This window comes from Stylophora pistillata, chromosome 2, assembly GCF_964205215.1.
Source record: "Stylophora pistillata chromosome 2, jaStyPist1.2, whole genome shotgun sequence".
Classification (NCBI taxonomy): domain Eukaryota; kingdom Metazoa; phylum Cnidaria; class Anthozoa; order Scleractinia; family Pocilloporidae; genus Stylophora; species Stylophora pistillata.
In genome coordinates, this window is record NC_142520.1 from 14,048,762 (window position 1) to 14,166,668 (window position 117,907).

Below are 117,907 nucleotides of genomic sequence, written 5' to 3' on the forward strand. Positions count from 1 at the left end.
GCATGGGGAACTAATGTATTACTAGGGGTTCATTGTTCGTAGCTGGTGGACGAGTTGGATTACATTAAAGGCGTAAGTGCTAGTTGTTCGGGAAAGGTTTCATATTCTTTACGCTATTTACAGGTGGGAGGGAGCCTCTACACAGTGCACCAATTAAGGAGACCCGACGAAGGGGCTTGTTGGGGGGAATTTAAATCTTTATTATAAGTTGCTGATTCGCAAAGGAGCACAGGACATTACAGTAAGCCCAGAATGTGGTTAAGATGGCGCGAGGTGCATTGTGAAAGGCGGCTGTTATGCGTTGGCGAATGCGGTTCTTACTTTTAGAGATAATGGTTTGAGCGGATGGCCGTTTAGATTCGGAAGTGTCGAGATTCCGGGCGGCCCACAGCTTATTTAGGGCGAGTTTTATTAGAACGGAGGTGATGGCATTTGAATGCTCCCAAGAGGAGCCTTGGGGCAGCCCTTCGCGTAATAAAATAATAGATTCGGAAAGTAAAAAAGGGTGGTGATAATACTGATTTATCATATTTGACATCCAGCTCCACACAGGAGACACGAGGCGGCACGAGCAGAAAGCATGAGAGATCGTTTCCCGCTCGCCACAGCCCACGCATTGATCGATCACGGCAAACTGGCGCCATGACTTTAGATAGGCCCTTGTTTTGACCACACCGTGAGCGATCCACCACGCTATTTCGCTTTCCCAATTGGTGCTCAGACCAGCACCGAAGATGTCCTGCCAGATATTTTGCCAAGTGAGTTTACAGCCAAACCGTCACTCCCACTGTTCGACGCAAGGGAGCCGCTGGGGAGGAGGGGTGTTAGCCTTGAGTAAAAGGTTCTCACCGTGAGGTCGGGGAGGGAATCGAAATTCAACCCCACCCGGTCGACTGTTGTCAGGGCAGCGCGGTAAATGGGGAGTTGTTCATCCCCTAGTTACTTGGGAACGTCATTGGAGCGGAGAAACGCCCAACTTTTAATTCTGCGGCTCAGTGGAAAGCCGAGTCAATATCGCGCAAAAAGGACCCATTTGGCCGCGTGAGTCGCGTCACCCACCGGGGGAATCCACCGGAGTTTAAGGGCTCGCGATTTTTCCAGGTGTGTACAACGGACAAACCTCCTTGCTGCCATGGTAACCGACAAACCTCGCGTTTAACAAGTTCTGTCTTTCCATTCCAAATGCCCACAGTACTGTTTCGGCCTTCTGGGCCTCATCAGTGCAGTGCTGATGCTAGGCTGGGGGAGAACCGATATGGTTACCTCGAACGATCCCACATTTGTGGTATCGTCTAAGCCATGCCAGAGTGCTCAAATTAGGAAAGCCTTGTGAGCTGCGCGATATATCGCCGCAGTTCAACAGTATATCGGTTTAGCCTTCCTAATATATCGTTTTACATCCAACGAGATATCATTGCCGCCTAACTATGTCTCGTTTACATCAATACCTTTAGGGATATATCGTTTGTGTTGGCAAGATATCGCCACCGCTAAGCATTGGGTCGGTGGGACAACATTCCACGGTGTCGTGAATTTTCCGTCAGAATGATACTGTCTGAGTGTGTAGTATAGAGAACATAGTATCATTTTATTCGAAGTCTGTTTCATCGGCATGAAAACGGGAGGATGATGAATCTAAGCCGCTTTCGCTACTTATCGAGTCGGCTCTAGTCGAGGCTCGCGCTCCCTGCACATCAGTTAAGCAAGTTCGTTACTACACAAAGGAAAAAAGTATATATGAAAGACTATATTTATGCCAATGCTTTCGAACAAACAAAAATAGCGAGAGCGAGAAAAAGACAGCTTGTGAAAACGGTAAGCAGGAAGGGTGCAAACCTTACCCATTAAGGGCGTTGCGTTGTGTTATTTATTTCCATGGTAGCCAACCTCTATTTGCATACAATGTACTCTCAGGACATTAACGTTAACAATCAATTTTTAGCATAATCTTGCCAAGGGCTCCAACATATGTGAGAAAAAGAATTGCTTGTCATCCTAAGGAAGGATTTTTTCCCGTAGGTACAAAAGTTAAAAGTCTTCAGACGCGAAAGTCTACAAGGAAGCCTAGCAAGTGTCACTAGAATCTTGAAAAGAAAAACACAAAAAAGACAAAAACAGAAAATATGGATCCACTGAAAACCGCCCTCGATTCGGAAGGCCAAACAAGCTTCCAACAGATGCCACAGCCTTTTTTGACGGGCATATGCGTAAACATGACGAGGCAACAAGTAGTCCGTGAAAACGAGCCTCACAAGTTTCTGGCACCAAGCTGACTTTAATCGTTTTGTTCCTCGCACATCAAACGGTATTAAAAGGTAAAAAGACACAGTAGCCTCCCTTTAGCTCTACGATTTGCTCAGGTAATTTTACCTGAGTACCTGCCTGAACTAACTCAGTTCTTCGAGGCTAAAAGCTACCGCTGAGCTTTGTTTTCAGTACACTACTCTCCTCTCGGAATAGGCAATCCGGGAACACATTATCTCCGCACCGGTTCGGTGCTGTTGTCTATGTAAACATTATTTTCTTCACAATTATTTCAGGGTTCAGTGAAGTGCTCTAGTGCCAGCCCCTCACAATTTAAAAACAAAATGGTGGATCGCTGACCTATTCTGAAATGATGTGGAGGATAAGTTATCCCGCGGCGCGTCTAATCGTTGGTATGCTACTAATCCTTGCAGGATTTCCTATTCTTGTTTTCCGGGTATATCGTCGACAGGACGAAGGGGGGTTCAAAGCCGTCATTTCTATCACTTCTGCTACATCTGGTGCATGGGTAAGTTTGGGCTCTTGGCTCTGGAGCTGTTACAGTCATTCGAGAGCCTCAGTCCGGAGAACATTTAATCTAGCTACGAAACAAAGACCAAACTGAGCAACTGATCAGCGATGGATTTGGCATAAACGACCTACACGTTCAACCCAGTCCGCCGCAAGGACAGTTCACTAATGTATCTATTATAGGCCTTAGCGTCTATATCGAAGATGCCTCGACCATCAACGGGAACTGGAGAAGTTCGGAGAAATTAAATCGGAAGTCATTCGACTTAAATCCAAGTTAGGTTACGATCTAGCAGTAGTGGAAAAGGTACGCATGGTTCTTACAAAGCCAAGCGTGCCATAGTCGCTCAAAATAGAAAGCAAATGGTGTCGTGTGATACACAATAACCAGAAGCCCATATGCAGCTTATGTCATGATGATGGACACCGACGCAATGAACTGGTCCCACCGTCGATTGTTTTACGTGCAACGAGACGGGCCACGTTAGAGCGAACTGCCCTAATCGCCCTACAGATAACACTACACCAACCGAGACCGAAATCGCTCAGGACGAACGCCGAATGCACCCCGAAAAAATCCTGCGCCAAGCGGCTGAGACCGACCGTGATCTGCGCGACCGCCACAACCAGGCAGACCTTGTATACGCCGAAGAACTCGACGAGGAATTTCTCGACGCTAAAAATGACCCAGACGACCCCACAGATGACCCCGACATGGAACAAGACCAAGCTACCTCACACCACAACAACCAGAAGAAAATAAATCTCTACAAACCAGGCACCAAACGAGGGCTAAATATCTCTTCAGTTGAAGACCACGTTAAATCCCGACGCCAGCGCCTCAAACCAACCCTTAATCTCGAAGCCAAAAGACCTAACACGAATGAGAAACAACCGGAGCCTGCAACCCGCGAAGATAATTGTCAACACCCTCAACAAGAACAGTATTAATTATGGGACGCTCTACATCAGGTTTGCTTTCCCCTCTTTCACTTTACACATTCATTTTAGCTAGTATATAAGCTCAAGGTCTTCGTTCGGCCGACCGACGAAATACCGCTTTTATTTTTTTCCAGCGCAAACATTTGGATATAATTTTTTTTCAAGAAACGCATTGGACGGAGACGTGACAACCACTATAGAACATGAATGGAGCGGTAAATGTATCCAATCATGCGGGGACCTGTCAAACCCACCCCGGGGAAAAGGCTTTTCGCACTTCAACAATACCCTTTTAGACAACGCTGCCTTTAACGCTGACCTCATCGCCTTTTGGCAAAACTGACTTACAAAAAAATCTGACTTTGCTAACTTGCTCACTTGGTGGGATAAGGCAAAATTCCATTTTAAACAAATCGCAATCTCACACGCATCCAAACTCAGAAAAACCTCTCAAGCAAACCGCCTCAATCTTAAACAAAAACTAACTCATTGGAAGGAAAAATCCACTTCCGTTGCACCTCACCACATCGAAAAATTTCTTAGTGCCAAAATGACCTCCGGTTATTCGAAATAACAGAAGTCCAAGCGCTCAAAATTCGAACTAAACCTCGTCACACTTAGCCCGAAGAAAACAGCTCGAAATACTTCTACAACTTAGAAAAATCCAAACAGGCAAATCAAACCATTAAAATCCCCACGAAAGATAATTTAGTCACAGAAGCCGCCGATATTCCCGCCGAAACACGAAACTTTTACAAACACCTCTATTCAGCCGAACAGATTGACGAGCAAGCCTAATAAGAAATTCTTAATATCGCAAACCCCCATCTTAAACTAGAAGACCGGAAAAAGTGCGAAGGTTTAATTATTACAGCCGAAATCACCAAAGCAATTAAGTCCATGGAGCTAAACAAATCACCCGGCCTTGACGGATTGACAACTAATTTCTATTTACACTTTTGGAATATCCTTTCGCCTGAGCTAACTGCAATATACAATTACGCGTACAATAGTGGGGAGCTCTCCCTTTCTCAGAGACGAGCAGTGATCAATTTAATCTTCAAGAAAGGCGATCGCACCAGACTCTCCCAATGGCGCCCCATCTCCCTCTTTAACTCAGATTATAAAATATTGACCAAAGCCCTCGCAAACCGCCTAACCTCCGTCCTCCACACGATTATTCACTCAAACCAATCTGCTTGCATTTCTTCGCGCACTATCAATGATAACGCCAGCCTTATTCGTGATGCCATACTCTACGCAAACAACATCGATACTACACTTGCTTTAGTCTCAAGTGATCAACTAAAGGCCTTCAATAGAGTCTCCCATTCCTTTTTATTTAAATCTCTAAACTCGGCCTCGGACCACGGTTCATCAAATGGTTTAAATACGTATCTAATACCGCAGTTCAAAATATATGAACTTCATATATTCATTGTATCTCATGGTTTAAACTCTTGTACAATAACGTCATGAGTAGTGTCAAAGCCAATGGTTGGTTAAGCGCATTCATAACGCTTGAGCGGGGACTGAGACAGGGTTGTCCATTGTCCGCCCCACTGCAAATCATAACGACAGAAATAATGGCCTCACACATCCGAGCAGATCAAGATATTCAAGGCCTCTTACCACCCGGCTCAAAGGAGGAAACTAAGCTCTCTCAATATGCGGATGATACCTTGCTCTTGCTTACAGACGAGGAATCCGTCCGACACGCTTTCCTCACAGTGCAAATCTTTTATGGCCTCTAAATTCTGGACTGTATTGTGCATCTTTCAATATAACTTTTCATTTAATCTGTCCCTATTCATCTCACGGCTCCATAATGGAGTTGAAACCCACTGCCCTGCGCCTTACTTCATCGCCTTGTTGACTAAATTAATAATCTTTACCAAATAAAAGAATGAGAGTGTATTCGAAGGTATGTCTTGTCAACAGGCTAAAAGGTATCCTGAAACATTGAGTTTATTTCAAACAAAGGTAGCCAACGCTACATAAGCGTTTATAACGCATATAAACAATTATGGTTGCATCAATATTTTCCCGCAGATGTGCTTAATGGGTCTGGTTGGTCTTTGCAGATGCTTAGGGAAGACTCAAGTAAGTTGATAAATACTGCAGAAATATAGCTAATTAATTAAAAAAAAATAACAAAAAAAAAACAAAAACAAACAAAAACAAAGCAAAGCAAAGCAAAGCAAAGCAAAGCAAAACAAACAAACCAAAACAGAACAAAAGTTTCGAAATACTAAAGATGGATTACAGGAAAGAATAGAGTTTTCATGCAGTTATTTTTGTCGTGAAGGTTTTGATTAGAAAACTTAAGAATGTGCAAGATCAAGAACAGTTATTCCTTACAAACACCTTCCGTGAAAGATCATCTTGACCTAAAAAGGATGATTAATTGATTTTTATGCAAAGGGGCTTGAAAATTTGTTTCTTCGTTACATTTCCTTTATGGAAAACGCAATCCAAATGAACACAGGCTGAAAAAATAATCCGTGCATTTTTGACTTCAAATTTAACTTATTTTTGTTACATCTCCAGAGTTACATTATATGCTACTACGGCTACAACACTTGCACATCAGTGTTGGGTTGTGCCTCGATCATATCCTTCACTTCCTACTTTTTGGGGAGCAATGAAATTAATTTTGGCGTCATATTCAGCTTAGCAATCATTGGTTTACTTTTGGGACCTTTGGCAGCCATCTTTCAATGTGTCAAATTTCGAACAGAACAGGTAAGTCTCAATTTTCTAAGAAAATAAAAGGAAAAAAAAGAATGGCCTCTATATAGAGAATCCTAGGTGTTAAATTGCATTTTATCTATTTATTAATTAAGGGTAGCATCCAAATGTTCTTAATGTGTATAAATTTTATACCTTGTAAAAAATAATATGGTTAACATCAACAATCAGATAAACATTCCAGAGGAGCTTGGCATATTAGCTATATTGCAAAGCAAGAAATTCTTATCAATATTGAGCGGTAATTATCTCACGACATGTCTAACTGCTAATGAAGCAATAGCTAAAGCTAAAAGATGTCAAACAACTGAGTGTGAAGCGATGTTTGAGTTCTTTCTCCAGCGAGCTGTGATTTCCTGGGCCAAAGTTAAAAACTCAGTTTCTGCCCATGTTTATATCGTGCAAAATTAAAAAGTGGGTTCATTTTCCAACTAAAAGATCCACAAGATCCATGAACTAGGATTATCTTCTCTTTCAAATAGCCTTGAAAAGATTTGATAGTTTTCAGTGGACAGAGTTTACAACTACACTCACTAGCACTTCTCAGACTTGTAATTATGATAGATTTTTATTACATAAACTGCGGTGTTTTACAAAGGCTTTCAGCCCTAAGAAAATAGAGTCCTAACAGTACTGCACACATGTAAGATCACAACAACTCTCTACGTGTGTGTTATATTGCCAGTCAGTTGAAGAAACGTGATCGCCTTTCACACTACCGGTCTGTTTTCGTGAATGATCCCCGTTCTCAATCCAAAGTTGTTTGTAATGATTTTCTTGGAGTATGGCTGCTTAAAGATTCGTATCCCTTATAGAGATTGACACTCAAAATTTCCCAGAAACGGAAGTAAATAAAATATGAAACAAAAAAAAAAGGCAGTTACAGCCTTGGTTTCGATGCTGGTATTTCTCGCGGCTTTGAAGGAAAATCGACAACAGGAGATTTGGCCGAGGCCGATTTGTCCTTGCACCTGAGCAGATTTGTTTTGTCGGTAACGAAAAAGGAAATAACGGAAAATTTTATGACTTAAAAGTTACTCCCATCGTCTGTCTTTCTTATGATTCTACGTAATTTCCGACCATTGTTACGTATATCCTATGTATCTCATTTACTGAATAAGTCGACTTTTCTTATCACCGGCATGCTATGGTGTTCCAATGTTCTGTGTTTTCACACGGTTACATGCTCACATATTTCCACGATCAATCACTCCAGTTGCGATACATTTAGTTGATAATACTGTCAAATGGACTACTCTCCTCCGTTTATTGTATACTGTACCTCACACTTAGTTTACAATGTAAACATCAGGAGCAGGGAGTGGCGAGTGCAACGAATATTGGATCGAATTCAGCTACAAATCCTTCTGCAGGGCAGGTTCCAATTTCTCCGCCATACGAGCCAGGACACAACACATCTCAAAATGATCAGGTAACTATGTGTGTCATCGCTTGATGCCGGTTTCGATCCCCAAAAACTCCATTGCAAGGAGTGCCCTTAATAACAGATGAGATGATTTAGAGATATCTCCAGAAAATGAGAACTCAGCCATTGTTAACGTTCTTCTGATTTTTTTTTTTTTTTTCTCAGGTATCTCGTAATATTTTAGTTGTGGATATTGGTCTAGATGAGTCGCTTAATGAAAGTGAAGAGCCTCCCCCACCATATGACGTCACATTACAAGACCAAAACGTAGGATTTATAAATAAAAAGTTATTCTTTAGGAGGTAATTCCAGACTTGCTTAAGAATTGCTTTTCCACAGATAGTTAGAAGCTGTGAACAGCCACTTTCATAGGCCCGTTGGATAATGAACGTTGACGAACGTTGTTTCGCAAAATAATATGAGGAATGCCAATGCATCATGTTGATCCTCGTATCAAGAAATGGTCTATTGTTCCGGCTCAATTTCACACATTAGGTAGTAAACAATAGTCCTTTTGTTCTTTGTAGCGCTTGGGGACTTTGGCCGAAGCGACGGGAGAAAGATCGTGACTAATCGGAAAAAAATCTTTGGCATCACAATTAAGCTTTTTTGGAAGAGTAGGTAGCGCATATTTGCACATGACAGGTAAATTGTCACCGGAGTACCCCAAGGGAAAATTAAATGCTGATTTAGCCGCTTCGGAGAAGTGGGTAGGGTAAATATGTCTCGTCGAGTCAACTCTCAACGGTCTACACCTGGAAAAAAAATGACCGCTAATGTGACAATGCACACATAGAGAATTCAAAATACGTTGTGTCTCATTCAGACCACCTCTGTCCGTATAAATCTTTCTCCAGAAACTGTCATAGTTCTAAACTAAAGTCGTCATAGTTCTAAACTAAAGTCTAGTCTTTCCGAGCGTTTAAAATTCCCGCTCGTATGCTAATCGGAAACTTCGACAAATCCCTCATGTGTTCTGAAGCTTTTGCGCCTTTGTTCAAAAATGGCCATATAGGGTCATTTTTCGCTTGTCTAACAAAGCCTATTGTTATCAAATTTGAGCCACTTTTCTTGATACGTAATCACCAGAAACGACTTTGTAAGGAGTACTCCTTCTCGGAGCGGGTTTTCAAAAGGGGGTAAGCCAGTAGCTAAAGGCCCTATGTCCCTTCTCTGTTTAGCCTGCGAGTAGGCTTACATACTTAACTTTCGTGTAGGTTTTCACACGAGTGCGTCACGAGTCGGCAGTTTAAGCCTCAGGGGAGAGCCTCCCATCGTTTTGCGAATTTCCCACCCACGAATGCTGTACTCTAATTGTTCAGAAAAGACAGGCAACTTACATATGTATCATAAACAGGTCTCATGAAACGGCTCCTTTTCGATTCCTCGAGTACTTCAATTTACACTGCCGGGCCTCTAAATCTCAAATTGATCGGGGGTGTGGGAAAGGTGGCATGCCCCAAAAGAAAAAAAATAAATAAATAAAAAAAAAAAATAAATAAAGAAATACAAACACTTGTTTCTTCCCATCTTAGAGATGAAGCGTCTCCTAGATACCTCCACCAAAAGAGGGTCTCTTCTATGCTATTCTAATGTTCCTAGGTCTTTTGTAATTTTCTACTCGTGGCTACAAATCCAGACCCAAGTGAGGAGCCACCCCCATCATATGAAGACGCACTACAAGACGAACACGTTAGTAACTAATTTCTTACTAACTATACGAGTATTAATCCATGGTTAGCAATGATACAGGTTCTTTCTTTCCTCTGCTCGCTTGGATAACGTTTCGTGTTGCATAATTACAGGAGAATTACTCAAACATGCCCCTGGAATACTCTGCTGCTGTATCGTAAAATTTTTTGTAGTAGCCTTAATACATATTTACCCCCTGGGAGGAATGTTTTTGATAACAACAAAGTAGTTTATATAGATTTGTATGCGACAAACTCTACTTAAATTCCCACCAATTGTTACGTCAATGGAAGCCCATCGATGGTCTTTAAAGGAGAATCGGCTGACTACACAGCCACTGCAAAAGCTCTATTCAAATGGCCAAGAGAAGAAACCTGGGAGCAAACTGGAAGATAGTTAGTCTATACTTCTAGATTTGTGAAGCCTGAATTCTGCGTAACGGCTCTGAGTATAAATATAAATGTTGATTTTCATATACAAAACAACAATAATACTTGTTGTGTTGCTCAGTTACAGTTAGCAGTCTCTGAAAGGGCGTCTTCTGTCGTGGGAGCAGGAAATGGAATTCGCCAACCTGAGATAGCTCCACCACCCTATGATGAAGATATGCCTCAAAGTGAACGGGTATAAATGACAGACTTCTATCGAGGAGAATGGAATCGTCGTAATATTGTGACATTTAAACGACAGGAGCGTTTACGCGTCAATAAATGTTCCCCCTCCTTCCCTATCTCTAGACTATTATGTACTTTTGATCAAGCAATGATCAGTGCAATGATTAATGCAATAGGTTTTGTTTCCTATAACAATGCTCACTTGTCCTGCTCTCTTTTATCTCTCAAGGACAGTCCCAGATTGTACGTCCTGGTCCATATCTGAAGAGACTGTAATTATGATAAGGGCCGACCAAGTTGAGCTTCCTCCCCCTGATATACATTTCAAAAGAATGGGTTTAGTTATGGCTTTCAATTAATCTGATGATAAAAGGAAAGATGCGCTGTTCGTAAAATGCGACTTTAGTTATAAATCTTAAGTTATAATCGGTTTGAGCGGCAAATTGTAATTGAATACCTCGATATCGGATGAAAGACTTCGGCAACCACAGCAGTGTATAATTAATGTCACACACGAATGTCAGTCATAAGAAATAACCCTGTAAATAATTGCATTTTATTAGATGGATGTAAATATGGAATGTAATAGATCAGAAGAGGTAATCTTCACTCCTACTGGAGAGAATAAGATTTTGGCCACGGGACTTAACAATAATAATCATAATCATATATAATCATTAGCATAATCATACTGAAGGGCGAAAACTATGCGACTACCATGTCCAAGATAAGTGCAAAAGTGTCTTTTTCGCTGCTGAGATCAGCATCTCTTTGCTTAAGAGGCTCGCTAGTTCACTTATAGTTGTCGGACATTGCCTTGAATATTGTAAAAGGACATGCTAATATTTCCAAGGGCATTGAAAGAGCTATTTCTGAGGAACTCTAGCCAAAGCCAGGAATAATGATAGTGGAACTTTTTTTTAGAATTACGAATTTTAATTTTCTTCACATTACTATTATTCTTTTTTTTTTGTCTTCCTAAAAGTTCAAGAGGTAAACGTAAACAAAGCGTGTGTCTGTTAGTTTTTTCATAGATCTCTTATTGAACAATCGATTTTAAGGATCCTATCATGATTTTTGTGAATATTGTTAGAAATTGGAGTGAATAAAGATTCACCATTATTGATAAGAAATGAAATAAGAAAAATAATAGTAATAATAATAACCGATAAGAGGAAGAATAACGATGATGACGACAATAAGAAAATAATAATAATAATGTTAATGATAACGATAATAATAATGATAATAATAATGTTAACAATAATTTTAATAAGAAAAAGAAGAAGAAGAAGAAGGAAAAGAAGAAGGAAAAGAAGAGGGAGGAGAAGAAGAAGAAGAATAAGAAGAAGAAGAAGAAGAACTTTTATACATAGCTAGTATCCCAAAGTTCAGAAACGTTTTACAAAGCTAGTGAAAATTAGATAAAAACTTCTGAGAAAAACAGTCTAGAAGTAACTGAATAAGACTTTTTTAGGAAGACGAGGACACTGACGATTAATTTTAACTTCACATGGCAGAGCATTCCGTAGTGTTGGAACTTCCACAGAGAAGGATCTTGCACCTTAAGTGTTTAAGTTGTACGACAGAGTATGATTGGATTATGTAAGGGTCGAGTGGCCTGGGTTCGAGATGTGGCCCTGCTTTGGGATTGTGTGCTTAAGAAAGACTCTTTCATTGTCTTACAGGCAGGTAGAGTGCCTTTCTCCAACCAGACGTCCCCCTCTCCTCTGTGCCCTTCTCTGTCCAGAGGTATGAATGAGTATCAGAAAACTGTGTAGGAGGCCTGACGAAATACTGAAAGGTACCCTCGTGACGGTTTGTCATCCCATGGGGAGGGAACTAATGATACCCTTGTCGCTACACTCTATAGTTATGACTGCTTGACTTAGTTGGCTGAAGCTTCTACTTTCCTACTCAAGCTAGATCGTATAATATTATCTTATGAAAATTATAGCATTGATACCTTGGACACATTTTAAAGTGCCCCTGAGACGAAAATTGACCGGCTTATTTAGGGCTAATTTGTTTAAAAAATGTTGATTTACGTCAATTTCAAACCCTTTTTGTCATTAAAAACTCTAAACAAACCTTTAATGACCAATTTTTACCGATTCAAAGTCGTCCAAAAAATCGCCCCCTTAGCTGAAAACGTATTCCAGCTGAGCCCGCAATCGTACAGCAGAAATCGTCATCATACTGTTAAAGACTCAACCTGTAATGTCGAGTTCCTCTGACGATGAATTGTCCCAGAAATCACCTGAAGCCTCTGTAGTGAGAGTTTCACGTCGGCAATCGATGAATTTTTGCAACGAGAATAAAGGTAAGAGATGGAAGGGCACGGACTCCCGGACTCCCAAAGTGGCATTTGTGGTCCCGTCGCTTTATCGCCTTTAAATTTTATTTTTGCCTGTCGTGAGAGACTTTCCCTTTTTCTAAGAGACCATCGGATGATATATAAAAACTGTTTTCGGCAATAGCTGATTGTGTATCAGTTATTATGCAATACAGGACGCCATATTGGATGAGAACTCGTGTGTCTTTATTGAGTAGTCCAGAGTGCATCGCGCACCCTAACATCTCCCTTCCTTCTTTTTTTTTTTTTTTTTTTTGAAACTATAACTGAACAAAACAGTCAGTGACGGGTCGGCGAAAAAAAACAGTCTCCGCCACAGCTAGGGGGAAACAACAATGCCCCCAAATGAAGAGTGTCTTTACGCACATCGAGCAACGAAGGGGGAAGGAAAAAAAGAAAAAAGAAAAAATAGAGGGAAAAAAAACAAGGTTAAACTGAACGGTAATAAAATGAATCTCCAACAGCAACAGTGTCATTGATGATTAGTCGGGGAGGTAGTTATAAGTTCAAGCGGATAGGGGGTTTGCAAACACGGCCCGAACGAGTTTTTGTGACAGGTTTGTTTGTGTGGCTCTCCTCGGCGATGGGGCTTGGGCGATGGCATAAGCTTGGTTCGTCGGTGATAGGTGCTAGTGGTATTGGAATAGGGTGGTCGGGTGCTTCCACTTCAGCAGTCGGCACTGGCATGGCACTTGAGGTAGGTGGTTGCATTGTGGGTGAAAGAGGTGGTGGGTGGGCTGGTTGAGTAATGTGTGAGACGGGTGGTTGGCATGGTGGGGATTCTGCCGCCGGCGTAGGACTAGGAGGTAGCTTATCTAACCACGACCTTGGGACTAGAACACCAGGAGGTGGTGGCGCCGCAGGGCGCAGGTGTGCTCGGTTCCGTCTGGTTAACCCTGCGGGCGTTTCCACAATGTAGGAGCGTGGGGCCGGAATGGCGGTCACCAGACCGTAGAGCCAAGGGCCAGACTTGTGATGGGGGGACGGTTTGGCGTAGACAAAGTCACCGATATTTAATGAAGGTAGAGGGTTACTAGCAGTTATGTCATAATGTTGTTTAGCCCTAGTTCGCTTAGCCGCGATGGCTCCCTGGACTATGTCAGTAGTATGGTCGCTGGGTAGTAAGAGCTCCGTAGATATAGGTAGGAGTCCGCGGATGCGGCGTCCCATACTCCTTTGTGCTGGACTCAAGAGATGGCCCTCTTGGGGGGTGTTTCTGTATACAAGAAGGGCTTCATGCAGGCCGGTTTTTCCAGACTTTTTCAGGATGCGTTTTACGATTTTTACTGATGCCTCTGATTTTCCATTCCCCTTGGGCCAGTAAGGCGAGCTTGTGACATGGTTTGTCTGGTATCTGTGGCAGAGCCGCTCAAAATCGGATGCAATAAATTGTGGTCCATTATCAGTTAAAATCGTTTCTGGAACACCATGTCGAGCAAAATGTGCTTCAGTTTTGGCCACAATAGTGGTAGATAAGGTGTTTTCCAGTTCATCAACCTCGATGAAGTCTGAATAGTGATCGGTTGTGACGAGGTAGGTGCTCGACTCAAACGCACAAAGATCTTGACTGATAAACTGCCAAGGGTACTCTGGTATAGGCTGGGACTTCATGGGTTCCTTGGCATTCTGTAATTGGAACTGTGCGCATTTCCCACATGAACGGCATGTTTCGCGAATATCAGACTTCATGCCTGGCCAGAAGACAGTGTCCTAACAGAGACGGATGTTTGATTCCGCTCCAAAGTGGGCAGCGTGAGCCTTTTGTAGGATGGCGTTTCTTTTTGCCAGCGGGATAAGTACTTGCGTTCCTTTGTAGATGACCCCATCTTGATGGGTTAGCTCTTCCCTGAAGTTCCAATAGGGGTGTAAGCTGTGGGTAAGTTCCGATTTTCTTGAAGGCCAGCCTGTGGTTATGACCCTGATCAGGTGACAGAGGGTGGGGTCATTCGCAGTTGCAGATATGATGTCATTCAGAGTCTCGGAAGTGACCCTGGGGTTTTTGATGTCGCTGTCGATGTTAAGTCTGAAGATCTCAAAATTGGTCTGTTTTGAGTCGTTGATGGTGGGGAGAGGGGCCCTCGAGAGAGTGTCCGCCAGCATGAGTGACGTGCCTTTCTTGTATGTGGCTTTGATTTTGTACCGTTGTAGCCGCATCAGCATTTTCTGGAGGCGGCGAGGTGCTGAGTGTAGAGGCTTCTTGAATATTGTTTCTAAGGGTTGGTGGTCTGTGTGGACGTTCACTTCGCGGCCGTAAATCCAGAGGTCCCACTTGTCACAGGCCGACACTATAGCAAGGCATTCTTTTTCAATTTGAGCCCAGAGTTCTTCATTGGGGCGAAGGGTGCAGGATGTGTAAGCGACTGGTTGAAGGTCTCCGGAATCATTAGGCTGGAGGAGGGCTCCCCCAAGCCCTCCTTGTGAGGCATCCACTTGGAGGGTGACTGGCCTGTTGTTGTCAAAGTAAGCGAGGCATGGGGCACTGGTAATGAGACGCTTTGCTTGGGCAAAAGCTTCCTGGTGTATGTCTGACCAGATGAAGTCACGATCCTGCTTTGTGAGGTCAAACAGGGGCTTGATCACGGGAGACAAGTTAGGGCAGAAAGTATTCAAGTAGTTCACCATGCCACAGAATCGCATCACTCCCTGCTTATCTGTAGGGGCCGGCATAGCAGAGATGGCCTTGACTTTGTTGGGGTCTGGTGTCACACCCAGGTTGGATATCACATGGCCCATAAAGGTGATCTGTGATAGTTTAAACTGAATTTTTTGCGGGTTGAACTTCAGGTGCTTGTCTCGAGCGCGCTTCATTAGGGCAAGAACATTGAGATCATGATTTCTGTTTGCTTCCTCAACTGTGTCGCCTTGGCCCACGACGAGGATGTCATCAGCTATGCAATACAAATCGTGCAGACCCTCAAGGGCCTCATGCATTCGTAACTGAAATTCCTCTGGGGCACAACTAACGCCATAAGGGAGGCGGAGCCAACAGTATCGACCCTAGGGGGTGTGCATGGTGGTGAGCAGACTGGATTCATCTGTGAGCGCAACTTGAGTGAAGCCATCGAGGGCATCGAATATGGAGAATGTTTTATGCTTTTTCCTTGATAAGCGTGGAAGTATTTCCTGTATAGTAGGAATCTGGTAGCGCGGAATTATGATGGCTTTATTCAGCGTTTGGCTGGGATCTAAGCATAAGCGTATTTTGGTGGTGCCATCGGGGCGGGTCTTTTCTCTGACCGTCATGTTACTACACCAGTTTGTTGGTTGGTCCACCTTCTTGAGTTTTCCACATTTCACCATGGCGTCAAGTTGTGCTTTCACTTTTTCGAGTTTCGCCACCGGTACTCGATGGATGCCTGCATGGCAGGGTGTGACTTTAGGGTCCAAAGTCAGATGGACTGGCTGACCCACATTTCCCAGACCCTCAAAGTTGTCTTTGTATGATGTAACCAATTGGGTCTGCTGGAGGTGGCCTGGGTGCAAGTCGGTTGTAGTTGCTGACTGGGGAGGTGTTGTCTGATCTGTGGAGGCCAGATGAATGCGGGGTAGTTTGATGTCTGACGTTGGGGAGGAGAACACTCTGTCTTTGTGAAATTTCAGTAGACCGAGACGTTTGCTGTCTCTACCACTTATGAGGGCGGGTTTGCCTGGGATGCATGCCGAGTCTATTACTTGAAATTCTAGTGTTTCGAAGTGGGAGACGCCCTCGCAGGCTAGACTGACTTTGCCCAAAGGGCGAATAGGTTCTCCAGAGTAAGGAAATATCTTGACATGCGAGGGGCGTAGCGGGGCAGTTGCCGATATCTTCCTGAAAACTGATGATGGTAAGGTGTTACAGGATGCGGCAGAGTCTACTTGCATTAGCACTTTTATGTTCTTTTCAGGGCTAACGGAGACTGGGAGCCAGGTGAAGTATTTGTCGTCCTCCATGTCGTCACAAAGAGCAAAAGCTGAGAAAGAGTGGACGACGTAGTCATCATCATCATCAAGATACGTTGCAGATGCATCGTTCCCTTGAGAGAAGTGGTGAACAGTGTCTGAGCGCCGAGGGGGAGGGTGCTTGGCTTGTTTTCTTTGTTTCTTTTCAAAATCCAACTTGAACTTGTCTTTGGGGGATCTGCAGACCTTGGCAAGATGGTTCTCAGTCATATAACAATTGGTGCAGTAGGTACCTGGTTTGGTCGCTGGACAGTCCTTGCGGGGATGTCTAAGGCCTCCGCACCAACCACAGTTTCCACGACGGGGTGGTGTCGGTTTCGTTGCCAATTGATTGACTTGCTCTTCGAGGTTCGGGTTGGTAGAGTGCATAATGGCTAGGTTGGTGTTGTGAGCTGCTTCCCAGGACTTTGCACGAGCAAGTTGTTCATCGAATGTGTAGGGTGTTTTCCCGTCTTCCTTGTAGTGATGAAGGAGTAGTTCTCTAAGGTCTTTGTTGTGGACTCCTGTGCATAAGCGGTCGCGCATGAGCTCCTGGAGGGGGTCTGTCATCTCGGAATATTTGGATTTTTGGGCAATGCTTCTGATTCGGGTTTCAAAATCTGTGACGGATTCGTTAGGTTTTTGTGTGCAATTGAAGAAAGCTAGTCGTTGGGGCATGACGTTGTCTTGACCGACAAAATGACCCTCTAAACGCTGCTGATATGTCCATGGCTGTTTTTTCTCTTCTGTTGTCATTTTCGGAAGGATTGTGGTATCAAAAATTTCCAAGACATCATCCGGGAGGGCGAGAAAGAAAGCCGCTATTTCGGATTGAGCCTTTTCTGGGACCCAGTGCTCTGGAGTCGTTGGGCTTTTGCTGGCGTCCCTCCATTTTCGCTGTAGCAGGCACCAGGCATTGAATTTCCTGCGCCAAATTCTTACACTGGCTGCTTTGTCTTCGCGGAACGAAAGGTTTGGTGGCTTGCCTTCGGCCATATTTGGTTCTTACGAGGTCGTTTCTCGGTCAGAGGTCGTCGAGAGTGTACGTCTGAATTGAAACCTCGTAGATTCCGTCGCTTGAAGGAGTTAAGGCAAGGGATGGGGCGTAAAGGCAATCCCACTCCTGACACCAAGTTATTATGCAATACAGGACGCCATATTGGATGAGAACTCGTGTGTCTTTATTGAGTAGTCCAGAGTGCATCGCGCACCCTAACATATCAAGGTGGATATTGGGAGTTTGTGAAAGCCATATCCAAGTCAAGCCGTCAAAGTGTTTCCCCGATGTATTTGGTCAATGATCTCATAAACCTTTTCCTACGTGTTTTTTAACATCGTTGCTTTGATAGGTTTGAAATGAAATGAACTCTGTTGTTGAGTTGCATTTCAGCCTCTTCTGTTTTCGCTGTCTTATTGATGATGTCTGTTGATGACTCGCTTGTGTAAGGTTTAAAGTAGAGTTTGTTTCAACTCTTTTACAGCCGTGATCTCAATGCGTTACAAAGTATTTTTTAGCTAAGATACAGTTTGCAAGTTGTGTTATGACAATTTTCCAAGTGGCTCTGAAGGACAATGGAAGACTGAACCGGTGGCATTCAGTTTGATATGAAACGGAAGTGTTTTTTTGGTTTTGTCCGTGAAAGGTGTATCTGCGGCTCATTCGTCTTGCCGAGAATTCTCTCGGTTGAATCTGATGTAGTGAGGTTAGCAACCACCTGTGAAACTGTCTTACTGTCTAAATGTCTAACACGGTAACAAGGAAATCCTCGAGCTGAGCCAAAAAAATATAAATCTACCAAAACAACACGTAGGCGCAAAAAGGCAAAGCTTAACAAAACAAAAGTGTTAACTGGAAAAGTCTCAAAACAACAACTTCCAATTCATCTCACAACACTGACGTCGACTTGTTAAATTGTAGTTTTTCGTGGTTTGAAGCTTTCGATACCCTGTGAATACAGTCTGCCAGTATTACTATCTTTGTAATCTAGCTAATAGAGAGCAATACTGCTATTTTACGGGCACTGTAAGCCTCAAAATACTCTAAAATACATAAATATGCAATTTAACCTACTTCTCCTCTAAGGTTTCTCTGGGAAATAACTCGCTCCACGTCACTCCGTAAAATAATCCACGCCCTGAATTTTTTTCTCTTTCTCTTCTCAATAATGACAAAAAAAATAATAATAATAAATAAAAAAATTCATCGTGCTTAAATGATTCAATTTAGGATAAAAGGCAATTAACGGTCACTTGTACAACCTCATTAATAATCTATTCAAAACCCACTAGTAAGTCTGTTGCCCGTCTTTTCAATTGATTTTTACCCATATTTATGTAAACATGATCAGGTTATCATCCCTGTACTAAATTAGCTTTTCGAGGTTAAGAATTTTGCACGAGCTTTGTTCTCGGAACACTGCTCTCCTCTCGGAATAGAGAACATGCGGAGATGAATTATTTCCGCATCAGTTGGGTGCTGCTGTTTATGTAAACGATATTATCTTCACAATTATTTCAGGTTCAGTGAACTGTTCTCGTGTCAGTTCCTTACGATTTACAAACGAAATGATGGATTACTGACTTAATTAAGAATGATCTTGGGAACATGTGTTTCCGTAACGTGTCTCTCCTCTAAGCCTTTCGGGAATTATTCTACTTATGTTGCAGTCTCCCTTAGTGTACCTTCCATTGACTCTTATCGTTTCTTTCCCTGTTGGTGCATGGGTAAGTTTTGCGTTCTTGTTTGTTCTGCACGACAAGTTCGATGGCTGTGAGTGGCAAAAACTAATATCTTTTAGGTTAAAATTCAACAGGGCCATAATTTCTAATTAATCATTGCTTGCTCGGTAAGAGAGCTTCATTCGGGTTTAACTCGCGAAGATCACCGTGGATCGGCAGGACGCGATATTGAGCGATTATAAATTGAACACTTTCCATCAGATCATGAGAGATCGATGTCGTCAAGTCTCTCGACTGGGTATACAGGAAATCACTTATTCACTGATATATCATGTTAACTGCACGTTTTAATCAGGAACTAATTCAACAGCAATCTGCGTGAAAAATGACTCTTCTCATGGTCTGTCAAAAACCTTTTTGTTTGAGGGAAATATGAGTCTTGCGAGTGTATTTTGAACCTTTCATGATTACGAATTCCTTTATTCCTAATCTTCTTATATTAAGTATTAGATCATTGCTAGAAGCTCGAGGACTGGATGGAAGGCATATATATATGGGAGTGGCTCGGCACACACAGTTATAAGAGCGCTGTCAACTTTTCGCTTTCCAAATTTCCCTAGTGCAGCTATATCTCGCTAAATGCAAGCGTAATATAAAAACCTCTGCTATAACATAGATGCTACAACAAAGGATATAATATTCTAGTCAAAAACATGCCATGTCTCGTATAAGCGAAGACACTACATCATAAAAATAAACAAAGGATCCAATTGGCTGATTAAAAGACGCTACGTCTCGCGTGAATGAAAAACATTATATCATCTTGATATTAGCCCGGGTATGAAACATCGGCTGCTTTTAATCAATTAAGACAAAGACAGATTAAGTCAAAATATCCCTTTCTTTAATATTTCTCGCGTAACAGGCCATCTTTTCACTGACTGTTAGAAAAATTAGTAATGGCTGGGGAATTCGCAGCTAGAGTCGAAGTGCTCTATACTATGCCGAGAAAGTAACCAAAACTTAAATTGTTGCCCTATTTTATGCATATTGTAAAGCGTACTCCAGTGTCACTGTGTATCAATGAAGACCTCCCGTTTTCCGGGAGGTTTCCCGTTTTCAAATATTTTAGACGAAATAATGTTCACCACTTAACTGGATCCTCTCACTTAAACTAATTACTGTTGCAAGCGTCGATCGAGTTACATAATAATTATGTAAAAAATGATAGCACAATTTTAGCGCCCATTATGTTTCAAAATATATCGTACAAGCTGTTCCTGTGACCAATTAGTTGCCCAATGTTGCGTAGCAGTCTAGTAAATTTGCAATTGAGTATGTGAAGAAGGCTTAATCCAACCAGTTGGGGTATCATTACACAAAAGAATAATAATGAGAAAAAAAAATGGTAAATAAATGAAAAAAGTATCAGTGAAAATGATCACGAACTGCATTCTGAGGAGAAATTGAAAACCTCTTCCCTGTGCCTCACTTCATAGCTTTGTTTTATTGACTTCGTTTGTAATCTTGACCAAATAAAGGAAATATAGTGCATTGGAAGGTATGGCTTGTCCGCTAGCTAAGGAAAATACAAAGAATTGAATCTAATCTAAATAACTGTAACCAACGTTGGATTTGCGCTTTTAACGCAGGAAAAAATTGTTGTTCCATTTTCCCGCAGATGTGCATAATGTGTTCGGTTGGTCTTTGCGCATGCTTAGAGTAGACCGGAGTGAGTTAATAAATACTCCAAAATTAAAACCAAATACAAAACAAGAACGCCAAAAAAGTCTACAACGAAAGTTTCAAAATACTAAGGATAGTTTCAAGAAATGATACAGTTTTCATCCATTTGTTTTCATCCATTTGTTTTCATCTTCAAGGTTCTAACTCGAGAGCTTAAGAATATACACTCTTCAGATCGAAAAGTGCTCATGAATTTTGAGTCTTTATCATTTCTTGGCATGTCTAACTGCTGGTGGAACAAAAGTTGAAGTAGAAGATGACCAAATACACTAGTGTAAAGTGATGTTTGAAATGAAGCATCTCATTCGGTCACATTGATTCTTTTTCCAAAGAACTGAAATTTCCTCGGTCAAAGTTAAAATGTCAATTTCTACACTTGTTTATGTCATACAAAATCAAAAACATGCATTAGAAGTTTAAAAAATTATGTTCCATACATGGAGGTGGTCATTTTATCACTTCTGTGGGGTCATTTTCCAAGAAAAAGAACTTCAGGATTATAAGATGGGGATATCCTCTCTTTAGAATGGCATTTCAAATAAGGTTACATGCTCGCATATATTAACGATCAGTCAGTAGTGTTGCATTTACTTTAGTTGATAGTACTGTCAAATGCGGGTACTCCGTTTATTATATATTGTGTCTCAAAATTAATTTACATTGTAGATATCAGGAACAGGGAGTGACAAGCGCAGGGAATATTGGATCGACTTCAGCTGTAAACCCTTTTATCAAGAGGCAGTTTCAAATTCCTCCGCCATACGAGCCGGCACAAAACACATCACAAAATTATCAGGAAAATGTGTATGTCATCGCTTGAGGTCGGTTACGATCCTTAGAATGTCCCTAATAACTGATGAAGTGTTTTAGAGGTGTCTCCACCAAATGAGAGCTCACTGATTGCTTTTCTGTTTTTCCCTGGTCTCCCGTCATGATATTTTAGTTGGGACTACTGGTCCAGACGAGTCACTTCATGAAAGTGAAGAACCTCCTCCACCATATGATGACAAAGTACAAAACCAAAACGTGTGATTCCTAAATAAATAGTAATTCCCTTTTAGATAATTCCAGCCTTAATTGCAATTGTGAAGTGCTAATCCACTGATAATGAGAAGCCGAGAACAGTTTTCTCATTGGGTTGTTGAGTAATGAACGTAGACGAATGTTGCTTAGCAAAACTCTGTTAGAGGTACCATTGCTTTATGTTGCTATTTGAAGCCAGGAAACTCCATTGTGAGGTGTACTCCTTCTCGAAGAGGGTTTAAAAAAAGTCTGTTTACCTGGAGTCAATCGGGGGATAAGATACCCTTTACTAGTGTCTGTTTAGCGTACGAGTAGGTTTACATTCTTAGCTTTCGGGTAGTTTTTCACACGAGGGAGTTACGAGTCGGCAGAGTGGGCCTAAAAAGAAATCCTAGTTGTTTTTCGAATTTCCCGTCTACAAACGCTGCACTCTGATCTGATAGTTCTCATACAATGGCCTCTTTTCGATTTCTCGAAAGCTTGAATTTACATTGCCGAGCTTCTGAATTTCAGATTGTTCTGGGGTGAGGAAGAGGGGTATGTCAGAAAGGGAAAAAGTCAGACATAGAAACACATGCATCTCTCCTATCTTAAAGATAAGGTGTTTCATGTATACATGTATACCTCCACCAAAAGAGGGTCTCTTGTATGTTATTCTATTGTTCCAAGATCTCTTGTGATATTCTACTCGTGGCTATGAACCCAGATGAGTCGTCTCATGTCAGTGAGGAGCCTCCCCTATCATATGAAGACACTCTACAAGACGAACATGTATGGTTCATAATTACTAACTAATTCCTCGCTAATTATACGAGTAGTAATCAATGGTTAGTTATGACATTACGTACAGGTTTACTCTCCTTGCTTCGCTTGAATAACAAGCCTACAAAAGTGTTGTGTTGCGTAATTACATGAGGGGTGCTTAAAAAAGATCCCTGGATTACATCTCCAGTGCTACTAGTACATTTTTACCTCCCTAACAAAGCAGTTTTTACTGATGAATATGCAACGAATACGTCTTAGATTTAAATTATGTCTTACATCAATGGCCTTAATAGCCCATCGATGGTCTTAATAGGATATTCGACGAACACTGCAAAAGCTTTATTCTAATGGCCAATATAAAAAATTTGAGAGAAAACTGGAAGAGCGCTAGGTTACCCCTCTCATTTTGTGAAGCCTGAATTTTACGTGATGGCAACTAGTGTAAGAATTAATACAAATGGAAACATTCATGTACAAAACATAACAACAGAAATGCTTTTGTGTTGCTCAGTTACAGTTAACACCTTCCGAAAGCTTGTCCTCAATTGAGGGAGTAGGAAATGGAGCTCACCAATATGTGCTATCTCCTCCACCCTGTGAAGTGGATATACCACAAAGTGAACAGGTAGGATTGACTGAATTCTCTCAAGAATGAAAAAAATCCTTTATAAATTGATTTTTATAAGTCAGCGACTGTAAACAGCGATTTTGGTCAAAGAACTTAAGCTATAATACGCTTGAGTCATACTTGACGACCTCGACATTGGGTGAAAGACTTGGGAAACCACAGCCGTGAATTAGTGTCATAACTGAGTGTCAGTCATAACCTTACTATTAACCATGGAGACATTTGCCATTTTAGAAGGATAGTAAGTAGGAAGGGAAATAATTAAGTCTCTCGTAATATTTCACCTGTGGTTAGTGGTCCGGATGAATCGCTCCTGATGAAAGTGAAGAGCCGCCCCCATCATATGAGACATGCTAAAAAAACAAAATGTATGATTCATAAATGAATAATAATTCTTTAGGAGGTTATTCCTGACTACCTTGAGAAGTTTAAATCCGTAGCAAATTAGAAACCGAAGAACAGGTTTTTTCATTAATTTGCTATTAGGACGATGAGTGCAGACGAGTGCTAAATTATAGCAAGGGTACCACTGCATAACGTTGCTCGTGACTCCAGGAAACTCCATCGTAAAGAGTAATCCTTCTCGAAGAGGGTTTTAAAAAGGTAGGTTACTCGGAATCGACCGGTGGCCACAAGAGCTTTTACTGTAGTCTGTTTAGCCTGCAGCTAGATTCACGTTTTTAATTTGAGTGTGAGCTCTCGCACGAACTGATAAGGGTTCGGCAGGAAAGGAGGGGGGCTGAAAAGAGAGCCTCGAAAAAGTCATTGATTCTCGAATTTCCCATCCACAAACGCTGTGCTCTGACTGGTCAGAAATACCAGGAAAATTGCAAGTGTGTCAGAAACAGTTCTCAAAAAACCGGCAACTTTTGGATGGCCCAATCGCTGGAAACTACATTGCCGAGCTTCTAAATTTCAACCTAAATTGCGGGGGAGGAGGAGAGAGGGGGGAGTGGAGATGCTTCAAATGGAAAAATTTATAGAAACTGAAACACTTGCTTCTCCCCATCTTATAAATGAAGTGTTTTATAGATAACTCCACAAAAAAAGGCTCTGTAACTGTTATTCTTATGTTCATTGGTCCTTATGATATTTTTCTCGTGGCTATGAATCCAAATATTTATTCAAACGAGGAACCTCCCAAATTATATGGAGATGCATTAAAAAACGACCTGCTTGAGGTAGCTCCTCCACCCTATGGTGTAATTACGCCACAACATGAACGTGTATCATTAACAGATTTTTATCTAAATATGATGAAAAGAATAAAGTAAATTTTATTTCAAATGATAAATTAAAAATGATAATTTTCTGGTCGCCCCTTGATTTGGTTAAACATCTTTTCTAATGGCCTATAATTCATAAGTTATTATTTTTATTCATTTATTTTTCATCACTGCTTTTAAAATTGAAATGCTCCTACGCAGCAAAATTATCCTGATAATATTTCTTACCCAATGAAAAATAGGAGCCCTTAAAGTAATGAAATGACATATTGTAATAATCAATGCAATGGGCTTCGTCTCCTCCGTGCGACATTTTCTTTCACTGTTCTCTTTTATCCGCTAGGGACGCTCCCACGTTGTACATCCCGGTTAAAATGAAGAGAAAAACAATAATGATGAGAACCGACCAAGTCGAGCCTTCTCCCTCCAGTGACAGCACTGGTCATAAAACAAATGGGTTAAATTATGGCCATTATTCCGTCTGATGAAAAGAAAGAAATGCTGCTTGTGCGATGTCACTTAACAAATAAACTTGAGTAGGCAGCCTTTTCTCCCGGTGGGGAGCACCCGATGTCCACCATGGATCTCCACCGGACTGTGTATTTGGCAGTTCATCTAGCTGCCATATTGGCGATGTTCCTCCTAACAAACGTTTCTTGGAGGCTGTGTGTCGTGGACTGCTATGGACAGCTTCCTCTTCTGGACCCATAAGGGTTCTATTAACTAGAGAAAATGCACGATATTTATTTCCTGTAGCTTTCTTGTTATTACGCAAACTTCGTAAGAGAATGTCGTATTAAAGTTCGAAAACCTAAAGGTAACATTTTCATCAGTTTCTATGCGTTGTGTTTCTTTATACTTACAAGATAAATTATATTTTCAGGTCTTTAGAGCAGAGAAGCACTGTATGTTTTGTAGTGGTTTCGGCGAAAGGTAAAAAATGCAATACGTTACTGACATTGCAATGATATCTATTCTTTCTTGAATCAAATTATGGAGAAGTATGAATAAATGTTTTTAGTCAAATAGTTTGAACGGGTTAACACTTACCTCACCCAAACATGTTGAACTCTGTGCGCTTTGTTAACTTTATTTTTCCAGGTGAGACGGCTTTTCAGCGGAAGGATGCCAAGTAGTTACATCAAAAAGTAACTCCAAAGAAGAAACAGTTTGCTGCTGCAATCATTTGACTCATTTTGCTGTCCCAATGGACTACGACGGTAGCACAAAGGTATTCGAGTAAATTTTTTCCAACTCAATAATTTCATTGGCTCAATTAATTAACATCAGTTTCTCTTTTAATTTTTCTTGACATAGGCCAGCAAGGAGGACGAAACGATTTTAAAAATCATCACTTACGTAGGATTATGCATTTCCATCATTGGGATACTTTTAACATTAATACTTTATTCTTGCCTCACTTAAGTAATGTAGTCAAATATTAATGAAGTACATCCTTAAATCTCCTTAAATATGAAGGGGAGAAATTGCATCGACAATCTCCACGCAACAAAGAAAATGCAAGTTTCAACTACACTACATGCTCAATCAGAAGAGTTAAACAGCTCGTGGCGTCATGACTTGCGGATTTTGTAAGTGTTAGTCTTTTACCTCGCAATATTTTCCTTTCTTGGACTTTCTTAAGCAACGCATTGATTTTTGTTTTGCTTTGCTTCGCTGTCAAGACTAAGTTGAAACATTTTGCTTAACATGCAATTTAAGTTTGCAGTTCGTTGATTTTCTTTTTTAATTAGGCGTCTATTTGTTATTGTTTTTATTTTTTCTTTTCTAATTCACTCCTTTTTTTTACTCGTCTTTCACTAGAGACGAATAAAGGCTGATAGTTTCGAAAGAAACTGTTTGGGGCTGAGTCGGTGGGAGTAACGAAATAATTTGGATATATCAACAAAGTTGAAATGGTAAATTAGCCACAGTAATGATTACAAAAGCTGACGTTTCGAGCGTTAGCCCTTCGTCGGAGCGAATAGAGGAATTGTGGGTGGTGTGTGCTTTTAAAGGCAGAAAATGGAGCTACGTTATCGGTGGGAGCATGGCAACGAGAAAAACATGAATAAATTAGTGGAATAAAAGGCGTTCGTTGATCCCTGTGGGATTTAGATTACCCGTTTGAAAGATGAGTATTTGTTCAAGATTTTTACGGCTTTCCGTGCCACCTAAGTGCAAGGAAAGACCGCAGATTGCCATGTGTTGCTTAGAATGATTAGGTAAATTAAAATGTCTAGCGAATGGTTTCGATGTGTCCTTGTCATTCCTTTCCACGTCTCGAAGGTGTTCACGGAATCGGTCACCTAGTCTTCTGCCTGTTTCGCCGATGTATATCTTTCTGCAATAAGTGCAAGTTATGCAATAGACTACATTGGCGGAGGTGCACGTGAAGTGATCGGTGATCTGAATGGATCGTTTAGGTCCTGATATTTTATCAGTATTGTGAATGAAAGGACACGTTTTGCATCGTGCACGAGCGCATTTAAAAGTGCCTGGTTGGTCATTACTCTGAAAAGAACTTCTGACCAAAAAATTGCCTATGTTTTTGTCGCGTTTGAATGAAATGAGCGGAGGCTGCGAAAAGATAGTGCTTGTCTCTGGATCGTTTTGAAGTAATTTAAAGTTTTTAAAAATGATGGATTTAACTGAGTGGTTGTGAGGGTGAAACGTGAGAGTGAATGGAATGCGGTCGGAATCTTCCTTATGCGACGTTTGTAGTGCTGAATGTCGATCAATAAGTTGAGCGCGGTGGTAACCCGCTTGAACGACGGAAACAGGGTAACCACGTTTATCGAAGAACTGGCACATTGACTCTGATTTGTGGTGGAAATCAGAGTCATCACTACATAAACGACGAAGTCTTAGAAACTGAGAAAAAGGAATGGAATTCTTAAGGTGAGATGGATGCGAAGACGAATATAACAAGTAATTATGCGAGTCTGTAGGTTTGTAATACACACTAGTGCATAAACCGTTACCTTCAATTGAAACTTTGACGTCTAAAAAAAATTAAGAATTGTCAGAAGTTTCCCAAGTATATTTCAGAGCCGGGTGAAAAGAATTGACTGCGGTTATGAATTTAGTGAGCTCCTCTCTAGTAGAGGAGGTAGCGCCGATACAGTCATCGATGTAGCGACCGTAGAGTTCAGGTTTGGACCCGTCGTATTGGCTGAAAAATTGATGTTCGACAAAACCTACAAAAAGATTGGCATAGCTAGGTCCCATTTTGGTGCCCATGGCTACACCATTGGTTTGTTTGAAGAAGTTGTTTCCGAATGAAAAGCAATTGAGTGTGAGCACTAGTTCGGCTAAGCGTAGTAGTGTTTCAGATTTAGGTTCCTTAACAGTACGTTGATCAAAAAAATGTTTAAGGGCCAGAACGCCTTCGCCATTAGGAATGACAGTGCAAAGAGACGTAATATCCATGGTGAAAAGAAGTTTGTTTTGGCCAAGGAAATTAAAGTCTCGAAAAATTTGAAGAGCGTGTTGACTGTCTTTAATATATGATGGTAAAGTTTTGACGATGGGAGCCATAATTGTGTTTAGATAGCTGGAGATAAGTTCGGAAGGGCAACTGCAAGCCGAGACAATGGGCCGACCCGGGTTGTTAGGTTTGTGAATTTTAGGTAAAAAGTAAATATGAGAAGTTCTAGGAGTGGTTATGATGAGATTTTTTGCTGTGGTCGGCAATTCTTGGTTAGTTGAGTTGGTTGATTGTATTCCTGACGGAGTTTTGATTGCTGGCAGTGAGGTATTTGTCGATCTTTTGATAAAAAGAGGTGTCAGAAAGTTGCCGCAAAGCTTCTTTTTGGTAGAAGGTCGGTGCGCCAAACAACGACTGAGCCGCCCCTATCGGCTGCTTTGATAACTATGTATTTGCGTTTTCTAAGACTTTTTAGAGCCGACCACTCTTCAGAAGAGAGATTAGAAAATTTGGTAATACGTTTAAAATTGAGTTTGTTGATATCGTGGCGGCATTTTTTGATAAAAATGTCTAATGATGCGAGTTGGCCCTCTGGGGGAGTCCATTTAGACTTCCGAGTCTGAAGTGTTTCGAAAGTGTCTTTGTTCGAGGTGTTAGAGTCATCCTCTTTGTTGTGAAAAAAAGGCTTTTAATTGAACGCAGCGAAGGCATTTTTCTACGTCTTGTTTAATTGAGAATTCGTCCGTTGTTTTAGAAATGGGAACGAAATTTAAACTCTTACTGAGGACGGATTTTTCTGAATCGGAAAGTGAGAGGTTTTCTGGAATGGTAACTACAGTTTTGAGGTTTTTCTGGTGATGAGTGGTTAGCGATTTGGGGACCGATAAGCTGGTCAAGTTTTTGGGCCTTAATTTGGTTCAAATGATTGAAAAGTTTCGAATTAGTTTCCTGAATTTTGGCGCGGATAGATTGTAATAAAACTGCTGGACATATTTTGCAAAGTTCAGAGCGGAAATGTAGGATTTGTTCGGTGAGGTGATTACGTTTTTGGCACATAGCTCTAATGGTGATTCTCATGATGTTACGTGAAAAAGAATTTTGGGCGCATTGAATTTAGTGATGGTATTGTTTGGTGAATGAAGATGCATGAAAATTGGAGCGAAAACCCTTGGGAATAACTTTAGAATGAAGGCAACGACCGATGAAGTTTATGTGGCTACAAAACCTAGTTTTGGCGAAAGTGAGAATGGCTAAACGGAAAGCTAGATCTTTACTAATAGGGTATAATACTACGATAGCCGTAGCAGCGCCAGTCGTAGTGATTTGCTTAAACTCCCTATTAAGGAAAAAACTCCATTTAGGATGATTAATTCAATTTAGAATTACCATATTCGGGTTTGCAGGTCGGGAGTTCTGTTCCCAGTATAGGACTCTGTTTTTGTCCTTCTACTAGTCTTGTTACCAAACGAATAATGTGTTTGGCTACTCGATTGTCTTGTCTAAATACTCGTATATTTAAGATGTATTTTTATTTTTAATAAGTTGAACATCTTGATACTCGCGCGAGTCTTACAGGAGATGACCACAATGGTGCAGCCAAAAGGGGAGGACAACCATGCACAGCAAACTCGGTAAGATCCACTTTATGAGATTAAAGCAAACTCATAAAAAACAAAATGCTATGTTATCATGTACGGCGACTTTCACCTAGCGTCCTCTTTCCTTAGTAAGTAATGCATTTAGATACTATCTGATGATAACAGATCATTTTACTGAAAAGGACAAAAAAATCGATTTATTAACTCTCTAACTCTATAATTACAAACTGGATCGTTGGATAATGCAAGTAATGAGCTTTCATTGGCTTAGCCATCACGAGTTATGAGCCACTGCACAATACTCTACAAATATGGTAAGTGTACCATGCTCTAATTACGGTAGGTGTTTTTCATTCTTGCAAAAAAAAAATAAATAAATTGAGATAACTGGAGCCTCGCTGCCTATCTATTATCTCATAACATATTGTATATTATCATCTTTCTTAGACTTGGTATCAAGACCTGCCTGGTAATGATTCCCCTACTGGGTGTCACGTGGCTGTTTGGTCTGCTTTCGCCTGTAGACAAGGTTTGCTCATACATCTTCACAATACTCAATTCTACTCAGGTGAGTATTGAAAGGTGACTCTCAAATTTCAATCAATTTGATTTAATTCTGTTGCAAACAACGAGAGAGAATTTCACAATGGCTAAGCGACATTTTTTTTAGAAATTTGAAAACAAAAAGCTGATAATAATTCTGGAGAAGGGAGCTCTTTACTTGATTTACGAGATCTACAGTTTTCCTTCCTTCTTACTTGGTCATTTGTATTCATATTCCGGGTAGTCTAAATAGATATTTAAATAATTGAGTTACTTTGTTTCTAGTGAATGGAGAAAACTCAAGCAACCCCCACTAGTTCCTATCTGAATAGAATATTGCAAAACAAAATGACCTATCTCTCTGCTACAGGGTTTCCTGATTTTCGTCCTCCATTGCATGCGAAATACGCAGGTGAGAAAAAAAATTAAACTAACTATACATAAACTTAAGATTATAAAGTTTTGTTGTGTGAACAAATAACCGAATGCTAAAAGACATACTTGGTATTGATCGTATATCTGCAGATCAGAGAGAGATTCACAAGAAGGATGAACATGGTTTTTTCATCTTCGATAAAGGAAAAACTACATAAGGAAGAGGTCATAGGTCAAACAAAGTGAGATCGGTGATGTATGGACAGCTGAACTGCAGTCTTGTGGTGAATATGAATCGAAATCGCACCTATCCTAGGAGGCTAGCTTCAACTGTCATGAAATAAAAGTCACTTTTTTAGTACGATCGTATAAAATTTTTTATTAAAAACTGGATCATTGGATAATGCAATTCAGGACTTTTTATTGGCTCAGCAATTATGGTATATGAACCAATATACCATAATCTACAAATATGGTAAGCGTACGCGTCGGGTTAAAATTAAAAGGGAGCTAAAAAATTTAAGATTGGGTACGATTTGTCTAATATCTTGGGGGCGTTTTTAATAAAACAATTATTCCACTCGCGCTTGTTGGATATGAGATGATTATAGCCAACTCGGCGCTACGCGCCTCGCTGGCTATCTATCATCTCATATCCAACGCGCACTCGTGGAATAATTGTTAAATATCTGTTGGAAAAATGGGAGATCATTTTGTTATTCAGTGTTCTAGCAGTCAACTAGTCGTAATTGCCACCTTCTTAATAGTCTGCAATTATTATCTTAACCAATCGTAAATTAGCAGGACAAATATTATTAACTGCAAGATGAATTGTCCCAGAATAACCTAGATATGGCGTATTGTGTAATAGATTCAGCTTAAAATGATCTAGTTCATCATTATTTTAACGACTGCCTTTTCGAAGTCCGAAATCTCCTTTAGATAAAACGTGAATTTTTGTCAAATCGCGACTGATCTTTCTTTAAATTGCCCTCTAACATACAGTTTTAATTTCATTTACCTTTTGATTGTCGCGCGTTATTTTTTGCGCCTAATGCATAATGACTTTCTATTTTTCGTTTTACATATTGAGTTGACAAGCTACTGGTCAAACACTATTATTATCGTTGCAAGAAATGAGTAGTGGTAGCTAATTAAAGCTGATATTCTAGGTTTTGCGCTCAATAAACAAGTAGATGAAGAAGTAAGCGTTGGAATGAATAGATAAATAGCAATGGAAATGCAAAATATCCCCCTAGGCTCAGTCTCAAATGCAATTACAATGGACACACTAGCAAGTTATAGACGGAATCGGTGATGTTTACAGGCTCAACAATTCATAACAGTCTATGATTACGTCATACCTATTTATGAATTAATATGGATGACAAAGATCACGACCTCAGCATAAAAAGGTAGACAAAGTGTAACAAAAAGTTGTATTGTGTGAATGGCTTGGCCTTCTAGAAGCCTCGCGAGAGTTCATTGTTGGTTTTTTTGGTATCTTGCGTAGGCGTCCCTTAAACAGTATGTATTGTAATATTTCAATAATACGACTATTCAGAAAGCTCTGCAATGTTTTTTTTTTGTGTGTGTGTGTGTGTAAGTAAGTAGGCGAGTCCAAGCGAAGTTTTTATTAAATAGATTTCACACACGAAGAGAGTTTGATGTTGGTCGTGTTTATTCAAGTGTGACGGAGGCAGTGTTCATTGGAGTTGGGGGAGGCCGTGTAAGTTTATCCAATTACGTGCTGTTGTAGAGTTTTACTTCGTGAAAACTGCGTTCATGTTTGGAATCAATCTTCTCATCACTGTTCCGACAACCCTGAGTTCATCCTGGTGTGAGAGCTACCTGTCCTCTAAAAGATTACCCGGATAACTCAAAGGAGTAATATGGAATATACCAACACATTTCTCTTTACTGCTCAAATACGATAGGTCTAGCGCTTCAAGTGGCTAAATATATCGTAGGATCGCAGGTGAGACCAGGGAATATTCCAGAATTAATATTTCCGCTGGATAATTCCATGAGCGCCCATGCTGGAAAATGAGGAGAGGGTCACTTGGAGATTAGTGAGCGCATCATGTGCAACCACCCACGAAAGTTTCAGACTCAGATCTCTTGACCCCACCCCTCCTTCTAAAGAGGCAGAAAAGGTTGGAGCTTAGACAATTGGACACAAAAGTGCTGTCCTCCTTGACACATTTGCAAAAAGCGGTAACTTTTTTTTTATGGCTAAACGCTAAACTAATGGATGTTAACCAAATTTTGTCTTTTGACCAATTGTATTAATTTACATCGAAGTCACGATCTGAGAAAACTGAGCAGATATCCTTTGATTCGGAGTTTGTTAAGTTAATGACATACAAGGAAATTAGACCCACAAACTAGAAAGCCTCTCTGCGAGAAATATACATAATAATCATTCCCATCTATGTCTACGAAGATATGGCACTCTAGCATTTGCTACCACTCACAATTTAAAAATTCAACTGGGTCCAATTCATTGTGGCACCAATGGAAACATCATCCAAACGTGTTGTAACCTATACTAGTGATTGATATTTTGTAACCATGGCAACCGGTAATATCAAACTGCATTTCACAAAATAAAAGGTTCTCCAGGGGATCCCTTGAGATGCTGGGAAGGTTGCCCTATTGTCAAAAAACACCGTCTTGGGAGTCATGCGTGTAATTCGACTCAGCGCGCTTTGATATTTGAATCCCGTAGTGAAGGCAAAGGGAGTACGCGTACCTACAAAGCAATTTAGCCAGAATGGATGGTAAAACGGAGCGGCTCTCGGATTGATGAAGCGGAATTTGGAAACTTTTAAACTGAATAAGAGTGGGATTTTTACAAAGGCATGATTAAATGTCACAGTGCAAATACGTAGTATATCGGTTTGTAAAAAAGGCAGGCAATTGGACCTAGGCGAGTGGAAGACCACTGACCATTTGTAAGTGGAGAAATGATCGGCCAGAGGGATATGGAAATATGGCTAGAATGTACAAAAATGACCGCACCTTTGGTAATGGTAGAGAAATACGTTCTATATCTTTTATTTTTGAAAATACAAAAGGTATGACAATAAACAGAGACTATGGAGCTTCGGACAATCGGAATCCAATTTTCTGTCGATTTCTACTTCGTACTGAAGTGTCATTGAGTGGATGAGGTACTAAATGCGGCATGCATTGTTTGGAAAAAGCGAAAGGCAGCCATTAACTCTAGCAGAATCCTTTCCTTCATTGCGTAATATTGCTGCCTAACACTTAGTTATATATTTTTCTTCTTTGGTTTGATAAACTCTTTGTGTCTCATTTGCAATATTATGCGCGTTGTTCAGGTATTGGACAGAACAACTCGCAAGGTTACTGTTATAAGCACGTCGGAATACCTTGCAAATTGGAATATGATACAAAGAGCTGGGTACAAAGAAATACATTTTCCGTCTACCACTACAATATTAACTGCACTTTCAATCCATTGATACAACGATGCACTGACGAATAACAGGGTGAAGTACCCATTACCAGACTTGCATCGCTGCAAGGTGTAATCTAACAGAGGGTGAACAAAATTTTACTACAAAAAAACGCTTGCTCCTGTGAAAGTGATCAATGTTATTTGGCAGTCATATTAATTGTACGCAAACTTTCAGAAAAAAGAAAACGGTCAATAGAACAGCATGGCCAATAGTGTTATTTATCAAAGGCATGTTCAAAATGTTTACAAAATATTCAATTTGAAACAGATTTTAAAATTGCTTTATTTTCGCCGCAAAATGTAATAATCGCTGTACATGTAAATCAAGCAAGTGAGCACAGGCCAAAACAATAAAAACCTACCAATCATTTCCTTATCGTTTACAGGGTCGTATCTGAACCTTGGCATCCTTAATGCAGCTATACGACAAATATCACGTTTGTGTCCTTGTATGCGTCTTCCCTTGAGAGCTGTTTGCAGTTTTTTTTTTTCAGAAATGTTGTTAATCGAGAGCCTCTACCCTAGGTTTAAATCCCGGAATTGTAGCGATGTGAGCAATATTCAACGAGTGAGGAGTGCGCGTAAATTTATGCGTTAAAAGGAAACAAGAGCGGTACCATAATTAGTTTCTAAGAAATAATGACCTCTGTTCTGAGGGCAAGCGTTTTGCCGAGTTTCTTCACAGCACCTTCGAACCTTTTCTTTTGGCTTCTGCTGCTCCCCCTCCACCTCCCCCCTCTCCCTCAGTTGATAAATAAGCTACTTATAATCTCTTTGTGTAGTCTCTTCTTCCACCCTGGAACAAATTGCGTAGTGATGCATAGTAACTTCACTCAAAAAATAAGCGAAACTCTTTTTTAATCGGAGGAGCTAGGTTTGTTAGTCGTTACTTACAGGTATCCCTGAAAGAAAACAACCCGATATTCCATCCTCATCGAGAATCTACTTGAATACAAATTAATGACTTGCTTATTTTGCCGTAGACCTTTGATTTAGTACTTTAAACTCAGTTACCTATATGTATCACATTTTGTGCTTTCCGATTATCCCTTAAAGATATTACTACATTTTGCGTTATTGCATTATGCGTTAGAGAAGTTATTACATTTTGCGTTGAAAAGTTTCTACATTTTGCCTCAACGCTCTTACATTTTGCGTTCAAAAGTTTCTACATTTTGCCTCAATGCTATTACATTTTGCGTCAACGTTGTACACTTTCCGGCGATTATTACATTTTGAGGTGTAACAATTGTCATCAGTTTTACTTGTGCAAGGGTAAGGGGAGTGGAAAAGTTCTTAAAAGGGTTTTCTGCGAAGCCAACAAGGATTACAGACCAAAGGATCAATCGATGGTCGCGCACTCTCTTATAGATACAATAGATAAAACTGCTCTTCCACGTATTGTCTTATTCTTATCTGTTATGCTGATAAAGGTGTAGCCGAACCTAATCTTATTTGACGTATAGCAAAATGGAAAGGTTTGAAATGCTACATTTGAGTGTTTCAATGTCATTACTCCCCCCAATTTTTAAGGATTATGTTTTTGCCTACTCGAGAAAAGACAAATATGCCAGACTAATGCAGCTGTAAGCGTACATTTATCATACAGATCTGTCTCAACTTTGAATTTCATTTCACTTGGGCCGTTGATTGATCTCTTTAAGCCTAATACGACCGTTTTCCTTCCTGCTGCTTAGTTGTGATTGACCCGGTTCTATTTGAACTTCCCTATAATCATATTCAAAGCCTTTGTTGTGTTGTTACATAGAGAAAATTTCTTTTTCATAATTCTGAGTCTGATGTAGTTTTTTCTTTCTACCTTTTGTCATCATTGACAGTATCATCACCAACACGATCAGCATCACCAACATTGACAGCTTTACGTTATTATTGCAGTTAATGTAGCCACCTTTGTTCTAAACAAGTCACGCTCTCATAACGATGCGTTTACATACAATCGTACAGGTGAAAGCTCCCCTCTGTCCTACCAGTTTCAATATAGACTAGAGAACGGTCTCTACGGTGTGTTATATCATGGCGTCAACAGTTCCATTGTTACTCCCTGGATACCACCTGGGAACAGTGCGGAGAACTTTACTGTAAAAGTTATCGTTGTTGTAACCGATAACTTTGGCATTTCTGCCTATCCTGTTGATTCAACATTACAGGTAGGTTCTCTACAGTTGATTGGAGTGAAACAATATGTTAGCATAATTTTATCCTTGTTTGGCTTCCACCTATCAGAGATCAAAACAAGCGATTTTTTTGTTGACATGCAACTTATCCAGCAGTAGCTAATGCTTTCCATGTTTAAAGCCTTCACAGAATCTATGAAAAACTCTCTGATGAAGTTTGTTGCACAGGCTCAAAAGAGAGAGACGCATTTTTCGCTGCCTCCAGCAGTAGACTGAGACAACTGAAAGTCTCCCAATCATCACACATGGAAGAGAAAAGGGAGCAGATGTGAGTGTTAGCCTTGATTCCACGGAAAGTTTCAAAATCAACTTTGGCTTAATCAGTAGGGCCATCAAAAGCTTTTAGGGGAAAGACAGCCGAACAGTCAGCTGACGAACAACCAAACCACTCAAGAAAATCATATTTCGATGGAATTAGCAGATTATTGAAATCACTGCGAAGAGTGAGGTATGACAAACATGGCAAATCTAATGAAAGCTAGAAAGTAAACATTTGAAGTGGATGTAGTTCACTCTTGAAAGCTACAGGAAAGAAAGCATGACCTGTTTCAGCGGGAATATAGGATTATCACTGGATTCTCCAAAGAAGACGAACAATATCATTATCTGATGGCAACAGCAGAGGTTTATTACTTCCAGGAAGAGGGAACTAAGTAAAAGTAAAGGGAATAGACGATTCACGCGAAAACTACATTAAATTGGCAGATGGCTCCACGCATCCGATGGCAAAGACCTGAGAAGTTTCGCACGTGTTGAACGTTGAGTATCTTCTTTTTCATCATTTAATGCCACGCTTAAAGTAATGAAAACTTGAGAAGATATAACATAGATGTCGCGACAAAATTGTAGAAGCGATCGATCAGGAAATACATTTTCACCAGTTACCTTCGAAGCGTATCATGTTTGTATGTGGGACCCAATTAAATTAAACTGCAAATAACGGTACTCTATCCTTAAAGTATCCTAGTATAATTCCACGAATAGAGCAGTTTGTTCTCGATCGCACAGCTGGCCCACGTCCCTGGATCTCAGTCCCTTGCTAGTTACATTACCCCCCCCCCCCCCCTCTGTTCCCACCCTCAAAATTACTCCGGTTGTATTGCTACATTCGATGAGTAGCTCAATATTCTTCCGTCTGAGTCAGTCAAAAAACGAATAATTTTTCCCCGAAAGTTTAAAGAAAAAAGAATGGCAACGCCGGCGGACTTGCCTGTCCCGAAGGACCACAGACATTTACCGCGCCGGAGTTTTTCGAATTCATCTGCGTGCTTTCTGCAAGAAACATGCGTTTCATGGAAAAGAATGATATCACAATCCAAATGGCCTAACTCCTGAACAATTTTCGAGTTTTTCTGGAGGATCCAAGTCCTCACACGTTTAAAGAAATAATTTTTAGCTTGCTCATCGAGTTTAAAGTAAATATTTAATATATTTACTTTAAATTCGAATTGTGATATTTGAATTGTGATATCAGTTGGCTTGTTAGCTCAATTGGTAGAGCGCTGCACTAGTATCGCAGAGGTCAGTGGTTCGAGTCCCGTACAGGAATGATTTTTTCAGGTCTGATTTTCGCTATTGCTTAAATAGCGCTATCTACTGCGAGGATCGTGCATCATACGTAAACACTGTTTCTTGGGATGTCCCAGAGTTGTGAAAGTCTGGGACTATTTCTCTTCCCTTTTTCGTGTTCTACTCGACTCCCCCTTCTCTATCACCCCTACATCTATATATTACCCCTTTTCCCTTGACCAATCTACCACAGTATTGTAAATAGTAAATAGAACTTTGTAAATAGAACACTTGTAAATAGAACTTTGTTACCTCTTACAGGTGGGCGCTTACTCCGGGCTGTTATAGCCCGTGCGCTGTTCGTGGCACCTGTAAGAGAAAATATCATTAGTTAATTGAGACCTGTAATTACCTAAGTAACTCATAATTTAACTGGAATACTTTAATCAAATTAGCATTGTTAATAGATATGATTGACGAAATAAAACCGCCTGGTTTCCAGGATTTTATATTAAATTGAGCACTGTCGGATAAGCCATCGCCGCTAGCATTGTGCATAGCTCACTAGGCTCTTCTAGTTTGAGCACTCTGGCATGGCTTAGACGATACCACAAGTGTGGGATCGTTTGGGGAACCATATCGGCTCTCCCCCATCCTAGCATCAGCACTGCACTGATGAGGTCCAGAAGTCCGAAACAATACTAGTTCAGAGGTGCGATTTTGCGCCTCTCGATTAGCCAAAGTTTAACTTTGTCGATTCAAGGTTAGTCTGGCCCTTGGGCCTTTTCTTCATTTGCTTTGTGTGTCATTTATGGATTCAGGTATGAATACCGAGGGATTGTTAGAAGATTTAGTTGCCGATGGAGGCATTGAAGACTCGTCGATCGTAAATGGAGAATCATATGCGTCGGGAGCTACACGTACCTCTGGAAATATTGGAAATGATGTGCCAAACGAGCGGGTTTCTGCTTTTATTAAAAACAACATGCCGCAGGGACCGAGAACCGTTTTCTTTACACCGTCTAAATCAGCGACTGCTCGTTCCGTTCTCGACGCTTTTTCGACGCTGAACATTGAATTTACAGACATACAATGCCTCCAACGAAAACTTAATGGGGAAGTCGTCGTGAGTTTCAAGTCTGAGACCGCCAAAGAAAAGTTTTTAAGCTTCAATTCTCTTAAACTTGGTTCAGAAAACTACGCCCTACAAGATGTTGACAAACCGTTAACATTTCTCACCATCTACGACGCGCCCTTTGAACTATCAGATTTGGCGATAATTAAACGCCTAGCACCTTACTGTGAGGTGTTACACTACCGGAGAGGTAAGTAGTCTTATGCTTCCGCTATTTACAATGGTTTTCGATACTACCGTGTGCGGGTTTTTAAACCTATCCCGAAACTCCTGAGATTTGGAAAGTCTCAGATCTTCCTGCGACATGATGGCCAAGTTCACACTTGCCGCAAATGTAATTGTTCTGGACACTTTTCTAATGGCTGCCCCAACAAGATTTGCTTCAATTGCGAAGGCATTGGCCACGAGGCGTCAGAGTGTCAACCCCCGTTCTATGCTGTATTTGTAAAGAGGAAGGCCACTTGGGGATCAATTGTGATTACTCTTGGGTCTTTCCACTCACTCACTTCGCCGAAACCGATGAAACGGATGAAGTAAACATTGATGTATCAGACGACCATGGTTCTATTGACGAAAATGCTCCACTTGCCTCTCCTCTTCTTCCACCCAAACGATCTTCTGAAAATTTTCCTCCGCCAAATCCGCCCGTCAACGAAGAACTTGCTGAGAATTTGCCTCCCGTCTACCCCCCCGCCTGACGACTTCAATGAAACTGATCAATCTTCTCAACCGGAACAACCTTCTCAACCTGAAAATTTTAACGAGACTCAGCCACCCTCTCTACCTGAACAGTCTGAGCAAGATTATAAACCAGAAAAACCTTCGCAACACTCTCAACCTGAACAGCAACACTCTCAACCCGAACTGCCCTCGCACAATCTATCCGAACAATCTTCTCAACCGTCATCCGTCTCTTCCGATTCCCCGATTTTGGATCCTCATGGTTTCATTGCTCCCAAATCCATCAAGCCGTCATCCCGTCGCACACCTGCTCGCTTGTCTGATCTGTCCCTTGCCTGCATTCGTAAACCTACTACACCTACGCTCACCACCGGAAGGCCACGCTCATCGATACCTGTTCCTACCACAACTTTATTTACCCTTGAAACCGAAAATGACATGGAAACCACCCACGATATCAAAAGAAAATCATCCCATGTATCTCCAAGTCGAAAGGAAACTACCCCCACGGAAAAGAAAAAAAGAAAAAATAGACACTCTAAAAAGTCCAAGTAAGTTTTTACATTTTTAAGTGAGTCTTTTTTTCCAAGTTATTTCAAACTCTTAACTATTAATGCAAGGGGGCTAGCAAACCCCCTTACCTACAATTTCGTGTTTCATTTGATCGAGAAGTCCAACTGTGATGTCTGTTTTTACAAGAAACGTCAATTCATTCTGAATCTACTATCAAATCTCTATCCCGTAGATGGCTGGGCCGTAGTTTTTGGTCCCCTGCCTCCGGGAAACAGGGTGATGCCGTCACCTTGATCTCTTCGAAATGCTCAAACGAAATCGTATCTTGGAAGAAGGACTCACAAGATCGTATTGTCAGTGTTTTGATCAGGTGCAACGACTTTGATATTAATATAGTCAATATTTGCGCTCCTACCAATCCTACCGAACGGAAAAGTTTTTTTGTTTTGATTCATGAATTTTTCATTCCCTCCTCTGCGACTATCATCGGAGGAGATTTTAATTATTACGACAACGCTCTCGATAAATTTGATGGGAATATCTCTATACACAAAGACTACGAATCTTTAAAAAGTGATTTCGCGCTTTCAGATGTTTGGCGAGATTTGCATCCAAGATCAAAAGATTTTACGTGGCTTAATTCCACACGGTCAATTGGGAGTAGACTTGACAAGTTTTTAATTTCAAAAGATTTATTATCACTCGACGTTAAGTGTGACATTTGCCCTTGTTCGATATCTGACCACGATTTTGTTTTCTTACCTTTGATATTCCCACCGCTGTAAAACGCGGTATAAGCGCTTGGTAATTTAACAACTCTCTTTTGAACGGTAAGGATCTTTTGCGCTACTATAGAGAAACTAATCGATGATCATGTACGTTTTTTATCTTGTTTTCCGTGTCTCCAAGATTGGTGGGAGTTTTAAAACAGTCTATTAAAGAAGAAACGATCTCCTTTTCCCGTAAAAAGCGAAGACAATTGCAAAGAGACTACGTGATTTTGACGAACAAATTGATCCGTCTTCGTCAACGTTTAGTTGACGGAGACAATTCCGTTATCCCTTTAATTTCTGACACCGAATGCCGTTTGAAAGCCCTAAGAACTAAACAAGTGGAAGGATTCATTATTCGTAGTTGAGCAGAATGGCTAGAGGACGGCGAACGCCCCAGTCGGTACTTTTTTAATTTACAAAGAATTAAAGCTCAACGATCCCACATCTCTTCGGTTTATGATTCTACCTGTATGGAAGTCTCCTCCCAAGAAGAGATTGAAAAAGCTCATATCGATTTCTAAACTCAGCTCTTTTCCGAAGAACCGATAGATGCTGCTGTTCAAGAAGAGCTTTTGTCTTCTCTATCACGGAAATTAACTTTTGATCAGGCGTCATCTTGTGAAGGCAAGATCACGCTTGACGAACTTACTCTTGCTATGGAAAATATGAATAGGAATAAATCGCCTGGCCCTAATGGCCTTTCGGTTGAATTCTACGCTAGATTTTGGGATCGTTTAGCTCCACATTTATGTCGAGTCTTAAATACATGCTACCAATCCGGAGAGATGTGTGATTCCATGAAGATGAGCAACACACGCGTTATTTTTAAGAAAGGAGATCGTAAGAATCTGAAACATTGGCCGATTTTCCTCAAAACTTCTCTCTCTTCGACTCTCTAAAGTTCTGGAATATATCGTTGGCGCTGATCAAACTTGTTCTGTGCCCGGAGGCAAATTTACTTCAAATTTACATTTACTTAGAGATATCTTAGACTACATCGACCGCACGAATGAAATCGGCATTTTGCTCACTTTAGATCAAGAGAAAGCCTTCGATCGCTTTAATCGCACCTTTCTGCAAAGCCTCTTACCCCGTTTTGGTTTTGGCCCGTCTTTTTGTTTTTGGATCAACACTTTATATAATGGCGCTAATATGCGTGTTATTGTTAATGAATGGCTAATCGATGCGATTCCTTTGTCTCGTGGGGTAAGACAGGGGGATTCCCTGTCTCCCCTGCTCTATGTTTTGTGCGTTGAAACTCTCTCATGCAAAATCCGAAATAATCCTGAAATCGAAGGCTTTCTCCTTCCGGGCGCACATGGTCTCTGCTATTAAGTTGGAAATTATGCTGACGATACGACCTGTATAGTGAAATCTTATCGCTCTCTGTAAGTTCTATTCAACATGATTAATATTTACGAGCGTGGCTCTGGGGCACGCCTTAATCTCACGAAAACAGAGGCCATGTGGCTGGGGGCGTGGCGTACGCGCGACGACCAACCACTTGGCCTCAAATGGGTGACAAAAATGAAAATTCTAGGTGTTGTTTTCGGCTGCGATACTGAATTAGATGTCTGGCAGCCAAAACTAGAGAAATTAGAAAAGCATCTAAATTTATGGAAATCCCGCTCTCTTTATCTTGTCGGCCGATCACTCATCGTTAACACTCTCGGAATTAGCAAGCTCCTATCTCTCTCTGCAGTTTTGTGTGTCCCAAAATGGGTAATTTCTTATGTGAACGCTTTAATCTGGCCATTTGTCAGGGGCTGTCGAATTGAAACGGTTAGCCGAGCATCCTGCCACCAATCTCTAGCAGGGGCGGTCTCGGCATTTTGAATTTCCTGACCAATGGTAATTCTCTTAAAGTAGCCTCAGCAATTTCCAATCTAGATGATCGCGAATCAAAATCCTTTTATTTGGCCAGATATTTTCTAGGCTCTAGGCTTGCCTCCTGTCGCTCGGAGGGGAGCTCTCTTCGAGATAATTCCACCACGAGTACACAGATCTTGACGCCCTATTATGAGAATGTTCTCTCGGCGCTCACCACTCTACGAGGGATTCTCTACCACACGGAGTGGTGCGATTTTGAAATTTCTTTCAAGAAATGTTATCGAACTCTCTTGAAGGAAAACTCCACATCTCCAATTCTTCGTCGCTTTTGGACTCCCTCCATTCCGATTGACTTTAATCTTGACAAATTTTGGAAGTTAGTGCGAGATGACTTTTCTGAAAGTTATAAGAACGACATACTCTGGAAAATTGTACTTCGCGCTATTTAGGTCCGCGATTCTCTAACGCACTGGGGATGTATCGACTCAGATAAGTGCGTTTTCTGTTTCCATAAAGAAACTATAGATCACTGTTTTCTCAATTGCCCCCGTGTGAAATCTGTATGGACCCACTTTTACCGTATTGTCTCCTCTATCCTTGGAACTAGATTTCTCGCATCCTGCACATATGTTTTCTTTTTTCGTTGGACCACCGCTAGTCCAAAAGAGAATCGTATTGCCCGCTTTCTAATCAAGACAATTATGTACAGCAGCTGGAAATCTCGAAAAAAAATCTACCTTCCACTATGGGAATGACCCCCCTAAGGATATAATTCACTATGCCCTCAGCGAGACCAAAAACAGAATTGCGTGCGACTACTTCCGACTCTAACTTTAGAAACTATCTAACTTTAGAAACGCTTGGGAGTCCCTATCGGTCTGTATAATTGATGGGGACTCCTATAGAATACTTTTGTAAATAGATTACCTTAAGCTTTAGTTAACATTTGATTAAATCAACTTTGAATTATTTACAACCTAGAATTACCATTAAACAATCCTAGAGTTACATTGATAATAGTCTACGTTAGCCCTAGCTATACCAATATTATAGATTAAGCTTATATGAATATTAGATTACCTTAAACTTTAGTTAACATTTGATTAAATCGACTTGGAACTATTTACAACTTAGAATTAGCATTAAACAATCCTAGAGTTACATTAATATTAGTCTACGTTAGCCCTAGCCATACCAACATTATAGATTAAGCTTATATTAAAATTAAACCTAACTATTTTGGAATTATTTTTAACCTTACATTAATATTAGTAGTATTTAATACTCGTATATATTTAAGAACTCTTGTGCTTTGGAACTTTGGACTGTTTATTAATAATTAGTTGGGGCCAGGCCCACGTGCGTTAGCATTTTTATTTTGTAACTTAGGTGGTTTGTTATGAATAAACCCTTTTCAAAACTTAAAAAAAGAAAATATATATACATATTTATATATATCACGTCTTTGGATCAGTCAGAATGGATGATTCGCAAGCGGATGAGAGCAGAGTATAAAATATCGCAAGTCGTTAATGGAACTCTCAAGCCGACAAAGGTGCACCGTGCAAGGAGGATCAATAAAGATTCGCAGTCCAAACCTTACAGCCAACACGAACGTAGAAAGTTTAAAAAATTGCGAGGATGGACAACTTCTGACGTAGAAGATATAAAAATTTTTAATAAAAAAAAAAAACTTTCAGTCAGAGACCTTCTTCAGTTATTTACAACTTTTGAAATAAAAAAAGAGCATTAAATAGGATCGAGGTGCTAGTGATTACGTAATTACAGATAACGACTAATGAACAGGTGCTAATAAAAAGATAACAAAAAACCTAATTACAAAGAAAGCAATGGACAAAATACAAGAAACAAACCCTAAAAACTAAGAGATAAGAATACTAAATATGTTAATATGAGTTACGTAACCAATTGCAAAGAAACAATGCGGCGAGCATTCAAAAAGGGAAAGCCCACCTTTAACTACAACTGTAAACCGTAACAAAATCCCAAAACAAGGCCTTTGGAGCCCGAAAGGGCAAATTAACAATAAAATTCGTGGAGGGGCCCTTAAATGATGCCAATCATAATAATTGTTGATATAATAGTAGCAGCCTCATTTAACATTTAATGGTGTTGCTTATAAATGAATAGAAGGATGAATAGATGGATAAATGCAGAGTTAATGGAGAAATAAGTAGATCAAAAATATTAATTTAAGATAAAAGCCAACAGAGTGGATAATTTGCTTATCACTTACATTCATTTGGTTCATTTTGCCTTCTCTGCAACCCCCTGTTGCGTAATATTATCTTGCAGTCACAAATTAATCGAAGAGTTTGGAATTAAACAATAGGAAATGCTGACCAAAAAATGGCGCGAAATTCAAAGAAAGTAGCAATTTGGAAGACATTGCTCAAGCTAGATAGTTCATGGGAACAACCCATAGTAATGAAAATACGGAATAATTCCATGAGCCTGTTTTCAATATATTATTACAAAGGGGACATTACGCTGTCACATTAAAGCATCACATGCAGCCAACCAGCCCCCAAAGTAAGCATGTAAAGATGAAATAAACAATATTTATTATAAGAGAAAAATCGAGATCCCATCTGGAAACTCGATTTTTCCCTGATATTAAAAATTGTTTATTTCATCTTTAAAGGGGACATTACCATTTATATGGAGCTCCATTAAATGAGAAAACGAGTCGGGGGGGATTGTTAATCTTACTTCTTCGAACCCGCTTCTTCTCAAAGGGTAAAAGAGTTTAAACAGTTGGAGTCAAAAAGTGGTGGTCTTTATGACGAAAATGTAGTTTGGGGAAAGGGGGAAGTCATTTTGTAAGCTGATAGCTAAACTATTGGCAATAGGCCGTCGTTAGTTTTCTGTCCAGTTGAAGATCAGCCCTATTAAACTCGAATTTAAGGCGCGATCCGACTCAGAGATTGCCATGGTAGAATTGTAATTATGCATGTTAATACAGGAGCAAAAATTAATGAGATACCAGATAAGAATCATAAGTTAAAACGCATTGCATGTCATCTGCGCGATGGTTGCAAAGTAATAATTTCTACGAGCGTGGGAGAAAGGAAAACATTTTGAGTCCCCGCGAGGAATCGATTCGACATATGGATTCAGAATTCTTTTACTGTCCACTCTCGAGACAAGACCAAAAATATCTTTCTTATCTTTCTTCATTTCCTTATCAAGCTGAAAACTAACCATTTTTCTTCTATTTACTAATAATTTCCAATCCCGCACGCAAACAGGTGGGATACTCAGATTAGCTGCCAGTGGTTGATACTGACATAAATTGGTTTGAGCCAACTAATGTCACACCGAGCTCATAACTCCATTCTTGATAAATAGTTGATTTTTAATAACCACTTTGTGAAAATTTGAACTTTACAAAATTTTCGTGCCGCAAACTTCCGGTTTTTATCAAGAACAACAAGGCTCCACACCTGCTGCAAGTAACTTTTTTCGTTAGTGGTCCGTCTATTAAAAGGAGAAACAGAAAACTGTGACCCACGTCATGAACTGTCAACCGAGTATTACGATTTGCATTTAAGTCCTCCTCCTACGAAACAGTTTGAAATACTTGAGGAAATTGCCGTTCTTGCGTTCTCCTAAATACAAAAAATTTTAGTGAACCGAAAGCTGATCGCAGCAACTCATACGTACCTTGGGCCTCGTTAATTGGATGATGAGTGGAACTATATGCAGCAAAATGTCTAAAACCATGTTTATACTAAGCGTGCTAGGTAAGTATCACCCGCTTGCTAGGTAAGCATTTCTGTATTTTTTTTTTTTTGTGTGTGTGTGCAATAGCAATAACACCCAAGAACTTGGCTAAATCCATTTGCAAACAATTTAAGTCGATTTTAAAACTACCTGGGACACTCACAAGGCAAGTTAAAGAAATTATATCAGGGAATGTTATGTGGCACTCTGATAACAAAACTACCCAAGCTCTTCATATATATACTCTAGTACTCCAGATTATCTTCAGTAAACAGTTCTTTTAAGACTTTTTGTTTTTTGCTTTCCATGTGATACAACATATTGGAAAAAATGCCGCTGAATGTTAGTACATATTTTTGACGGGGTCGTGGCTGTCTGCTCAACACCTTTAAGCTGCTTTATTTAGGATCACAGCACAAAATCTTGATTAGTAGTATTCTAGAAAAGCTTTTCAAGATAAAAATTAGTGATAATAGGGACTTTAAGCAGTCAGGACGGCAACGGCACGGAAGACGTCCATGAAAAAATGAGTTTCTACTTTTAGTTAGAATTTCGAAAATGGCTGCATGTGTTTGCCGTCTCATGGGCGCCAGACCTCAAACTCAACATAACGCATAAAAGTAGCGTTGAGTTCCAAATGTAAATTAAAATAATTTGCCGCCGCGGTTTCGGTTCGCACACGACGCAAATTTGGGTGATTTTACGTTGTTGTTTTGCATGGGACGGCTAAGAAATGTACAAAGTTTTAAAACGCACGTGTTGGGCTATTGTTCTACGAATTAGATCTATTGTTTTTCCGCGTTCTCGTTGCCGTAGCCGTCGTGGTTTGCTTAAGGACCCTAATAATTTTGAACGACGTTTCGACCTCGCTAAGGTCATTTTCAAGCTGATGAAAAGGAAAATTTTTACATATATGTAATAATTCAAGACGTGGGAATGATAAAGGCGATAAAATATGGAAATATGTAAACGCTAGGCGTAAAATGGAAGTGATAAAGTTACAAAGGAGACAATATCAATAAATTATTATGAGAGTTGACGGAAGTAAAACTCTAAATTATACGAAGATACCGTAAATTATTATAGAAATAGCTTTACGCGGATTGAGTCTGACTGTTTGTTCAAGCTTGGCTTTATTTTTTTTTATAAAAAGCAACTCGTAATTTAGGCAGTCCAGTTTATTTTGCATTTCTTCAGGATTTTGAAACTGTGATTTAAGTCACTTGGGGTATGCCCATACCGCTCTTTAATGTGGTTCCCTATTGAAGACTGAGACGCTTTGTGTTCTTCAGCACGTTGGTAGAGGTGGAGGCATGTGTAGCGGACATAGTTTGCATCGCACAGACCACACTTAAAATAATACTCAACGCGCTGCTGATTGATGATGTTGGGCTTCTTTTCCGTTGGTTTTCACTCATATCCGATTTTTCTGTTAGTGTACACAGGAGTAATGTCAGTTCCAAATTTTCGGCTTAGATCAAGTTGCCCTCGTACGGAATTTGCTGATGTTTGGTCTTTAAAAGGAAGTGTAATTCGCACAGGTTTTTTTCTTTTTTTTTTTTTTTTTCGTCAGACGTTTGATTGATCCCTGGATCCCCAGACACTTTTTTCATGATGAAATCCTTAATAGTCGAATGCAGTAGTTGAGTTGGGTACTTGAGTCGCGAGAAGGTCTCGGTGAGACTTTCGCACTCTTGGTGAAAAAATTGCCAGTTAGATGACAACTGAACTTAAAGGCACGATTAAGCATTTTTTTAAGTAATGATTGTTTATATCTTACGTCGACGTGACTCTGATAATGCAATAACAGACCAGTATCAGATGGTTTCTTGTACACCTTCGTTTCCAGACGGCAATTTCGTTGCATGATTTCTCAAAACTAAATCGTTCTATTCCTGTCCTATTCTATGCGCAGAGTGGCTCTTGAAAATGTTCTTCGATTTTTGTTAAGCGAGCGAACCTATTCATACGACTCGACTTGAATTTTTATTACATTAAACAGATGCAAAGTTTAACATCAGCTTAAGTCATCTTTTGGAAAGAACTGGAGTGTTAGAATTTTTATCCTCCAACATCCCTTTCTCCTCGGACTACATTTCTATACATGTATTATATAGATACTAGGATTTCTCCTTCTACCAAAAAAAACATATCTTCATCGCGTGCAGTGATGATACTATTTTTATCTTTTATGTGTGAGGATATTGGTGGCGCCATGGTTATTAAAATGATTAGCCAATTACGAGAGAGCATTTCGATCAGGCGAACTTGTATTTTATGTGGAAATTTTATGAGTATCTATAGAATAAACAGAACATTACATGGCCGCTTGAGGATACGAATGTTATCTTCTCGTACTGAGAGTATCTCTCACTCATTCACTTCATTTACTCGGGAGAAATACCAAAAGCATTCGAAGATAAAATTCGTATTCCTGTGCGACTATGTAATATCCTCTACTTCCGATTCTAGGTCAGATTCGGATAATTTAGTGAATTGTTTTCCTTCTTTCCGTATGCTAAATTATCGTTTCCAGCCAAGTAGTCCGATATCGTTGATGATCAGCAGACGCTGATTAGTTTAGGTCAGCGTTCATATTTCATAAGAAGTTTATATCATATATTTTTTACAAAATTAACGAAAAAAGGAACGACCTTTCGTCCTCTGTGAAGTCATTTTCAAGATCTAGTAAAGAACAACTGCGAAGGATCGGGCACATATACATATTAGCATATTGTTAAAAATTGGTTAAAAAACGGATAAGAATGTAACGAGCGTTGATAATGTGAAAAAAGACCCAACTATAAAGGTTTAAAACAATATTTATAACAAAAGACCCCAGCTAGAGGTTCTGAAATATAAACTATAGTGATATCTTTCTTTGGCACATAATTTAATGTATTAAAACTAGGATATCGATTAAAAGTACCCTCCTGTTATATGGAGTGGATTGTCAATTCAAAATAACTTAAGGAGGCATTTCGTCAATGTTTTGGGAGAATTAATTGAAGACTTGATGGCTAAAACGTTCAATCCCGTTCAGTAGAATGCTCTGTACATTTATGCTATACCTACAATGTTCTAGTTTCAAATTTAGAAAAGCTGCCGATAGCTTTGACTTAGTGTTATGGGGGCCAATAATACGCAAATTGGTGACTCTGATGACATGGAATTTATTATTTCCGTGAAGGGTGAATATACTAAATTTGTTTGCTTACACTTCTACTTCAGCCACTCAGACCTCAGCGATGCAATTGCAGGGAGGAGGTAAGGCTACAAAACTCCCACTTAATCGGCTTTTGGCCATATACTTATGTAATAAAAGTAAATCTCGGGAGAAAAAAAAGACCGATTCTTATGCCTTAGATAATCGTTGAGTGAGGATTGAGTAGGTTGGAAATGCATTTGCCGGCAACAATATTTTAAACACTTAAGTGTTGCCATTCATTGCTATTCCCAAATAACCAACGAAGCAAACTCCAAGCTAACCTGTTAAGCACACAACAGTCACAATATAAAGGTGCTACGATAAAAAAGATCTGACATTGATAGACTAGATACCGAGCTTTCTTTGATCGAGATACCGTTTCATAACAGAGATAAAAAAAACCCATAAACGTACTTTAGATGTATTTATATTCTAACGAGAGACTGGCATCGTTTGAAATAAAGTAGAGCTAATTAATTTCGTCTTCGCAAGAGTTCGCTTTCTGAGGCAAAACTTGAGACCTTTTTATAAAAAAATCCGAGGATCATTTTCTTCTCTTTTGTCTCATTAGACACCAACAATACTTGTTTTAGAAATTCCTGCTACAGTTTCAAGGCGTCACTCAAAACATGGAACGAAAGCAGGAGCTTTTGCAGGAAGCAGGGAGGTGACCTCGTTTCTATTGAAACCGAAGAAGAGTGGATGTTTATAAAGGAAGAGATTGAAAATTACCGAGAACAGCAGTGGTACATCGGTCTCGTAAGAGAAAGCGGGATTTGGACCTGGGTGAGTGGAAAACTACTCACTATTTGCAAATGGGATGATACCGAGCTAATAGAGAGAGATGGAGCTAAGGCCACGATAGTGAAGAGGTCTCATCTGAACCTTTCTGCAAACGGAATATTTATAAGCCACTTTGGTTTTGCAAATAGTTTTCAATGTATTTGTGAAATTCCCAAAGGTAAGAAAACATCACAGCTGCATGATATACTCTAAGGCGCGTTGAGAGTGTTATCACGTCACGCATAAGATAGTTATGAGCAAGTTACAGTGTTCGCTGTTTGTTCGGGACGCTATCCCAACCCCTTGCATCTATCAATCACTTTTTAACTCTTTAAATCACAGAAAAAAAAAATGGAGGGAGTATAAAAAGGCTTTGGCATCAAGAAACCTTTCTTCGACATTATATAACTCAATAGGGACTGGTTTGGCGGGTGTTGAGGTGGCATCGCTGCACTACACGGCAGCCAACCAACAGAAGCTAATTTTTTTTTTTTTTTTTTTTTTTTTTTTTTTTAACATGATGTTTGGTTGAGTCACTTTGACAACTAATCCTACCGCTGATCAGCTAGACCGCCTCGAGCCAAGTTTCATAACATTTGTAGTTTTCGTCTGCACTAAACGTTGAGTAAATAAACAGGTAAACGAAGCGCATCTACGGAAGGAAAAAGAAACAAAACAAAAAAACAAAAAAGAAACGAAAGAAAAAGTTTGGGGCGAGGCGGGAAGTATGGGCAGAGTTGCATAACGAATGCGTGCGATGCGTAAGATGACCCAATCTCCTTTTGCTGTTTTTCCCTTCGCCGCTACTTTCGTGAAGTTTAGTACTGCTCTTCGTTTAACTAATTAAACACCCTGCACAGACTAAGGGTTTCTTTTTCTCTTTGGCGGCTGTTTCAGGGGAAAACTCTTCCCAGGAAAACTACATGGCTTATGTTGGAATACCTTGCACACTGAAATTTGACAACAAGAGTTGGCTACAGAAATGCAATTTTACTGACTTCGTCTGTGATCTTAATTGCACAATAAAAAAATGTTTCTACAGGCCAAATAATAGCCTAGTACCACAGCATTGTCGGCGAAGGTGCTCTATGACATACGGACGATTGGTAGATCAATGCACCGAGTTGACGTCCAGAAAAGATTATTATTTTCAAACGTGCAACGTTACAAACTTTAATCTTAGAAGCGCCATACACGTATTTGCTACCAAACAGACTTGCCATTGTGTGGCAGATCAATGTAGTCACAAATGCAACAAGATACGGTGCACACAAGCCTGCAAACAAGGAAAAACCGGTGAGTAACATAGTAAAAGCCAATGGGCAGGTTAATGATTAACTGGTAGTAAATAAAAGCTATAGCTTACAGATTTTTCTCTTTCGTGGATATGTATAGCATAGATATGCTTAAAGAATTTACTTAAAAATTCGTTGTAAATTTGTAATGTGTCTCAGACGGTCCTCAGGTTTTGACAGATAGTGTTAATGACTGCTGTTAGAGAAAAATGCAATTAAGAGCATCATCGTATTTTGGACTCTACTTGTTCGCAAGATGATACAAAAATTGGGACGATTATTTACTGATTTTAAGTCAATCGATAAAACAATCAATCTATAGCCTACAATATAAAGAAATGAGGGGAGAATCAGGGCGTTGGCTGGGATATGTGAATTTAGCTCTGGGTCTAATTAGTTTCCTTTTTTTTAATATTATTGTTATTATTATTTTCGAAGCTATTCAGATCGAAAAAGCCAGTACTCTAGCTGCTTGCCAATACATCAATCTTACTCACAAGTGACAAAGGCTCCTAAAAGGAGGATTCTTTTTTTTTTTATTCCTCGCGTGTGGATTTTAAAGTGCGAAACGAAAAGCGGTGCATTCTAACCGTTTGAATAAGCGGGTATGACGAAACCGTTTCACATATAAACAGCCTACATGTTTGCCAGAAAGCAAGAGGCACGTTTCACTTATCCAAAGAGTTACACGTACTAGTGGCTAAATGTATTTCGCTTTCCCTTTTGCGTTCATTTTCACTCGGAAAAACCCCAAGCTGCCTGATTTAAACTGAGAACATTAAACTACGCAATAAAAGCCCTTTTATGAAGACGACTCGGAAAAACGCTTCCAAAATTGAAACAAGCACAAGGATTCTCCCTTTCTCAATTTCATCAATTCCTCTTACAATCGCTAAATAAGTTTTATTTGAGTGAAATCGTGTGCTGAGTTTAAACTCTGGGTGGACCGCATGAAAATAAGTTAACCAAAGCAGTTCAAAGAATGATATGCCCTACGGATGTCAAATTATGGATGGAGTCATCTATATACTGTACCCTTAGTCTAAACAATCATCAATATAATCTACAGGAAAATCTTTACCATCAAGTCACAGAGTAGCACTTGCAACATCGCCATCGCCATCGCCATCGCCATCGTCGTCAACGGCAGTTAAGCAGCTGGTATGTGCTCTATGCAGTCATTTACTCTTTCTCTACAGGTCACTTTTAAAAGTTTTCTGTGCTGCACAAATTTAACAAACACTTTTGTTTTAATTCTAGGGAAATAAGTATGCTTTAAAATTTGGCAAAATAAATATCACCAGGAGACAATCTATGCTGGTATGTAAATGTTCTAATTTAAAGGCATTCACGTATGATGCGAGTATTAAAAAAAGTAATGGACAAATATGTTATCCTTTAACCTAAACCACAATTTAAGCAGTTTGACACGAGTTGTGTATATGAGTGTGACAGGCACATAGCGTGAAAAAAATTTATGCAATTGCAGGAGGCAGTAAATATGTTTAAAGACTTCATTATCAAAATCCAAATCATCACAAAAACTAGTGAAGGCAAGATCGGCATAAAAGAGGTCAAAGCAGCGAAAGAATCCATCTTTAAAGTGGCAGCAGCAGTTGAGAAATTTGCCCTTGATTATGGAAAGCAACACCTGAGTGACATGAAGCCTTCAGAAAGGTTCATTTATCCCAACATGGGTGAGGTTATAGTCTTTTTCTCGGATTTCTTAGAATCCATTTCACCGTTACTTACTGGTTGACTGACAACTGTATGTTCTAATTGGCTAGATTAGGTTTAACTTATTGACGCTATTTTGGACCTCATCGCTGCATCCGTTTTTCTTTAAACTTTTCATTACACGCGTGTATCAGTCATGTTTGGAGGAAAAAACTAAAGGCATCGTTAAAAGGGAAGGAATAAGATATAACAAAAGGGAATTCGCAAGGCTTTATTTTGGACAATTTGAATCCCTGTCTAAAGTTAAAACTCTTCAAACGATCTTTTCATTAAAAATAATTTTTGTTTTTGTTTCTGTTTTGTTTTGTTTTTTTAATAGCAAGTTATCAAAACTTGTCTAAATCTCTGATAAAATGCTTTCTTTTATGTGCAACACTTGCTCAAAATTCGTATTTTGCCTGCGCTGCTTATAAGAACAACGTCTCCAACCATACTTGTAAAAACTCCTTAAAGAAATCAATATTGTCAGAGCAGGAAACTGGTTTTTACGCTTTTAGTCTGTGTACTACCGTTCACTTGTTAATCAATGAAAAAAAAAAAAAAACTTTGGAAAAGAGGTTTTCAAAAAAGTCTATATTTGTTGAAAGAGCGAGTTATTATAAGGCCTCTACATTACATACAAAACATGTGCAGCCAATAACATAATAACTTAATTTATGTCCACCGCGAAATGCATGCAATTGTTATTAAAGTTTCTTTTTTTTTTTCTTTTCCACAGCTTTGGGGATTCAAAAAGGCTACCGCCAGGATACGAGTGACTTCCTCTTCGAGGAGCAACAATGGCGAGAGAGAGTCGAAATTGCCTCTTCAAATTTTGAGGAAAATGGTTCGTACCAACTAGCATGTTAATCATTACAATTTTTTAATTACCTTGGTTTGGCCGGTGGAAGTTGCTGTATGGATAAAATTCCGTAAAAGATGGGCTTTGCGTGAGCCTGATGAAAATTTCAATTTCATTTTTTGTTTTGTTTTGTTTTTTTTTTTGTTTTTTTATTTTTTTTTGGTTGATTGCTTTTTTTGTTTTTGTTTCTTTGGGGATTTTAAAGGATCATTGGCAGTTACAATTGTGTACGGGGATCTACATGAGCTACTTCTGACGAATCAATCTATCAGAAGTAAAGCAAATGACACAAGGTGATGTTATTTTACTATTCTTCTATATCGTATACCTGAGAAACGCCTAACATGGAAACACGCAAGTTCTAAGTTCACCCAACCTAAACTTAAAAGTTTTCCAGAACTAAACAAGGGTTGATAGTCTATGGCCATTTCAAAAATTCGCTTTAATCTACGAAAAGTATGCTATGTTACTTCCTTAGTTCTGGTTCATTTTCAAATAAAAGTTTTTTTTTTTTTTTTAGGTTTATCAACTCCAGGATAATGACCGTAGCTATGGACCCCAGGCCAGAAAAATTGCGAGAAAATGTCATCTTGAAGTTCGAAAACCTAAAGGTAACATTAACATCAGTTTCTCTACGTTGTATTGATTTATACTTACAAGAGAAACTATATTTTCAGGTCTTGACAGCAGAGAAGCACTGTATGTTTTGGAGTGGTTTCAGCGAAAGGTAAAATAAAAATTAATACGTTACTGACCTTGCAATGGTAGCTATTATTTCTTGAATCAAATTACGGAGAAGTGTGAATAAATGTTTTTGGTCAAATGGTTTGAGCGGGTTAACAATTACCTCTCCCCCAAAACAATCATGAGTTCTGTGCGCTTTGTTGACTTTATTTTTTCCAGGTCAGACGGCTTTTCAGAGGAAGGATGCCAAGTAGTTACATCAAAAAGTAACTCCGAAGAAATAGTTTGTAGCTGCAATCATTTGACTCATTTTGCTGTCTTAATGGAATACGGCGGTAGCACAAAGGTATTCGAGTACATTTTTCTCTACTCAATAATTTAATTGGCTCAATTAATAAATCTCAATTTCTCCTTTAATTTTTCTTGACATAGCTCACAAAGGAGAACGAAGCGATTCTGGAAATCATCTCTTACATAGGATTATGCATTTCCATTACTGGGATACTGTTAACACTAATACTTTATTCTTGCCTCACGTAAGTAACCTACCTAATATTTTAATGAAGTCGATCCTTAACTCCCTTTAAATACTTTGGAAAGAAATTAGATCGACAATCTCCATGCAACTAAGAAAATGCATGTCGGATAATTTACAAACTTCAACGCAACTACATGCTCCATCAAAAGAGTTTCAACAGCTCATGGCATCATGATTTATGGAAGAAATGAATGAAGCTACGTATTGATTTTTGTCTTGCTTTGCTTTGCTGTCAAGATTAAATTGAAACATTTTGCTTTATCTTGCGATTTCAGTTGGCAATTTTTTGATGTTCTTTTTGCAATAGGTGTATATTTTTATTGTTTGCTTTTTCTTTTTCAATTCATTCTCTCTGTTTTCTTTTTATACTCTTCTCTCACTAGAGACCTTCGTCAACCTCTCTCTCAAATTCGACTGAGTGTTTCAATGTCCCTCGGAGCTGGGCAGACCATATTTCTCGCTGGAATAAATGCCACAGAAAGCAAAGTTAGTTGCCTCACCTTCTGTCTATGGGGTGAATTAACTCTTTGCACCGTTATCTTGTCAAAAGAAGTATGATTAAAACTTGACAAAGATATTTCTTTACACAGGCTGTCTGTGTACTAGTAGCTGCTCTTATGCAGTATTTCCTTATGGCTGCATTCTGTTGGATGTTGGTCGAAGGAATTTACTTCTACCTGTTTGTGGTGAAAGTTTACAATATCAACACCAAGATGTACATGTATCACGTCTTCTCATGGGGTAAGTTCATCAATTTACATCATGCACTGGTAGCTATAACCTTGAGTTCCGATCTCTATCTGACTTCTTACTATCCTTATGAGTAGGTCTCCCCGTGATCATGGTGGCCATTTCACTTTGCATCGCTGCTGGGAAAGAAGGAATACAAAGTTATACCAGTGATAAATAGTAAGAGATATATTCACGGCATTATTCTTCCCCTTATCCTCCTACTCTCTCTTCTTTTAATCCGTGACATTGTTTTTTTTTTCTTTTTTTTTTTTTTTCCTTTGGCTTGTATATATCCTAATATGGGTATCGTTTTTCTGTCTTCTCTTTCACTTCTTCGTGTTTAGCTGTTGGCTATCCTCAAAGAACAACCTTATCTGGATATTCATTGCCTTTTTGGCGTTCATTGAAGTTGTGAGTGTATGATTAGCCTATGTGACTGTCATTGATTTACCCAGACTCGTAATTGCCAGATATTTATTTCCCTTTCACGCGCGTTAAAAAAATTAATTCGATGGTACTTTATTTCGATATCCCTTTATTTCTATATCCCTATATCCCAAATGTATTTACCTGCAAACACTTTGGGTGTTGCTCCAGAATGCAGGCAGGCTAATCTCATTTGAACTTAATGATGGCTCATTATGGCGGAAAAGTTCTGATGAGACGATCTGCGTAAGATGGACTGATCAATTCTCTAAACATTTGCTGCCTAATTAAAAAAAGAGCCTTCTCCCCTTTCGTTGTCAGTTTAATTTCATTTTTTTCTTACTTTGACATAAAAAGAAATTATTTCCGTGCAAAAATAGTACATCAAACAACAATGAAAGAGAGGAAAGAGCAGGAAGAGTTGGAGAAATGAGATTAAGCAAAACATTCCGGCCATTTAGGATGGTTAATTCAACTAAGAATTGCAAAATTCGGGTTTGCGGGTCGGGAGCTCTGTTTCTAGTAAAAGATTCACTTCGTTTTTTTCCTCGTACTAGTCTTGTTACCAAACGAATAACGTGTTTGGATATTCGATTACGTTATCTAGATACTCGTATATTTTGAATGTATTTTCATTTAAGCTGAACATCTTGATACTCGCGCGGGTCATAAGGGAGATGACCACAATGGTGCAGCCAGAAGGGGAAGACAACCATGCACAGCAAATACGGTAAGGTCCACTTTATGAGATTAAAACAAACTCATATAAACAAAGTGCTATATTATCTTGTGCGGCGACTTCCACCTAGCTTCCTCTTTCCTTAATCAGTAAGGCATTTAGATACTATCTGATGATAACAAATCATTGTGAAAGGAAACAAAATCGACTTATTAACCCCTCTAACCTCTATAATTAAAAACTGAATCGTTGGATAATCCAGGTCATGAGCTTTAGGTGTTTTTCGTTCTTCCAAAAAAAAAAAAAAAGTTTAAATAACTAGAGCCTCGTTGCCTGTCTATTATCTCATAGCATCTTGTTTATTATCATGTTACTTAGACTTGGTATGAAGACCTGCCTGGTAATGATTCCCCTACTGGGTGTCACGTGGCTGTTTGGTCTTCTTTCGCCTGTAGACAAGGTTTTCGCATACATCTTCACAATACTCAACTCTACTCAGGTGAGTATTCAAAGGTGACTCTCAAATTTTAATCAATTTCGATTATTTGCCTTACTTCTGCAGCAAACGAGAGACAGTTTCACAATGGCTAGGTTACATTTTTTTAGAAATTTTAAAACAAAAAGCTGATAATAATTCTGGAGGAGATAGTTTTCTACTTGATTTAAAAGATCCACAGTTTTCCTTCCTTCTTAGTTGTATTCATATTCCGGGTAATCTAAATAGATATTTCAATAGGTATGTTACTTTATTTCTTGTGCATGAAGAAAACTCGAGCAAGCCCCTACTCCCTACCTGGATAGAATATTGCCAAAAAAAATTACCTATGTCTCTGCCACAGGGTTTCCTGATTTTCGTCCTCCACTGCATGCGAAATACTCAGGTAAGAAAAAAACACTAAACTAATTGTACATATAGTTCAGATTGCAAAATTTTGTTCTGTGAACAATTAACCGAATGCTTAAAGACATACTTGAGATTGCTCGTCTATCTGCAGATCAGAGAGCGATTCACAAGAAAGATGAACATGGTTTTCCATCTTCCATAAAGGAAAAATTCCATAAGGAAGAGGTCATAGGCCAAACCAAACGAGGTCGGCCATGTATAGACAACTGCATTACAGTCTTGCGGTGAATGTGAATCGAAATTGCACTAAACTTAAGAAGCTGGCTTCAACTGTCAGGAAATAATAGTAACTTTTTAAGTACGATCGCATAAGAGTCTAGATCTGTTAAGAAAAAGAGGGGTCATTCTGTTATTCAGTGTCTTAGCAATCAACTAGTCGTAAATGTCACCTTCTTCTTAATAGTCTTCAATTATTATCTTAGCCAGTCGCAAATTAACAGGAAAAGTATTTTTAGCTGCATGATGAATTACCCCAGAAAAAGCTAAATATAGCCTGTTGTGTAATAGATTCATCTTAAAAGGGTCTAGTTCCTTATTATATCAGCGACTGGCCCATTCGAAGTCCTAATTCTGCTTTATATCAGATGTGAATTTTTGTCAAGAATCGCGACTCATCTTTCTTTAATTAGCACACTAACATGCAGTTTTTATTTCTATTTATCTTTTGATTATCGCGCGTAATTATTTTGCGCATATTGCATGAATTTCTATTTGTCTTTCTACATATTGAGTTCACAAACTACTCGTCAAACACTATTATTTTCGTTTCAATAAATGAGTAGTGGCAGCTAATTAAGGCTGATATTCAAAGCTTTGTGCTCCATAAACAAGTAATTAAACAGGCAAACGTTTGAATAAATGTATAAATAGCAAGAGAAATGCAAAATATCTTGGTTAGCTCAGTTTCAAATGTAACTGCAACGGACACACTAGCATTGAAGTGGAATCCTAACAAGTTAGAGACGGAATCGGTGATGTTGACAGGCTCAACAGTTTAGAGCAGTCTGTGATTACGTCATACCTATTTAAGAATCAACATTGAAGACAAATATCACGACTTCAGCAGGAAAAGGTAGACAAAGAAATAATCTGGAACTTATTATCATATTCCTCTTTACTGCTCAATTACGATAGCTCTAGCGCTTCAAGTGGCTAAATAAATCACGACATCGCAGCTGAGACAAGGGAATATTCCAGAATTAATGATTTCCCTGAATAATTCCATGAGCGCGAGTACTGGTAGATGGGGAGACAGTGACTGGGAGATTAGAGAGTCTTGCCCACAGAGCACATCACAACGACCCAGGAAAGCTTCAAGCTCAGATCTCTTGACCCCACCGCTCTCTCTAAAAACATAGAAAAGGTTAGAACTCAAACATTTCGACTCAAAAGTGATGGTCTCCGTGACTTTTGCAAAGGGGGGAGGTTTTTTCGTTTTAGTTGTTTTTTATTGGGCCCAAAGCTAAAGTGACGGCTTTTAACCACTATAATAATAATAATAATAATAGACAATCTTTAAGGAGGAAGCGCCCGTCACGTAAATACGTGGTTTTCAGGGAGGTCCTCCGTAAAAATAAAAAGTATTAAAAGCTAAAATAAGAAATACAAATGTCACAGATCTAAAACGGCGTATATCTAAAGTTTTATCCATCATTTAAATATTTATCCATTAAGAATCTTGTAAGGGTTTCCTTAAAAATTTTGCATGGCATTGGCCTTCTTAAAAATACTGGGAGGGACATCCAGTCATTTATAAAACGGAAGTAGGACACCCTCTTTCCGCATTCCGTTTTAGGTTTAGGCAGTCTAGGTAAGTAGCCATTTCTAGTGTTGTAGCCATGCGAACTTCTCAATGTCGATTTAAAACTTTCAAAATGTTGCGGAATGTCTCCTTTGATTGCATTTTCTACGGTGGTGCAACGATGAAATAGACGTCTTCCAGCCAGAGGGAGCCAATTTAGGCACTTTTGAGCTTCTGAAGAAGACATCTTGCCTAATTTAATTTTCTTCGCAAACTGTTAGTGTTTTGATCAATTGTATTGATTAACTTACATCGAACTCGTGATCTACGAAAACTGAGCATATATCCTTTGAGTCGGAGTTTGTTTAGTTAATGACATACGAAGAAATTAGACCCACAAACTGGAAAGCGTTATCGGCGAGAAGTATACATATTAATCATTCCCATTTATGCCTACGAAGAGATGGCACACTAGCATTTGCTACCACTCAAATTTCAAAAATCTAACTGGGTCCAATTCGTTATGGAAGTATTGGAAACATCATTCAATCAAGTTGCAAATTAAGGTAGTGATTGACATTTTGTAATCATGGCAACCAGTTTACAGGCCTCCAACTTTGAAAAACGGGATATATCTGATGAACTAATATCTAAAGAACACCAGTGGTCCCATTCACCTATAAATGGTATCAATATGAGTTACAGTCCAACCTTGATTATCTACACCTCAATTATCTGGACTTCTGGATTATCCACACTTTTTCTCAGGTCCCAGTTTTGTCATGAATGTCTATTAGTTATGATTAAGATCCATCATATACTTTTTAAAACCACAGCATTGAAAAATGAAGATAAGGCAGGTTTCTTTAGCCTTCAAAAAGTAAAAGCAGCGGTCATTCGCGTCGAAGCCGATGAAAAACATCCTAATGAGATCTGATTAGCTCGGGAAGTTGCTTTGTTGCTAAGTTAGATTTTACGCATTATTGGCTCGTTCGACAAACAAGCTACACAGCGTCATGAATGGTTTATTCACCATCACTACGTCCTTAAAACATTGGCGATCCGTTCTTTCGATAAAAGATAAACATTCCACAGTTTTGTGATTAGAGAGGTGAAAATGGAACCAATTTCTCAGCTGAATATGACGTTAGTAAGCAGCAGATATGTGTATCTGTGCACGATCCTTCGCATATGTCATAGAGAAAAGCAAAAACAAGGTAAAAACTACGAATTTTGCCGACCACCTGGAGACCAGCGAAAGATTGGGGCGTAAAACGATTGCTCTATTTTAAAAATCTCAAAAAGTGAATTGTAGAAGTATTTTTCAGAACACCAACAAGTTACTTCCCAAGGGATCAATATTTTAGCGCTAATCACTCCCATAAAATTAATATGAGATTCATGCTCTTTGAAATAAATGCTTTTTTTGGGTTCACAACACAACACTAATACAACAGAAAGTTTATTGAAAATTTAGGTGCAACTGCACAAAAAGAAGCAAAGATATCCTTTTTTCCCCTGTAAGGCAAAATAAAATAGTAATAATAATAATAATAATTGTGTTTTTTTTTTCATTATTTAACGTTACGCTTACGTAAAGGAAATTTGAGGAGGGACAAGAACCTGGATGTGACGACAAAGTTGTTGAAGCGATCGAGCAGAAAATAAAATTTTCACCACCTTCCTTCGAAGTGTATCATGTTTGTATGTGGTACCCATTTAAATTAAAGTGCAAAAAACGGTACTCCATCATTAAAGTGTTCTAGCATAATTCCATAAATAGAGCACTTTGTTGTCGATCGCACAGCTGGCCCACGTCCCTGGATCTCGGTCCATCGCCAGTTACACTCCCCACCCCCACATTCCCTCCCATTCTCAACATTAGTCCATTCCGATTCTACTGCTCCATTGTTGTCAAAGCATGCCTTGAGGGTTTGTTGTGCATTGAGGTCATACTATGTGCTTTCGATTTTAATTTTGTCAATCCTTACGCCTTTTTGCAGGATAATTTTTGATCGTTATTTTCTGCATTTCCAGTTTACGCTTTTTGAATTTGTCAGCACATTAAAAGAATTCTAAAACTTTCTTCCGCTCAGTCAACTAGGATTTCACACGAAGAATTAATAAATACAAAACTTGAAAAATACCATAGAAGAGAAAAATGTAATTAAAACTTCCGTCCCATTCCCGAAAAGCAAAAGTCAAATAAGTTTGTCCGAATACCACTTTTATTTCTGACGTTCTAATTTCACAGTTCTCGTCCCCACTTTTTTAAAAGACCTTTTCGACTAGACTCTTAGAGCGATGCTTATATTGCCAGAAATTTGGAACAATATGGCGGAGGCGATTCTCGTGTTACAAGCAAAATAGCGCCCAAACAGTATGAGAAAATATATGGGAAAAGATTGTTTTTTCAAAATAGCTGTCTAAGAATGGGATATTATTTCGCTGCGTAGTTGGAAATATAGCCTGCATCGGTTACAGCGTCCATCGCTTCGAAAAAGAAATACTCTAATTCAAGCCAACCTTTTCCCAAGGCATACGAGTAAACTCACAATTCTGACTCCATTTTCCCATACAAACTCTTCAAGTCTGCTTCGACTAGGTGTTACAATTCTTTTGTCGTGGGAATAACCTTGTGAGGATTCGCAACTGCGTAGTTCGATATGTATTCTGCAGAGTTTTTATATGATATGTATTTTTTATACGATATGCATTCAGCAGAAGTTGGCTCAACTAAATCGCTCGTACACGGTTGGTGTGTTGGCCCACAAATTTCCCTTGAGCCGTGAGACTCTTCGTATTTTCACAGAGCTCACACGCCCAAGGCAAGCCATTTTTAAACACCCCAATTTTTGGAAGGAAGAACACGAAAGATAGAAGTCCCTGTAACTACACAATTTTGCCGCTATTCTCCTGGTTCTGACGTTTCCTTTGGCTTTCTGGGATAGTAACGTGCCAGGCCTTTCTCTAGCGGGGTCTTACGAAAATAGAAAGTTACGTGTCCACTTCACTTCCACCGCCGCCATAATAAATTATCTGTAATACGATATACCGCTGACATTTCTTAACGGGCTGGAGACGTCCCCGATTTCTGGAAATGGGCAAATGCTTTGTTAGAAAGTCAGTAAGCATTTCATGAGTGGCAGCATATTTCAAAACAGTCGCTCGTTGTGGTACTTGTGGAGTACCAGCAAAGGGAAAGCATGCCTGGTCTGCGTACCCAAAAGTAAATATCAACTAGACAAAAACTTTAATCGCATTTCCTCTATATTTCAAAGTGATCGACACCCTTCTTGATTCCCAAACTACATCTGACATGTATATTTGACTGCTACCGCATAAGAAACAAATACGATTTCGAGTAAAACAGCTGTTGGCCAAGCGGTGACTTTTTTTTACCTAAACCCCCACGTACTTGCCCCAACGGAGCCCATAACATGGAAAGACACCATAGTACTCCTTCTCGAACGAAGCGGTACCGTATATCGATGTGCTTGTTTCCAGCATAACTCATGACTCTTTGTCATAGCAGAAGCACCCTGGTTGTTTTTTTATTAACTATATTTGGCCCCTCCAGAGCTACTCGCACATCTGTAAGTAACCATCGAAGTTAAAATAATCTTTTAATCGCTGTACTACTGGTCACCTACTCTCATTCGGCTGTTGACAGCGCTACTGTGGGATAAAAAGAAAAAGTGCACGTGCACATCCTGTTAGTAGTGTGGTCTCTATTCTAGAGGCCTTAGCTGAAGGTAAAGACAGAGGTACAGGACGAACAGACTGCTTTGCTGACAGAAGAGGACCACCAAACAAAATTATTCGCATTGCAATTAGAATCCAAAACTACCCACTTTATTTGAAAGTCAATAACGATAACAATGAAATAAAAATTCTAGAATTATAGCCGCATTTGATCGGGTCCTGTCATATTTCAATGATACAGGAAAATTTTCACGAGCAAATTTCGAAACACTTGTTATCCCTTCCTCCCCCCCCCCCCCCGACCCACGCCGTATTTAAGTATTGATTCAAGTAACTTAGTGCTACTTGTTTTATTATCATTTTTTTCCAGATAAAGCGATAGCATCAATGGTGGAATCATTGCCCTCTACATCGATTAAGAGAAAATCAGCATCATCAGAATCGCTCTTCTCCTCAACCAAGTCCCCCTTGTGGCCCACGTCCCCGATCTTGCCTTCCTCTCCACCCTCCCTTTCACTATCTCCCACAATCTCGCTCGACTCTTTTCCCTCCTCCTCGGCCTCGTCTACATTCTTCTCTACATTTTCGCTCTTGTCCTTTCTCTACTCTTCGCCCTCGCCATCGTCCTCGCTCTCCTACTCAACCTGTTCCCCTCTTCCTCACTCTCGCCCTCACACTCGCCCATGTCCTCGCTCTCGCACTAGTGACTCCCCCCCCCCCCCACCATCCCATTGAGACCCCGTGACAATGGTTATAGAAAGAGAAACTTTCTTGATTTGCAAGTGTTCTTCCTTTTTATTCTTCAGTTCTTATTAATTGCAATCTTATTAGAAAGGCAGAGCAAGTTATTTCATTCTTTGTACATCTGGATGGCAGAGACAAACCTCCGCTAAAGTATGTTTAAAAAAAGAAAAGCGATAGGTAGTTTTCTCTTGTGGTCATTGTCACAATGGCTTTCCGTATCTCTACAATGTTAAGTGATTAAGAGAAGCCGCCAGAATATTTCGAGAATCGAAAATCAGTGACGAAAACTCGAATTTTTTTTTTATTTTGCCACAACATCCCTTTCTGTGAACTAGTTTCGAAAAAAATATTTAAAGGTCCAGCGATTTTTTTCCGGCTGAAAGTTTAAAAAGTTTGAAAATTCGTTAAAAAAGCCGTTTCGCCTTGCCTAAATGGTCAAATCGTCACGCAACTTTAGGAAGATGTTGGCAGCGCTAATAAAAAAAATAAATGACCATTGGAAGTACTCAGCATCAATATGTTTCTTCTGTGAAGCTGTGAATGTTAAGTAAAGTCGCTTTTAATCTTTCTCAATCACGCTTTAAGTGCCAGCATGCGTCTTAACGCGACTGAAGCGGTTTACAAACTTAAAAACATTCCGGAACATTTGGAAACATCGCTTCTTATACTTGAAGAAATGATCTGTTGAGTTTATACCACGTATCGAAAAATACATTTTAACGTATTCTTAAAACTTAAACTTACTAAAAGAGAAGTATGTTAGGTTTGGTGACATATATGACTACCAAAAACGTAGATAAAATTTGAAAATTCTCGTAGGTTCATCCTTAGCGTGAGCATTTTTCGTACGTGACCTACACCCTGACCCAATTTGGGTAACCAATAAATTTGACCACTTAGGCTAAGCCTTTTTCAGCTTTTTGCTCACTTCTTCAAACTCTTATTAAAAATATTTTTGTGCCACACTGAAAATCCGCAAGGGAAAGTGCACTGGAAATACGACTGAGAATTTCCCTGGGAAAGGCGTTAGAGATGGGCCGAAAGTGGTCAAATTTAACAGCTGCCAAAACACAGTTGCATATAGTTTTAGAAAAGCAAACTTAAACATGACCGAACGTGCGAATGACTAGCACCTTACGGCACTGTAAAAGCAAGTAAATACCCGTTTTAGTGTAAAAAAATACGTGGCCTTTGCCGACGCCGTACAACATGTACAACTTAGATAGCCATGAAGTTATTTTTCAGATAGGTATTTAACATTCTTTGTTCTCTTCAACAGAATAAGATTTATCTTGCTTTTATTCAAAATAACATTAATGTTGAACAGTTACAGCAACTGTTTTATTAAGCTGGTAGAACTGTGGCTCAACCCCGGTTGCCCTTTTTCAGGCTGGTGAAGACACAGGCGGCTCAGGCTCTGTCACAGGCTCTTTCACAGTGGATTATTATAGAGTTTGTAAAGTGGTTTATCTGGACTTGCTTTTGAGCTCCGTAAAAATAAAGTTGTGGGAAATAGTAAAAGAAATAAAGTCTTACTTTTATACGGAGTAGTCTGTGCTGTTCTTGTCGCGATTTGAGGCCGTTTTGATGTGTTTCAGCTCAACGTCCTAGCACTACCAAGTAAAAGGGGAGGTAGAAAACCTCTGTCTCACACACGCTCGCCAAAATCGCTGAAAAAAACACACTTAAATACTTCCCCTTGCATCGAAACTTGACAGCACGAAAACAAAATAGTTGCCCTTCAAGTTTATCAAAACAAATCCCACAAAAGTTGAGTTGTCGAGCTACCAGCCCAGGGAAAATCTCAAATTGACCGCCATTTCGACGCCGCTAGAATGCACGTCCATCAAAACCTGTGCAGTCAAAAGTTCGTTACGACGCGATCAGCCTGGACAATAACAAAATTAGGCCCAACGGGTAGCCCCACGATATGAATGATTTAGTCAAAAATAAATACCAACCCACAACTGGAGGGAATATTTTGCTAAATGGCTTGCTCTTTTGCTAAACATTGGCCACATGTGGCAATAGCCATTTAGCAAAATATTCACTCCACGTGTGGGTTGGTTTTATTTCTGACTGAATCATTCATATCGTGGGGCTACTGGATTGGTGTTGCGCTGTCCATTACCAAAAAATGTGGATAAAAAGCTTATAATAACAAAATAAAATTGAAAAAAATATGTATATGTGTGTATGTGTCTGTGTGTGTGTGTGTGTGTGTGTGTGTGTTTATGCTTTCGCATTTAAGGGTGAAGTTGTCGCCAATGATCGTACAACATGAGGTGAATGCTGCTAAGATATGCTGGATAAAAGGCTTACAATAACAAAAGAAAATTTAAAAAAAAATTAGCTACAACACAGAAAAAGTTCAGTTGAAATGCAGATTCACGTTTCCAATAAATCAAGGATGGCTTTAGCCAGTAATTTAAAAAACCTTTCGTTTATTTAAAGTATTTTCTCGCGTGTGTGCGGGATATCTATGTTCCTGTGTAGCAGGTGTTTCAAGGAAAACCCATTTAGCCCTTAAATTAAGCCTTACGGGATTCCAACCTGAGAGACTTTAGCCCAATGAACGAATCTCACACGATGTGAAATGAATGTGACCTAATGTAGCCTGCATGATTAACGATGAGTGTGCGTGCTTTGTAACATTCTGTGCTAAAGCCGGAGGGCGCCTGAAACGGGCATAGGGGGGCTACAGGGTTCTTTAATTTTTAATCTCTCCGCGGAAAGTTTTCTCTAGCTGAAAACACTAGTGTGCCAATCTTCTACCTGCAATACTTCTCAAGGGATACTTGTCGAGCGCTAAACTTATGGGAATCTGGGCGTGAAATAGTTATTACCATGAAAAAGTAGTTATGCGTTTAGAATGGGCATAACGATCATTGTTTCATTGAACAATGGAGACTTCAGAAAACAAGACTGTGATTGAAACAAAAGATTTAATGGCAAAAATTTTGAGAACGACATGTGGATTTTAGAATCTTGTCTATTTTTTAAAGAGGTTACCTGTAAAAAAAAAAGATATAATCCTATCAGAGGCTGGAAATAAGCGCGCTAAATGAAGTTCAGTTTTTATTCAAAGTTTTGTTCAATTTCACCATCATGACCATTTCAACCAATTGATGTTCCATAAGCTAATAGAAATTCTTTGTTTCAGTCAGACAGACACCACTGGTTAATTAAAAGTTAAGAACTCTGACGTGCTCCGCCCAGCATTCATTGCGGCAGCAATTTCTTAAAACTTAATCTCTATCAAGAACTCATGCAAAATATTCGGATTTTTGTTTTAGTTTAGGGCTCTCCTGCTGAATCGGAACACCTTAACGTTTCAAAATTTTCCAAGCTTTTATCATACTTTTTTTATTTTCGCGTTACTGTGCTATGACAAGTTTTACGAGACATATTGTTATTAGTTGCATTAATTAGGTGAGATCAACAATAACTGTTGTCTAAATTCATGGCACGCCTCATATTCCAGTGGGGGTTTCCTTACTCCAAACTTATCTCTACTGATCGTTGCAGCTACGGTCGCAAATTAACATTATCTTTCTCAGGTTAAAGAAAACGGTGAAAGGACAGTAACAAAGTCTGAAAGTGTGCAATTTGTCAGTGCTGGATCTGATTTCGCAAACGTTGATACTGCGCAACTTTTCGTGTTGAAACTCATGACCTAGCGAACGATGAAAGGGTGCAGGTTTTTACTTCTATCTTTGCTGTTATCATATGTTCCGTTGGGAGCATGGCTTCATTGCGTCACGGAAGAAAACCGAGGTAGGAAACTGCGTTCTCTTCACTTCCTTCAGTTTTTCAAGGCAAAAGTCTGCATTTTAAACATTTATTGCTGTGTTTGACTCTTATTTTAATTCTAACTGTATTTTCCCAACTTTGAAGTCTAAGTAAACTCGGAACTTTTTTCATAGTTTCTTTTTTTTAAGAATGTTATCGTTTTCAAGTTCGCCTACAACTTAATTGCTCCTGAGAGAAACGTGCGCGTTAATTAAACCTTAACTGACTTTAGAAGAAGTCACGAGAATCGATTAGATATCAGATGCTTGTAATCAGGTATTATTGCGAATAAAAATATATAACGACGAATTAGTACTGTTCATCGACAACTTGATATGTTTGTATTACCATTAAGCTCTTGCTGCAATTTACACAGAGAGATATTGAAAAAAAAAATAGATGATGACCAAAAAAGAGCACATACTTTGTGTATATCATAAATACCGAGTCTGATGCTTTGAGAAGCAAGATTAATACGCACTTTGCCTGTTAGCCTGTCGTAATAACCTGCCTTGCGTTGGTCGCTAAAGAAACGTTTATAACTCTTGAGACAAGAAGGTGTTTTACTGTTAGAAAAGAGAAATTATGAAGACTTTGTTTTTATCATTTCTATAACAGATATCATCAGGCGGGGGAGACTTACCGGATAAATCTTTTATATCATTCTTATTTATATTATTCTTATTTCAGTCATTATCCAAAATTTTAAGTATTGCGCAGCAGGTAAAATTTAGTTTGCATGAATCAAAATAACTCACCCAAGCGGGGAGAAAGCTTTCAATTTGTTTGTTTTTTATTTGTTTTTATTTGTTTTTTTTGTCTTTTTCTTTTTTAAATCCATTTCTCTCCCTTTGTTTTACTCCTATTATAGTTTTAAGCTTGCTATTTACTTCCCGAAACGTTTGGAAAACATTTTCAGTTGCTCGAATACAGATTTGAATGTCAGGTGTACATATCTCTATAATAAATATCATAAATGAACGAATTTGCATATCCGTAGGAGATTAAGCTTTACAAATGGTTTTGCATTAGCTACACGATGAAGAAGCTTGTCTTACTTAATTAAATAAAGGCTGATAGTTTCTAAAGAAACTGTTTGGGGCTGCGTCGGTGGGGGTAACGAAATAATTTGAATATATCAACAAAGCTGAAATGGTAACGGTGGCCAATTTGCCACTTCAACTTTGTTGATATATTTGAATTATTACTCAACTGAAAGATCTTCTTCTTCCTGTATCTCATACCCACCCTCCCCACCATCCTACCACACATAATAGGGACCTTGAGCAGTCAGGACGGCAACGCCAAGGAAGACTTCGATTAAAAAATGAATTTCTACTCTTAGTTTGAATTTTAAAAATGCCTGCATGAGCTTACTGTCTCTTATGACGCCACAGCTTAACTTCAGCATGACGTATAATAGCAGCATTTAGTTCCAAATGGAAATTAAAATAATATGCCGTCGCGGTTTCGGTTCGCAGACGACGCAAATTTTGGCGATTTCACGTTGTTGTTTTGCATTGGACCGCTAAGAAATGTACAAAGTTTTAAAACGCACGTACTGAGCTATTGTTCTGCCAGTTAGATATATTGTTATTCCACGTCCTCTTTGCCGTCGCCGTCGTGGTTGCTTAAGGTCCCTAGTGATGATGCGGCACAGACGTTATCATTTGATGACCTTGGACTACATTCCATTTTCATTTGATATATTGTTACGGCTAACGATTAAGCCAAATGACACATTGCAGAATGGAACATTTTTCCGGTTAACTTTTTTCAACGACTAATTGTTCAAAATTGACAATTTTTACGCCTAACGAATAAATTGTTCAGCCGTTTTGTGGCAAACAATTATTCCCCTTGAGACCCTGCCTCCTACAGATCTTGAGTTAAAAACAATTTTTCGTGATTTTGCTAATGGGGATCTTAAATGAAGGCAAAAGCCTTAAATATACTAAGTTCTAAATTGACTGAGACAACTCATTCACTTTTAGGGGATGATCAATCCTTTGAGCTAAAAATTCATGCCTAGCTTACACGTACAGGAGGCCATTGTTGATTTGGCACCATCTGAGAGTCGGACAAGTCGTATATACGCTTAACTGACAAAGATATAAGTCTAGGTACTCAATGACCAGGATCGTTTGGTACTTTTCTCATCCTCTTGATTTTGTTCGTGACTTAAGCACTCAGATAAAATTTATCTTTGGGCCATTAAGTTTACAGTACTTCTTGTCACAAAAAAGTCAATGACAAATCTCTTGCAGGCTATGGCTGCCGAAGTCTTACGTTTTTGAAATCCATTGGAGGACATGCTCTGCAACGCCATGTTTTTAAAGAAATTTATTTACCCCTGGGAGTTGAGCCCAACAGGGGCTGCAAAAATAGGTGCCTCATGGAAAATGCCTGTGTGTCGGTGAACATTGGTCCACCCGACAAGAATGGCCTCAGGGTCTGTCAACTGAGTGATTCTGACCACACCCAACATCCCAGTGACCTTAAGCCTCACGAAGGATATCTCTATTGGGCTTCAAAGGTGCGAAAAAATTTGCAAGAAGATATGCGAACTATGTTGAATCTCATTTTACTTGATATTTTCAATTAATTATTTCATTAATTATATTAAAAACGATGCTAAAACTTAATCTGTTCTCGTAGAATTCGTGCTCCAGTGAACCTTGTGGCCAGAGTATGCCCTGCATTAATGGGTTTACTGAGAAGCGATACATTTGCCCACGGTGTCAAGATGGTTTCATGGGAGAAAGATGCGAGCAAGGTAAAAAAAAAAAAGAATGATCTCTCTAGATCCATCTTATCGAAAAAGCTCTTTAAGTTTGACTGCCTTAGCATTTTTTCTTACTTTTTTGATCCTTTGTTTTCATGCACGTTCAGTTGTGAATCAAAGTTACAGCATTCACAGAATCTTTTTCTTGTGTTCCTTTGGAATTGTCTCGGCATTGCCTTGGGAAAGCATTGGAGTAAAAGCTGGAATATTGGAACCTTGGAATGGACTGGACTTTCTGTATTTCCACATTCCGTAATTTCTCTTACAGGTCCTCTCACATTCCTAGTAAATATACCCATTGGAATGCAAAAGAGTGGTTTGTAATTCATAATTCATAAGTTAATCATGCTTTAATAGCATTTTCTATTTGTTTTTCAGATATAAACGAGTGCATCACCAATGCCCACGGTTGTCATCACAATGCAAGTTGCAACAACACAATTGGCTCCTATACATGCAAATGTAAACCAGGATTGAATTGCAGTAAGTATGAAAGATGATTTGAATGTAAATCCCCACAAGCCAGACACAGTAAATTTACGTTGGTTTCAATATAATTCTCTCCAGCCAACACCACCGGTTTATGATGAACAATTAGTATATGTGCTGGCCGGGCCTTATTTTTAGTTAGCACGCATCATGATATCTTTTACAATCATTGAATCATTGGGCTTTGCCCTATTTGTTGTTGCTATCTCCCTTCTGTTCTAAAACAACAGCAGCAAAAACAAACTTTATTGAGAATCAGCAGCTTCATTTGAGTAATTTTGGGACTGTATAATTTTTGAAGGATGCAAACTTGGGACTATGCAATTTTAGGACTATGAAATTTTGGGACTATGCAAAGTTGGGACTATGCAATTTTGGGACTAGGCAATTTCGGGACTATGTAATTTTGGGACTATGCAATTTTGAGACTATGCAATTTTGGGGTTTTGCTATGTGTTGGAGTTTCAAATTAAGTAGACCTTATTTAGACAATGTGTCATAATTCAATATTATTTGTCATATAATGATGTTATGTAGAGACATAATGAAATTATAGATCCTATAACGAGTTCATGTTATTGTTGGGAAAATTCCATTTTCCTGGATAACTTTAACAAAATCCCAAGCGTCCGAATTTTATCACAGTTCCATAGTTAAAATCAGAAAAGCTAAAAAAAAAATAACAACGACAACAATAACAAAAGGAAGCTATGGGTTATATCTAGATTTCGACCTCTTTCAAATGAATGCAAGAGCTTGCGAGATGAGTAAAAGGCTACAGTGTACTTTGTTCTTATCCATCAGCATTCAAAGCCGTGTTTACAAATGTCAATGCCACCGGTAGATATGGTCCAACAACACTGGGTAGTCACTACGCAGGTCAGGATCACGACGGACAAGTTACACTGTCCAGTGGTATTCAACTGTGGACTGTGCCGTATACAGGTGACTACAAAATAGAGGCAATAGGAGCAGCAGGAGGGTACGATCCATCTTCTAACAGTACTCACTACCGAGGAAAAGGAACAAGAATGATTGGAACATTTCGCTTAAACAAGGGCGAAGTCATAAAAATACTTTGTGGCCAAGAAGGAGGAATAAACAAGCGAGAGTGGTCTTCTGGCGGTGGTGGAGGTACCTTTATAGCGAGAGGAGCCAACACACCTTTGATTATAGCTGGAGGTGGGGGAGGCGCACAAAGTGTTCAGTCGAGACATGGAGGATGTGACGCCAGCACACAAACAACAGGGAATTCTTGGTACAAATCATGGTCAGGGGGGAGCAATGGACATGGTGCACAGGATACTAATGATGGCGTTTCAGGTAGGAATAGATTGTGATGTCCACTTACTCTCCATCTTTTTAGTAGCAACTTGGTCGAGTTGCACGTCTATGGTCTCTACATAAGAGTAGTGCTCATAAGCTGACAACATCGATATCAATTTCATTTCTGATTGAGCATGAAATGATTGATCCCATTGTCCTTTCAGTGCCCTTTTAGGCATCAAATACTCTTGCATTAGCTAGGGTATTACTTCCTTTGTCACCGTTTGCAAACTCAGAACAAATAATGAGATTCTGCCTTAACCTCAGAATTGAACATCGTTACACATTAAGATAATCAAACTGCTTAACATCTCAGTTAAACACATTTCTGTCTTGTTTAATAAAGTTCTAACTGTCATTACTAATTTTCAGGTGGAGGCGGTGGCGGCTTTTGCTCCGACGGAAGAAGTGGATCATATTTCAATGGAACTAAGGGAAACGGTGGAGAGGGTGGTAAGGGATTTATCCAGGGAGGGGTGGGTGGGAGAGCCCGTTACTTTAATGCCACTGGCGGGTTTGGTGGAGGAGGCGGAGCTTGGGGATGGGGAGGGGGAGGAGGCGGAGGAGGAGGGTACTCCGGGGGAGGCAGTGGTAAAGACTTTGCTGACTCCTGTGGGGGAGGGGGTGGGTCGTTTAATGCTGGAAACAATAAGCAGAATGACTGCTGTTACAAATCTGCAGGTCATGGCCAGGTGACTATAGCGTTACAGTAGTGACTTGACAGTGACTTGTCAGAAAACAGAATTCTTTCTTGGAGACCATTTTAAACATAACATAGTAGAACTAGCGTTTCCTAAAGCTTCCTCTAGAACCCTTCATTTCTCTTGATTGAGTATTTTTGACCATAGAACAAGTTAAATATGATAGAAGGTTGTATGATGTTTCTGTCTAAAGCTAGGCTCAATGCCAATGATTTGATTGGATGGCCTTTCGTATTTTGTAGCAGAGTTTTGATGCAGTGTCCAAAATTAAAATTTGGCTCGAAAGGCTAGTGCCGTCGTCTTTAATTTCCAATTGCTGACTTTTCATCATATCTTATTCTCGCTCGGTTTAACCAAAGGAGGAGTACTAGTGGTTTGGATCGCTGTTTTGTAATGGGTAGCATCCCGATCGTTACCAGATGTAAACCCTTACTTTCAGTTGTAAAAAAAAATACTTTTCCTTAAAAAGCTCCGAGTGATTTAATTTTTATACGTTTCACAAAATCCAGCTTTCTGGCCTCCTCGTTTCACTCTGGATTATTAAACTCCTCTTTATATCCATTGCTTATTTTACTGGTGTTGTATGTAAACTCCCTGAGGTCATGTATGTCTTTATTAGTACACTGCCGTCATGAAGAACGTTCTAAAGGAATTAATAAGTTTCTTCGAACGCAGCGATAACTTAGAGTGTAGTTTGGAGTTATCAAATGATGGCGAGGGAGATATATATAAGCCCGGAAAAACTCGCACGGGTTAATGCACGAGTACTCTTCGTAGCCTCTAGGTGAGGAGAACATTAGAAGTTGCCAATTGGTATAACAACTGCAAACGCAGAAACGTTACACAAACCTCGTGATTTGACCAATTAATTTGAGAATTAACGTCAAAACTAAGAGACAAGTCTTAATTAGCATTGACTTAACAGTAGTTCTGTTAGTTATCGCCAGGTTGTTCATGTTTTTCATATATGAGTTATATTATCCATTGCAGAAGCTTTTTGATTATAGGGCTTATCTACGTCTGCACGAGTCATGTTGCAGCTGCGTGAGAAAGGTCTAGTTTGAGATCCGGGTCTTTAAAAAAGTTCAAATCAAGCGCCGTAATAGGTAATCTGGACTAGGATAAGTGTCAGGAGGATATAATAGAAGGGCAATAATATCGTTCTGTAACTCACTATTACCCATATTAATTATACTGTATTTATTGCTTTATTCTGTATAATTATATTTAGGGACTAGTAAGTTTTCATATTGAATTCGTTATATTGTAATTATTGCTTTATCGTCTCTAATATTTAGGGACCGGTAATTATTTGTCTCTTGGGGAGGGCGAAGATTTTATGGTTTTCAGGGCGAATGGAAGGGAGATAAAATGTTCTTAGCAGTGTTAAAAAGAAGGGGGATATGGATAATTTATTTCCAATGAATGGGAGGGGAGGGGAGGATTTCATAAGAACATTACAGGGCCTTATGGGCCTGCCAGGAAAATTTCATCGCGGCACGACAAAATTATTTCGACCCCCACACACCGGTCACCCTACTATCAGGCGATAGATAATAACCGGTCTCTAAGTCTGAGGATCACATACAAGTACCTCTGTAAAATATATTAAGTGCAAGTGAATAAAACATTGGACACCGGTTTTATATATGAGGAAAATTCCTTTAAAATTTAAATACTGAAGTCTCGAAAAGGGGTTTGGCGACCTTTAAACGAAAACAGAAACTCGCAAACAAGAGAGTGAACACGCCTAGTGTGCTGATACAAAACGCCGACGCTCAGTTGAGTCCAGCAGTTGTGTTCTGTAGCTCAGGGACCTCTCTCTTACACGAACTTGAAACGCTTGAGGATATTTTTGCTAGCAGCTCTCGCAATAGATGATTTGTTCCAAAATGTGTATAGTTGAGTGCTCTGGAAATTGCTCTATACAAAAGAGGGTATCTATTGCTCTACAGTTTATTATCAAGGCGCTGATCATCACGGAATTTCTTTTGTATAGACGCCAAATTTACTTTCAATTGAGAATACTTACAGGTACTGTTTGTTGCAATAGTTGTAATTTATTCCATAACGAAAAAAACTGCTGTTTACCTGAATGTTGTAGACGATAATGAAAACTTAGTAAAAGGTTATCAATAAAATATTTTCTCCACAGTATGGAAATTTTTGTTGGCCTACAACATCAGTGAGAGGAAATGGAATTTTTCAAAAGCCGTATTAATATTAATTTAATTCTGATGATGACTTCCTCCCAGATTTTCGAAACGTCAGTCGCCACCACCAGCAACAGTACTAGTTCTTCTTAAGCCGATCACAATCACCCGGACGGTTGCATTTACCCTTTCGCATAATAGTAAAAGAGTTTTAATTATTTCATTTCAGAAGTTTACAATTATAAACACTAGGCTTTACTAAACACACCCGTGCTTTCGTAGAATTTAACTGATATGTTCTTTTATTCTAACGAAGAACGGATGAAAGAAGTGTTCATAAGGATTCTATGATAGCCTGAAAACTGTCACTAATTTTGACACACCCGATCTATATCGATAATTCGTTTACGAATGTACTTTCGGCGGTGGCTAAAGAAACTTCAATTAATATACAAGTTTTTTAAGGGATGCAAATTAATGACAACAAGCAAAGAAAAGTTAAGCGGAACGAAAAGAAATAAAAATGATAGTAAATTATTCAAAACTGTTCCTTGGTGGCATGTTGATTAAATGGACGATTCGATTAAGGCCTCGAGATACTGTATATCTTTTTTTATTCCAAGTTCTCGGTGATCTATGGCTTCTTCAAGGAATATAAAAGAAAACATTGCATTATATAAAAGCGATTCAGAAGATATAGATAATAAGGATATATAATAAGTTAATGAGTTGTCCAAATGTGGCGATGGTAATTATATTAACACACCGAAACATAGGGAATCGCTGGTAAATATTTACGAGAACAAAATATTCAGGCAGTGTATTTTGAATAAGTTAAATATCTCTGAGTTCAATATATTCCTCTTGGCAATTAAGTCGGGCTTACACTTAGGATGAAAAGCCCTTCGAATAATCCTAAGTTGACGGGTTCGTTTCTTTGTCGATTATTTAAATATCAATGCAATGGTTTCTACTTGTCCTTTGCTTGGCACTTTAAAATGTGTTTTTATTTAATTTTATTTTTTTATTTTTTTACTTTGTTTTTTATTTTTTAACAGCGAATTGTTATTGTTAAAATTTTCTCTTAAGCGATCATGTTCAAATCGTGTAGTGCTTAGATCCATTCAAAACATGAAAGAAGCGGAGATTGTAGGAAATTATATATGTGGGAATGCGGATGCAACGGACAGAGAATAACAGGTGGAAAAATGAGTGAAAAAAAAAACTATATTATTCAGCACGCAGCAAATATTCTATCAGTAAGAGAATTGCTCTCAACACTGCTAAACGTTTCTCCTTTACAACGAAAAAAATTCCCTTTTTTATCTAGTTTTGAGGACATGGGACTTTTTCCCCACTTATTCTTTGTCTCCCTGGTTTTTTCCCCTGGACATATTTTATCCTGCCCGAATGGTAAGTTTACATTTTTAGCTTCGAGAAATTGTTTATATTACCTGAATTTCTTAATCGTATCCTATGGTTAATTTATATTCAACAGTTTACTAAAAAACTATATGCAATGCTTTCAAACCCAATGAAAATTGAAATACTTTGTTTTTGAAAATAATTTGGAGAATATTTTCTCAAGTTTGGTTGACCTTACTTGCAACACTCTAGATAAGAAAGTATCATACTCTTCACCAGTCAGTCAGTTTACTCTATTTTCGCTAATTTTGTAATTTTTGTAAAGCTAGGATCTGTTTCTGGTACAATCAATCTATCACAATTGGTTGATATCATTTGGACTGTTATATAACCAAACTTCCATGGCAAGATTTTTTCCTTTTGGCTATCATTGTAGACAGGTAACGCGCGCGATTAAGCGGCTTTCTTTTAGCATAATCTCTCTTTCCGAATAATTTTTTCTTCTCTTCAGTGTATCAGCTTGCAGGTCACATGAAAAACCCCTCACAAACTGTTGCAATACGGACAAAGGAATAATGCAATTTAGATACAAAAAAACATAATATTGACCCAAAATAAGCGGGTTGGACACGAAATCACTTTAATCTACAAATGTCCTGTAACCATGCCTTGAGTAGATGTTGAATTTCATCAGACAATTATAGCCGACACACAGGATGTTTAACTATTACCCATATTCATTATGTCGTATTTATTGCTTTACTATCTCTAACTATATTTAGGGACCAGTAAATTTTTATATTGTATTCTTTATATTGTAGTTATGGCTTTACCATCTCTAATATTTATGGACCGGTAATCATTCATCTCCAGAGGAGTGGAAAGATTTAATTGTTTTCAGGGCGAATGGAAGGGAGATAAGTTGTTCCAGCAGTGTACAAATGGGGGACTATGGAATGTTTACTTTCAATGAAGGGGATGGGGGTTGATTTCCTAAGAATATTACGGGGCCATATGGGGGTATCAGGTACATTTCATCGTGACACAACAAAAACGCTCCGACTCCCACACCCCTGTCACCCTACTACCAGGCGATAAATAATAACTGGCCACTAAGCCTGAGGATCACATGCAAGTACTTCCATAAATTAAACTAAGGAACTAAGGGCAAGTGATTAAACCTGGATATTTGACGCCAGTTTACACATGAATAAAGTTTCTTGAAAACTTGAATGCCGAAATCCTCGAAAAGGGGTCTTGCGACCTCTCAACGAAAATAGAAGGTCGCAAGCAAGAGAGTGAACACGCGTAGTGTGCTGATGCAACACACTGACGCCCAGTTGAGTCCAGCAACTGTGCTCTATAGCTCAGCGACCTCTCCCTTGAACTTGAAAGGCTTGAGGATGTTTTTGTTAGCGGCTCACGCGATAAGCGATGTATTAAAAAATTTGTTGAGTTGAACGCTCTGGAAATTGCTCTATACAAAACAATGTATGTCCCCGCAATTCATTTTTAGAGACGCCAAATTTACTTGAGCTAACTTACAGGTATTGTCTGTTACAATAGTTGTAATTTATTCGATAATGTAAAACTACTGTGTTACCTAAATGTCGCAGATGATAATGGAAACTTATTAGAATGTTATCAATAACAGAACTTTCTCCAGAATGTGAAAAGTTTTGAAAGCCTATAATATAAGTGGGATTGAATAAAGTTTAAAAGCAATATTGTATTAGCTTGATTCTGATGATGACTTCCGCACAGGTTGTCGAAACGTCAGTCGCCACTAACGTCAACAGTTCTTCTCAGGACTTTTCTTACCTGGACGATCGCACTGCACTTTCACATGATAATATAAGAGTTTTAAAATTTATCCTGAGTGGCGTGGGCGAAGCCAAAAGCAAGAGGAACCATTCAGTTCAGAAGTTTATAATTATAAACTGCAGGCTTTACTAATCCCACCTGTGCTTATATAGAGTTTTACTGACATGTTTTTTGTTTTGTTTTTGTTTTATGTTGTTGTTTTAATCGAATCGAGGACTGGGGGAAAGAAGTGTTCATAGGGATTGTATTATGGCCTACAAACTGTCACTAACTCTAATACAGCCGCTTTATATCGATAATTCCATTACCAGTGTACAGTCGGCGTTTCCTGAAGAAAATCAGTTGATATACAAGTTTTTAAAAGATACCAATTAATAGGTGTAAAAAAAAAAATAGAAAAAAAAAAAAAACCTTAACTGTAATACCTGAAGAAGTAGAAATGACAGGACAGATAATTACAAGTTTTGCATGGTTAAAACGTTAGGCGGAAACGGTGACGGGTTAAGTTTCCGAAAATTAAAAAGAAAAGTGGAGAAAAGCTATTCAAATACATTCGAATGCATTCTTCCCGGAAATTAAGTTCGGGCTTTCATTTTCTGAAAATAACACTTGGAACGTGTTTTGTCTTGTTATGCTTTGTTTTTCTGTTTTGTACGCGTTCCTACCGAGCGACAATTTTGAGAAAAAGCTGAGTAGTAAGTACTTCTGTGGTGAATTTGAAATGCGATGTTTGGCGGCCTGCGGTTTATGGTTTGTACATGTGGTGTTCACTGTTGTGACGTAATTATATTTTTCGGGTAAGACGATGAAATGCAGGCAGAGGAAACGTAACCGCTGAACTTTGATCTTGAGGCCTGAGTTTTTCTTCTCCTCTATTCTACAAGCTAGGCTGCTTCGAAAATGTCTCATTAGAGGTTTTGCCTGGATGAACTGACAATATTGCAATGTTTGATTCGGGTGAATTACCTCACCTAACGGGTTATCGATTTAGCGGTAATGGCGCAACCTAAAACATTTTCCAGAATACAAAAAGCGAACGGGCTCAATCTTAATGATTTCTCCATTTTGAAAATTAATACCATTAAGTTTTGGCCTACAAGTTGATTACCTGTGTGAATTTTTACGTCAACCCTCGACAAGAGACATGCTTTATAATTTGGTAGAGAATTCAATGCTCGGTGACTGTTTACAAGAGCCCTTATGGTTTGAGAGAAAATGAAAACACTGATACAAACTAACCGATGGTGTATGCAACAGTTAGGCAGTTAGAAACTATTTCTTGTCGATTCACATAGTTGTGTCCGACATTTCACAATGTCTTGTCCAATAGTAAAAATATCGATTCGAAATAAATATAGCGGATAATTCATGAGATAATATATGTGGGAATGTGGAGACAATATATACAATATAACAGGTGGAAAAGAGAGAGAAAAACAAAGCTATATTATTTACCACGCAGCAAATATTCTATCAGCTTCTTAAAGGAAGGAAGTTACATAATCAAGCTTAACGACAATAGTTGCTAGTTGTGGTTCCAGTTACAAACTTGTCCTCAACCTATTCACTCTGCCAAACATTTCTCTTACACCAACGAAGATTCCTTTTTCGCCTAGTTTTGAAGACATGGGCCTTCTTTCCCGATTGTTTTTCGTCTCTCTGTTTCTTTCCCTTAGACAAGTTTTATCCTGTCCGGACGGTAAGTTTACTTTCATGCTCTGAAAAACTAGGTTAGTGAATTTCTGTTTCTTTATGTAATTTACCTTCAACAGTTTACTAAAAAGAACTTCGATATAGAATCCATGCGGGCTTAAATTAATCGGCTTTTTTCACTTTGTATGTTTATACTCGAAATTCTAGATAAGAAAGTTTCATACTCATTACTTCTCAGTTTACCCTAATAAGTCCAATTGAGTTTTAGAAGATTTTCAAAATGAAAAAAAGTTTCAAACACATGATCCCCCTATGTTACTGTAGCCCTAAACTACTCAAGGAATATAAATATATTCTTTTAGTGGAAGCTTACAGAAATGAATCTAACATATTTGAATGACTTCAATTGAAATACTATTCAGCAAGAGTTTCATGGTGAATTTCTTCCTCTTTTGCTATCGTTGCTAACAGGTGATGAAATTAAGCGCATGTCCTCTAGAATAAAATCTACTATTCGAGTAATTTTCCTTCTTTGTAGAACCTTGATATGTTGTGTAGTTTGCACATATTGGAGCCTTGTGGTCAGATATTTAGATCACGGGAATGAAATTCGCCAAAATTACAATGTGGACAAAACTGTAATTTTAACTACAAATTAAAATAAACTTAATATTGGCCACAAAAAAGCAGAGTTAGACAGGAAATCATTCTAACCTAGGAGAAGCTACGATATTTCGCTATTACCTTGGTACTGTAACCACACCTGGAGTTGATATCAAATTTCATAATCCAATTATAGCCGAAACACTACGAAACGATAAAAAATTCGTAAAGTTTGATTATGTTTTCTACAGCCTTTTACAATGTTTTTATTCAATACGTTTTTTTTTGTAACATATTTTTCTGACAATGTTATCTTAACTTTCGGGTAATGAAGCGATTTTTTGGTTTAATAACAAGGTAACCACCAAAAACAAAAATAAAAGAAACAAAAAGGAAAAAAAATATGTTTGCACTTTTAAAGCAAGAAATGTTAGCTTCAATTACGAACTTTCAACAGCTCTCGGGTTTGGGCCTTAATGTTTACACTTAACTACTGTCCGTGAGATATCTAATGAATGTTTGATAAGATAAATCTTTAAAAAGCTTGTCAATTTCCCGCTAAATAAACAGAGGACGTCATCATAAAATTTACAGATGTAGGTCGAAAAGTCTGAAAAACTTACAAGCCCGGAAAAACGATTGATATTTCATGATACAAATCCTCTTTGACACACATCAAAGCTCGATCAGTTTTTCATCGTTGTAACAGCGAATCCTCGGAAACTTGGGAATTATCAATATGTGTGTTGTAATCTTTGAACAGTACTCTTATCGACATCTGGGATACCCCCTCTGACCGAAGGGGAGGAAGAACAAGTAATGCATTTTGGTATTCTATTGACTTGTTTCTAGATCAATGCCGCATATTAGCCTTTCCATCGACTCTGTTCTTCGTGGGAGAACGTCTTATTAACCACGCCATAGCGAACATCAGTGTGATTGACAGAGACGAATGTGAACATCGCTGTTACCTGAACCACAACTGCGTCAGTGTTAACTTTAATTATGGACAAAATGAACCAGGAACACACAACTGTGAACTAAATAACTCTACGGCTAAAGAGTATGAGGAGGATCTAGTGGAAGCAGCGAACTATGTGTACCATGGAACTAAGGTACGGAGCCATCGGTTATCATTTGTTATCAATTCATTGGCTTTTAGCGTTCAAGTGAATGTCAGATGAAAGCGTAAACATAATGGATATTGTATAAATTTATATCAATTTGCTTTTTTCTTACCCTAACACAGGCTAGTGAGGTCGCATTAAAAAAACAAAACGAAAAAAACATTTCGAATAGAATCAATTAATTGAAGTACTACTTGCAAGCGCATTTAAATGACTATTATGAAAACTTCTCATCCCCATAAAAAAAAAAAAAAATTGAAAGTAGGTCACTTTTATTTATATTGTTCCTCAATGAACTAAAATAACTACAAAAATACTTTTCTCATCAAAATCCCAGTCATGCATACTCTCTCCTGGACGACTACATCTGCAAAAAATCAAGCCGAATGGAAAGCTTTTCTTAATAGACTCCGAGCGTCTTTCAGAGCAACGCCGAATATATAGCAAAAATTATGACAACAAAAGAGTCTTTGGAAACTTCAAGAGCAGCTAAAAGATAATCAAAATATTTCTTTCCGCCTCAACTTACGCTACAATATAGTTTTAATATGTGTTGGACTGTTTGTTAAATCAAAAGATTTAGTTAAGTTTTGACGGTGTCAATTTGTGTTGCTCCTTGGGAAGAGCATCTGGTTCTCTCAAACCCATCTTAGTCCTCCAAGATATGCCAGCTTTCCTTGAATGCACACTCTACCCTCTGATGATATTAACATATGTATATGTGTATATTTTTCCTCCTTTTTGTTGAAGAATTTTTGTGCGCAATTGCCATGCAGTAACAATGGAACCTGCCAGTCGGGTTTTACAAGAGAACGATATCGATGTTTATGTCCTCCTGGATTCACTGGCCACGATTGTGAAAAAAATGGTAGAGTGTGTCTATATCTAAAGGCTGATAGTTTCTAAAGAAAATGTTTGGGGCTGCGTCGGTGGGGGTAACAAAAGAATTGGAAAAACAAAGTAAATTGGCCACCGTTACGATTATAAAAGCTGATGTTTCGAGCTTCAGCCCTTCGTCGGGGCGAATAGAGGAATTGTGGGTTGTGTGTGCTTTTAAAGGGAGAAAAAGTAGCTACCTGGTTGGTGGGAACTTGGCAACGAGAAAAACACGAATAAACTAGTTGAATGAAAGGCGTACGTTGATACCTGTGGGATTTAGACGGTCGGTTTGAAAGATGAGCTTTTGTTCAAGAGTTTTCCGGCTTTCCGTGCTACCTAAGTGTAAGGAAAGACCGCAGATTGCCATGTCCATCCACTCTCACGTTTCACCCTCACAACCCCTCAGTTTAAACCATCATTCTTAACAAGTTTACATTACTCCAAAACGATCCAGAGCCAAGCAATATCTTTTCGCAGCCTCTGCCCATTTCATTCAAACGCGACAAAATCATAGGCAATTTTTTGGTCAGAAGCTCTTTTCAGACTAATGACCAACCAGGGACTTTTAAATGCGCTCGTGCACGATGCAAAACGTGTCCTTTCATTCACAACACTGAGAAAATATCGGGACCCAAGCCAACCATTAAGATCACAGATCACTTCACATGCACCTCCGCCAATGTAACCTATTGCATAACTTGCACTTATTGCAAACAGATGTATATCGGCGAAACAGGCAGAAGACTAGGTGACCGATTCCGAGAACACCTTCTCGACTTGGAGAGGAATGACAAGGACACATCGAAACCAGTCGCTAGACATTTCAATTTACCTAACCATTCTAAGCAACACATGGCAATCTGCGGTCTTTCCTTACACTTAGGTAGCACAGAAAGCCGGAAAACTCTTGAACAAAAGCTCAACCTTCAAACCGGCAGTCTAAATCCCACAGGTATCAACGTACGCTTTTCATTCCACTAATTTATTCGTGTTTTCTCGTTGCCATGTTTCTACCAATCATGTAGCTCCTTATTCTGCCTTTAAAGCACACACAACCCACAATTCCTCTATTCGCTCCGACGAAGGGCTAACGCTAGAAACGTCAGCTTTATGTCAAACTTTAAATTCTTGCAACTAATCAGATCTTTCCAGAAAAATAAAATTCTCGGTGATGATCTTAAACTTGTAAAATCCTTTGAACAAACAAATAAACCTAAACCAACTCAAATAATGATTTAAAAGGCAAATAACGCCTTACATGGTGCCATATGTTACTTGAAAGTTACGGAGGAAACGAAGAGATAAAATTTCTTCCGTTTTTAAAACTTGAGATCTTTCAGACGACCATTGGACGAAAGTTTAACACGAGCATAACTAAGAGTTAGAATTTATCATTTGTATATCAGTTGCAGTTGGAATTCCATTTTACCTTATTGGACGCGAAGTAGATTTATATTTCTTTAATAGAAATAGACAAAGCCAAATGTGTTCCATTGATGTGTTAAATAAGAGTTCGTTATTTGTCGTTATTGGCTTGCATTATTGCCATTCCATCGAAACAATTATTCTTTTGGAAATAAAATCAATCCAATTAAGAATCTAGTCATGACAGGAAAGTCACAATCCTGCACGATGGTTAATGGAGTACAGTTTGTGTAACAGTTTGCAAGATCCCACATCATTATCAGTGAGATCTTTTATTCTGCTACAGACATCCGTTTAATGGGTGGTGGAGCAAATCACGGCCGCGTAGAAGTTTATCACAACGGGCACTGGGGCACAGTGTGTGATGATTACTGGGACATCGATGATGCTAAAGTGGTATGTCGTCAGCTCGGCTTTTCAGGTGCAGCCCAGGCTCTTTGTTACGCTGCATATGGTAAGGGGTCTGGTCCGATATGGATGGATGACGTCCACTGTCAAGGTGGAGAAGCAGCGCTATCTCATTGTAGTAGCAATAGCTGGGGAGTCCACAACTGCTGGCATACGGAGGATGCAAGTGTGAACTGTACCGTCTGATTAATCCACAGAAAACAATGCTGCACGTGAACTATTATTCTTTGGACCAGATTTCTAATAGCTATTAGACATTTATCGGTATCGCATCATGCATCCGTACGATGCTTAATAACCTCAGCGACGAATTGAGTCATATGCACAAAGTAGAAGCTTTTAGCTTGACGTAAACTATAAGTTCCAGGATGCTCCAAGTTATTATTATTATTGTCATTCTTTTAACACGCCAGATTTGAAAGCGTGTGTACACTCAGTTATTAATCGTGGCGAAGTTCTCAACTATGATGCGATAGTTTGTAGAGGGCTTACGTAAGTTATTCAGGATAGTTATTGTATTGCCTATTGAAGTCGCTCCTAAATAATAAAGTAATTAATAGCTAATAATGAATGATTAATAAAGTAGCTGAGTGTTTATGACTATAGTGTTTTTATGTCGGTTGAATTTTCCTTTAACACTGATTTTAAGTTTATTATCAATTTGATCTTCAAAAGACATTTTGAAGGAAGGCAATACTTTGCTAAAGTGATGAAGAACAACTCAAAGATAAACCGTTGATATCGACATTTATTCAAAGACCCTCGAGACTAAGACTAAAAGTAAGTTAAGCATGGAAAAATTTCACTTAATATGCTAAATAAAAGCAAAATAAATAAAGAAATAAAAAATACAAAAACAAAGAAACCAATTAAAAAAAATAAATTAAAAAAAAATCAAACTTACCAGAAGAAAAGGCACTATATAAACGAATTCAAGTCAAACCAAACTCTAAAAGCAAACTCAGAACTTTCGAATCAGTCAATGAAAAAAGAAAATCTGAAATTGCCGGTTTTCTTTCTTATAAGAAACTTAGGAAATTAGTAAGTTGAGGCATCATTTTCTGGTATCATAACTCAAATATTCAATTCATAAATGCAAGGAAAACAGTGATGAATTTGGTTAAAAAAAGGATGACGATCTACAGGCTCACGTAGTATCACATCACAGGAGCTGTAACATCATAGTTTGTTTCCTTTGAAATCAATACGGGATGACCACCTGGATGATGCATTAGAGGTCGTCTCTAAAATGTTTCGAGAGGAGAGGAAGAAAGGAAAGAAATGATGGCTCTGAAAAAAAAAAACAGAAAGAGGTCTTATTATAAGTGCATTGGTAAATAATTGGGAGGGATAGGTTAGGAAGGTACATTTTTTATGTAACAGGACCAAAGAGAGTGTGTATGTCTATAGTTATGATCCATGAAATATTTTTACTCGCTCCTAGGAGTGTAAAACGCAGCATTTGACCTAATGCCCGAATGAAGTTTGTAGCAGAGAAAACTCAAAAGAAAACTTCCCAAGTTACCTACAGTGAGCTGTTCGTAAACATTTTTTAACGCACTTCGCAAAACCATTATTTGCAGGATGATCAATACAATAGCCTCTATTTTGCGTGATAATATGCTTCTACGTATATTTGTCCTGGAACGTCATCTAGTCCTCGAAGTTCACAGTTCGTTCATGAAGTAGATAATGTCTGCGTACAAATATCCGGTAGATTTTTTTACTGGGTTGTAGGTAAGAGAGAAGATGGTCAATGGGAAACTACATAAGCAAGTGGTGAATAGATAACCAGGCCTGTTATTGAGTGGCTGGATACGAGCGTAGATAAGAAGGTGGGCAGGTTGGTGATAATTAAGAAGCTGTAAGGTTAGTTTTTAGTAGGTAGGTAGGTAGGTACGTAGGTGGGTAAGTAAGATTAAAGGCAGGTTGCTGAGTAAGTAAGAAGCTGTATGGTTGGTTTTTGGTAGGTAATTAGGTAAGTAGGTAGGTAAGTGGGTAAGTAACATTAAAGGCAGGTTGGTGAGTAAGTCAGAAGCTGTAAGGTTGGTTTTTAGTAGGTAAGTAGCTAGGTAGGTAGGTAAGTAGGTAAGTAAGTTTAAAGGCAGGTTGGTGAGTAAGTAAGAAGCTGTAAGGTTGGTTTTTAGTAGGTAAGTTGGTAGGTAGGTAAGTGGGTACGTAAGATTAAAGGCAGGTTGGTGAGTAAGTAAGAAGCTGTAAGGTTGGTTTTTAGTAGGTAAGTAGCTAGGTAGGTAAGTGGGTACGTAAGATTAAAGGCAGGTTGGTGAGTAAGTAAGAAGCTGTAAGGTTGGTTTTTAGTAGGTAAGTAGGTAGGTAGGTAAGTGGGTAAGTAAGATTAAAGGCAGGTTGGTGAGTAAGTAAGAAGCTGTAAGGTTGGTTTTTAGTAGGTAAGTAGGTAGGTAGGTAAGTGGGTAAGTAACATTAAAGGCAGGTTGGTGAGTAAGTAAGAAGCTGTAAGGTTGGTTTTTAGTAGGTAAGTAGGTAGGTAGGTAAGTGGGTAAGTAACATTAAAGGCAGGTTGGTGAGTAAGTAAGAAGCTGTAAGGTTGGTTTTTAGTAGGTAAGTAGGTAGGTAGGTAAGTGGGTAAGTAAGATTAAAGGCAGGTTGGTGAGTAAGTAAGAAGCTGTAAGGTTGGTTTTTAGTAGGTAAGTAGCTAGGTAGGTAAGTGGGTAAGTAACATTAAAGGCAGGTTGGTGAGTAAGTAAGAAGCTGTAAGGTTGGTTTTTAGTAGGTAAGTAGGTAGGTAGGTAAGTGGGTAAGTAACATTAAAGGCAGGTTGGTGAGTAAGTAAGAAGCTGTAAGGTTGGTTTTTAGTAGGTAAGTAGGTAGGTAGGTAGGTAAGTGGGTAAGTAACATTAAAGGCAGGTTGGTGAGTAAGTAAGAAGCTGTAAGGTTGGTTTTTAGTAGGTAAGTAGGTAGGTAGGTAAGTGGGTAAGTAAGATTAAAGGCAGGTTGGTGAGTAAGTAAGAAGCTGTAAGGTTGGTTTTTAGTAGGTAAGTAGGTAGGTAGGTAAGTGGGTAAGTAACATTAAAGGCAGGTTGGTGAGTAAGTAAGAAGCTGTAAGGTTGGTTTTTAGTAGGTAAGTAGGTAGGTAGGTAAGTGGGTAAGTAAGATTAAAGGCAGGTTGGTGAGTAAGTAAGAAGCTGTAAGGTTGGTTTTTAGTAGGTAAGTAGGTAGGTAGGTAAGTGGGTAAGTAACATTAAAGGCAGGTTGGTGAGTGAGTAAGAAGCTGTAAGGTTGGTTTTTAGTAGGTAAGTAGGTAGGTAGGTAAGTGGGTAAGTAAGATTAAAGGCAGGTTGGTGAGTAAGTAAGAAGCTGTAAGGTTGGTTTTTAGTAGGTAAGTAGGTAGGTAGGTAGGTAAGTGGGTAAGTAACATTAAAGGCAGGTTGGTGAGTAAGTCAAAAGCTGTAAGGTTGGTTTTTAGTAGGTAAGTAGCTAGGTAGGTAGGTAAGTAGGTAAGTAAGTTTAAAGGCAGGTTGGTGAGTAAGTAAGAAGCTGTAAGGTTGGATTTTAGTAGGTAAGCAGGTAGGTAGGTAAGTGGGTAAGTAAGATTAAAGGTAGGTTGGTGAGTAAGTAAGAAGCTGTAAGGTTGGTTTTTAGTAGGTAAGTAGGTAGGTAGGTAGGTAGGTAGGTAAGTGGGTAAAGTAAGTAATTGTTCCGGATGATTGGAAGGCAGATGTTAGGTAAGAAGTTAAGCAGGTAGGTAGTCAAACAGGTTAGCTGGAAGGTAGGTAGGTAGTTAAGCAGATATTTAGGTAATTATGGAATAAATATGAAGGCAGGTAGGTAGGTGGGCAAGTATTTATTCATTTATTCATCTATTTAACAATTTAACGAAAGGCAGGTAAATTTACAATAGGACAATGGTGACCTCTACTACTTACTTTATCGCTAACATGCACAAGGATTGAGAGCATTGAAACGACGACATTTTAACACAAACTAATTTATAGGAAAATAGGTCAATAAAGTGGGAAGGAAGATCATAGACTAGTGGGTTAGAAGTCGGGCAGGTTGTAAGGTAGGCAAATATTCGTATAAAAAAGTAGGCGAATGGGGAGGTAGGCAGTCTGAAAGGTAGACAAGGAGGTAGATAGGAGGGTAAGTAGGTAAGTAGTGGGTGGGTGGGCTGTTTGGTATATAAGTAAATGGGTAAAAAGGTTGGTAGGTAAGTAGATAAGAAGGTAGGTAGATAGGGTTGAAAGGAGGTCAGTAGGGAAGTAGGGCAGGTTAATGGGTGAGTGGGTATGTTGATTGATGAATAAGATAGTGGGTGGGAAGCTTTAGAGGTGGACAGGCTGGAAGTCAAGTGACTAGGTTGGTAAGGAAAACGAGGTTTGAATTTTGTTATAAATACTTGTACAAACTAAACAAATAGAAGTGTTTTGAATTATCAGACGAACAATACCTCATCTAGGGAGACACAACAACAGCATGTGCAGGGCTTCATCAAGCAGCAGCACACAGACGCTACAATTTCAATACCAATCTCACGCACGAAGTTACGCAGAAGAGGGTACTGATGAGGGTACTCATCGTTTCGCGATTAGCGCGACATCAGTTTTCGCGTGCAATTTAACGCGGAATTCACGAGTCAGGTAATGAATTCTCGTTGAATCGCATCATTGAATGAGAATAGGAAAACAAGAAAAAAGCAATAAAATTGTGTTTTCATCCTCAGCGCGCGCCCTGGAAAGCCATTTTAAAGTCAACTTGTCAGAACTGTCATTGCGTTAGCGAATAGGAAGCGCCAGTAAGTAACGTGAATTACACAACGAATACGCTTTATTCATACACAGCGAAACAGGATGGAAGATACACAAGAGAGAGAAAACAGTGCGGCGTCACTCGTATGAGCGCGCGCATAAAACTAAACAAACACCGCAGGACAACCTGTTGGTGAAACAAGGTCGGTCGTGCACGTTAAAACCTTCGACATCTTTTATTTGAACCTTGTTTTTACATTCGGTTTCAAACTTTTTAAACAGGCTTCATTATCCTTCATTATCCCATCTGAGGATAATGGTGGTATTTCACTGATTTTACAAGCCGTTTATGTTCAACATCTTTTTTTTTTAAATTTCCACTGAATTTGCTTGAGAAGGAAAATAACTTACACCTTTTATCTCTTTGGTGGCAGAATGGAAAGGAATGAGGTGTGCAAGCGAAAGCACTAAGAGTTTAACATTGCGATTAATAAAAGGTAAGTACCTTGACCTGTAAATACTTGTATTGATATTTGATTCCTTTAAAAAAAAAGAAGTGTTTCATGAAAAGTCCAGAAATTTTGATCTTTTATTTGTAGAAATTCACTACAGGCAACTGCCATTAGCTGAATCGTGGGGATGAGCATTCAACTGAAAGTTGATGGAAATGTTCACTGGAGAGGTGTTGAACGATGCATTGGTGAACAGTCTGTAGTGTATAGGATGCCAACGAGCATGAAGTATGCGCGATGTAATGCGAGGCGTGATGGTGTGATGTAATACCCTCGAGACCTGCATATATACAGCATGTGTTTAATTATTTAGTTAGTTCTCTTAGGTACGTGAATAAAACCGATTTCATTTTAACCGCTGTGTACTACATTGGCGACGAGGATTTCGAGAATGGTGAAGATTTAGAGGACTTCAAGGATTTCGAGGTTTTGTCCAAGGTTTCAGGAGTTTCGTCCGGGAATTCGTAAGTGATTTCGCCAGGGATTTTATTCAGAGATGCCGGGACACGGCGGATCAGACGAAACGACAAGCGGTGCTGTTGGCAGTTCTTTTAATGGTTCTGGAATGGCTACAGTTGCTTTAGATGTCAGTGGATTGGAACCATTCAATCCGAAGGGAGAGGCACACAATTTAAGTCAGCGGTGGAAGAGATGGAAGCGAGCGTTCGATTTGTACGTGACGGGAAAAGGTGTTTCGAACGACGCTCAAAAGCGAGCTCTTCTGTTGCACGTTGCTGGCATGGACGTTCAAGAAATTTACTTCGCATTAGCCGGTGATGGCGAGGATGTGAGTTTTCAGGCAACACTTCAGGTACTTGACAATTATTTTGTTCCTAAGTCAAACGTTCCTTTTGAGAGACATTTGTTTAGACAAATTTCGCAGGAGAGTGGAGAAACTGTGGACCAGTTTGTGTCCAGATTGCGTCAGCGAGCAGCGACTTGTGAGTTTGGTGTCAACGAGGACGACTACATTCGGGATCAACTCATAGACAAGTGTTACTCAAGCCACTTGCGCCGGAAGTTCCTGGCAAAGGAAGGGACTGTTACTTTGGGTGATTTGTTGCGGGTTGCGAGATCCCAAGAAGCAGTTGATAGACAACTGAAACAACTCAACACGGACCAGGTAGACCGGTTCAATGCAGTGAGAGGAAAAGTGGATGGAAACAAGAATCCCAGAAAATTGAAGACGTGCTTTAGTTGCGGACGGGAAGGACACTTTAGTCAGGATTGGAGGTGCCCGGCGCAAGGTCAGACTTGCGGGAAGTGCGGTACGATAGGCCATTTCAAAGTCAAATGCCCCCAATTCCATCAGCGAGGCGGCGCCTAGTCGGGATCCAAAGGAACGAGGAATAGCAGAGGTAGATTTGGTCGGGGTGGACGTGGACGCGGAAGACTGGGGCAAGAGGCAAATCTAGTGACTCGCGGACCTGCCTCCCGAGAAGAAGACAAAAAAGATTTTGCAACACCAGCTCGTCAGTCAAGACCCGATTATGCCTTTTCAGTGGAACAGTTGGATGACCACAGGGAAGAAAGAAGTGCGTTGGTAACGCTGATCATCGGTGGTGTGTACGTACCAGATGTTCTTATTGACTCGGGAGCTTCATGTAATGTTATGGGACAGCGGACCTGGGAATTACTAAAGCAGAAGGGGATCAAGTGTGAATCTCGGAAGTCTGCGAAAGAAATTTTGGCTTATGGTGGCGTAGAACCTTTATCGACCCTAGGAAATTTTACAGCAGATGTCACGCACGCTGGGTGTGAGTTTAAAGACGGGAAGTAAGGCTGAATTTATAGTGGTTGAAGGCGATGGTCGTACGCTGTTGGGGCGCGAAACTGCCGAGGTGCTAAACCTGCTACGTGTTGGTCCTTTTCAGGCCAACAGTGTTGACGGAGGACGACCAGACGGCAGCATTAGAGAAAAATACAAGGAGTTATTTAGTGGTGTTGGTCTTTTGAAGGGTTACGAATTAAAACTGCATGTTGATGAGTCAGTGAAGCCTGTAGCGCAGCATGTACGTAGGATTCCTTTTGGGTTGCGAGAGAAAGTTGATGCAAAGCTTGATGAACTTTTGAGGCTGGATATCATAGAGGAAGTGTCGGAAGGGCCGTCAGGATGGATATCGCCATTGGTGGTTGTTCCCAAAGGTGACGATGACGTGAGGGTCTGTGTTGACATCCGCCGAGCGAATGAAGCAATCGTCAGGGAGCGGCATCCAATTCCAACCGTCGAGGAGCTGTTACATGACTTGAATGGAAGTACTATGTTTAGCAAGATTGATCTCAAGTGGGGTTTTCATCAGATCCTGCTCAGCGAGGAAAGTCGTCACATTACTACTTTCGTCACGCACCGAGGGCTGTATCGGTACAAGCGGTTGATGTTTGGGGTGACATCGGCACCAGAAAAGTATCAGCAAATCATCAGAGACGTTTTAAGGGGTTGTGCTGGGGTTGCCAACATTGCGGACGATCTTATTGTTCATGGAGGTGACGTGGAGGAACACGACAAGCGTCTTTTTGCTGTGTTGGATAGGCTGAGTGAAGTGGGGTTGACGGTGAACGGAGACAAGTGCCAGTTTAGGTTGTCGAAGCTTACGTTCTTTGGCCATGAGTTAACTAGTGACGGTATAAATTCATGCGAAGAGAAAATAGCCGCTATTAGAGATGCAAGACCTCCCAAAGACGCAAGCGAAGTACGATCGTTTATGGGTATTGTCCAGTATTCTTCGAAGTTCATGCCAGACGTAGCGTCCGTAGCGAAACCTATTCAAGATTTGACCAGGAAGGGCGTAGTGTTTCACTGGGGAAAGGAGCAACAAGCAGCTTTTGAGGAACTAAAGCGTCTAATCACCCAGGCGGAGACACTGGCTTATTTTAAGGTTGGCTGCAGAACGCGAATCATTGCTGATGCATCCCCAGTTGGCTTAGGGGCAGTTCCCACCCAGCAGCAGAGAGGCATGTGGAGAGTTGTCTCATACGCATCAAGGAGCTTAACTGACGTCGAACGGCGCTACAGCCAAACGGCGAAGGAAGCGCTGGCCTTGGTTTGGGCATGTGAACGGTTTAACATGTATGTTTCTGGACAGGACTTCGAGTTGGAGACCGACCACAAGCCTCTGGAGCGTATCTACTGCAGTACTTCGAGACCTTGCGCCAGGATAGAGAGATGGGTCTTAAGGCTACAAGGGTACGATTTTAAAGTAGTGTACCGCCCAGGAAAGAATAATATAGCAGACGCGTTGTCTCGCTTGAATTCGGATCACGTGGACCATGGAGAGGAGTATGACTATGTTAGAGCAATTGTTGAGGACTGTGTACCCGTTGCTATATCAACTAGAGAGATTGAGGAAGCTTCCTATGATGACGAGGAATTGACCCAGGTGAAGAAATGTGTTAAGACAGGGAACTGGGACCAGTGCATACTTCCCTCGTATGCACAGGTCAAGGACGAATTATGTCTGTATGGTGAACTCTTGCTTCGAGGCACAAGGATTGTGGTTCCCAGGCTCTTGCGCGACAGGATGGTGCGGTTAGCACACGAAGGGCACCAGGGTATAGTCAAAACGAAGTATCGTCTCCGCAGTAAAGTTTGGTGGCCAAGAATGGACAAAGACGTTGAGAAGTTTTGTAGAATTTGTCATGGCTGCCAGGTCACTTCTGGATTTGACCCCCCAGAGCCGATGTCTCGCGTTTTTCCTCCAAGTGCCCCTTGGAAGGACTGTGGAGCAGATTTACTAGGACCCCTACCCACAGGAGAGGGTATTTTGGTGGTGGTCGATTACTATAGTCGATTCCTAGAGGTTGCTATAATGAAGTCTACGACAAGTTCCAAGGTCATCGAAGCACTTGCACCCATGTTTGCAAGATTCGGTTTTCCATTCTCGCTAAGGACAGATAATGGCCCCCAATTCGTGTCTGAAGAGTTTGAAGCCTTTTTACGTACGAATGGTATCGAACACCGGAAAACCACTCCATTGTGGCCACAAGCCAATGGAGAGGTGGAACGCCAGAGTCGCTCGTTACTGAAATGCATACAGATCGCACATTTGGAAGGAAGGAACTGGAGAACTGAGTTGCTGGTATGGTTGACGGCGTACAGATCCACTCCGCAAACGACGACAGGGACTACACCCTGTTATATGATGTTTGGTCGCGAAATGAGATCCAAGCTGCCAGAGCTAAAGAGAGAGACAGTTAGTGTGCCTGGCGAGGAAGTGCAAGAGCGAGATTTGTCATGTAAATTAAAGGGAAAAGCTTACGCTGACCTTAAGAGGGGTGCCACGCCCAAAAGCATAAGTGTTGGCGACACGGTTCTTGTGAAAGCAGAGAAAACCAACAAGCTGTCTACCAACTTTAACCCTGATCCCTTTAAGGTTGTTCGTAAGACGGGGTCAGAGGTAACGCTCAGGAACGAGACTGGCATTGAACTGAAAAGAAACACTGTGTTTATAAAGAAGTATAACGAGCACGGAGATGTATCCAATGGCAACGAAGACCAAGTGGTACAGGCAGGTTCTGCAGTACGAGTGGATGACCCAGGGGCAAGCAAAATTTCAGAGACGACAGTCGTACCGATGCCAAAATAGATTCCTGGAACGTCTGAAGATTCTCAAGAACAACCTAGGCATTTCCCAGACAATGAAAATACCGGAGTGGGAAGGCCTGTTCGGAGGTCGACCCGGACTGTAAGACCGCCCGATCGTTATAAAGCCATATGAACTGAATATGATATGAACTGAATATCTTCAATTTCTTGTCCTTTTATCGAGCGACTGGTTTAATTTAAAGGCTTCGATTTGTATGTTGAACATTTAGGAAAGGAGGGAATGTAGTGTATAGGATGCCAACGAGCATGAAGTATGCGCGATGTAATGCGAGGCGTGATGGTGTGATGTAATACCCTCGAGACCTGCATATATACAGCATGTGTTTAATTATTTAGTTAGTTCTCTTAGGTACGTGAATAAAACCGATTTCATTTTAACCGCTGTGTACTACACAGTCCACCTAGAACTCTTGCTGTTAGACCATCACTACCGTTATTCATTGTTGTTGTGTTATTTCCGAGTACTGATGGAGGTGCAAGGCTGTTGACATTAGTTTCTCGCAAAGCTGTGGCAGTCGTAGTAGTTCGACTGAAAACCCAGCACACTTGCTTGATATCCTTCGTTGTTTTTCTAAAAGATTATGGCTGTAGGTGGATATTGAACCCGGGTTGGCGTGACCTGTTAGCTCGGAAATTGTTTTTCTGGGCTGTGTTCACAGGATTTTATCGCATTTTCGTTGTGGCGAGCGAAAGAGGTTTTTCATGCCTCTCCAAAGATTTATAGTTCAGTTCAAAACAAGGAAGAACCTCAGGCTCACTTTGAGAAACGCTTTTTTGTTTCTGGTTCTTTAAAAGGTGAAACCAAACTTTTTAACGTTTTGACGATAGTTGTTATGCTTACATATATGCGAAACAATTTCACTCAGCCTCGTTTACAACTCGCAATTCCACGCTAAATACCACGCTTCGTCTTCTCATGTGAACAATGGAAAATTAACAAATGGTAAACACCACAGCGTACACTACTGAGTTATTGATGCACGCGGATGCACACAGATACATTGTAGCAAGAGGTTTCTTTCATTTAACAAATCTTACGTGACCAAAACGAAAACAAAAAACAAAAAACCGTGCACAGTAAACTAGTCTTTGCATTTGCTCATGTCAGCAGCGTACACCTATGGGGAAATAGTGGACGCTGAATTGACCAATCAGAGCGCGCGCCTTGCTTTGGTTATGCTATAATAGTGTTTGAATTTGACAGCTCGTAACACTCAAATACGTTCACGGTAGGTGGCAGTATTAACAACAGTTTTAACAGTACTCGAACTATTGATAAAATTGTGCAAAAAAATTTACGACGTACTTACATGAATGTTAGTTGATTGTGTTCTCAACATTTTAATAGCAGTGACGCCGAGGCCTCATGTAAAACACATCTATGATGAAAATTTAGGTTAGAATAATGGTATTGGTGATAACGACAATAATATTGATAAACTTAAACTTTGAACTGGAAAGTTCTTTCAAACTAAGAATATCAGATGTTTGTTTAGAAATGTCTAGCGATTCAAAAAATTAATTTTGGGGACACTTTCTCCGAACTTTTGCATCCTTTAATATTTCTTGGTCGTCAGCACTAAGAAATTATATGCTTCTGATTAGACTGTTGGCACGATCTCAATGAACTAAATGCCCAGCAGTTGGTAATTAATATTCACCAAAGTACCATTGACAAGTTTCGAAGCGTTGCAATAATTATACGGCCCTTTTCTAGTTCTTTCTTCCATTTTTTTCTGTAATGTTAGAAGTGTTTTTTAGTTTCATTTCTGAAAAAAAGAAAAGTTTATCCCTAGCACCAAGACTAGAAGAATTCGACGTTTGTTTAGATATCCCACGTAATTTAAAACTATTTTGGCTTTTACAAAGAAAAAAAATGAACTCAGCGTAACTTTTCATCAGGTTTATTTAAAGCTTTCTGTATTGTTTCCCCCGTGATATTATATATGAAAAAAAAAAATCACACGCGCCTGATTGGCCAAAACGGGTGCAAATTATAAATAGTGCGTGCGTGCTGTCATAATTTCGTCTGTCTTAACTATCTGTGATGCTTTCTTCGTGAAAACTATGATCAAATAACATCAAGATTCTTTGTGCAATTTGGTGTAAATAAGCGTTAGTCGATATTTCATAGACTAAAATTGGACTCGCCCACGAGCTCGTGCAATTTCGTTGTCTATTAAAAATTTGCTCGTACTTATTAACACCAAATTGCACTCGAAATCATGTTATTACATATGCAAATTTACTAAACCTTACATTTGTCTGACGTAAGTGATCCTTACTGTCACGATCCCACTACAGTGTCGCGAAGAAAGCGGAGTTTTATACTATGTTTATGTTTTAGTGTGGCAAGTTCAAGCTTGACCACCGAAAAAAATCAACCCAATTCTCATAATCACTTAGCATTTCTAAACAAATATCGAATATACTCAATAGCTTTGTATTAAGTTGTCAGTGGCATTTTGGTGATTTTTTTTTAACTACCGTGCATTTGGTCCACTTAAGACCGCGCGCGGCAGTCTGATCAGAAGTACGGAGTGTCGACAAGAGCACGATGCGATTAGATACACAAGCTTGGAAAATTTGTCCACTGAAAAAATAAACTAGACGTTCGGAAACGAACATCTGATATTCTAAAGAAGTTTAAAGGAATCTTCCACTCGAAATTCTAATGATTTTAAGTTAGGTAGCAGGTAACAGTTGCTGCTTTCAGACTCATGGGTACGTGTACAAGGTCAAATGACTTCCATTGTACGAAAAAAGTGCCTTCGTGCACGTAGATTTGCCTCAGGCTTAGAGTGAAAGAGAATTGTTGTAGAGCGTTTTCAAGGCTTGATATTTCAAGCATCTTTAGGTTTACCTTTCGTTTAATTAAGTCACGCCTTTTCGCCCCTACGTGCTATTTTAACGAATCTATAGTTTTGATCATTTATTTTTAGTGTGTGCTTGAACTTGGCTCAACACTTACCGTGCTAGACATTTTAATCTCTTGTTATGGTTGAGGATAACTAGTTTGCTAGGTGGTCATGTTTGAGTTGGTAGAACTGACCTTGAGTCTTACCCACACTGAACATCCTGTTTTGGAAATTCCCACGGTTAGCTAACCCAAACATTTCTGAGATTTTTGTATTTAATACTGGAGCACTCCTTGCTGAAAGTGGTAGAAAATAAGCAGTGGAACAGGTGCTAATGATTACGTAATTACAGATAACGACTAATGAACAGGTGCTAATAAAAAGATAGCAAAAAACCTAATTACAAAGAAAGCAATGGACAAAATACAAGAAACAAACCCTAAAAACTAAGAGATAAGAATACTAAATATGTTAATGTGAGTTACGTAACCAATTGCAAAGAATAAATGCGGCGAGCATTCAAAAAGGGAAAGCCCACCTTTAACTACAACTGTAAACCGTAACAAAATCCCAAAACAAGGCCTTTGGAGCCCGAAAGGGCAAATTAACAATAAAATTCCTGGAGGGGCCCTTAAATGATGCCAATCATAATAACTGTTGATATAATAGTAGCAGCCTCATTTAACATTTAATGGTGTTGCTTATAAATGAATAGAAGGATGAATAGATGGATAAATGCAGAGTTAATGGAGAAATAAGTAGATCAAAAATACTAATTTAAGATAAATAAAAGCCAACAGAGTGGATAATTTGCTTATCACTTACATTCATTTGGTTCATTTTGCCTTCTCTGCAACCCCCTGTTGCGTAATATTATCTTGCAGTCACAAATTAATCGAAGAATTTGGAATTAAACAATAGGAAATGCTGACCAAAAAATGGCGCGAAATTCAAAGAAAGTAGCAATTTGGAAGACATTGCTCAAGCTAGATAGTTCATGGGAACAACCCATAGTAATGAAAATACGGAATAATTCCATGAGCCTGTTTTCAATATATTATTACAAAGGGGACATTACGCTGTCACATTAAAGCATCACACGCATTAAAGCATCACATGCAGCCAACCAGCCCCCAAAGTAAGCATGTAAAGATGAAATAAACAATTTTCAATATAAGAGAAAAATCGAGATCCCATCTGGAAACTCGATTTTTCTCTTATATTAAAAATTGTTTATTTCATCTTTAAAGGGGACATTAGCATTTATATGGAGCTCCATCAAATGAGAAAACGAGTCGGGGGGATTGTAAATCTTACGTCTTCGAACCCGCTTCTTCTAAAAGGGTAAAAGAGTTTAAACAGTTGGACTCAATAAGTGGTGGTCTTCATGACGCAAATGTAGTTTGGGGAAAGGGGAAGGTCATTTTGTAAGCTGAGAGCTAAACTATTGGCAATAGGCCGTCGTCAGTTTTCTGTCCAGTTGAAGATCAGCCCTATTAAACTCGAATTTAAGGCGCGATCCGACTCAGAGATTGCCATGGTAGAATTGTAATTATGCATGTTAATACAGGAGCAAAAATTAATGAGATACCAGATAAGAATCATAGGTTAAAACGCACTGCATGTCATCTGCGAGATGGTTGCAAAGTAATAATTTCTACGAGCGTGGGAGAAAGAAAAAAATTGCGAGTCCCCGCGAGGAATCGATTCGACATATGGATTCAGAATTCTTTTACTGTCCACTCTCGAGACAAGACGAAAAATATCTTTCTTATCTTTCTCCATTTCCTTATCAAGCTGAAAACTAACCATTTTTCTTCTATTTGATAATAATTTCCATTCACGCACGCGAACAAGTGGGATACTCAGATTAGCTGCCAGTGGTTGATACTGACATAAATTGGTTTGAGCCAACTAATGTCACACCGAGCTCATAACTCCATTCTTGATAAATAGTTGTTTTTTAATAACCTCTTTGTGAAAATTTGAACTTTACAAAATTTTTGTGCCGCAAACTTCCGGTTTTTATCAAGAACAACAAGGCTCCACACCTGCTGCAAGTAACTTTTTTCGTTAGTGGTCCGTCTATTAAATGGAGAAACAGAAAACTGTGACCCACGTCATGAACTGTCAACCGAGTATTACGATTTGCATTTAAGTCCTCTTCCTACGAAACAGTTTGAAATACTTGAGGAAATTGCAGTTCTTGCGTTCTCCTAAATACAAAAAATTTTAGTGAACCGAAAGCTGATCGCAGTAACTCATACGTAACTTGGGCCTCGTTAATTGGATGATGAGTGGAACTATATGCAGCAAAATGTCTAAAACCATGTTTATACTAAGCGTGCTAGGTAAGTAGCACCCGCTTGCTAGGTAAGAATTTCTGTATTTTTTTTTTTTTTTTGTGCAATAGCAATAACACCCAAGAACTTGGCTATATCCATTTGCAAACGGTTTAAGTCGATTTTAAAACTACCTGGGACACTCACAAGGCAAGTTAAAGAAATTATATCAGGGGATGTTATGTGGCACTCTGATAACAAAACTACCCAAGTTCTTCATATATATACTCTAGTCCTCCAGATTATCTTCAGTAAACAGTTCTTTTAAGACTTTTTGTTATTTGCTTTCCATGTGATACAACATATTGGAAAACATGCCGCTGAATGTTAGTACATATTTTTGACGGGGTCGTGGCTGTCTGCTCAACACCTTTAGGCTGCTTCATTTAGGATCACAGCACAAAATCTTGATTAGTAGTATTCTAGAAAAGCTTTTCAAGATAAAAATTAGTGATAATAGGGACTTTAAGCAGTCAGGACAGCAACGGCACGGAAGACGTCGATTAAAAAATGAGTTTCTACTTTTAGTTAGAATTTCGAAAATGGCTGCATGTGTTTGCCGTCTCATGGGCGCCAGACCTCGAACTCAACATAACGCATAAAAGTAGCGTTGAGTTCCAAATGTAAATTAAAATAATTTGCCGCCGCGGTTTCGGTTCGCAGACGACACAAATTTGGGTGATTTTACGTTGTTGTTTTGCATAGGACGGCTAAGAAATGTACAAAGTTTTAAAACGCACGTGTTGGGCTATTGTTCTACGAATTAGATCTATTGTTTTTCCGCGTTCTCGTTGCCGTAGCCGTCGTGGTTTGCTTTAAGTCCCTAATAATTTTGAACGACGTTTCGACCTCGCTAAGGTCATTTTCAAGCTGATGAAAAGGAAAAATTTTACATATATGTAATAATTCAAGACGTGGGAATGATAAAGGCGATAAAATATGGAAATATGTAAACGCTAGGCGTAAAATGGAAGTGATAAAGTTACAAAGGAGACAAGATCAATAAATTATTATGAGAGTTGACGGAAGTAAAACTCTAAATTATACGAAGATACCATAAATTATTATAGAAATAGCTTTACGCGGATTGAGTCTGACTGTTTGTTCAAGCTTGGCTTTATTTCTTTTATAAAAAGCATCTCGTAAATTAGGCAGTCCAGTTTATTTTTGCATTTCTTCAGGATTTTGAAACTGTGATTTAAGTCACTTGGGGTATGCCCATACCGCTCTTTAATGCGGTTCCCTATTGAAGACTGAGACGCTTTGTGTTCTTCAGCACGTTGGTAGAGGTGGCGGCATGTGTAGCCGACATAGTTTGCATCGCACAGACCACACTTAAAATAATACACAACGCGCTGCTGATTGATGATGTTGGGCTTCTTTTCCGTTGATTTTCACTCATATCCGATCTTTCTGTTAGTGTACACAGGAGAAATGTCAGTTCCAAATTTTCGGCTTAGATCAAGTTGCCCTCGTACGGAATCTGCTGATGTTTGGTCTTTAAAGGGAAATGTAATTCGCACAGGTTTTTTTTTTTTTTTTTTTTTCGTCAGACGCTTGATTGATCCCTGGATCCCCAGACACTTTTTTCATGATGAAATCATTAATAGTCGAATGCAGTAGTTGAGTTGGGTACTTGAGACTTGAGTCGCGAGGACGTTTCGGTGAGACCTTCGCACTCTTGGTGAAAAAATTGCCAGTCAGATGACAACTGAACTTAAAGGCACGATTTAGCATTTTTTTTTAAGTAATTATTGTTTATGTCTTACGTCGACGTGACTCTGATAATGCAATAACAGACCAGTATCAGATGGTTTCTTGTACATCTTCGTTTCCAGACGGCAATTTCGTTGCATGATTTCTCAAAATTAAATCGTTTTTTTTCTGTCCTATTCTATGCGCAAAGTGGCTCTTGAAAATGTTCGTCGATTTTTGTTAAGCGAGCGAACCTATTCATACGACTCGACTTGAATTTTTATTACGTTAAACAGATGCAAAGTTTAACATCAGCTTAAGTCATCTTTTGGAAAGAACTGGAGTGTTAGAAGTTTTATCCTCCAACATCCCTTTCTCATCGGTCTACATTTCTATACATGTATTATATAGATACTGACGAAATACTAGGATTCCTCCTTCTACCAAAAAAAACATATCTTCATCGCGTGCAGTGATGATACTATTTTTATCTTTTATGTGTGAGGATATTGGTGGCGCCATGGTTATTAAAATGATTAGCCAATTACAAGAGAGCATTTCGATCAGGCGAACTTGTGTTTTATGTGGAAATTTTATGAGTATCTATAGAATGAACAGAACATTACATGGCCGCTTGAGGATACGAATGTTATCTTCTCGTACTGAGAGTATCTCTCACTCATTCACTTCATTTACTCGGGAGAAATACCAACAGCACTCGAAGATAAAATTCGTATTCCTGTGGGACTATGTAATATCCTCTACTTCTGATACTAGGTCAGATTCGGATAATTTAGTGAATTGTTTTCCTTCTTTCCGTATGCTAAATTATCGTTTCCAGCCAAGCAGTCCGATATCGTTGATGATCAGCAGACGCTGATTAGTTTAGGTCAGCGTTCATATTTCATAAGAAGTTTATTTCATATAGTTTTTTTCACAAAATTAACGAAAAAAGGAACGACCTTTCGTCTTCTGTGAGGTCATTTTCAAGATTTAGTAAAGAACAACTATTAGCATATTGTTAAAAATTGGTTGAAAAACGGATAAGAATGTAACGAGCGTTGATAATGTGAAAAAAGACCCAACTATAACGGTTTAAAACAGTATTTATAACAAAATACCCCAGCTAGAGGTTCTTAAATATAAACTATAGTGATATCTTTCTTTGGCACATAATTTAATGTATTAAAACTAGGATATCGATTAAAAGTCCCCTCCTGTTATATGGAGTGGATTGTGAATTCAAAATAACTTAAGGAGGCATTTCGTCAATGTTTTGGGAGAATGAAATGAAAACTTGATGGCTAAAACGTTCAATCCCGTTCAGTAGAGTCCTTTGTTCATTTATGCTATACCTACAATGTTCTTAATTCAAATTTAGAAAAGCTGCCGATAGCTTTGACTTAGCGTTATGGGGGCCAATAATACGCAAATTGGTGACTCTGATGACATGGAATTTATTATTTCCGTGAAGAGTTAGGATACTAAATTTGTTTGCTTACACTTCTACTTCAGCCACTCAGACCTCAGCGATGCAATTGCAAGGAGGAGGTAAGGCTACAAAACTCCCAATTAATCGGCTTTTGGCCATATACCTATGTAATAAAAGTAAATCTTGGGAGAAAAAAAAAACATTCTTATTCCTTAGATAGTTGTTGATTGAGGATTGAGTAGGTTGGAAATGCATTTGCCGGCAACAATATTTTAAACACTTAAGTCTTGCCATACATTTCTATTCCCAAATAACCAACGAAGCAAACTCCAAGCTAACCTGTTAACCACACAACAGTCACAATTTAAAGGTGCTACGATAAAAAAGATCTGACATTGATAGACTAGATACCGAGCTTTCTTTGATCGAGATAACGTTTCATAACAGAGATAGAAAAAACCCACAAACGTACTTTAGATGTATTGATATTCTAACCAGAGATTGGCATCGTTTGAAATAAAGTAGAGCTAACTAATTTCGTGTTCGCAAAAGTTCGCTTTCCGAGGCAAAACTTGAGACTTTTTAACAAAAAACTCCGAGGCTCATTTTCTTCTCTTTTGTCTCTTTAGACACCAACAATACTTGTTTTAGAAATTCCTGCTACAATTTCAAGGCGTCATTCAAAACATGGAACGAAAGCAGGAGCTTTTGCAAGAGGCAGGGAGGTGACCTAGTTTCTATTGAAACCGAAGAAGAGTGGACGTTTATAAAGGAAGAGATCGAAAATTACCAAGAACAGCGGTGGTACATCGGTCTCGTAAGAGAAAGCGGGATTTGGACCTGGGTGAGTGGAAAACTACTCACTATTTGCAAATGGGATGATACCGAGCCAATAGAGAGAGATGGAGCTAAGGCCACGATAGTGAAGAGGCCTCATCTGAACCTTTCTGCAAACGGAATATTTATAAGCCACTTTGGTTTTGCAAATAGTTTTCCATATATTTGTGAAATTCCCAAAGGTAAGAAAACATCACAGCTGCATGATATACTCTAAGGCGCGTTGAGAGTGTCATCACCTCACGCATAAGATAGTTACGAGCAAGTTACAGTGTTCCCTGTTTGTTCGGTACGCTGCCCCAACCCCTAGCATCTATCAATCACTTTTTAACTCTTTCAATCACAGAAAAAAAAAAAAAAATGGAGGGAGTATAAAAATGCTTTGGCATCAAGGAACCTTTTTTCGACATTATATAGCTCAATAGAGACTGGTTTGACGGGTGTTGAGTTGGCATCACTGCACTACACGGCAGCCAACCAGCAGAAACTAATTTTTTTTTTTGTTTTTTTGTTTTTTTTGGTTGAGTCACTGTGACAACTAATCCTACCGCTGATCAGCTAGACCGCCTCGAGTCAAATTTCATATCATTTGTAGTTTTCGTCTGCACTAAACGTTTGAGTAAATAAACAGGTAAACGAAGCGGATCTACGGAAAGAAAAAGAAACAAAAACAAAAACAAAAAAGAAACGAAAGAAAAAGCTGGGGGGAGAGGGGGGAAGTCTGGGCATATTTGCATAACGAATGCGTGCGATGCGTAAGATGACCCAATTTCCTTTTTCTGTTTTTCCCTTCACCGCTACTTTCGTACTGCTCTTCGTTTAACTAATTAAACACCCTGCACAGACTAAGGGCTTTTTTTTCTCTTTGGCGGCTGTTTCAGGGGAAAACTCTTCCCAGGAAAACTACATGGCTTATGTTGGAATACCTTGCACATTGAAACTTGTCAACAAGAGTTGGGTACAGAAATGCAATTTTACTGACTTCGTTTGTAATCTTAATTGTACAATAAAAGATTGTTTCTACAAGCCAAATAATAGCCTAGTACCAGAGCATTGTCGGCGAGGGTGTTCTATGACATACGGACGATTGGTAGATCAATGCACCGAGTTGACGTCCAGAAAAGGTTATTATTTTCAAACGTGCAACGTTACAAACTTTAATCTCAGAAGCGGCATACACGTATTTGCTACCAAACAGACTTGCCATTGTGTGGCAGATCAATGTAGTCACAAATGCAACAAGATACGGTGCACACAAACCTGCAGACAAGGAAAAACCGGTGAGTAACATAGTAAAAGCCAATGGGCAGGCTAATGATTAACTGGTAGTAAATGAAAGCTATAGCTTACAGATTTTTCTCTTTCGTGGATATGTATACCATAGACATGCTTGAAGAATTTACTTAAAAATTCGTTGTAAATTTGTAATGTGTCTCAGACGGTCCTCGGGTTTTGACAGATAGTGTTAATGACTGCTGTTAGAGAAAAATGCAACTAAGAACATCATCGTATTTTGGACTCTACTTGTTCGCAAGATGATACAAAAATTGGGACGATTATTTACTGATTTTAAGTCCATCGATAAAACAATCAATCTATAGCCGACAAGATAGAGAAATGAGGGGAGAATCAGGGCGTTGGCTGGGATTTGTGGATTTAGCTCTGGGTCTAATTAGTTTCCTTTTTTTTAATATTATTGTTATTATTATTTTCGAAGCTATTCAGATCGAAAAAGCCAGTACTCTAGCTGCTCGCCAATACATCAATCTTACTCACAAGTGAAAAAGGCTCCTAAAAGGAGGATTCTTTTTTTTATTATTATTCCTCGCGTGTGGATTTTAAAGTGCGAATCGAAAAGTGGTGCATAATAACCGTTTGAATAAGCGGGTATGACGAAACCGTTTCACATATAAACAGCCTACATGTTTGCCAGAAAGCAAGAGGCACGTTTCACTTATTCAAAGAGTTATACGTACTAGTGGCTAAATGTATTTCGCTTTCCCTTTTGCGTTCATTTTCACTCGGAAAAACCCCAAGCTGCCTGATTTAAACTGAGAACATTACACTACGCAATAAAAACCCTTTTATGAAGACGTCTCGGAAAAACGCTTCCAAAATTGAAACAAGCACAACGATTCTCCCTTTCTCAATTTCATCAATTCCTCTTACAATCGCTAAATAAATTTTATTTGAGTGAAATCGTGTGCTGAGTTTAAACTCTGGGTGGACCGCATGAAAATAAGTTAACCAAAGCAGTTCAAAGAATGATATGCCCTACGGATGTCAAATTATGGATGGAGTCATCTATATACTGTAGCCTTAGTCTAAACAATCATCAATATAATCTACAGGAAAATCTTTACCATCAAGTCATAGAGTAGCACTTGCAACATCGCCATCGCCATCACCATCGTCGTCAACGGCAGTTAAGCAGATGGTATGTGCTCTATGCAGTCATTTACTTTTTCTCTACAGGTCACTTTTAAAGGTTTTCTATGCTGCACAAATTTAACAAACACTTTTGTTTTAATTCTAGGGAAATAAGTATGCTTTAAACTTTGGCAAAATAAATATCACCAGGAGACAATCTATGCAGGTATGTAAATGTTCTAATTTAAAGGCATTCACGTATGATGCGAGTATTAAAAAAGTAATGGACAAATATGTTATCCTTTAACCTAAACCACAATTTAAGCAGTTTGACACGAGTTGTGTATATGAGTGTGACAAGCACATAGCGTGAAATAAATTTATGCAATTGTAGGAGGCAGTAAATATGTTTAAAGACTTCATTATGAAAATCCAAATCATCACAAAAACTAGTGAAGGCAGGCCCGGTATAAAAGAGGTCAAAGCAGCGAAAGAATCCATCTTTAAAGTGGCAGCAGCAGTTGAGAAATTTGCCCTTGATTATGGAAAGCAACACCTGAGTGACATGAAGCCTTCAGAAAGGTTCATTTATCCCAACATGGGTGAGGTTATAGTCTTTTTCTCGGATTTCTTAGAATCCATTTCACTGTTACTTACTGGTTGACTGACAACTGTATGTTCTAATTGGCTAGATTAGGTTTAACTTATTGACGCTATTTTGGACCTCATCGCTGCATCCGTTTTTCTTTAAACTTTTCATTACACGCGTGTATCAGTCATGTTTGGAGGAAAAAAACTAAAGGCATCGTTAAAAGGGAAAGAATAAGATATAACAAAAGGAAATTCGCAAGGCTTTATTTTGGGAAATTTGAATCCCTGTCTAAAGTTAAAACTCTTCAAACGATCTTTTCATTAAAAATAATTTTGGTTTTTGTTTTTGTTTTGAGTTTTTTTTTTAATAGCAAGTTATCAAAACTTGTCTAAATCTCCGATAAAATGCTTTTTTTATGTGCAACACTTGCTCAAAATTGGTATTTTGCCTGCGCTGTTTATAAGAACAACGTCTCCAACCTTACTTGTAAAAACTCCTTAAAGAAATCAATATTGTCAGAGCAGGAAACGGGTTTTTACGCTTTTAGTCTGTGTACTACCGTTCACTTGTTAATCAATGAAAAAAAAAAAAAAAAAACTTTGGAAAAGAAGTTTTTAAAAGGCTATATTTGTTGAAAGAGCGAGTTATTATAAGGCCTCTACATTACATACAAAACATGTGCAGCCAATAACATAATAACTTAATTTATGTCCACCGCGAAATGCATGCAATTGTTATTAAAGTTTCTTTTTTTTTTTCTTTTCCACAGCTTTGGGGATTCAAAAAGGCTACCGCCAGGAAACGCGTCACTTCCTCTTCGAGGAGCAACAATGGCGAGAGAGAGTCGAAATTGCCTCTTCAAATTTTGAGGAAAATGGTTCGTACCAACTAGCATGTCAATCATTACAATTTTTTAATTACCTTGGTTTGGCCGGTGGAAGTTGCTGTATGGATAAAATTCCTTAAAAGATGCGCTTTACGTGAGCCTGATGAAAATTTCAGTTTTTTGTTTTTGCGTCTCTTTTTTTATTTTATTTTTTTGGGTTGATTGCTTTTTTGTTTTTGTTTCTTGGGGGATTTTAAAGGATCATTGGCAGTTACAATTGTGTACGGAGATCTACATGAGCTACTTCTGACGAATCAATCTATCAGAAGTAAAGCAAATGACACAAGGTGATGTTATTTTACTATTCTTCTATATCGTATACCTGAGAAACGCCTAACATGAAAACACGCAAGTTCTAAGTTCAACCAACCTAAACTTAAAAGTTTTCCAGAACTAAAAAAGGGTTGATAGTCTATGGCCATTTCAAAAATTCGCTTTAATCGACGAAAAGTATGCTATGTTACTTCCTTAGTTCTGGTTCATTTTGAAATAAAAGTTTTTTTTTTTTTTTTTAGGTTTATCAACTCCAGGATAATGGCTGTAGCTATGGACCCCAGGCCAGAAAAATTGCGAGAAAATGTCATCTTGAAGTTCGAAAACCTAAAGGTAACATTAACATCAGTTTCTCTGCGTTGTATTGATTTATACTTACAAGAGAAACTATATTTTCAGGTCTTGACAGCAGAGAAGCACTGTATGTTTTGGAGTGGTTTCAGCGAAAGGTAAAATAAAAATTAATACGTTACTGACCTTGCAATGGTATCTATTATTTCTTGAATCAAATTACGGAGAAGTGTAAATAAATGTTTTTGGTCAAATGGTTTGAGCGGGTTAACAATTACCTCTCCACCCAAAACAATCATGAGTTCTGTGCGCTTTGTTGACTTTTTTTTTTCCAGGTCAGACGGCTTTTCAGAGGAAGGATGCCAAGTAGTTACATCAAAAAGTAACTCCGAAGAAATAGTTTGTAGCTGCAATCATTTGACTCATTTTGCTGTCTTAATGGAATACGGCGGTAGCACAAAGGTATTCGAGTACATTTTTCTCTACTCAATAATTTAATTGGCTCAATTAATAAATCTCAATTTCTCCTTTAATTTTTCTTGACATAGCTCACAAAGGAGAACGAAGCGATTCTGGAAATCATCTCTTACATAGGATTATGCATTTCCATTACTGGGATACTGTTAACACTAATACTTTATTCTTGCCTCACGTAAGTAACCTACCTAATATTTTAATGAACTCGATCCTTAACTCCCTTTAAATACGTTGGAAAGAAATTAGATCGACAATCTCAATGCAACTAAAAAAATGCATGTCGGATAATTTACAAACTTCAATTCAACTACATGCTCCATCAAAAGAGGTTCAACAGCTCATGGCATCATGATTTATGGAAGAAATGAATGAAGCTACGTATTGATTTTTGTCTTGCTTTGCTTTGCTGTCAAGATTAAATTGAAACATTTTGCTTTATCTTGCGATTTCAGTTGGCAATTTCTTGATGTTCTTTTTGCAGTAGGTGTCTATTTTTATTGTTTGCTTTTTCTTTTTCAATTCATTCTCTCTGTTTTCTTTTTATACTCTTCTCTCACTAGAGACCTTCGTCAACCTCTCTCTCAAATTCGACTGAGTGTTTCAATGTCCCTCGGAGCTGGGCAGACCATATTTCTCGCTGGAATAAATGCCACAGAAAGCAAAGTTAGTTGCCTCACCTCCTGTCTATGGGATGAATTAACTCTTTGCACCGTTATCTTGTCAAAAGAAGTATGATTAAAATTTGACAAAGATATTTCTTTATACAGGCTGTCTGTGTACTAGTAGCTGCTCTTATGCAGTATTTCCTTATGGCTGCATTCTGTTGGATGTTGGTCGAAGGAATTTACTTCTACCTGTTTGTGGTGAAAGTTTACAATATCAACACCAAGATGTACATGTATCACGTCTTCTCATGGGGTAAGTTCATCATTTTACATCATGTACTGGTAGCTATAACCTTGAGTTCCGATCTCCATCTGACTTCTTACTATCCTTATGAGTAGGTCTCCCCGTGATCATGGTGGCCATTTCACTTTGCATCGCTGCTGGGAAAGAAGGAATACAAAGTTATACCAGTGATAAATAGTAAGAGACACATTCACGGCATTATTCTTCCCCTTCTCCTCCTACTCTCTCTTCTTTTAATCCATGAAATTGTTTCTTTTTTTTTTTTTTTTTTCCTTTGGCTTGTATATATCCTAATATGGGTATCGTTTCGTTCACTGACAACTTGTTTTTCTGTCTTCTCTTTCACTTCTTCGTGTTTAGCTGTTGGCTATCCTCAAAGAACAACCTTATCTGGATATTCATTGCCTTTTTGGCGTTCATTGAAGTTGTGAGTGTATGATTACCCTATGTGACTGTCACTGATTTACCCAGACTCGTAATTGCCAGATATTTATTTCTCTTTCACGCGCGTTAAAAAAATTAATTCGATGGTACTTTATTTCGATATCCCTTTATTTCTATATCCCTATATCCTAAATGTATTTACCTGCAAACACTTTGGGTGTTGCTCCAGAATGCAGGCAGGCTAATCTCATTTGAACTTAATAGTGGCTCATTATGGCGGAAAAGTTCTGATGAGACGATCTGCCTAAGATGGACTGATCAATTCTCTAAACATTTGCTGCCTAATTAAAAAAAGAACCTTCTCCCCTTTCGTTGTCAGTTTAATTTCATTTTTTTCTTACTTTGACATAAAAAGAAATTATTTCCGTGCCAAAATAGTACATCAAACAACAATGAAAGAGAGGAAAGAGCATGAAGAGTTGGAGAAATGAGATTAAGCAAAACACTCCGGCCATTTAGGATGGCTAATTCAATTAAGAATTGCAAAATTCGGGTTTGCGGGTCGGGAGTTCTGTTTCTAATAAAAGATTCACTTCGTTTTTCTCCTCGTACTAGTGTTGTTACCAAACGAATAACGTGTTTGGATATTCGATTACGTTATCTAGATACTCGTATATTTTGAATGTATTTTTATTCAAGCTGAACATCTTGATACTCGCGCGGGTCATAAGGGAGATGACCACAATGGTGCAGCCAGAAGGGGAAGACAACCATGCACAGCAAATACGGTAAGGTCCACTTTATGAGATTAAAACAAACTCATATAAACAAAGTGCTATATTATCTTGTGCGGCGACTTCCACCTAGCTTCCTCTTTCCTTAATCAGTAAGGCATTTAGATACTATCTGATGATAACAAATCATTGTGAAAGGAAACAAAATCGACTTATTAACCCCTCTAACCTCTATAATTAAAAACTGAATCGTTGGATAATCCAGGTCATGAGCTTTAGGTGTTTTTCGTTCTTCCAAAAAAAAAAAAAAAAGTTTAAATAACTAGAGCCTCGTTGCCTATCTATTATCTCATAGCATCTTGTTTATTATCATGTTACTTAGACTTGGTATGAAGACCTGCCTGGTAATGATTCCCCTACTGGGTGTCACGTGGCTGTTTGGTCTTCTTTCGCCTGTAGACAAGGTTTTCGCATACATCTTCACAATACTCAACTCTACTCAGGTGAGTATTCAAAGGTGACTCTCAAATTTTAATCAATTTCGATTATTTGACTTACTTCTGCAGCAAACGAGAGACAGTTTCACAATGGCTAGGTTACATTTTTTTAGAAATTTTAAAACAAAAAGCTGATAATAATTCTGGAGGAGATAGTTTTCTACTTGATTTAAAAGATCTACAGTTTTCCTTCCTTCTTACTTGTATTCATATTCCGGGTAATCTAAATAGATATTTCAATAGGTATGTTACTTTCTTTCTTGTGCATGAAGAAAACTCGAGCAAGCCCCTACTCCCTACCTGGATAGAATATTGCCAAAAAAAATTACCTATGTCTCTGCCACAGGGTTTCCTGATTTTCGTCCTCCACTGCATGCGAAATACTCAGGTAAGAAAAAAACAATAAACTAATTGTACATATAGTTCAGATTGCAAAATTTTGTTCTGTGAACAATTAACCGAATGCTTAAAGACATACTTGAGATTGCTCGTCTATCTGCAGATCAGAGAGCGATTCACAAGAAAGATGAACATGGTTTTCCATCTTCCATAAAGGAAAAATTCCATAAGGAAGAGGTCATAGGCCAAACCAAACGAGGTCGGCCATGTATAGACAACTGCATTACAGTCTTGCGGTGAATGTGAATCGAAATTGCACTAAACTTAAGAAGCTGGCTTCAACTGTCAGGAAATAATAGTAACTTTTTAAGTACGATCGCATAAGAGTCTAGATCTGTTAAGAAAAAGAGGGGTCATTCTGTTATTCAGTGTCTTAGCAATCAACTAGTCGTAAATGTCACCTTCTTCTTAATAGTCTTCAATTATTATCTTAGCCAGTCGCAAATTAACAGGAAAAGTATTTTTAGCTGCATGATGAATTACCCCAGAAAAAGCTAAATATAGCCTGTTGTGTAATAGATTCATCTTAAAAGGGTCTAGTTCCTTATTATATCAGCGACTGGCCCATTCGAAGTCCTAATTCTGCTTTATATCAGATGTGAATTTTTGTCAAGAATCGCACTCATCTTTCTTTAATTAGCACACTAACATGCAGTTTTTATTTCTATTTATCTTTTGATTATCGCGCGTAATTATTTTGCGCATATTGCATGAATTTCTATTTGTCTTTCTACATATTGAGTTCACAAACTATTCGTCAAACACTATTATTTTCGTTTCAATAAATGAGTAGTGGCAGCTAATTAAGGCTGATATTCAAAGCTTTGTGCTCCATAAACAAGTAATTAAACAGGCAAACGTTTGAATAAATGTATAAATAGCAAGAGAAATGCAAAATATCTTGGTTAGCTCAGTTTCAAATGTAACTGCAACGGACACACTAGCATTGAAGTGGAATCCTAACAAGTTAGAGACGGAATCGGTGATGTTGACAGGCTCAACAGTTTAGAGCAGTCTGTGATTACGTCATACCTATTTAAGAATCAACATTGAAGACAAATATCACGACTTCAGCAGGAAAAGGTAGACAAAGAAATAATCTGGAACTTATTAGCATATTCCTCTTTACTGCTCAATTACGATAGCTCTAGCGCTTCAGGTGGCTAAATAAATCACGACATCGCAGCTGAGACAAGGGAATATTCCAGAATTAATGATTTCCCTGAATAATTCCATGAGCGCGAGTACTGGTAGATGGGGAGACAGTGACTGAGAGATTAGAGAGTCTTGCCCACAGAGCACATCACAACGATCCAGGAAAGCTTTAAGCTCAGATCTCTTGACCCCACCGCTCTCTCTAAAAACATAGAAAAGGTTAGAACTCAAACATTTCGACTCAAAAGTGATGGTCTCCGTGACTTTTGCAAAGGGGGGAGGTTTTTTCGTTTTAGTTGTTTTTTATTGGGCCCAAAGCTAAAGTGACGGCTTTTAACCACTATAATAATAATAATAATAGACAATCTTTAAGGAGGAAGCGCCCGTCACGTAAATACGTGGTTTTCAGGTAGGTCCTCCGTAAAAATAAAAAGTATTAAAAGCTAAAATAAGAAATACAAATGTCACAGATCTAAAACGGCGTATATCTAAAGTTTTATCCATCATTTAAATATTTATCCATTAAGAATCTTGTAAGGGTTTCCTTAAAAATTTTGCATGGCATTGGCCTTCTTAAAAATACTGGGAGGGACATCCAGTCATTTATAAAACGGAAGTAGGACACCCTCTTTCCGCATTCCGTTTTAGGTTTAGGCAGTCTAGGTAAGTAGCCATTTCTAGTGTTGTAGCCATGCGAACTTCTCAATGTCGATTTAAAACTTTCAAAATGCTGCGGAATGTCTCCTTTGATTGCATTTTCTACGGTGGTGCAACGATGAAATAGACGTCTTCCAGCCAGAGGGAGCCAATTTAGGCACTTTTGAGCTTCTGAAGAAGACATCTTGCCTAATTTAATTTTCTTCGCAAACTGTTAGTCTTTTGATCAATTGTATTGATTAACTTACATCGAACTCATGATCTACGAAAACTGAGCATATATCCTTTGAGTCGGAGTTTGTTTAGTTAATGACATACGAAGAAATTAGACCCACAAACTGGAAAGCGTCATCGGCGAGAAGTATAGATATTAATCATTCCCATTTATGCCTACGAAGAGATGGCACACTAGCATTTGCTACCACTCAAATTTCAAAAATCTAACTGGGTCCAATTTGTTATGGAAGTATTGGAAACATCATTCAATCAAGTTGCAAATTAAGGTAGTGATTGACATTTTGTAATCATGGCAACCAGTTTACAGGCCTCCAACTTTGAAAAACGGGATATATCTGATGAACTAATATCTAAAGAGCACCAGTGGTCCCATTCACCTATAAATGGTATCAATATGAGTTACAGTCCAACCTTGATTATCTACACCTCAATTATCTGGACTTCTGGATTATCCACACTTTTTCTCAGGTCCCAGTTTTGTCATGAATGTCTATTAGTTATGATTAAGATCCATCATATACTTTTTAAAACCACAGCATTGAAAAATGAAGATAAGGCAGGTTTCTTTAGCCTTCAAAAAGTAAAAGCAGCGGTCATTCGCGTCGAAGCCGATGAAAAACATTCTAATGAGATCTGATTAGCTCGGGAAGTTGCTTTGTTGCTAAGTTAGATTTTACGCATTATTGGCTCGTTCGACAAACAAGCTACACAGCGTCATGAATGGTTTATTCACCATCACTACGTCCTTAAAACATTGGCGATCCGTTCTTTCGATAAAAGATAAACATTCCACAGTTTTGTGATTAGAGAGGTGAAAATGGAACCAATTTCTCAGCTGAATATGACGTTAGTAAGCAGCAGATATGTGTATCTGTGCACGATCCTTCGCATATGTCATAGAGAAAAGCAAAAACAAGGTAAAAATTACGAATTTTGCCGACCACCTGGAGACCAGCGAAAGATTGGGGCGTAAAACGATTGCTCTATTTTAAAAATCTCAAAAAGTGAATTGTAGAAGTATTTTTCAGAACACCAACAAGTTACTTCCCAAGGGATCAATATTTTAGCGCTAATCACTCCCATAAAATTAATATGAGATTCATGCTCTTTGAAATAAATGCTTTTTTTGGGTTCACAACACAGCACTAATACAACAGAAAGTTTATTGAAAATTTAGGTGCAACTGCACAAAAAAAGGCAAAGATATCCTTTTTTCCCCTGTAAGGCAAAATAAAATAGTAATAATAATAATAATAATAATTGTGTTTTTTTTTTCATTATTTAACGTTACGCTTACGTAAAGGAAATTTGAGGAGGGACAAGAACCTGGATGTGACGACAAAGTTGTTGAAGCGATCGAGCAGAAAATAAAATTTTCACCACCTTCCTTCGAAGTGTATCATGTTTGTATGTGGTACCCATTTAAATTAAAGTGCAAAAAACGGTACTCCATCATTAAAGGGTTCTAGCATAATTCCATAAATAGAGCACTTTGTTGTCGATCGCACAGCTGGCCCAAGTCCCTGGATCTCGGTCCATCGCTAGTTACACTCCCCACCCCCACATTTCCTCCCATTCTCAACATTAGTCCATTCCGATTCTATTGCTCCATTGTTGTCAAAGCATGCCTTGAGGGTTTGTTGTGCATTGAGGTCATACTATGTGCTTTGGATTTTAATTTTGTGAATCCTTACGCCTTTTTGCAGGATAATTTTTGATCGTTATTTTCTGCATTTCCAGTTTACGCTTTTTGAATTTGTCAGCACATTAAAAGAATTCTAAAACTTTATTCCGCTCAGTCAACTAGGATTTCACACGAAGAATTAATAAATACAAAACTTGAAAAATACCATAGAAGAGAAAAATGTAATTAAAACTTCCGTCCCATTCCCGAAAAGCAAAAGTCAAATAAATCTGTCCGAACACCACTTTTATTTTTGACGTTCTAATTTTACATTTCTCGTTCCACTTTTTTAAAAGACCTTTTTGACTAGACTCTTGCAGCGATGCTTATATTGCCAGAAATTTGGAACAATATGGCGGAAGCGATTCTCGTGTTACTAGCAAAATAGCGCCCAAACAGTATGAGAAAATGTAGGGGAAAAGATTGTTTTTTCAAAATAACTGTCTAAGAATGGGATATTATTTCACTGCGTAGTTGGAAATATAGCCTACATCGGTTACAGCGTCCATTGCTTCGAAAAAGAAATACTCTAATTCAAGCCAACCTTTTCCCAAGGCATACGAGTAAACTCACAATTCTGACTCCATTTTCCCATACAAACTCTTCAAATCTGCTTCGACTAGGTGTTACAATTCTTTTGTCGTGGGAATAACCTTGTGAGGATTCGCAACTGCGTAGTTCGATATGTATTCTGCAGAGTTTTTATATGATATGTATTTTTTATACGATATGTATTCAGCAGAAGTTGGCTCAACTAAATCGCTCGTACACGGTTGAAAGTGTTGGCCCACAAATTTCCCTTGAGCCGTGAGACTCTTCGTATTTTCACAGAGCTCACACGCCCAAGGCACGCCATTTTTAAACACCCCAATTTTTGGAAGGAAGAACACGAAAGATAGAAGTCCCTGTAACTGCACAATTTTGCCGCTATTCTCCTGGTTCTGACGTTTCCTTTGGCTTTCTAGGATAGTAACGTGCCAGGCCTTTCTCTAGCGGGGTCTTACGAAAATAGAAAGTTACGTGTTCACTTCACTTCCACCGCCACCATAATAAACTATCTGTAATACGATATACCGCTGACATTTCTTAACGGGCTCGAGACGTTCCCGATTTCTGGAGACGGGCAAATGCTTTGTTAGAAACTACATCAACATGTATATTTGACTTTCTCTTTGTTAGAAACTACATCTGACATGTATATTTGACTTTCTCTGCTACCGCATAAGAAACAACTACGATTTCGAGGAAAACAGCTGTTGGCCAAGCGGTGCCTTTTTTTCACCTAAATCCCCACATACTTGCCCCAACGGAGCCCATAACATGGAAAGACACCATAGTACTCCTTCTCGACCGTAGCGGTACCGTATATCGATGTGCTTGTTTCCAGCATAACTCATGATTCTTTGTCATAGCAGAAGCACCCTGTTTGTTTGTTATAAACTATATTTGGCCCCTCCAGAGCTACTCGCACATCTGTAAGTAACCATCGAAGTTAAAATAATCTTTTAATCGCTGTACTACTGGTCACCTGCTTATTCGGCTGTTGACAGCGCTACTGTGGGATAAAAAGAAAAAGTGCACGTGCACATCCTGTTAGTAGTGTGGTCTCTATTCTAGAGGCCTTAGCTGAAGGTAAAGACAGAGGCACAGGACGAACAGACTGCTTTGCTGACAGAAGAGGACCACCAAACAAAAATATTCGCATTGCAATTAGAATCCAAAACTACCCACTTCATTTGAAAGTCAATAACGATAACAATGAAATAAAAATTCTAGAATTATAGCCGCATTTGATCGGGTCCTGTCGTATTTCAATGATACAGGAAAATTTTTACGAGCAAATTTCGAACACTTGTTATCCCTTCCTCCCCCCCCCCCCCAACCCACGCCGTATTTAAGTATTGATTCAAGTAACTTAGTGCTACTTGTTTTATTATCATTATTTTCCAGATAAAGCGATAGCATCAATGGTGGAATCATTGCCCTCTACATCGATTAAGAGAAAATCAGCATCATCAGAATCGCCCTTCTCCTGAACCAAGTCCCCCTTGTGGCCCACGTCCCCGATCTTGCCTTCCTCTCCACCCTCCCTTTCACTATCTCCCACAATCTCGCTCGACTCTTTTCCCTCCTCCTCGGCCTCGTCTACATTCTTCTCTACATTTTCGCTCTTGTCCTTTCCCTACTCTTGGCCCTCGCCATCGTCCTCGCTCTCCTCCTCAACCTGTTCCCCTCTTCCTCACTCTCGCCTTGACACTCGCCCATGTCCTCGCTCTCGCACTAGTGACTCCCCCCCCCCCACCATCCCATTGAGACCCCCTGACAATGGTTATAGAAAGAGAAACTTTCTTGATTTGCAATTGTTCTTCTTTCTTATTCTTCAGTTCTTGTTAATTGCAGTCTTATTAGAAAGGCAGAGCAAGTTATTTCATTCTTTGTGCATCTGGATGGC

At 39.0% G+C, this 117,907-nt stretch overlaps 4 protein-coding genes, 1 long non-coding RNA gene and 3 pseudogenes across 6 annotated transcripts; 6 read left to right on the plus strand and 2 right to left on the minus strand.

Annotated features, from left to right (window-relative positions):
* Window positions 1–8,049: 8,049 nt before the first annotated feature.
* LOC111345364 (uncharacterized) lies at window positions 8,050–10,211 on the plus strand. Its single transcript, XR_002696269.2, has 3 exons — window positions 8,050–8,161; window positions 9,497–9,586; window positions 10,097–10,211. It is a non-coding gene; the product is annotated as an uncharacterized LOC111345364 (long non-coding RNA).
* A 19,798-nt stretch (window positions 10,212–30,009) lies between these two features.
* On the plus strand, window positions 30,010–32,123 carry LOC148737254 (adhesion G protein-coupled receptor E5-like). Its single transcript, XM_088749109.1, has 3 exons — window positions 30,010–30,137; window positions 30,483–30,524; window positions 30,638–32,123. The coding sequence occupies exons 1-3, from the start codon at window positions 30,042–30,044 to the stop codon at window positions 30,731–30,733; spliced, it is 234 nt and encodes a 77-aa protein (XP_088605235.1). The 5' UTR covers window positions 30,010–30,041; the 3' UTR covers window positions 30,734–32,123.
* A 14,044-nt stretch (window positions 32,124–46,167) lies between these two features.
* On the plus strand, window positions 46,168–60,063 carry LOC111345367 (uncharacterized). Its single transcript, XM_088748998.1, has 21 exons — window positions 46,168–46,377; window positions 49,589–49,624; window positions 50,137–50,526; window positions 51,246–51,644; window positions 52,713–52,804; window positions 52,904–52,963; window positions 53,133–53,340; window positions 54,099–54,206; window positions 54,427–54,514; window positions 54,742–54,832; window positions 54,899–54,948; window positions 55,125–55,251; window positions 55,338–55,441; window positions 55,827–55,929; window positions 56,034–56,184; window positions 56,271–56,352; window positions 56,520–56,586; window positions 57,243–57,331; window positions 57,659–57,779; window positions 58,120–58,161; window positions 58,276–60,063. The coding sequence occupies exons 1-21, from the start codon at window positions 46,317–46,319 to the stop codon at window positions 58,324–58,326; spliced, it is 2,520 nt and encodes an 839-aa protein (XP_088605124.1). The 5' UTR covers window positions 46,168–46,316; the 3' UTR covers window positions 58,327–60,063.
* LOC148737255 (uncharacterized) lies at window positions 47,438–48,224 on the minus strand (annotated as a pseudogene).
* Window positions 60,064–67,788: 7,725 nt separating the features above from the next.
* On the plus strand, window positions 67,789–75,616 carry LOC148737256 (uncharacterized). The gene is made up of 6 exons (XM_088749019.1): window positions 67,789–68,151; window positions 70,434–70,702; window positions 70,825–70,942; window positions 71,330–71,434; window positions 72,245–72,763; window positions 73,139–75,616. The coding sequence occupies exons 1-6, from the start codon at window positions 68,061–68,063 to the stop codon at window positions 73,477–73,479; spliced, it is 1,443 nt and encodes a 480-aa protein (XP_088605145.1). The 5' UTR covers window positions 67,789–68,060; the 3' UTR covers window positions 73,480–75,616.
* Window positions 75,617–80,218: 4,602 nt separating this feature from the next.
* LOC148737257 (scavenger receptor cysteine-rich type 1 protein M130-like) lies at window positions 80,219–86,094 on the plus strand. The gene is made up of 4 exons (XM_088749071.1): window positions 80,219–80,508; window positions 81,918–82,180; window positions 82,943–83,060; window positions 84,783–86,094. The coding sequence occupies exons 1-4, from the start codon at window positions 80,436–80,438 to the stop codon at window positions 85,088–85,090; spliced, it is 762 nt and encodes a 253-aa protein (XP_088605197.1). The 5' UTR covers window positions 80,219–80,435; the 3' UTR covers window positions 85,091–86,094.
* Window positions 86,095–99,779: 13,685 nt separating this feature from the next.
* On the plus strand, window positions 99,780–112,619 carry LOC111335171 (uncharacterized; annotated as a pseudogene). Its single transcript, XR_015996778.1, has 21 exons — window positions 99,780–99,955; window positions 103,157–103,192; window positions 103,703–104,092; window positions 104,792–105,190; window positions 106,262–106,347; window positions 106,447–106,506; window positions 106,675–106,882; window positions 107,642–107,749; window positions 107,958–108,045; window positions 108,274–108,364; window positions 108,431–108,480; window positions 108,658–108,784; window positions 108,871–108,974; window positions 109,360–109,462; window positions 109,567–109,717; window positions 109,804–109,885; window positions 110,069–110,135; window positions 110,792–110,880; window positions 111,209–111,329; window positions 111,670–111,711; window positions 111,826–112,619. The product of XR_015996778.1 is annotated as an uncharacterized LOC111335171 (transcript).
* Window positions 101,010–101,802, minus strand: LOC148737258 (uncharacterized; annotated as a pseudogene).
* Window positions 112,620–117,907: the final 5,288 nt, after the last annotated feature.

Bases quoted from the DNA above. Each gene is read 5' to 3' on its own strand.
- LOC148737254 (XM_088749109.1), top strand. From the start codon at position 30,042: ATGATTCCCCTACTGGGTGTCACGTGGCTGTTTGGTCTGCTTTCGCCT. The intron at 30,138-30,482 runs GTGAGTATTGAA...TCTCTGCTACAG, and splicing joins CAATACTCAATTCTACTCAG to GGTTTCCTGATTTTCGTCCT. The intron at 30,525-30,637 runs GTGAGAAAAAAA...GTATATCTGCAG, and splicing joins ATTGCATGCGAAATACGCAG to ATCAGAGAGAGATTCACAAG.
- LOC111345367 (XM_088748998.1), top strand. From the start codon at position 46,317: ATGATGAGTGGAACTATATGCAGCAAAATGTCTAAAACCATGTTTATA. The intron at 53,341-54,098 runs GTGAGGTTATAG...TCTTTTCCACAG, and splicing joins GTTCATTTATCCCAACATGG to CTTTGGGGATTCAAAAAGGC. The intron at 55,442-55,826 runs GTAAGTAACCTA...TTCTCTCACTAG, and splicing joins ATACTTTATTCTTGCCTCAC to AGACCTTCGTCAACCTCTCT.
- LOC148737256 (XM_088749019.1), top strand. From the start codon at position 68,061: ATGAAAGGGTGCAGGTTTTTACTTCTATCTTTGCTGTTATCATATGTT. The intron at 68,152-70,433 runs GTAGGAAACTGC...AATCTCTTGCAG, and splicing joins CGTCACGGAAGAAAACCGAG to GCTATGGCTGCCGAAGTCTT. The intron at 71,435-72,244 runs GTAAGTATGAAA...CTTATCCATCAG, and splicing joins TAAACCAGGATTGAATTGCA to CATTCAAAGCCGTGTTTACA.
- LOC148737257 (XM_088749071.1), top strand. From the start codon at position 80,436: ATGGGCCTTCTTTCCCGATTGTTTTTCGTCTCTCTGTTTCTTTCCCTT. The intron at 80,509-81,917 runs GTAAGTTTACTT...ACTTGTTTCTAG, and splicing joins AGTTTTATCCTGTCCGGACG to ATCAATGCCGCATATTAGCC. The intron at 83,061-84,782 runs GTAGAGTGTGTC...ATTCTGCTACAG, and splicing joins CCACGATTGTGAAAAAAATG to ACATCCGTTTAATGGGTGGT.